The sequence below is a fragment of the Muntiacus reevesi genome, chromosome 13 (assembly GCF_963930625.1).
Source record: "Muntiacus reevesi chromosome 13, mMunRee1.1, whole genome shotgun sequence".
Lineage (NCBI taxonomy): Eukaryota > Metazoa > Chordata > Mammalia > Artiodactyla > Cervidae > Muntiacus > Muntiacus reevesi.
In genome coordinates this window covers 11,705,110-11,849,288 of record NC_089261.1, presented here as the reverse complement: position 1 = coordinate 11,849,288, position 144,179 = coordinate 11,705,110, and the positions used below count along the sequence as shown (strand labels likewise).

General features: G+C 42.7%; 2 protein-coding genes and 1 non-coding gene across 6 annotated transcripts; 1 reads left to right on the top strand and 2 right to left on the bottom strand.

Annotated features, from left to right (window-relative positions):
• Window positions 1-38,793: 38,793 nt before the first annotated feature.
• Window positions 38,794-39,841, bottom strand: LOC136145698 (GTP-binding nuclear protein Ran). Its single transcript, XM_065904258.1, has 2 exons — window positions 39,204-39,841; window positions 38,794-39,114 (listed from the first exon to the last, which is right to left on the bottom strand). The coding sequence occupies exons 1-2, from the start codon at window positions 39,807-39,809 to the stop codon at window positions 39,070-39,072; spliced, it is 651 nt and encodes a 216-aa protein (XP_065760330.1). The 5' UTR covers window positions 39,810-39,841; the 3' UTR covers window positions 38,794-39,069.
• Window positions 39,842-78,363: 38,522 nt separating this feature from the next.
• PTPN11 (protein tyrosine phosphatase non-receptor type 11) lies at window positions 78,364-143,391 on the bottom strand. Of its 4 annotated transcripts, none has more exons than XM_065903754.1 (16): window positions 143,178-143,391; window positions 125,450-125,572; window positions 120,274-120,468; window positions 118,372-118,564; window positions 115,514-115,630; window positions 114,754-114,867; window positions 99,327-99,423; window positions 96,869-96,948; window positions 96,587-96,745; window positions 94,076-94,207; window positions 91,052-91,218; window positions 90,055-90,122; window positions 89,398-89,549; window positions 85,620-85,732; window positions 83,588-83,690; window positions 78,364-82,458 (listed from the first exon to the last, which is right to left on the bottom strand). In XM_065903754.1, exons 1-15 carry the CDS (start codon window positions 143,189-143,191, stop codon window positions 83,621-83,623), a joined length of 1,794 nt encoding a protein of 597 aa, XP_065759826.1. In that variant the 5' UTR covers window positions 143,192-143,391; the 3' UTR covers window positions 78,364-82,458; window positions 83,588-83,620. The 4 variants fall into 4 exon arrangements, with proteins under 4 accessions (XP_065759826.1, XP_065759828.1, XP_065759827.1 ...); XM_065903756.1 differs by having other exon boundaries at window positions 91,052-91,206; XM_065903755.1 differs by having other exon boundaries at window positions 120,274-120,465.
• Window positions 121,018-121,124, top strand: LOC136146250 (U6 spliceosomal RNA). Its single transcript, XR_010658967.1, has one exon. It is a non-coding gene; the product is annotated as a U6 spliceosomal RNA (small nuclear RNA).
• Window positions 143,392-144,179: the final 788 nt, after the last annotated feature.

Below are 144,179 nucleotides of genomic sequence, written 5' to 3'. Positions count from 1 at the left end.
CCCATGTTAATCAGAGTGATAGTCAACATCCTACTGCGGTCCCAAGGCTCTGCCCAATCCGCACCCCGCTCCATTACCTCACTGGATTTGCTTCTTATGACTCTCCCCCTTGATTGCTCCACCTCCAGCAAGACCAGCCTCCTTGTTTTTGCCTACAGATTCCAGGCGTGCTTCAACCTCAGAGCTTTTGCACTTGCTGTCCTCTGCCTGGGATACTCTTTCTCAGTTATTAACAGGCCTCACCCTCCCACTTCCTTCAGGTCTCTTCTCAAATGTCACTTTGTCATTGAAGGTCCCCTGACTTTCCTATCTCAAGTAGAAGAGACTCCCACCCCCTCCCACCCTCAATTTCTCCATCAGAACAGGCTGGTGGAGGGCAAGAAAGGACTGGCAGTGGGTTGGCCCCAGGTGATAGCAGTGAAGGTATAAGAAGTGCTCAGTTCTGGAAATGGCTTAAAGGTGGAGCGGACAGGATTGGTTGATGGACTAGCTGTAGGACTAGTGAGAGGAGGAGAGGAATCCAAGAAGATGCCAGGTTAAGAACCCGTGCCAGAGGAAGGATGGAGTTGCTGATTAGTGGCACTGGGAAGATTATGGAAGTAAGGTTTTGTTTGGAGACTGAGTTTGATTTTGAATGTGTTAAGTTTGACGTTCTTATGAGACATCCTAAGACATCCTAGAGGAAGCACTGCATAGGCGTTTGGCCATACAAGTCTAATAATCAGGGGAACCACCGAGCTGGAGACAATAAATTCAGAAGTCATACACACTGAGATGATACTTAAAAATCAAATTTAGATGGAGAATAGAAGATGTCCAAATAAAGACCAAGTCCTGGAATACTAGTATTGTTTTAAGGTGGAGGAACCAGCAAAGAAGACTGATAAGAAGCAGCCAGGGAGGAAGAAGGAAAACAAGCAGAATGTGTTGTCCTGGAAATGACAACTGAGTAAGTGTAATGGGGACTTGTAATCCGCTTCCCTGGCCTCCATCCCCCTTCTAGAGGCCACCCTCAATTTTCACTGAGCAATGTATTTCTTCCGTTCTAAGACCACATGATCTGGGGGGGGCTTTACTCCCAGCTCCTAGTGTAGAGCATCATGACCTTGCTGTTGTTCAGTTGCTAAGTTGTGTCCAACCCTTTGCAACCCATTGGACTGCAACATGCCAGGCTTCCTTATCCTTCACCATCTCTCAGAGTTTGTTCAAACTCACGTTCATTTAGTTGGCACTGCCATCCACCCATCTCATCCTCTGTGGTGCTGGAGAAGACTCTAGAGAGTCCCAAGGACAGCAAGGAGACAAAACCAGTCAATCCTAAAGGAAATCAACCATGAATATTCACTGGTAGGACTGATGATCAGAGAAGGCAATGGCACCCCACTCCAGTACTCTTGCCTGGAGAATCCCAGGGATGGGGTCACACAGAGTCAGACATGACTCAAGTGACTTAGCAGTAGCAGCAGAACTGATGATGAAGCTGAAGCTCCAATACTTTGACCACCTACCTGATGCAAAGATTCAACTCATTGAAAAAGACCCTGATGCTGGGAAAGATTGAAGGCATGAGAAGGGGATGATAGAGCATCATGACCCAGAGCTAATCAATAAAAATGTGCTTCATAGCACCGGCTGGCGGTTGGCTTAGGGGTGAGCATATGGCTTCAGTCAAGCCAACTAGAGTGAATATCAGGACTCCTGCAAAAGCCACTGGGAAATGATTTTCAGCAGGATTTTTAACTTCGCAGGAAAGCAGCAACCCTGAGAGCAGTTTATCTGCGGAAGAAGTCCACACAGTATGGTGGTGGAGAAAGTGGATCCTAGTGACTTCATTTGTCACCTGGATCAAGCCACACCTGAAGTCTTAAGTGCTCAACTTTTCAGTTATGTGAGTCTTTGTGCATGACACTTTGGGTTGGATTGTTCTGTAACTTCTAAAAAATCATGGGAATGGATAAAATCATTAGGGGGTATCCATCCGATAGAATATCATTATGTTGATAAAAGCAAGGTAGAACTCTACCTATTGACCTGGAAACATGCCCATAATCATTAATAAATGGAAAAAAGCATAGTGTACTTCATATTCACTAAGATGGCTTAATCCAAAAGACAGTAAGTATTGACAAGGATGTGGAGAAACTGAAACTTTCATACATTTCTGGTGGGGGGGGATTATAAAATGGTATAGCCAGTTTGAAAAACAATTCGGCAGTTCCTCAAAATGTTAAACACAGGATTACCATAAGACCAAGCAATTAAAAAATTATTCCACTCCTAGATGTATGTATACATTTATATATGTATATATATTTGGGGCTTCTTAGGTGGCTCAGTGGTAAAGAAGCCTCCTGCCAAGCAGGAGATGGTGTGATTGCTGTGTCAGGAAGATCACCTGGAGAAAGAAATGGCAACCTACTCCAGTATTCTTGCCTGGGAAATCCCATGGACAGAGGAGCCTGGCAGGCTATATAATCCATGGAGTCACAAAGAGTCAGACACGACTTAGTGACTAAACACACCACCACAAATGTGTGTGTGTGTGTGTGTGTGTGTGTGTGTATTCATTCCCAGGAGAGTTGAAAACATATGCCCACACAAAAATTTGGACACAAGTGTTCCTAGCAGTATTATTCATAATATCCCAAAGATATAAAAATCCCAAATGGCCACCAACTGACACATGGATAAGTAAATTGTGGTCTATCCATATAATGCAATATTATTCAACCATAAAAAAAAGAATAAGTACTGATTCATGCTTCAACACAAATGAACCCTAAATATGTTATGGTAAGTGAAACCAGACACAGAAGGACAGATTTTGTATGTGAAGGGGAGCAGAATATACAATCTCAAAATCCAACTCTTTAGCATAAGGATTATTTCAGGCTGATTATTTAAAAAAAAAAGAAATCAGTTATACGGAAAGCTCTGAAAACTGAGTAGAAGTCACCCTTTTGTTAAGGGACATTCATCTTGTTTAAGAGAAATCTGCATTTGTAAGCGTGTCTCCCTTGCTGCACCAGGAAGAGGGGCATGACTCTAATCCCTAGAAAGCTTTATCACTGGAGAAGGGAATGATTTACAGCTGTAAAATAACCTTACTCGTCTTTACCGTGCTTTTCCTAGTAATCTCCCTGACTCACTGCTTTCCCCACCAACATCTTCTTTGGTCGTTAGCTGGAGAAATTAAAATTTCTTAATTTTTCTGGGTCTCTCCCACATACAGTCAAAGTTATGATTTTTCTAGGAGTCATGTACAGATGTGAGAGCTGGACCATAAAGAAGGCTGAGAGCCGAAGAACCGATGCTTTCAAACTGTGATGCTGGAGAAGACCCTTGAGAGTCCCTTGGACTGCAAGGAGACCAAACCAGTCAATCCTAAAGGAAATTAACCCTGAATATTCATTGGAAGGACTGATGCTGAAGCTGAAGCTTCAAGACTTTGGCCACCTAATGCAAAGAGCCGAGTCAATGGAAAAGATCCTGATACTAGGAAAGACTGAAGGCAGGAGGAGAAGGGGACGACAGAGGATGAGATGTTGGACAGCATCACTGATTCAATGGACATGAGTTTCAGCAAACCCCTAGGTGGAGTTTTCAGCAAACTCCAGTGGAGCCTGGCATGTTGCAGTCCATGGGGTCACAAAGAGTCGGAAATGACTTAATGACTGAACAACAACTCCCACATATACAAGAGGTATTCATGTTATTACACTTTTGTTTGCTTTTCTCCTGTTAATCTGTTTTTTATTATAGGAGGTGTCTCAGTCAAGAACCTAGAAGTGTAGAGTGAAAATTATTTTCCCTCTCCCATATATGATTCCATTTATATGAACTGACTGAGATAGTCAAATCCATAAAAACAGAAAATAAATTAGGGGTTACCAGGGACTGAGGAAGGGTGAGGGAAAATGGGGAGTCATTGCTAGGGGTTATGAGTTTCTTTTAGAAGAAATGAAAATATTCTGAATTTAAACTGTGATGATCTAGATTAAGACTGTACGACTCTGTGAATACACAAGAAACATTGAACTGTACACTTTAAATGGATAAAATGTATGGTATGTGACATATCTCAATAAAGCTGTTTTTAAAAAACAAACAACTCAGGTTGTTTACCCAGGGTAAAATGGGCTAACATATCCCCAGGTCATGGCCAGAGAATCGTACACCAGAGACAAGCTGACTCCTGAAGCTGTAATTAAGAAATAGAAACATCAGAAGATGATTAACCCCAGTCTCTGTGTTTTTCCCCTTAAAAAAAGAAAATCCTACCTCAAAGACCACTTTGGGAGTGGATCTGAAACTCATCTCCCACTCTCTTCCTTGGCACCTACAATAAATGCTGTACTTTCCATCACCACAAGTTGTTGGCTTTGCTGTGCATCCAGCAAGCAGATCCCAGTTCGGTTCAGTAACCGTGATACCTGATATCAATATTGATGTACGTACACAAGTACAGGCTTCCCTGGTGGCTCAGACTGCCTGCAATGCAGGAGACCCAAGTTTGATCCTTGGGTCAAGAAGATCCCCTGCAGAAGGGAATGGCAACCCACTCCAGTATTCTTGCCTGGAGAATCCCATGGACAGAAGAACCTGGTGGGCTACAGTCCATGGGGTCACAAAGAGTCGGACACGACTGAGTGATATCCGCATTCACATATGCAAGGACAGGAAGACCTTGAAAAGGATAAATGCCACACCGTAACAGTGGTTCCCTCTGGATTTGGGATTGAGAGCAAGGAACAAGAAAACTTCCGTGTTCTTCTTTTATGTAGTTCTGGTTTGTTTGAATTTGTCATGATGAACGTGAACGATTTTGTCATTCTGGAAAAGTGGGGGAAAAAAAAAAAGCCAACTCTAGTGCCACCTCCTCCAGGAAGCCTCAGGGGCTGATGTAAGAAAGGATCCCCTCCTTAACACTGCAGGTAAATGTTGTTCCTTCTGCTATTTCAGCACTTGCCACTTGAGGAGAATTAACCATTCTGGTGAGATAGGAGGGAAGTGGGCAAGGTGCAGCCTTCAAAAGAATGACACAGCCATTGAGGATATGACAAAAACTGGCTAGAACGTACTAGACCCGAGACGGCAGAAGATTCGACTTCCGGTGGACTTCCAGCCTCATCATTTGTTCATTGTAATACATTAGCATATGCTAAATGACATTCCCACAGGTACCATGACAGTTCTGAGAGGGTGTGTGCTCAGTCTGTCTGACTCTTCGTGACCCAGTGGACTGTACCCCACCAGACCCCTCTGTCCATGGAATTTACCAGGCAAAAATACTTGAATGGGTTACCATTTCCTACTCTAGGGAACCCTCCCCACCCAGGGGATGGAACCTGCATCTCTTGCTTCTCATGCATTGGCAGGCAGATTCTTTACCACCATGCCACAAGGGAAGCCCGACAATACTGAGACTGACCATAAAAGTCAAAGAGTGGGCAGTAGCCCAATTCCAGGAAATCTCTGCCCTTCCCCAAAATAGTTGAAATATTCCTCCCATTGGTTAGCCTATGAAATTATGCAGCCCATAAAACCAACCACCCCATTTTCCAGGGTGCTCTCGCCTTTGGAGAGGGACCACGTTCTGTCTACGTGTGTCTGTTTCAGCAAACATGCTCTCACTTTACTGTGGCTTGCTCTTGAATTCTTTCCTGCACAAAGCCATGGAACTTCACTTGGCTGCCCGTCCCAAGAACTTGCGTGAGACCCGCGACATTACCATGTTCTCACACCTCATTTTCCTGCAACTTCTTTCCAAAGGATATTAATAAATCTATTTCTTGCCTATTGCTTTGCCTCTCACTGAGCTCCTTCTGCACCGAGATATGAAGAACCTGAGTTTCACGGAACCCTGAGAAAAGCTGTACACTTTCAGTCAGAAGATTGTGGGTTCAAGTCCCACTCGGAAAAGGGCAGTTTGCTCCAGAGGACAGAGCTTGTTCATTTTGTCTCTCGGATACTGATCTATAAAAGGAACTTAGTAATAACTGTCAGAGAGTGAGTGAGTAAATGAATGAGTTCACTACGGCCACAAGCGTCTCTGACGCCTGCCCATGCCCAAGCACACTCTACGGAGACTGGCTAAATGACAAGAGTAGCCATTTGGGGATGCTGGGTGCCCCAAGGTGCCTGGGATTAATGCCGCCAACACCTGAGCAACACGGATTTGCAAGTCTTAATTACATGCAGGGACCAGCAGGAACATTTCATTCGATAACTGCGACCCCAGAGACTCAGTGTTTTTCTTTGTCCCTTCCCTCTTGTTTTCCTGGCACCTCCAGCTCCCCAGAGAAAGCAGGGAGTAGGGGAGGCAAAGATGAAAAAGAGATGATGCTCTTCAAACAGGGAGGGAGAGGGGGCTCAGGCTGCGGGAGCTCTTCAACTTCAGCTTTAGACCTCAGGGCCTGAGAGGGGGAAAATATCTTCCTGTAATTTAAGGAAACGGCTCAGCCAGGGGTGATGGTGGGAAGCTGGGTCCTTGCCCAGAATTCAGATCTGCATTAAAAATGCCTCTCAAATCCTCCCTCAGGGAAGCCGGGAAGTTGTTGATAAGATCTGTTCTCCCAGCTGAGCTGAGAGGCAAGGAAGCTACCACGTTTGTCTCTGCCAGCCTCCCAAATTTCAGTTAGTGGATTAGCATTCTACCTCTGGTTTCAGAGCATCTGACAGATCATCTCTTCTGTGCATCTCTATGGGTGAACAAGTAAGAAATCAACTGAGGAAACAGGATGCTACATGAGCTCAACTGAAAAGCAGACAGAGGTTCAAATCCCAGCTTCACCAATGAACAGCTGTGTGGCCCGGAGCGAGTTGATTGACTTCTCTGAGCTTCAGTGATATCACCTCTCTTATTTTTAAAACCTCTCACTGCCTGATGTTGGGCAACTTTTACCCTCTCAAGATTTTGCCTTCAAATTAAAGCATTATCATCACTGTGTGTTAGTCGCTCAGTCATGTCCAACTCTTTGCAACCCGATGGACTGTAGCCTGCCAGGCTCCTCTGTCCATGGAATTCTCCAGGCAAGATATTGGAGGGGTTGTCATTCCCTTCTCCAGTGGATCTTCCTGACCCAGGGATCAAACCCAGATCTCCTGCACTGCAGGCATCATCACTGAGAATACTCTTTAAAAAATATATATATATATATACACACACACACACACACACACATATTTGGCTGCACTGCATCTAAGTTGTGGCATGCGGGATCTTTAGTTGCAGCATGCAAACTCTTAATTGCAGCATGTGGGATCTAGTTCCCTGACCAGGGATCAAACCCAGGCCCACTGCATTGGGAGCAGAGTCTTAGTCACTGGACCATCAGGGAAGGCTCAGGAATACTCTTCTAAAATGCAAAGAAACACTTTAAAAGTCTCCAACTCAGCCTTGAACATTTGAGAATGGATCTATTCGTCAGAGGCTAACAACCTGATATTTAGGAGGGCCCTGATGACAGGAGATAACAGACAGGGAAGATTTAATTGGGAGAAAGAAAGAGAAGTTACTCCCAGAGAAAGAGAAAATAGGATTGCTGACCATGAGGATTCTAGGGAACGAGACCCAGGCCTCAGTTTCCCCATTTCAAGCAGATATTATACAGGAAACTTTACTAAGCATTTACTAGCTTCCAGGCATCATGCTAAGGGCACCACAGATTCTCTATTCATGTTTACAAAAATCCCATTTTACAGATGATGAAACCAAGGCCCAGGAAGGTTAGGTAGCTTGCTCAAGGTCACACTACCAGTATATGAGAGAGCCAGCTTGAAATCCCAGAGATTTTACTTGACAACAGCGGGTAACTTCAGGTTCTTTGGAAGCATTGAGATCCTTATACAAGGTGGGGGAAGGATGTGACAAAAGGAGGGGGTGAGGAAAGGAAAGAAGTCACTGAAAGACAAGTCCCAGCCACTCCTCAATTGCTATAGCATCTGCCACCCTCTACGGCTGAGATCTCCACTGGAGACAAAGTGTACTGGCTGAGGCGTGTCCCCAGGAAGCACTGTCTGGCATGGGCACCCTTCCCTCCTTCATTTCCTCTGGCTTCGGTTGGCCTAATGCCCCTGAAACTGTTGCCATGGAGACTTCCTCTTCAGTGGCCAGAGCAGGGAAGGACTGGCGCTGGGTTGGGAGAGTGAGTGCTGGTGGCCCTGGGGAGGTGGCGCCAGGGTTTGCCAGATGGCTGAGGGCAGAAGGCAAGCCCATCTCCATAAGGCAGGTCCCCAGTTACGCTAGGGTCTGCCAGACTCCTCAAAGCTACTAGCAGAAAAAAAAAAAAAAAAAAAAAAAAGACAACAAAAGCAAAGAAACACTGATTTCTAGCTGTCATTAATTATGTCTTAAATATTTGTGCAGTACCTGCTGTGTGCCAGGTACTATGCAGGCTCCTGGGATATGATTATAGGAAATCCACAGATCCTCTGAAGCTCATCCATGAGTCCCCTAAAATAGAATGAGTCCCCCAGTATAAAATAGTGCAATATTTTATCCAATAGACAGGATATCCAACATCTAATATCCAGTAGATAGGATATGAATTAGCCCAACACACAGTTGCTCCTGAGTTGATTTTTATTTTCAGGTTCTTTGATTGGCATGCTTATCTTCATATTAGCATTAATAATAATAATATTAGTGGTAACAGTAGTCATTGTGGTCATTGTCACGTGGACACTCAGTCGTGTCCAACTCATTGCGACCCCAAGGACTGCAGAACCAGGCTTCCCTGTCCTTCACTATCTCGCAGAGTTTGCTCAAATTCATTTCCATTGAGTCAGTGATGCCATCCAACCATCTCATCCTCTGTCACCCCCTTCTCCTCTTACCCTCAATCTTTCCCAGCATTGGGGTCTTAGCTAACATTTAATCAACACGTACTATGTACCAACCATAAGGGAACTTCTGTGCATCAACTCCTTTCATTTTCAGCATCAGGCTATGATGCAGGCATTGTTACTATTATGCCCATTTCACAGATAATGAAATTGAGGCTCAGAGAGGATCATTCATAAGCCCAAAGACAAACATTCTGGTGTATTAGTTCTCCATTGCCACTATACCATAAATTTAGGCACTTAGAACAAGGCAGATTTATTCTCTTGCAGTTCTGGAAGTCAGAAGCCAGAAATCAGGCTCCCAGGGCTAAAATCAAGGTGTCAGGAGAACTAGTTCCCTCTAGAGGCTTTGAGGGGAGGATCTATTTCCCTGCCTTTTCCAGCTTCTAGTAGCTGCCTGCATTCCATCCTTGGCTTATGGCTCCTTCCTCCATCTCTTAAGGACATTTCTCCAATCTCTGTTCCCTGTTGCTATAGACAGGATGTTTGTGCCCCTTCAAACTCATATGTTGACAACTGATTCCCAGTGTGGTGGTGATTGAAGATGAAACCTTTGGGAGGTGACTAGGTCATGAGGGTAGAGCCTTCATGAATGGGATTAGTGCTCTTATAAAAGAGACTCCAATGAGTCCCTCATACCTTTTACCCTGTGAGAAAGCAGCGAGAAGACAGCTACTGATGAGCCAGGAACTGGGCTCTCACTACACACCAGATCTTCCAGCCTCTTGCTCGTGAACTTGCAGCCTCCAGAACTGTGAGAAATAAATGTGGTTGATAAGACTCCCAGTCTGTGGTATTTTGTTGTAGTGGCCCAAATGGATGAAAACAGTTGTTATATTCCTTCTCTTAACTCTGACCCTCCTGCCTCCTGCCAGATCTTCATAATTACATTGGGTCCCCAGATAATCCAGGATAATCTCCCCATCTTAATCACATCTACAAAGTCCCAATCCCATTCACAGGGATTAAGACATGAACATATTTGGAGGCCATTATTAAGCCTACCATAACAAGGAATGGCAGAGCCAGGATTCAAACCCCCAGATCTGCCTGACAGCAAAGACAATCCTGTGAATCACCAGGCCAGCAAGAGTATCCCTGACACCTCATTTCCAGAGAAGAGGATGCCTGGGCCCTCCAACCAGCAAGCCGGTGGATTCTCATAAAGCCAGGCCCTAAACTAACTCAGGTGGTAGCCAATCTCCTGGATTACCACCCTCATGCTTCAGTCTGGAGCATCTATTTAGCAGAACAAGGAAGATTGTGGGCTTTGAAGTCAGACAGTTCTAGATTTCACTCTGCACAATGACCTCTACCAGCTCTGTGACCTTGGGCATGCACTTAGCTCTCTCTGAGTCTGTTTCTCCATCTGTAAAGTGGGCATAATTAGACCCACCTCACAGGGCTGTTGCGCCCGTTAAATGAGGTTAGGAGAGAATGGTCTTCACACAGACCTAGCAGAGTCTGAGTTCAATAGATAGGAATAATAATAATAATATATAATAATAATTTACTATTCTTATTGAATAAGTACACAAATTTGAGCAAACTCCGGGAGATAGTGGAGGACAGAGAAGCCTGGAATGCTGCAGTCCATGGGGTTGCAAAGAGTCGGACACAACTTAGGAGCTGAACAACAACAAAAAAACTTTGTCACCAGTCAGCCCACCTTGAATAATCTTGTTTACACCCAGATGCTCTCCTTGGATTTCACCTGAAAGATCTTAGAAGTTAAAAAGTAAAACTCTCTGAGGGAACCCCAAGGGCAGACAATAGAACCCCAGTCACGGGTGAAAAGTTTAACACAACAATAATGAAGTGCTAACAACTTCCTGAGATGAAAACAATGACAAGATTTCCCAGCCCCATTAAAGGGGTGTGCATTCTAAGAACTGGGGTAACAACATGTTTAACTTCAATCACACCAACAGTCTTTTAAAATCTAGATATGCAAAAGGAAATAAAACAGAAGTCAGCAGACTTGTTTCAGCCCTGAAAATGCACCAAAGGCTGCAAATTAAGAGGCTCCTGGAGTAGTTCCAAATGAATAGCCCACCCCCCCAAAAAAAATATTTTGACAGGCTGGGTTGAATTATTCAAAAGACATTGCTCTTTATTTAAAGCAGAGCGTGGGTTTGCAAGAGGTTGCTTTGTTTCCACTTTATTTCTTCTCTGGAATCTTTATAGTCCAGATTTCATTAGTGTTCCAAAAATGCCACACTGCAGAGCATGGGGAAATGTGGTAGCGACAGTTAAGATTCTGGCCAATGCACCTATATCTGACAAACGCTTCAGCCACTAGCCATATGTACATCCATTTCAATTAAGGAGTAGGAAGGACAGTTATCCTGCTGCAGGTTGCTAATTTCATTGAGGGAACTCTCATTATCTTTTCCTTTTTATCTTCCTTCATGACTAGAACAATTATGTAAGAGTATTTCTATTTGCTAGAACTAAACACTAAAGTAAGAAATAATGACCATGATTTCTCTCTAAGATGCTCCGAATAGGATGAGTAAGGATCCAGGTAGGCTTAAAACATTCCCAGAAGAGTGGTAGAAACTCCCTGGGGCAGAATTCTTACACCTTTCCTGGGGAAGTAAAAAGAATGTTCAGCTGACCATCTCTGATTGCAGTAGTGGTTACAGGACTACATTCATTTTTTCTAAACCCATAAAACCACGGGACCATGAACCAGTTCTATTATATAAAAATGAAAAGACATCATTACCACTGGTCAATAAAATTGATTAACAAACAAAAAGTAAGAAAGAAAGAATGTCTGGAATCTGCCTAAACTGATCCTGGAAGTATTTTTGCTTGCTGAAAAGCTCAACTGCACATCCAATCCAATTGCACATCCATTGAACAGGTATATACTGGGCACCTAGAGAAGATGCTTGAGAGTCCCTTGGAGAGCAAGGAGATCAAATCAGTCAGTCCTAAAGGAAATCAATCCTGAATACACATTGGAAGGACTGATGCTGAAGCTGAAGCTCCAATACTTGGCCACCTGATGCGAAGAGCCAACTCATTGGAAAAGACCCTGATGCTGGGAAAGATTGAGGGCAGGAGGAGAAGGGGACGACAAGAGGATGAGACGGTTGGATGGCATCACCGACTCAGTGGATGTGAGTTTGAGCAAACTCTGGGAGATGGTGAAGGACAGGAAGCCTGACACCCTACAGTCCATGGGGTCACAGAGAGTTGGACACGACTTAGAGACTGAACCAAGATTCAAGGCACTGTTCTAGGCACTAGGGAAGCAGCCATGCTCCCATCCATGAATCAGATGACAAGGGATGTACATTCAAGCAGGAAGAGGCTAACTGTAAACAGAAAAAGTATATATATAGAACAATCTCAGACAAGTCTAAGTACCATAAAGACAACCAAATTAGATAAGGGAATGCAGAGGGACTGGGCAAGGGGCTACTTTAGGTAAATCAGAGCGGGTTTATCAAAGGGAAAGTCATTTGAGACTAGAATGAGAAGAAAAGCCAGAAAGAACAGCAAGTGCAAAGGTCCTGAGGTAGAAACAGAGTGATGAAGGGTATGGTGTGGCTGAAGTGAAACAATCCAGGGAAGGGATTTGCTACAGAAGCCGGGGGGCGGGGGGGGGGGGCAGAATATGGGACAGGTGAGGTGGGCAGGGTCAGATCACTCACTACTTTGCAGGCTGTAGGGAGAGCCTGAGTTTTATTCTAAATGCATTAGGAAGCCATTGGTGAGTTTCAAACGAGGGTGCAAAAGTGGAACAATTACTCCATTGGCTCAAGGTACACACTAGGAGGTGTGCTAGCTATTCTGTCACCATGGGTACCAAGACCACTGGCCCACTATGTGTTAGAATTGGACTGGGAGTGATTTTCCAGACGTTAGTATTGGATTTGCTTTTCGTCACCTGGATGCTTCTGACGAGTAGGATGCAAGCTGGCAGACTGGTGTGAGAAGAAAGTTCTGTAATCTATTCAATACGTATTACCAGCTAGACCTATTCTAGACTTCATTTTAGAGCCTGGCGAATATAGCGATGAAGAAGGCACAAGTAGTTGACGACCACGCAGAGTTCTGTCACTGAAGCCAGAAGGCGGCAGGGAAGGGAAGTACCAGAGATGTAAGAGCACTGACAAGGAGTACCTAATGAGGCTCAAGGGAATCTGAGGAGGCCTCAGAGGAAGTAAACTGAAGGGTAAGCAGGAAGTGGAAGCGGGGAAAGGAATGGCATTCCGGAGAGACAGATTATCATGTGCAAAGGCCCAGACGTCACACAGGAAACTGAAAGGACAGCATTATAGCTTGACTGAACCAGAAAATATGAGGGTGGAGCAGTAGGCAAAGCCTCATAAATTACATTGAGGAGCTTGGAATTTATCTGAGGGGACACAGAGAGCCATGGAAAAGATGCAAGCCATAGGAGAAGGAGGGAGTGATCAGATCTGCATGTTAGGAAGATCGAGCTGTCTTCAGATGGAGGAAAGAGTAGCAGAAGGTGGAGTGACCATAGGAAAAGGGGACTCCGGTAAGAAGGCTGTTACAGTCATTTCAGGTGAGAGACAGTAGGAGCCTCACCTAGAGAAGTGTCACTGCAGACTGGAGAGAGGAGGATGGATCAGTGAGCCACGGATGAAGTGGATTCAACAGGACTCCTGACTGGTGGGATGCTGGAAAGGGGGGAAGAAGAAGTCGAGGATAATATCCTTGAACTCCTAACATACAGATATGGTGGTACCACTGGAAAAGAAACAGTCCTTTAGGGGCTGGGGAAGATGATACTCATGAACCATCCAGATCTGCACTATCCCAATATAGTAACTACAAGCCACATGTGGCTACTGAGTATTCAAAATGTGGCTAGAGTGACTAAAATGTGGATTTTTAATGAATTTTAAAACCAAGATTGATCCAATTATGAGAAAAATTTTAAGTATGCTGAAATATGAATCTACTTTGCCAATTGTAAATTTTATGAAATCTAAATCAAATACTTCAGATGGAAATTTAGCATCCAAACTGCAATATGCTGTAAGTGTAAAATACACACCAGGTTTCAAATACATAGTACAAAAAAAAAGTGTGCTTCTGTTTCATGTTCTCTTTTCAAAGTGTGTGTGCTTAGTCACTCAGTCGTGTCTGACTCTTGGCAACCCTTTGGACTGTAGCCCGCCAGGCCCCTCTGCCCATGGAGTCTTCCAGGCAAGAGTGGGTTACCATTTCCTTCTCCAGGGGATCTTCCTGAACCAAGGATCGAACCAGCATCTCTTGTGTTTACTGCATTGCAGGCAGATTCTTCACCCACTGAGCCATCAGGGAAGCCCTTTTCAAAGTTTACTGCATTTTTAACATAGAGGCTCAAACCCTTGGAAATTAACCATTGCTTGCTTTTCACAAGCAGATTTGCATGTGCCAAGTCTTGAGTCCTACCATCTTAGAAGTCAATTTCCCCAAATATCCTAATGAGTTAACATTTCAATTGAAAGAAGTTCTTAATTAATGAAATAAAAAAAACTAACCTTGAGAACAAAAGTGTTCCCCAAAGCACAATACAGGAATTTGCTAATTTAACACAATAAATATTTACTAAGAACCTACCATGGGCAGGACAGTAGTTAAAAGGGTATATTCAGTAACGATTGCTTTGTGACAAACCACCCCAAATCTCTAGTTTCAGCCAATGATGGCACTAGTGGTAAAGAACCCACCTGCCAGTGCAGGAGACACAGAGACTCGGGTTCAATGCCCGGGTCACGAAGATCCTCTGGAGGAGGGAGTGGTGAGCCACTCCAGTATTTTTGCCTGGAGAATCCCATGGACAGAGGAGCCTAGCAGGGTACAGTCCTGGGGGTCGCAAAGAGTCAGGTACAACTGAAGTGACTTAGCATGCACGCATACACATGCAGGTCACCTCATCAAGGTGGGCTCTCCTGGCGGCTCTGCTCCATGTCTCTCAACCTCTTCGGCCCAGTGGCACTATCACTCTCTGCTCACTCTTTGTGCCAAAGTGAAATATCTAACTGAACCCAAAGACCAGAGGTGGGGAAATACAGGGTATACCAAAAATTTTAGGGCAGTTTTAAGCTTTAATAACTTTGGGAGTAGAAATGCTACCAACTTATAGAATACAACATGTATATTTAACTTTCTTTTACACTTATTTAGGGTTAAAAATTCCAAATATAATACTTTTACTTTTTTGTTTACATCCCTCTCATTGAAGACAGCAAATGTTAACCAAAACAAATCTTGACTACAAGAAAGAACAAAGAATTAAAGTCCATGATACAATTTTACCAGCCAGTGATAGAGATGAGTTTGCAAGGAGCTAGCACTCTGGCTGGAGAGGTGGCTGGAGGACAGTGGGCATTGACTGTGGTACGTGCTACCAAAAAGTAGGATGAAACAAATGTAAAATACATTATTATACATCCCGTTTCTAAAAATAAACATGGACCAGGCAGTGCACTGTTTCATATGCATCATTTCATTTACTCCCCACAACAACACAAAGAAGTAAATATCATTATCCCCATTTTACAGACAATAAGTTTAAAAATTAGAGAGGGGAAGTGACTTTGTCAAGGTAGCACAGTAAGGGACGGAAACCAGATTCATTCCCAGGTCTGCCAGGTTACCAAGCTTGCACTCAGAACCACTTAGCTAGACACTGAGTTCCTGAAATTAAACGTAAGAGAGATTCAAAGAACAGAGAGGGAATTGAAAGTCTTCTTGGAAGAGAAATCCTTTGCCTCTGGGTCCTGGTAATCTGAGTGTGATGGTGATAGGTAAAAAAATAGGAAAGGGAAGAAGACCACAGAAGTTGGAGGGAAGAGAATGAATCATAAGAGAGCAAATTTTTAAATCCCAGGGCATGTGTGGGGAGAAGCAAGTCAACTGCTTTGGCTTCCCAGGAAAGTTAAGATTCTGGACTGAGCAGTTGGTATTCAATGCAGTGGGCAATAGGGAAGCACTGAAGGCTTTAGAGCTGGAGGGTGACTTCAGATCAAACTGCCTTTCTGTTAGCCATAAAATGAAGCACGTGCTGAGCAAAGAATAGTGTATTTAAGAGACAAGAGATCAGGCCAAAATCACAACTAGGCATTTGTGGGGAAGAAGAAATTGGAAAGAGGATTCAGGAAGAATAGAGTTTGCTGGTGTTAGAGCCCCGCCTGGAATCCATTATTCATCAACTCTAGTGAGGACAGGGAAAGCTTCCCTCAGGAGGCTGCAGAAATTCCTGCAAACCTATCAGACACTCACATTTAGGTAGATGATTAAAAAGCACTTTTTCTAACTGAGTGCCTCTCTTTCTTTTTCTTATGCTATTCAGCATGTCTTCCAATTAACATAAAACTGCATTAGCCAGTTTCTTGAGCCAATGGGAGGGGAAACAAATCACCGCTAGCTTTTCAATATGCCCTCCTAGACTGCAAAGGAAAAGAAAAGGTAATTATGTACATAAGTATGTTGCTCAATCCCTGCATGTAAAAAACATTCTGAACAACCCCTCTGGCTTCTATTAATTCTGTGCAACTATTATCTAAAACTACTACAACAAGCAAAGGCAAGCAGGATATAATGAATAGACTTTTTAAGTATATAGTATGGGTGTGCTGTATAGACAATCTGAAGGTGTTAATTGTTAAGAGATGGAAGGAACCTCGGGAATTATGCAATTGAACCCACTCATTTTAGAAGCGAAGGCAGTTTGAGAGGCCAAGGAATTTCTCCAAGTCACGCAGCAAGCTGAGATCTTGGTATACAGAGAAGTGGCTTTATAAGGGCAAGTGTGTTTAGAAATGTAAGGTACCTCTACGTGTTCACTATCTTGCAGTTGCTAAACTAAGCACTTTTTATGTATCATCTAATCCTTGTAACAGTCCAATGAAGTAAGTATTGCTTTTAATCCCCATTTTATAGATGAGAAAACCAAGATTCAAACAAATAAATTTGCTTGCCTGAGGACCCACATCTAGTAAATGGTAAAACTGGAATTTGAACCCAAGTTTAACACAAACCTATGCTCTTTTCACAAGAGTAAATGCAAATTAGAATATTAACTCTGAAATGGATCAGAATGCCACCCACAAATATGCCACTTTGACATAAGAACTATCTCAAGCTGAATGCAACTGAGGAAATAGCACACACAGGAAGAGCTCTCTACCCTCCTCTGTCTAAAAATAAGGCATAAGTTTTCCTTGTAAAAGTGAGATGTTTCCACATATAGAAGTGTCTTCTTCTCCCCTACCAAGTAAAGAACCACTTTTATCATTAGAGATTACTTGAGTCTAGTCTGCAAAACAAACCTTAATAAGCCTTTGTCTACCATATATTGCCTATCACCTTCCTCAAATTTACCACCCTTATGGAACCCAAATCCCTATTTTCTTTGACTATTCACTTCTCCACAATTTATCACTCTTTGCTAAGATGGCATATAAACCCCTGAATTTAATCTTTTCTTTGGGTGTTCACTTCTGCAAAGCCTTGTGCACATAAAAATATTAATATGAATAAAATCTGTCTTTTCTTCTGTTATCTGGTGCTTGTATTTAATTGCAATCCTGCAAGACATAACTTAAGAGGGTAGAAGAAAAGTTCTCCCTCCCCTGACAGTTTCAAGACCACAAACTCCTATGGCTCTGTCTACTGACACCAGTGGAAAGACAGAAGAGTGGCCTGTAGGCAAGAAGGAATCAGTGCCAAGCAGGTACCAAGAGAACAAAGGTATATAGATAAGTGATGGCTCAACACAGCTTATCCAGAAGCTCGTATCACTTGCCTCCATTTTATTAATGGGTTTTTTGTGAGAATCAGGTGATATGCTGTGTATAAATGACCTTTGAAAATTCTGAAGAGTTATACGAAGGATAAATTAAACAGACCCTTATAATTATCATTATTCCATCCAAAACTTACCCACAACTTCAATGATCTGCAAGATGAAGAATCCAGAATAGATGAAGAAAGCTTTCAGAGCACTCCAAAATGTTATAAATGCCACCTGATGAAAAAGAAACCCCAAATAGTCACTCAGAGTCTACTGACTCTTGATGGACACACAACTCACACTAAAAGTTACCAGGTTTCCCAATTTCACAAGAGATTCAAAATTCCAACTTAGAATAAGAAAGATGTTGCTTAGATGTGATAGATGATAGTTAGGCAGATAGAAAGGGGAAAGCTTTAAAAGCAAATAAAGAGGCTTGCGGTCTGGGGCAAATAAGCATAAGGACAAACGGCTCTCCATTTCTCAGTCAGGGAGAAATCACAGTACAGTGAAAAGAAAAAGAGTGTGGAACCATCTAGAACTATGGTTGCATCTAACCTCTACCACTTACAAACCCTATGAACTTCAGCAAGTTGATGGCACCTCCCTGAGTGTGGTAGTTCTAAAATAAGTACAAATCCTTTAATACTTCCACCTTCAAGAGGTGTAGAGCCTAATTCTCCTCTCCTTCTAGCAAATAGAACAAAGCAGAATTGACAATGTCCACCTACAGAGACTAAGTCTTAAAAGGTATTAAGGCTTCCATTGCGGTCCCTGTCTCTCCTGGATCATTCCATGATGTGAAGACATGTAGGTAGCTTATGGAAAGATCCATGAGGCAAGGAACTGAGGCTTCTGGCCAACGACCATGTCAGTGGAAGTAAATTTCTCAGCCCTGTCACACCTTCAGAGGTTAGAGTCCCCGCCACCCTCTGGTGCAGCCGCATGACACTCTCGGCCAGAGCCGCCCAGCTAGGCTGCTTCTGCTACACTGACTCCTCGGAAACTGGAGGGTCATAATGCTTGTTGTTTACAGCTGCTCACTTGTTACACAGTGATCGATAATGAACACACACTGAGCCACAGTTTCTCCATCTATTAAATGGGAATAATAACAGATAATAGGGAACATAAATAGAAATGTGTAAGATGTCTGGAATGTGCAGATACCTGGCATGTGGTCGTTGGTGAATGTGTTAGCTTCTTTCCTACCTGCCCCTCAAACACACCTGAGAGTATAACTTTGGAAAGGAGGCATAACTGAATTTTATAACATAGGAAAAAAGTTAAATTGTTTCCCTACTCTCTTTTAGAAAGCAAAACAGTTTTTAAAAGGGGGGTGATTCTTGGAGTGAAAGTGAAGTCACTCAGTCGTGTCCAACTCTTTGCAACCACGTGGACTGTAGCCTACCAGGCTCCTCCATCCATGGGATTTTCCAGGCAAGAGTACTGACATGGGTTGCCATTTCCTCGTCCAGGGGATCTTCCCAACCCAGGGATGGAACCTGGGTCGCCCGCCTTGCAGACAGTCGCTTTACCATCTGAGCCACCAGGGATGAGTTTCTTGGAATGACTATCATTAAAATCACCCTCAGTAAAATAGAAAAGTTTTAACGACACATTAGCAAATAGAAATGCAGTCCTTGATCTACCAGATATCAGCTTGGCCACTTTACCAGCTGTGTTCCCTTGGAAAAATCACTTAACCTCTCTGAACCTTGTGTTCTGCATATAAATATAGATGACCTCAGGGGTGTATGTTTCAGCCACCTGGAAAATGTACTCATTTATTGATAGAACTTCTCCTACCTTGGAGTTCCAGATCAAAGGGTCAGCTATCAAGAAGGCCAGAGCTGATGACTTGGCAAATGTTGCTCCTTCAGTCATCCACAACCAACAGACACACACAAACATACAAAACTAGGCAGTATGCTGGAGGGTGAGGAGCAGTATATTGCATTCTCTTTTCACGTCAAGATTGCTTTTGGTATGCAATTTAATAAAACTTCTCTTACAAAGAAGTTGGGATTGGAGTCGAGGAGCCCGACATGTGATGACTTGTCTCAGTCCTGCCAGATAAGGTTGGTCCCATTTCTGTAGTAGTAAGTATACCCCCTGCCATCGCTTCCACACATCCACCCCAAAAAGAGCCAACGGATATCTGGGAGTGTTTGGAGGTGAACAGAATGAAGCCAGGGAGGTGAATGGTAATTAAAACACAGGTGGAGAAAGCACAAAAAGTGCTCCTTTAACACGCAAATTGAGAACCTGGCTGCCAGGAAGCTCCGTTTTGAGCCAGGTAAGCTAGGGGTTTTGTTAGTGAGGCACTAAGAAGAAATGGAGGCGGGTGGAGAGAAGCTTTGGGTTCAGGAAGATTAAAGAATCTTTAATGGTTTGTGGGGGTGGCGGAATCTCAAGAATACAGAAGGGGTCCCTAAATTCCTTTCCCCATGGCTGGGGTGCAATTTTTAAAAATTACTGTTAACCACTTGAGATGTATGTTCAAGGTGTGAAATGAAAATATCTCCTGCCATATCAATAAACAAGAAATGTCACAGCCATCAAATGCAAATTTGTTGTTGTTCAGTCACCCAGTCGGGTCTGACTCTTTGTGACCCCATGGACTGCAGCACGCCGGACCTCCCTGTCCTTCACCATCTCCCGGAGTTTGCCCAAGTTCACGTTCATTACATCGGTGATGTAGTCCAGCCATCTCATCGTCTGATGCCCTATTCTCCTTCTGCCTTCATTCTTTCCCAGCATCTGGGATTTTTCCAATGAGTCATCTGTTCACATCAGATGACCAAAATACTGGAGCTTTAGCTTCAGCATCAGTCGTTCCAGTGAACATTCAGGGCTGATCTCCCTTAAGATTGTCTGGTTTGATCTTGCTGTCCAAGGGACTTTCAGGAGTCTCCTCCAACACCACAGTTCAAAGGCATCAATTCTTTAGTGTTCTCCCTTCTTTACGGTCCAGCTCGCACAACTGTACGTGACCACTAGAAAAACCATAGTCTTAACTATACGGACTTTTGTCGGCAGAGTAATCGCTCTGCTTTTCAACACACTGACTAAGTTTGTCATAGTTTTCTTGCCAAGAAGCAATCGTCTTCTGATTTCATGACTGCAGTCACCGTCCGCAGTGATTTTGGAGCCCAAGAAGAGGAAATCTGTCACTGCTTTCAACTTTTCCCCTTCTATTTGCCAAATGTGAATGAGGGCTCTCAAAACTTCAATCCAGTGGAAGCTGCCACCCTCCTCGGTGATTGCTGAGGAGCTGGGAAAATTCGGAGAAGCAAGGTAAACAAGGAAACAGGATTGGCCCCAGATAGCTGAGGTGCATATGAAAGGAATGAATTCAGTGAGCCCAGAGGCTTGCATCTTCCCATATATAGAATGCTAAATTCCTTAACTGATACCTGATCTTCAATGTTCATCTGTCTGCTCCCTTTGTTGCCAACTTGCATAGAGCCTGACTTTCTCTCCTGCCTCCTTGGAGCAGTTTTCTCAGAGCTACTGAGATGGTGTCTCTCAGGTTCGGAGTCCTAAACATTCCCACCAAATAAAATAACTCTCTACTTTCAGCTTGTGACTATATTTTTTATTCGACAAAGGACATAAAAGATAACAAATGCCTCCAATAGCAGATTAAGAAATAAGCATCCTGGGCTCCCTAGTGGCTTAGTGGTAAAGAATCTGCCTGCCAATGCAGCAGACACAGGTTCGATTCCTGGTCCGGGAAGATCTCACATGCTGTGGAGGAACCAAGCCCATGCACCACAGCTGCGAGCCCGCGCTCTAGAGCCTGGGAGCTGCTGCTGAGCCCGCCTGCTTCAGAGCCTGAGCTCCGCAACAGGAGAAGCCACCACAATGAGAAGCCCATGCACCACAGCTAGAGAGTAGCCCCCACTCTCCACAACTAGAGAAAAGCCTGCACGGCCAAAAATAAGTACTTTAAAAAAGTAAAATAAACATCCGAACATATCTGAAGGCTCTTGTGTGCCCCCTCCTCAACCATACCCCCCACCACCTCCACTGAGGGAGTCTCTGCTATGAAGCTGGTGTTTTCAGTCCCACGTGTCTCTGTACTTTTACTACCCATGTGTGTAATGTGTATCCCTGACTTTATTCAATTGCTTTGTGTAGTTCTAAACTTTATAGAAATAATATTCCAAATGCATTTAGGGGCAACTTGCTTTTATTGCTCTCAACATTATGTTTTTTGGAGGATTCACTCACCATTCACAAAGCCCAAGCTCATTCATTTTCAGTGGCATGAATCTAATGTATATACCCACTTTCCTGTTGATAAGGGGCTAATTTACGTCCCCACTCGCAAATACACTGTGAAGAAAAGATTATAAAGGCATTTAAACATTGAAGGCGTCTGTTTGTCAGAGTGTTACCATATGAAACGAGCCAAACACTTTTCATATCTACCTCAGAGGGTTTCCACTTTTCATATCTACCTCAGAGAGTTTCCGTCAGGATTGAGGAACATGATGATAAAAATAAAAGTGAACATTTATCAAGTACTTATGGCGAACCCAGCTTCAGGCAAAAAAGTTTTGCATCAATAGTGCATTTAACCTTTAGCACAACTTTGTTGATGAAGCAGCTCCTGTCATCCCATTTTACAGATGAGGATACTGAGGCTCAGAGAAAAGGGAAGTGACTTGCCTGAAGACAAACTGCTTGGAGGAGGCAAGAGTGGCACTTGAACTAAGGTTTCTATGAGAATGCTTCACTCTAGACACCATGCTAGAAAAGGGCTCAGGGCAGAGTCTGGCACAGAACAAGCCATTCAATCAATGGTAGTTGCTTTTATTAGCAATAATGAACCATTTTTGAGCCAGGCAGGATTATCAGAACTGGTATTAATTATTCAGCTCACCTGGGGAGAGTGACTTGCAGTGGAGCCTGTATTTAAACTAAGAGGAGGGAAATAGATGGCAGAGTGGATCTACCTTTCCCATAATCTGATTCTAATTATACCCCCGGGGAGTGCCCTAAATCCATAAACATTGGTAAGCTGCAGCACTGTAATTCAAAATCCATGTTATGCAATCTTTTTCTCTAGGTTCACAGCTCAGGGTGAAGAAATTATGCACTTATTGAAGCCACAAGGTATAATTCTGAATCCTCCAAGGGTAATTAACTCACTCAGGCCTCACAGCAACCAAGGAAACAACTTTTGTCATCCCATGGGACACCCGGAAGCTAAGGATCAGGAGATCAAGCTATAATCCAGAGTCACTGAGATAGTTAGTGACTGTGGTATAATACCAAATATATGTTTGGTCTCTGTCTTTGGTTGCTTATACAGAGCTCCTAGAACTCTTGTCATTTCCTAAATGACAGGATGCTGTGTGCTTAGTCGCTCAGTTGTGTCCGACTCTCTGTGACCCCCATGGACTGCAGCCCGCCAGGCTCCTCTGTCCATGGGATTTTCCAGGCAAGAATACTGGAGTGGGTTGCCATTACCTCCTCCAGGATCTTCCCGATCCAGGAACTGAACCCATGCCAACTGTGTCTCCTGCACTGCAGGCAATTCTTTACCCACTGAGCCATCTAGGAAGCCCCCAACAGAGTGCTAGGAGCATCTTTTGTTACAGTAGTTGGTCGTAGTCCCCTATTCTTGACACAAGAGCTTCTAAGACCATTGGATCTCTGGAGTGATAAGTGTATTTTTATGCTGATGAGATGACAGGTTGCTGGGAGCCCCTAGAGAATTTTAGGATGGAAGCTGGTTATGGAAAGATTGAGACATAGAGGGTTGGAACTTGTAGCCCCAGACCCCTCCCAACCTCCAGGAAGGGAATAAGGGCTAGAGTTGTGAGTTAGTCACCAAAAGCCAATGATTTGATCAATCATGTCTGTGATGTGGACTGTGGACTACATTAGTCACTCAATTGTGTCCTAATCTTTGCAACCCCACGAACTGTAGTCTGCCAGGCTTCTCTGTCTATGGAATTCTCCAGGATTCTGGAGTGGATTGCCATTTCCTTCTCCAGAGGAAGTTCCCAACCCAGGGATCAAACCCTGGTCTCCTGCCTCTTTACTGTTTGAGCTACAGGGGAGTCTGTGATGGGATCTCCATAAAAACCCTAAACAGCGGGGTTCAGAGAGCTTCTCCTCCCCATGCTAGAAGGGTGGCACACCCCAACTCCACTGGGGCAGACGCCTCTTCAACTGGCTGTTCCATCAACTAGTTGAGGTATATTACAATGGGTACAGTGTTTCACAAAAGGAAACATTTATCAATTTCAATTATACAAAGTAGAACTCTTAGAACCAGAGATAAAGGTGGTTGCCAGGGGTGGGGGTGGGGGTGGGGGTGGGGAATGAGATATTAGTCAAAGGATATAAAGTTTCAGTTATAAGATGAATAAATTCTGGAGATCTAATCTACAGCATGATGATTATAATTAGTACTGTATTGTCTACTTGAAATTTGCTAAAAGAGTAGATCTTTTCTTTAAGAATTTTTATTTTATTTATTTATATTTTGGCCACCTGTGAGGCATGGAGGATCTTAGTTCCCTGACCAGGGAACAAACCCACATCCCTGTGGTGGAAGCACAAAGTCTTAACCACTGGACCGGCAGGGCAGACCCAAGAGTAGATCCAAAGTGTTTTCATTACCAACAACAGCAACAACAACAAAAAGGGAACTATATGAGTTTATGGATGTGTTAATTACCTTGATTGCTGTCATTTCACAGTGTATACACATATTAAATCATCACATTGTAGACCTTAAAATCACATTGAACAACTTAAGTATATACAATTTTTACTATACAATGTACATAAAATAAACATTTTTTGTATATATAATGAATATATAGTATATATAATGTATAGATGTATAACTCAGTAAAGCTAGGTGGAAAATAAAATTCAATTTTTTCTTTAATTTTATGATTTTCTTTTCATATTTCAGAGGCCACTTTTTTTTTAGTGTGCAAATATTGCCACAGGCCTTTGTAAGGTTCATAAGCTCCTAGCACTGATATCACAATACCCGATGGATAAACCAGATCTCATCTCAGACACATGAACAGAAAGTCAACTTTCTCTTATTACACAGACATCATGACTCGCCTTTGTCTTCCTCCATGTTGGCCCTTCTAATATGTCAAAGCCAATGCAGCAGGCGATATGGAAAGATGCTGACAGCAGAACACCAAGAAGACAAAGGATTAATGGCTGCCCCCCGCCCCCACTCCCTGGAAGAGAGAGGTTAATTACTGGCGTCTAAAACATCTGATAGGAAGATGTTACACGTCTATATTACCAATTAACCTCACCTCTAAGAAACTGTCATCACTGCAAATACTAGAAAATGACTGTCATCCTAATTACAAGGACTATACAAGAGGCCAGGGTTAGGCAAGGAGGTTTCTGTCTTCACCTTCTCCTGGTTAGTTTCCTATTCTGTTTGGCATCCTTGCAACACATTACACTTGGGTTCCACTTCCTCCTTAAAGCTTTCCTCAGAAACAGTTGCTGCTGCTAATGTAAATCATTTTTATTGAGTACTTACTATATGCCAGGCACCACACAAGTACATTCTCCTCCTCCTCCCACCCACTTCGCTTACTCATGGCCCCTGCCTGGTAAGATCTTATAAGTTTCCAAACCCAATCTAGGTTTCTCTACAGAATTCAATTCTGGCCATGTACTCCCCCAAAGGGGCTGGCTCTCTTGACTCACATCATCCAAACTCACAAAAGGCCAATGTATAAATCAGAGGGCCAGTGTCATGACTGCTGTTGAGACTCAGAAGTGTAAGGGCTCAGGGGAGAAAAGCTCATTTTCTTCACCAAACACATTTCCTTCCTGTTACAAACCTGTACCAGAAAACACAGTATACACTACTGCTGTCCCTCTCACCATCCCTTGCACGCTGATGTGACAACTTCTGTCGGTACCTGTGATTCTTTACCAGGGCTTCTCTGGCTGCCGAAGCCTGCTAAGCCAGTGCGTAGAGTGCATCAGAAGTGTACCCCAGGAGCAGCCCTTCAGTGATGACTGGTGTGAGTGAAGGACATGTTCTTCCTTACCCACACAGCTTTGCACTCCATGAGCAACCGTGAAGCACGTGCTGCACAGCCTCCCAGTCACCCTCAGCCAGAGGCTACCACTTACGGCCCTTCTCTGTCGCAGTTCCCTGCCGACTAGGAATCACCTGTCAGATAAACCCCTTGCATTGAAACCCCCGTCCCAGGATCTGCTTTTGGGGGAACCCAGCTTCCCAGGTGGTGCTAGCAGTAAAGAATCCGCCTGCCAAATGCAGGAGATGCAAGAGACACGGGTTTGATCCCTGGGTCGGGAAGATCTCCTGGAGGAGGAAATGGCAACCCACTCCAGTATTCTTGCCTGGAAAATTCCATGGGGAGAGGAGCCTGGTGGGCTACAGTTCGTGGGCAAAGAGCCAGATATCACCGAACAACTGAGCACAACTCTGCATAAGCCTCATAACATTGAGGCCCTGCATTCTAGGGATTTGCCTGCATTCTAGGGATTTCTATAAACAGGTTCTTTTGCTTACTAGTCTAGGAACTCTCTTGGGGACAGTTCTGGGCACATACACTGACCTGTCTGGAGTCCCTGAACTCACTTCTATAGATCCTCAGTTAACACAGCCTCTCTTCAGAAGACAACCCAATTGATCAGTTTTTTGTGCTTTTAATTACAATCCCCATCCAGGCACCTTCTGACATAGGTAGGAAGGGTTCTAGGCTCTCCTAACTCATCAATCACACACATACCCTTATCTGGGCTTCCCTGATAGCTCAGTTGGTAAAGAATCCGCCTGCAATGCAGGAGACCCCGGTTCGATTCCTGGGTCAGGAAGATCGCTGGAGAAGGGATACGTTACCCACGTCAGTATTCTTGGGCTTCTCTTGTGTCTCAGCTGAGAAAGAATCCTCCCGCAATGCGGGAGACCTGGGTTTGATCCTTGGGTTGGGAAGATCCCCTGGAGAAGGGAAAGGCTACCCTCTCCAGTGTTCGGCCTGGAAAATTCCATGGACTGTACAGTCCATAGGGTCACAAAGAGTTGGACACGATTGAGCGATTTCCTAGCTTTAGGATGGTCATTTACTTTTTTCTTGTAACAGATTCTTAAATACATTAAAAAACAGTCCCATTTTTATAGTAATTAAAACATGACAAATAAGGTAAAGACCCTCTTGAACACCACCTTTCTCCAGGAATCTCAGTCCCCTTTTCCTCCCCACTGTGGTCCGTTTGGTATGTATACTTTCAGTCTTTCCCTATGAATTTACACAGATATATTAAGTCATGGAAATATATGGGTGAGCTTAACATAAATGGTTGAACTGCTCCAATATCTGAGCAAGCATAGTTGACTTGCTTAGATACTGGGGCAAAGAGGGAAAGGGAGGGAGAAGGCTGCTGGTGGTCAAACATCAAATGCAGAATCCGACTCTTTATTATACTTGATTTATGTCAACTTGGGTAAGCATTTCGCTGCATAAACCACATATCCTCTAGATCAATAAGGAATCACTAATCAATTTACCTTAAGACTATGACTTTGGCAGATTGTATCTGGTTAAACTTGTTTCTGCTCCTGACTCCATCTCCCCATAGAAAAAACTGTTAAAGAAACCCACCTAGTGAGAAATATACCTAAGCTAATCATTCATCTTTTGTTGAGCACTTACTTTATATAGGAACTATTCCAAGAACTTTTGCCGTAGTTAACTCTTTGCCATATAACAATTCTCTGAACTAGGGGTTTTTATTATCCCTATTCTATAGGAGAGGAAACTCACATATAGAGAGGTGAAATGATTTGATTTGCATAGCCAGTAAGCGGCATGGGACTCAAGGCCAGGCTGTTCAGATCCAGAGCCCAGGCTCTTAATCACTATGCTGAAATGTGGACTCTTTCAGGAGAGTGGCAAATACATGGTCCCATGTATTTGTGCAACTCCAAGACCACATAGCATGCAATGTAAATGGTATCCTTTAGAGTTGTGAAACCAATTGGGTCTTGTGTACACCTAAGAATGCCTGGCATATGTAAGTGCTCAATAAACATTGGTGAATTAATTAATAACTTTACATATAATAATAAAAACAAAGCAGCATTATATTATCCATGAGGATATAAAAACCAACACAATAAAATCAGCTAAAGAGCTCCAGCTCACACATTGAACATTATCTCAACATCCTATGTCAATAGCCACTGAGGAGAAATTGCCCTCTACTCTTTAGAGAGCACCAGGAAGGCAGAAACTGGATGGATGGATGAATGAATGAATGGATGAATGTCTGTGGATTATTGGATGGATAGTAGGGTATATGGATGGATGAATGATTACATGAATGAATGGATGGATGACAACAGAATAAACAGATGGGTGGGTAGGTAGACAGGTGACATGAGCAGTTAAAATCATGAACTCTTTAGTTACTGCCTGGGTTCATATCCTAACTCTGTAAATTATTCCAGGAATAAATATGGAATTAAGGAGCCTGGAAAGCAACCCCAAAATTAGATTCTGAGAAGGAATAGACCATGTGAATGAAAAAATTATGAAACATCAGAGCCAAAAGGAACTGATTTAATCAAACATCTTTCCACTAGTGTCCTAGTGGAAACACTGGGATTTGGAGAGGTAAAGCTACTTGTCCAAGATGACACAGTTGATTAGTGGCAGTACAAGGACACAAGTCCAAACTTTCTGACTCTCTTTTATTCAACAAACATACACTGAATACCTACTATGCTCCCGGCACTGTACTAGATGCTGGAGATATCACAGTGAGCAAAACACACACAGGACCTATCTTTTGGGTAGTTAAAGTCTAATGTGAAGTTATGTGGGATAAGGGGATCATATTAACAGTGAGAAGCACTCTAACCTGGTGATCAGAGAAGGCTTCCTTGAGGATGCATTATAGTTAAGACCTAGAGATAATTGAAAAGATGGATAGGAAGTATTCTGGCAGAACCATGTATTAAATAGCTCTATGACTCTGAGCAAACTACCTAATTTCCCTGGACCTTATTTGCCTCCTTTTAAAATGTGGAAAATAAATAACAAAATGCACTCAATAAACGTTAGTTCTCAACCACCAGAGAAGTTCCCTTACTCATTATTTCTAATAGAGAATGTATCAGTCAGCTTAGTCTAGGTTATGCTGCAGTAACAAATACACTAAAACCTCAATGCTTTAATACAATAAAAATTTACTCTCCACTAGCACAGAGTCTGCTGCGATTCCAGGTAACTCAGAAATCCAGGTGAAAATAGTACTCTGATTCCACATTTTCAACATGAGGTCTTCACAATTCACACAGCAGAAAAAAAGTACACAGACTACTCATAACCAATCCTATGCCTAAGCCTGGAGGTGACGCACACTCTACTCATAGATCATCAGCCAGAACTAGTCTCAAGGCTCCACTTAAGTGCAAAGGGACCAAGAATGCAGCCTAGAACATGGACTATCTGATGAGCATTACTATCTCTGCCACAGTGGGGATACACACAAAGACATAATTACAGTTCCGATATATGCCAGGAAGGGTCTGACTGTGGATGGACTGGCCAAAACTCCTGAATTAAGACTTCAGAAGTCAGCGGACACATGTATAAAACCACAGAGAAAAAAGAAATAAATGACTGTCCATCATAAAACTGTTCTCAAAACCAAGGTAGGAGTCTTGCAAATTATCCATCCCTGCAGCCTGGCCACAACCAAACAATGATTTCATTTCTAAGCACAAATCACTAAAAAATGATGCAGAGCACAGAAATTCAGTCACACAATTCCCACAACACCTGTAAAAACAGCCTGACATGGCACAATGCCCAGGATTTATTTACTGGGTCCTGTTCTGAGTAAAAAGCTCACCACATCATGGCCCGTGCCTAACCAGTACCCAGGTTCAGCTCAGATCCAATAAGAATCAAGAGGTCTCAAAGGAGAAAGATGGTCTCACAGGACAGGGACCAATAGCAGACATTGATCGATTTAAAGTGCAGTTGCTCCTCAACACCACCTAAGCATTACTACTTGGGATTATTTTTAAATTTTTAAGAGAAGTTGGAAATCTGGATTTTTCTGTGAGATCTCTTTGATTTTTGTAAAGTGGGAATTAAATAAAGTTATTAAAAATATTCTTTAAGTTGAACAAAATACATCTGCTGTCCAGATTCATCCAGTGGGGCTGGATGTGAACAGGCCTGCTGGGAAGCCAGACTCCAACTCTCTCTATTCAGACTCTGAAAAAAATGTAGGCTGGAGCCTTCAGAAAATGAGTCATCCCACAATCAGTAGCCTTAAAAGAGAAAAGTTGCCATCAACCACTATGACACCAGTTAGGGAGTGGTTAGGTAAATTAGGTTGCCCAATGAAATATCACGTACCCATTAAAGATGTTGTTCGTGAAGACAGGAAGGACAGACAGACATGCATAGGGAGAAAATGCTAACAGAAAGGCATACAAACCTATTATCATGTACAATAAAAATAATCTGCATATCAAAACTATATAGCAAAAAAAAAGATGAAAAAAATGCACCAAAATGTTCATGGCAGTTCTTTGGGTGGTAGAATTATGGAGAGTTTTCATTTGTTCTTTTTATTTCTCCCCAAATCATTTAATGAGTTTGTCCTTTTCATAACAGGAGGGAAATACATATTAAAAATTAAGCATTTGTTGATGTGTGCATTAAAGAATTTTAGACCTCGGAAAAAATGTTAGTGGTTATCAAGTTCAAAACTTCTGACTCAACAGAAGAGGAAATTGAAGCCCAGAGAGGTTGAATGACTTTCCCATGGTGACACAGCAGCAAAGCCAGAATTTAACTCCGCTGTCTTGATGTCGGTCTGGGTTCAGGTATAGCAGGCTACTGACCCAGACATAACAGACAGGAAAGGAAAATTAAAAAGGAAAAGGAGGGCCGGAGAAGGGAGTGGAGGAGGAAAAATCTTAAAACTTCCCAAGCTACCTATCTTTTTTTCCCTAAACATTTCACATTATCTCTAGACCTGCCTGTTTCCATAAAGGCTGACGATCTTAATTTTGCCAAGACTCTGCAAAACATTTTCTCTCTGTAATATTCCCCAAGGGAGGAAAACTTGCAGGAAGTAACCAAAGAACAATTTTTACTTTCTAACTTAATTACTGCTATTTTCTTCTATTAGGGTGCTCACCAAGAACTGAGATTTAAATGTTCCCCCCTCTAAGCTGGTGTGTAATGACTGGACACAAAATTAAGAAAAATTAATTTTGAACGTCAGTGTAATTCCTGTGGGAGAATACATTTCTATAATTTACCTCCCTGACCCATTAGTGCTTTGACAGCTTTAGGAATTTAATATTTCAGTCACATCTCACATCTTGCAAACCAATCCCCACAAATTTGCTAATAAAAAGATTATCTTGCTAAAAGTTAGCAAGCCAGCTAACTTTCCCCTGCCGCTGTGATATACAAAATACAAAAATTATGTTGGCTAAGCCCTTGATTAGGGCTTTCCTGATAGCTCAGTTGATAAAGAATCCGCCTATAATACAGGTGACCCCGGTTCGATTCCCAGGTCTGAAAGATCCCCTGGAGAAGGGATAGGCTATCCCTTGGAGAAGGGATATCCCCTGGAAAAGGGATAGCCATGAAATTAAAAGATGCTTACTCCTTGGAAGAAAAGCTATGACCAACCCAGACAGCATATTAAAAAGCAGAGATATTATTCTGCCAACAAAGGTCCATCTAGTTGAAGCTGTGAGAGTCGGACCATAAAGAAAGCTGAGCACCGAAGAATTGATGCTTTTGAACTGTGGTGCTGAAGACCCTTGAGAGTCCCTTGGACTACAAGATCAAACCAGTCCATCCTAAAGGACTTCCTTCAACCTTAAAGCCCTCATCACGTCCTGAATCTCCAATGGAAGGACTGATACTAAAGCTGAAACTGCAATATTTTGACTACCTGATGGGAAGAATTGACTCATTGGAAACCAAGACCCTGAGGCTGAGAAAGACTGAAGGCAGGAGAAAAAAGGGATGACAGAGGATGAGATGGTGATATGGCATCACTGACTCAATGGACATGAGTTTGAGCAAGCTCCGGGAGTTGGTGATGGACAAGGAAGCCCAGCATGCCGCAGTCCATGCATAGGGTCACAAAGAGTCAGACACAACTGAGCGACTGAACTGAACTGAAGCCCTTGATTAAAAATGGCCTTATATGGAGGGGACTCTTCATAAAGTCATAGCTTGTTAAAAAAAGGGGGGGACTAACAGGAAAGATGGGGTGGTAGGGGTGGGGTAAGGAAGCCAGGAGAGACAGAAAGAGGCAGAGAGATACCCTGGTGGTCCCAGTGGTTAGGACTAGGTGCTTTCAGTGCTGGGGCCATGGGTTTGATCCCTAGCAGGGAAACTAAGATCCCACAGGTTGTGGGGTGTGGTCAAAAAAAGAGGAGAGACAGAGAAAGAGTTTAATATAAAGTCCATAGAGAGAAATTGAGAGATAAGCAGAGAAAGACAGACAAGAGTGAGACACAGGCAGGCAAAGATATACAGACACAAGCAGAGACTGAGAGGCAGACAGACGGAGGCAGAGACAGAAAGACAAAGAAACTGACAGAGATCAAGAGAGTAAGAGGGGAAGTGAGAAGTGGGTGCCGGTCTTCCTTCAACCTTAAAGCCCTCATCACGTCATCATCATCACAGCAGCAAACCATAATCACTCTGTCACCCGGGTTCAGGGTGTCCACTGAGATTGGGAGCCAAGTCAAAATAAAGTGGGTTGTTAGGATCCTAGGCATGACAGGAAGAGAAGGACCAACACAGCTCTCCGGCAGAAAGTTAGACTCCCAGGATTCTAAGCCTTGGATGTGGAGGCAAGTCTTCTGGTGCTTTCTAGGCAAGCTGGTCCCCAAAGCATCCATTTTCTGCCCCCTGCCCAGACAGTACCAACAGGGAATGAGGGTGAAGCTTCACGTGGCTTTCAAGTACTTCATATTATAAGGACTAATTCCTTCAGGCCAGGGAAATGCCAGGCTCAAAACCTATGCGTGCTTTCTCTCCACTGTGACCTGAATGCATCACACATGTTCATCAGCACAAACTAAAGCTTTTTTGTCCCCCAGACTTCACTGGTCTTCACAAACTTGGAATTTCGCCTTGATTTTTCTCTTTCAGCTGATATTTACACGGGGTTGGGGGGGGGGGGGGTGGGGAACAGCGATAATAATATCAGCAGGTAGTTTTTGACCACTGATTGTGTGGCAGGCATTGGGCCACACTTTACAAGAATTATGTCCTGTCATGCTCACCACAAAACTCTTTACGTTTTAGTCACACTATTTTTTAGGTAAGAGAAGTGTGGCTCAGAGTTATGTTTTGTCTAAGAGCACATTGCTAATGGGTCAGGTAGAAAAGATTTTAATCCATCAACCAGTTCTTCACCATAGTGCCCCTAAGTCTCTGCTGTGAAGGTTCATTTAGTTAAAGAATGCAGTTCCAGGGAATTCCCTGATGGTTCAGTGGTTAGGATTCTGCATTTCCACTGCAGGGGGGGCATGGATATGATCCCTGGTCCAAAAACTAAGTTTCCACAAGCCACACAGCCAGAAAGAAAAAAAAAAAAAGAATATGATTCCAAGTGGCCAAGAAAATGGTTCCTGAAATTGCCATGCTCCCTTCCCTCAACAGGGCTTTGCATAAGTAATTTAACTAATAAATTAATTATTAAGAGAGTGAGTGAAATTAGAAATATATGTTAAAATCAAAATTAGAAGTATGAAGATGGAGAAATGCCATAAGAATCAGCTAAGGGGGTTGAAAACAGTTGCCTCTAAGGATGGACTAGGAAAGAATTAGGAAATATGATTACTCTGTTATAAATATGTGATAATTGACTTCTCAGCTATATGCATGTATTATGTCAATACAGTTAAATCATAAAAATTAAAAGCAATGACTTTACTGGAATTTTTTTAAATATAAGAAGAAAGATGAAAGGGAAGGAGAGAAGGAGTTTTTCAGATGGGAAGAGAATGGAGTGGTGAGGGAGGGGAGGAGGGAGGGGAAGACACATCCCAGAGAGCAATCCATTCAGTTCAAAGGGTCTGTGTTTGTGCTTAGTCACTCAGTTGTGTCCGACTCTTTGAGACCCCATGGACTGCAGCCCATCAGGCTCCTCTGTCCATGGGATTTTTCAGACTAGAATATTGGAGAGGGTTGCCATTCCCTCCATCAGGGGATCTTCCCAACCCAGAGATCAACCCGTGATCCCTGCGTCTCCTGCATTGCAGGCAGATTCTTTACTGCTGAGCCAACGGGGAAGACCTGGGTACCCACAATCTAATTCTCAGAATGAGGAGTCACTGCCGACCTTGAGCTACACAGTGGAATGGAAGGAGGCCTCTATGAAATTGTATACAAAATGAAGTTATGTGTGAATTTCCCAGGTTCTGGGTTTTCGAACAGATTATCAAAGGAAGCTGTGATGAAAGGTTAGGAACTAGTAAATAAACAAGGTAAAAAAAAATTTTATATTTTTAAAAATGGAAAGGGTTCATGTAAAGTTCTAGATTCCCAACTAGGTTCACGTAAAGTTCCCGACTCTGTCCGCCAAAATACAGTAACGTTGAGTCTGTAGCTTCTCATGGTAATGATTGTGCAGAGCCGAGTTGCAGCTGCTGCTTGTGTAATACGGACGAGCAAATCTGACTTGATACTGAATCTATTGGTATTTCCTTACTTTAACCTTTGCATTCTATTGCTTTTGCTACAGATTAAGAATGTTGCCTATAGCCCGAAATATACTGGATAGCCCATTTCCAAGGCTCTGTCCTTTAAAGGTATAACACGTTTCTATCATATAGAGATAAAAAATTGCAAAACAGAGAGTAACAGTTCTCATGTTGGAAGTTTACAGGAATATGGTGACCTGACCTATATGGACAGCTGCAAAAACAAAGGGTTCTCACAGGGTGAAGTTTGCAACAACCAACCACCCACCTTTTAGCATAGAAGCCGGAATTATAACTTGGGTAAGATGTTGTTGTCGTTGTTTTTCCCCCTAGGAAGAATTTTATTGTCAAGTAATTCCCTTAGGGAACAAAGTCTTCTGAGAAGCCTGAAGCCCCCTTCCCCTTTCCTTCTGTGATTTAAGATGGTTCTTTGGGACACCAGACTACCATCTTCTTGGTCTGCTGGCTTTCCAAATAAAGTCACTATTTCTTTTGCCCCAATAACTCATCTGCCAATTTACTGGCCTATCATGCAAGAAGCAGTATGAGCTTGAACTCACTAACATCTATAGATGGAGCATGTGTTCTCCAACTCACCACATCCTACCACTCTTGTATTTTCCTGGCCCAGCCTACTTTACGTGTTGACATTCTATGCTTGAACCCTGTAAGTGGTTGAGTTTGCAACTCCTAGATGTCAGACAGTGGCTAGTTCAGACTAAAATGTGAGTGGCTGTTATGTTTGCATGGTTCTGTGGTTTCTTTTAAAGAGAAGCTTATTGAACCCATCAAAATTCTTAATGATGAAATTCATAGGTGATCTATTTCTGAGTCCCTCAGACCATGTCTCACTCTTTCTTGCATTCAGGTTAGACCAACAGAAATCCAGCTCTAAGCACTCTCCCTCCAAAGAACTTCTGTAGAGCTTCCCAGATTTCTCCACAATCTATTTTTATTGTTAACTTAGTTTGGATTGGCTGATTTTGGCTTGTTTGATTTTGGAGTCTTTGATTGGGAGTTGTTTCTTTTTTCTGTTGTTTTCCATGGGGTTTTTTCAGTTTGGTTTTTGCTATTTTAAGACAAATTATTAGCTGCTGGCAATCATAATTTTTCCTGTTGAAAGAATCTTGGCCTCCAAGAAAATGGGGAATCAGTAGCTCCCTTTGACTGACACATACTTTTGAAAGTTTCTGTTTGCCTCCCTAGCTCTGAGGTAACTATCACAGACAGCCACTATTGCTGGGGTCACACTGAGAAAAACACTGTTACCTGTTCATAATAAAATGCTGTGCAGTTTGAAATTGTCTCTTGCTGGGCCCATTTTCCTAACTGTCTGGCACCTGCAAAGGAACAAAATGACTTTGAATTGAGGGGTAGTGGTGAGAAAAACAAAGGGGAGCCAAGTCAAAGACTGTGATGTTCTTTATATGAGAAGTGTGAGAACAGTGACTTCTATTGCAACTCAAAAGGAGAGAGAGATTCCTTGCCTGAGGCTGGTGGCTAAGAGACTGAATCTCTACTTCACTTGAGTCAATTACATTTGATTCAGTACTTCCTGAGCATCATGCAGTTTATCTGACTTGTGAGGATGCAAAGATGAGGAAGACAGAGCCATAGTTCTCAAGGAACTTGAAGTCTAATAGGAGAGATCAGACAAAAACTCTAAGCATGATAAATAAATAAATATGGTTTCCAATTACGTAATCTTTCTACTCCTTCCTAACAAACGTTTATTCCCACTATTCTTGGTAACCACTACTACATTCCCAATTTCAAGCTATTTGGTTCAGGAGAGCCCCACTGAAAGAAACATAATTTCAACTATACTGGTTGAGCCCCTGGATCAAGCCATACCTGAAACTTTCCCCCTTAGTCTTTTCTGAGCTTTCAAGCTGTAAAGTCCCCGTTTGTTTAGCATAAGCAGGTTTAAGTTATCTTTTTAACTGAAAGAATCCAGACTAATAAAAACATATACAAATACTCTTACTTATATTATCTCATTTCATCTTCAAAGCAATTCTGTAAGATTTACAAGAAGGAACTAATCAGGGACCTGTAAAGGGTAAGATTGGTGTGAACAATGCCAGTTCTATTACATAACCTAATCAAACCTTCCTAAAGAAAATGCTTACTCCACCAAATTATCCTGGGCCAGACCTGAGCTTTAGTGTATCAAAGGCAAGAAATTCAACTCTAAGATCAATAGAAGATCATGAATCTGGAGACATAAAGAACTATCTGGAAGGAGACTAATATAACTTGTCCAGGCAAAAAAGGCCTAGAGCAGTGTCTCTCAAACTTTGATATGTATATGAATCAGCTGGGGATCTCATTAAAATCCAGGGTCTAATTCCCATAGGTCTAGGGTGGGGCCTGAGATTCAACATTTATAACCAGCTTCCAAAAGATATGATAGAGATGTTGCTAAACCAGGACCACACTTTGAAGAGCCAGGGCTCAGATCAGGGCAGTGACCACCCAGACATGTTTAGGACAGAGGTAGCTACTGAACATGTTTTATTTGGCTCAACACAGTAATTTTAAAAATTAAAAAAAAAAAAAAGAAGTTACTATATCAGTTTCTCTATTTTGTGTGTTTGAAACTTTTCATTATAAAAAGTGTTTTAAAATTTAAGTCAATAGTCAAAATCTAAAGATGACTTTACAAAAATGTCCCCACTTTCTTCTCAAGAAATCAGATTATCTGGCCACACTGGGCTCACAATCCTGCCTGGAAACATGAATCTCTGGTGGGGCTCCAAGTTGACCCCACAGTCCATCTGCTCAGCACAGCATAATGGTTAAAAGTCTGGAATCTGAACCCACCCTGCCCATCTGGTCCTGACCTGGTACTTCTTACCTGTGTGATGGTGGGCAAGTAACTTTCACCAGATTCCCCATCTGTGAAATGGGAATGATAACAAGTAGCAACCTTGAGGTAGGGTGAGGATTAAGAAAATGGATATGCTGGTAAAGCTCTCCAGAGAGTGCCTGGGACCAGGTAAGGCTTGGGATCATTATTTATCTCCTGGTCCTTGTATGGACCTGAGTTTACCATCCCTGGTTGAGAAGATGAAATTTCAAGAATATTGTCAGCGAGTGAGGCCAGGAAGACCCACTCTGAGTATGGAAATCACCATCCCTGGGGTGAGAAGTAAAGACCAGGGTAACAATCTGATACACACAGGCTGATGTTCACTGGCTCTTAAGAGTCAAGATAACTGCACTTTCTGCATCTCCCCTCTTCCGCTCCCCTTGAAAGACCCTTGACCAAGGCCCAAGGAGGGAGAGGTGTCCCAGTTGATGCCAGGCAACCCCTGGGATCTCTGGAGAAGGTGCGCATCCAACACAGGAGGCTACCGAGGCCAGGTGTTAACCCCCTGCCCACCTGGGGAAGAGGGACACCGCTGGAGACACAGGCCAGAGCCCCAGGGACCAGTTGCGCTGGCGACCACCTGTTTTCTGCGCGCAGACGCTGCCACTAGCACACCCTTTAGGGACCCGCCCCCCAAATTCCGGTCGGATCCCGCCGGTCCTGTGCCTTCTCCCCGCTGTCCAATACCGTAGTCGCCCCACCCTCAGTTCTAGCGCATCCTCCAGCTCCAGCTGGCCCCGGGGACATCTTCCTGCGTCCCCCTCCCCACCCCAAATAACACCCCACTATCCCGGACTCAGCGCGCTCGCGGAGGGAGGACCTGCGGCGGCCAATCCCCTTCCCCTGAGCAAACCCCTTCCCCGCCAGCCCGCCTTACCCTCCCGCAGCGACGGAGAGCCCGCCGTCCCTCGTCCTCCTCCTCCAGCCTTGTCGCCTCTGCCACCGCCGCCGCTGCAAAGCCACCTGCGCGTGACCCTCGATCACCAACACCCTCCCCCACCAACCCCTCACGTACACACCCGCGTGCGCGCTCAGACCTTACATGTGGAGCAGTGGACGAGGGGAAGCTCAGAAAGGGTTAACGAGCCAAGCTCAAAGGTCAGGAAGACCACCTCCCTCCTGCATCCCCCCTCCACCACCGCCTGTAAGTTGTCTCTGCAGTTGGGCTTCTTGGCTGGCAGAATCCATTTACCCACTCCTCTCTCCTCCATTCAGTCATTCACTCATATTCCTTGTCCCCAGGCACACAGTGGTCTACCGCCACTGGTGGAACACACGCCGGGAGAGGGGGAGTCATGGGGAGGGGGTGTCATTTGCTGTCCCTCTAGGAGCACTTTCTCCCCCTCCTAAGGGTCCTCAAAGAGAAAATCAGAAAAGCTGGGGTTTGGCTGCGGTGGAGGAGTCAACTTTCATCTCTGCTCTCAAAAGGAACCACTGGCTAGAATGAGCAAGATTTTTTTTTTTTTTTTAGATATTTGAAATACAACTTTATTCTAATTCTAAACGAAAAGGAATGGGAATGACAGTAACAAACAAGATTCCACCTCTCAATATTGTCATGTGACTATAGCAGTCTTATATTTGAAACTCAAAGAGGAAACAACTGTGTTCCAAAACACCTAAATATGCAGGTCCAAAAAATGAAGGTTTTTTTTTTTTTAACTGCCACATTCACTCCAAAGCCCATCCATCTCCTTCAGCATCCAAAGATTAAGCACACGTTCTGCTTAGCTATATAACAAAGTGGCAAACACGCTGCACCACTGACATCACAGGACAGTTGCCTATAAAACTAGACTTCTGACGCTGGGCCCCAGCTTCACTTTCTCACAGGTCATCATCTTCATCCGGGAGAGCAGTTGTCTGAGCAACCTAGACAAAGAGATGGAAATGTTACAATGCTCCAGATGAAAAGCACCTGGAATCTAAAAGCACTCATCACTGAGACACAAACACCATACCTCTAAATCGTGCTCGTACTGTGCTGCCAAGGCTGGGTCCATGACCACCTCTGGCGGGGCAAGAGCAGGCATGGCGACAAACTCCAAGTTAGGGTCTCCAATCAATTTTCTAGCAAGCCAGAGGAAGGGCTTTTCAAAGTTGTAGTTACTTTTGGCAGAAATGTCATAGTACTGAAGATTCTTCTTTCGGTGGAAGACAATTGACTTTGCCTTAACCTTTCTGTCCTTAATATCCACTTTGTTGCCACACAACACAATTGGGATGTTCTCACACACTCGTACCAGATCTCTATGCCAGTTAGGCACATTCTTGTAAGTAACTCTTGATGTTACGTCAAACATTATAATGGCACACTGAGCTTGTATATAATAGCCATCTCTCAGTCCACCAAATTTCTCCTGACCAGCTGTATCCCATACATTGAACTTAATAGGTCCTCTGTTGGTATGGAACACAAGAGGATGGACCTCAACACCCAAGGTAGCTACATACTTCTTCTCAAATTCACCAGTCAGATGACGCTTCACGAATGTAGTTTTTCCAGTACCACCATCACCAACCAAAACAAGTTTGAACTGAACTTGGGGTTCTCCTTGGGCAGCCATCGCGATGTTACTTCCAGAAGCGTCTCTGCGCCCGTCTCTAGAATGAGCAAGATTTTTAATCAGTGACTCAAAGGGTGCCTAAAGTGGACTTTCAACCAATTTATTTAACCCCTCTGGGACCAAATGAAGTAGAGTGGATGTTGGAACTATTAAATGCATTGTTCTAAATAGTGTCTGGCACACAGTAGGCACTCAATCATGGTAGCTATTATTATTGCCCACTGCATTCAGCAAGACATTTATTCCCAAAGCTGGAATGGAAGAGAACATCCTGCCAGTGTGGAAATCATCTTCATTCTCTTCCTCTTTAAGCCAAGTGATATAAACCAGAAGCATGTGGCCAAAGGTGGCCTGCAAAATATGTTCTGTTTGGTTTAGTCAGTTTTTGTTTGTTTGTTTGTTCTGTTTTTAAGTGAACTAATTGCCAACACTTACAAACTGAGAGACTGATGCTGAAACTGATGCTCCAGTACTTCGGCCACCTTATGCAAAGAGCTAACTCATTAGAAAAGACCCTGATCCCAGGAAAGATTGAAGGCAGGAGGAGAAGGGGACAACAGAGGACGAGATGGTTGGATGGTTTCACTGACTCAATGGACATGAATTTGAGCAAGCTCCGGGAGATAGTGAAGGACAGGGAAGCCTGGCATGCTGCAGTCCATGGCATTGCAACGAGTCAGACATGACTGAGCAACTGAAAAACAACAACAAACTGGGAGGGCATATAAATATGGGGATTTTCAGTACCTCTTTGATAAATAGAAAGTCTGAGCCATCTAACCCCTTTCCTGAAGGCAGAAAGTTCAAAAAGCAGTGGGTCCTTTAAACAAGTGTTTTTCCTAGCATTTCTTTCTAATTTTTTTTGGTCACACCATGTGGCATGTGGGATCTAGTTCCCCAACCAAGAATCAAACCTGCACCCCCCGCATGAAGCATAGCATCTTAACCACTGGACCACCAAGGAAGTCACTGGTATTTCTTCTGATTAGTTTCCACTAGGCCCAATTCCCTCATTTACAAGGTTTTCATGGCCCCTGTGAACCTTTATATTTATTAATTTATTTGGCTTCATCAGATATTCATTGCGGCTTGCAGAATCTTAATTGGGCTTATTCTGGCTATTTACAGGGTAGGCTAGAGCTAGGCTAGTGTCAGGAGTTAGCTCCCCTCCCTTCTCCCGGAGCGTGTCTCAACCGATGACTCGCCAAAGGTGGGGGTGGGATAAGCATCAGATCCCAGATCCCTCACTCCTTGGTGGAGGATACATTGAATGTGGATTTGGGCTCTGCTGCCTCAGTGGCAGTCTGCTCAAGATGCATCTGTATTTGCTTTCTTCCTTTGCTTTCCCCAGGAGAAGGCAATGACACCCCACTCCAGTACTCTTGCCTGGAAAATCCCATAGGCAGAGGAGCCTGGTAGGCTACAGTCCATGGGGTCACAAAGAGTCAGATACAACTGAAAAGAGTCAGATACAACTGAGCGACTTCACTTCACTTCAGCTGTTCAAGGAGGTCATGGAGAGGATGTGACTACTGTTTGGCCCTTAAGGTGGCCCTGGGCAATCAGAGGCTCTTCCCCTCCCCTCTTCTGACCTAGGAATGTGCATTCTGCCCACTATTCCTGCAGTGAGAGGCATTTTCCAGGACAGCCTTGGGAGAGTAAGGTGTGGTTGAGACCATCTGGATGGTATATGTAACTGAGCCCAGTTACGGCGTCTTTGTAAACTTTTCAGACTGGCAGGCCGGTATGGAGATGTCCCTGTCTTGTGTCGGCCCAAGGCAAACCTCGGAAGTAAGCTCCCTTACTTACTGAGACTGCCATCTGGCAGCCTGGGGTGGCTGTCCCTTTCTGTGGTCTCTCCCTGCTCCCAACACCTGGTGCTGGAGGAACACCAATTAGGACACTCCACACTGCCCTTAACATACTATCCACATACCCCGTCTGGTCTGCACTGCAGCTATGACCTGGTCCCTACAGCTGCCTGCTCAAGTATCTCAGTGAGCCAGGCTTTCACCTCCTCAGACGCGCTGAGATTAGGTGGCCTCAAGGCCTTTCTACAGGGCCTCTAGCCTTTTCACTTGGGGGCCATTTCCCCAGAAGAGCATTCTCTCGCTCCTCAGCCTAAATTCAGCACCCTTCTGCCTACTCCCGATTATTTTCCTTCGAGCCTGTATCACCACTTGGAATCATATATTTGTCTGCTTATTTAATGCCTACTTCCCTTCCCAAATTGTGCGCCTCTTTGAGGATAACCATGTCTGTCTTATTCACCATTGTAAACCCAAAGCCTGCTTCACAGAGGTGCTCAATACATACTTATTAAACAAATGAACAAAGTGTTATTATGCCCATTTCACAGAAGAGTAAGTTGATGTTCAAAGTGATTGAATCATTTGTTCAAGTTAACACTTTTGGAAAGTGACGGTCTGGACTTAAACCTGGCTCAGGAAAATGTCTGCTGAGTCATATGGTATCTCTTTAACTTTACAGGAGACAGCAAACTATTTTCCAAAGTTGTTGTACCAATTTGCATTGCCACCAGCAACATATGAAAGTTCTAGATGTTCCGTATTTTTGTCAATACTCGATGTTGTCAGCTTTGTTAATTTTAACCATTCTACTGGGAGTGTTGATGTATCCCATTGTGGTTTTAATTTTGCATTTCCCTAATGATTAATACAGGCCTCCCAGGTGGAGCTAGTGGTAAAGAATCCACCTGCCAATGCAGGAGATGCAAGAGACACAGGTTCGATCCCTGGATTGGGAAGATTCCCTGGAGAAGAAAATGGCAACCCACTCGTTTTCTTCCCTGGAAAATTACATTGACAGGGGAGCCTGGTGGCCTACAGTCTGTGGGGTTCGCAAAGAGCCAGACACGACTGAGCACACAGAGCAATAATTAATAACACTGAACATCCTTTCATGGGTTTATTGGCCATTTGAATATCTTCTTTTGTGAAATATCTTTTTTATTTCACAAAATAAAATAAAGATGGGAAGGTAATGACCCAATCATGGAACAGGGTAGAAGCAAAGTATGAAATGGGAGAGAAGAAACCAGGTCAACCTGGCAGGTGGGAAGAGCGAGTGGAGTTGTGAAATTAAAACGTTAAAAGTTGGAGAGGGAAAGGCAAGGACTATTAGAGCAGGAAGACTTGCCCACTGCTGTATCTCCAGCACTGACTTTGCTGGCCAGGTAGTAAGTACCCACTAAATATTTGTTGAATGAATACTAGCAGCCTTATGATATTTTTACTATTTGTCTCATGACTGCCCTCCCTTCCCTCCACTTTTCTTTCCTTCCATATTAGAGAGTATATTCACATCCTATGGAACTGACTGGAGGCTTGAATAGGGTGGCAGGATGAATCAGGGGCAAGTACTTTGGACTGAATGCTGCATCCTCCTAAAATTCATATACTGAAATCTTAATCCAAGATGTGATGGTATTTGGAGGTGGGGATGTGGGCCTTTGGGAGGCGATTATGTTAGTGGGGCCATCGTGACAGGATCAGTGTCCTTACAAGGAGAGGGAAAGATAGGAGATCTCTCTCTTTCCTTCTCTCTCTCAGCACACACCCAGCAAAGACCACGAGAGGACAGAAGCTGGGACAGAGCGCTCATCAAGAACTCCACCATGCTAGGACTTCCCTGGCAGTCCAGTGGTTAAGACTCCAAGCTTTCACTGCAGGGGGCGTGAGTTCAATCTCTGGTTGGGGAACTAAGATCCTATATGTCCCCACAGCACAGCCAAAAAAAAAAAGAATTCCACCATTCTGGCACCTTGATCTCAGACTTCCAGCCTCCAGAACTATGAGAAATAAATGTTTGTTATTTAAGCAGCCTAGAGAGCTGAAGCATTCAGAAGGCATGGATTTGTCCTCCAAGGAAATCACAGTCCTATTCACCTCCAAGAACTAAGATAATGACTGTAAAAAGATCTGGGTCAAGAGAGAGTGGTATCCATCCATAAAGTGGAATATTATTCAACCATAAACAGGAAGGAAGCACTGATTCATGGTACAACAAGGATGACTCTTGAAAATATTATGCTCACTGAAAGAAGCCAGTCACAAAAAAAACACATGTTGTAAGATCCCATTTTTATGAAATGTCCAGAATAGGTAAATCCATCAAGACAGAAAGATGAGTGGTTGCCAGAGGGTAGGAGGAGAAAAGGGAGTGGAAAGTGACTGTTAACTGGGTACACATTTCCTTTTTGGGTGATAAAAAGGTTTTAGAACTAGATAGTGGTGATGGCTGCACAACATTGTGAATGTCACTGACTTGAACCCCTTAAAACGGTTAATTTTATGCAAGATGAATTTAAGTAAAAAGGCCTGTGAACATAAAAATGGGAATTTTTCTGAAGAATCCCTCATAGAGATTTTTCTAGCTAATGCCAGAGACTTTGCTGCTGGTGCCTAGTTTCATGTCTCATGTGGTGCTGCTACACTGCCCAGTTCCAGGGGTACCAGCTCAGTCAGGTCAGTTCAGTTCAGTTCAGTCGCTCAGTCATGTCCGACTCTGTGACCCCATGAACTGCAGCATGCCAGGCCTCCCTGTCCATCACCAACTTCCAGAGTTTACTCAAACCCATGTCCATCGAGTCAGTGATGCCATCCAGCCATCTCATCCTCTGCTGTCCCCTTCTCCTCCTGCGCCCAATCCCTCCCAGCATCGGGGTCTTTTCCAAAGAGTCAACTCTTCGCATGAGGTGGCCAAAGTATTGGAATTTCAGCTTCAGCATCAGTCCTTCCAATGAACAGCCAGGACTGATCTCCTTTAGGATGGACTGGTTGGATTCTCCTTGGGGCGCCATTTACAGGGTATTTATTCTACATGAGTGGCGCCCCCCCTAGAGTTGTGAGATGTGGCAGCTCCACTTTTAGGGTCAGAAACAGATCCAACTGGCTGGAATGCTGCTGCCTCCCCAAGTTTGTGTCTTTCTCCTCTCCCCCAAAAGGCTCGGGGACATGGCTCTGACAATCCTGACTCCAATTAGAAAAGCAGTGTTAGAGGCTGGATCATGGGTGCCTGCAGGTGGCTGGTTAGAGTCCCCAGACAGCCCTGGAAGGATGGCTTCTTCACTCTACAGAATCTCTATCCCAGGGTTGTTAGGCTGGTTCAAAGGGCAGAGTGAGGAGTGCTTGGTAATTGCATTGAGCTGGGGAGCTTGCTTCCCAATTACTGGGCATTTGAAGTTATTTGATGTGGGAAAAGTGTCTGCACTGCTGAACTTCCTCTAAGCTGCTGTGGGAACAGTGAGAGCGCACCGGCTCCTCACTGAGATGGACCAGAGGCCAATCAGAGATGCCTGTCTATTCTGGTGTTAGCCATTCCCTCCTGGGCACAGCTGGGCCAAGATGGGCACTTAAAAATAATCATCCTTATCAAACTGTCATTGACATGCCATAACTCTAAAAAAAGAAACAACTTCATGGAGGTGTGATTACCATACAACAACGCACCCAATGAAGTGGACAGCTTGGTGCATTTTGGGGCTACTCTGGTGGCCCAGCAGTAGAGAATACTCCTACAGTACAGGAGACAGCCTACCAGGCAAGAGACATGGATTCAATCCCTGGGCATCTGCATAACCACCACTCCAGTAAGGATACAGAACCTTCCCATCACCCCGGAAACTTTCCTCACATTCCTTTGCCCTTAATCACCACCCCCTCAATCCTAGACCGCCATTGACATGAAAGAGCTCTAGAATTTCATCTAAATAAAATCACACAATATGCACGTTTTTCTACCTGGCTTTTTTTTGCTTAGAAGAATGTTTTTTATATTTGTCCACATTGTTCACTGTATCAGTAGTTCACTCCCTTTTCATAACTAACAAGTATTCTATTATATGGATATACCAGAATTTGTTTATCTATGCACACGTTGATGGGTGTTTGGGTCACGTCCATTTTAGAGCTATTAGGAATTGCACTGCTGTGTGTAAATCTTTGTATAAGCATATGCTTTCATTTCTCTTGGTTAAATGCCCAGGAGTGGAACTACTGGGCATATGATAAAGTATAAGCTGAACTTTATAAGAAATTGCCAAACTATTTTCCCAAAGTAATTGTACCACTTTGTGTTCCCATCAGCAGCTCATGAATGTTCCAGTTGCTCCAAACCCTCACAAACACTTAATATTGTCAGTCTTATTAGTGTGAGTCAATCTGGTAGATGTGTAGTGGTTGTCTCATTGAGGTGTTAATTTGTATTTCTCTAATGATTAATACCAGAGAAGGCAATGGCACCCCACTCCAGTACTCTTGCCTGGAAAATCCAATGGACGGAGGTGCCTGGTAGACTGCAGTCCATGGGGTCGAGAAGAGTCAGACATGACTGAGTGACTTCCCTTTCACTTTTCACTTCTATGCACTGGAGAAGGAAATGGCAACCCACTCCAGTGTTCCTGCCTGGAGAATCCCAGGGAAGGGGTCACACAGAGTCGGACACGACTGAAGTGACTTAGCAGTAGTAGAAGTAGTAATGCTTAATACTATTGAACACCTTTCATGTGTTTATCGGCCACTTATATACATTCTTTTTTGAACTGTCAAGTATTTTGCCCACATTTTGATTGGGTCATTTGCTCAATGTTGAATTATAAGATATATATTCCAAAGGCAAGGGGTGAAGTTATTCAAGATTCTCAGTGTGATGAGAGGGGTTCCTAGTCTCCGTTTTTCTCTGGGGTCTGGCCAGGACAACTGAGAAGAGAGCCTTTGGTAGTATAACCTGAGGTGCAGAAAGATTAAACGCATAAATCCTTATAGCATAAAGCACACAGGAGGACGTTAACCTCAAACTTTAGTATTCATGAGAATCACCTGGAAGACTTTTTGAACCAGAGATTCCCTGGGAGACGCACCCCAGGTGTTTGAGTCGGTAGCTCTAAGGCAGAGCCCAAGAATCTGCCTTTCTAACAAGCTCCCAGCTGATGCTGAAGCTGCTGGTCTGAGGACCACAGTTTGAGTTACACCTTAAAGATGCTTGATGCTGAAGATGGACTACAGTGAGGACCCCTTACTCCTCCCTCTTTTCCAATCTGTCATCTCTGAAGCCCTCCCCTCTTCCTCCATCCATCCCCCATCCCACGCTCTGAGTAATTGGACAGAATGGAATGAGAGACAGACCACACTGTCAACATAGAGAGGACCAACATGGTCCAGGGGCTCAAGGAGAGTGCTTTCCCCAATGGGTAGGGGTAGATGCACCTTAAGGAGTGCCCTAAAAGTCAAGAACAGAAGTCACAAACTAGCTGAGTCAGGCCTGGATATGAGTCTCTTTTTGTAGGCAAGGGAGTTGTCTACACAGTAATCAGGATTCTTCTGAATTAGTCATCAACATGTATACAAAATTGACAATAAATCCAAGGTCATTTTTTTTAGAGCCAATGGTTGCAACCAAACTTTTTTTTTTAATTTGCTTTTTTATTTAACTTTCTATTTTTTAAATTTTAAATCGGTTTTAAATTTAAAATTTAAACCGGTTTTTCCCATTGTTATTTTTAAATCATTCTTTCTTTTTTTTCAAACCCTTGTGTCAAGGACTGACTTTCAATAGGTCGAAGCGAGGGAGCTGCTCTGCTACAAATGAAACCCCAACCCAGAAGCAGGTCGTCTACCAATCAAACTTAACTTAAACTTTCCTGTGAAAGGTAGAATTATGCTTACTAAAAATAACTCTTAGTGACTTTGGCATCTGAGTTTAGGACCTAGAAATACATCTGGGGGCAAAGATACCTGGAGAGACAGCAAATGCTTATTACAAGTGGGAATGCATATAGATAGGCGTGTATGTGCACAGCACACTTTTCTTCCTTTTCTTTTTTTGGCAACACAGCGAGGCATGCAGGATCTTAGTTCCCCCACCAGGGATCAAAACTGCCCCCTGCACTGGGGGCTCAGAGTCTTAACCACTGGACCAGCAGGAAAAAATACACATCTTTTTCTTATATGTGTTTATTGAGCTAGAAGACTGCACAACCCTAAAATTGAAAACTTAACAGTAAAGACTTTGATTTTGCAAATTTATAAACTACAGAGTAAATATAAATAAAGAAACCAAAAAAGAAGAAGAAGAAATGAAAAGGAATACCTACGGTTGCCAGTAACTAGGACCACATGAAATAAGAAACATTTTTGATCTTAGTTAAACCTTTAGAAATTTTCCAAAATGCTTAAATGAGAGAGAGAAAAAAAAAGGAAGTAGAGTGAATAGGGGAGAGGGCACTGCCAATTCGGATGAAGCTAAAAATTTAAATTCTTGTTAAACAATCCTAACAAATTGGCATTCAAAAGATGTTGTTAATAAAAATGCTCTGTTCAAAAAGATGGTTTGGTGTAAAGTACTTTTTTGCCTTTATACTCTCCCTTACCCCTCAGGTATTTGGGATATAAAGATTGGATTTGGATTTCAGTTTTGCTGTTTATTAGCTATGTGACCTTGGACAATTCACTAGATCTTTCTGATCCTGTTTCCTTACTTGTAAATTGGGAATAGTGAAAATTACTCCTCGGGGAAACTGGAGAAAGCTCAGCAGTAGACCTTAGGCAGAACTCAGAAGGTCCACAGCAAGGGACCTCCCTGGTGGTCCAGTGGCTAAGACTCTGCTTTCCCAATACAGGGGGCCAGGGTTCAAACCCTGCTCAGGGAATTAGATCCTGCATGCTGCAACTAAAGATCCTGCATAATGAAATGAAGGTAGAAGATTCTACATGCCACAACTAAGACCCAGCAAAGCCAAATAAGTAAATAAATAAATATGTATTTAATACTAAACACTAGATTTATTACTAAATTCATATTTATGTTTTAAATTAAAAAAAAAAAAAAAAAAAAACCCTTGCCTAGAAATATTAGGTGCAGCTGGCTGCTGAAAGTTTTCAGGTCTGTGTGCCCAGAAATGGTGTGCGCCAAGCGGATATGAGCAGGGCACCCACAACATCTGTTACAAGGAGTCACTCAAGGATTTTAAGCAGAGTGATTTTCAAAGCTCACTCTGGCCTTTGGGAGAATAACAGGCTGTAGGTGACATCAGTAGAAACACAAGTGTAGTGTGGATCCTGCTGGCAGTACTAAGGCAGGAGATGGCCGTAGTTTGGACCAGTATGGCGAATAGGGGTGGAGAGAGTGGGAAGGTTTGAGATAAATTCAAAGTAGGAACTGCAGGGCTTGACGATGGATGGGATGTGGGCCTGAGAGAGAGTGGGGCATCTAAACTTCTGGCTTTGTCAACTAGGTTAATGAAGATGCTACTCTCTGAAAAGGAACTGGAGAAGAAAATGTTGGTATTATTGTGGAATTTGATTGAATTAAGGAGACTGCACCTAGTCTGGGGCCTTCTCTATGCAAGGCTCTCAGTAAGGTTCTGTGTTTTACCTTCCACTTTCATGTTCTTTGGAGACAATATCAAACCCTGCTGGGGCCCACAAAGAGTGAAACATTTAATCTCTGGGAAATAACAGACAATAGAAACAAACTTCCCAGCCCACCTTGACAGGTTTATTGAAATTCCATGTGATATCCCTGGTGACTCAGATAGTAAAGAATCTGCCTGCAATGCAGGAGACCCAGGTTCAATCCCTAGGTCAGGAAGATCTCCTGCAGAAGGGAATGGCAACCCAGTCCAATATTCTTGTCTGGAGAATTCCATGGACAGAGGAGCCTGGTGGGCCCGTCCATGGGGTCACAAAAAGTCAGATATGACTGAACGACTAACACACATGTGACATCCCAACCCAATTCTGGAAGCAAATTCCAGATCTTTTTTTTTTTTTTTTTTGCATCAATTATAAACTGAGGGTTAGAACAATGTGGTCATTTTCAGCTGATGATGTGCTTTTAGTTCAGTATTTTCAAATGGCTCAGAGTTTTCCTCTTAACACATGGTCCAAAAATAAACATGGAAAAGCAAACATTTGGGATTGCTCCAGAAGATCTGAATCAATCATTCACATATTCAACAAACATTAGCATCGAGTGTTTTCAAGGGAACTGGTAGAGGAGCTTTCTCAAGGAGCTAAATCATATCAGCAGAGATGAAACTGTTCACAGCCAAGAAAGAAAGTGTACTGGGGGGAGGGTCAAAAAAGGGGGTGATTATTATCTACAAGTGTCTTTACAGGGAATACAGAAACATGGAATGATGCAATAGACTTAGAGACGAAAAGACATGCAGAGTTACCTGAAGAGGAGTGCAAATTGGTACAACTACTTTGGAAGACTGGCGGTATCTATTAGAATTAAACATACATAAACACTGTAATCTAGCAATTCCATTCTTAGGCATATTCCAAAGAGAAATGCATTCATTTGTTCACTAAAAGACATGTGCTAGAGAGTTTAAGGTCATGCTATTCATAAGAGCAAAAAAATCAAAACAAAGAAACTGGAAACAGCTGACCGATAGTAGTATTTACACAATGGAGTATTATACACTGTACAGCAAAGTGAATAGTTTACAGGAACATGCAATAACATAGATGATTCCCATACAGTTATAATTCTAATAATAATACTTTACAGTTGGACATACTGTTAAATAATTTCAAGAAATACTGAGAAGTAATTGTTAGAACGGGCTTCCCTGGTTCTAGGACTCAGTGGTAAAGAATACGCCTGCCAATGCAAGAGATGGGGGTTTAATCCCTGGGTGGGGAAGATCCCCTGGAGGAGATCTATTCTTGCCTAGAAAATTCCGTGGGCAGAGGAGCCTGGTGGGCTACAGTCCCTGGGGTCACGACTGAGCAACTGAGCACAATACACACAAACACAATTCCTAGAACAGACACTGTCCCAGGTACTGGAGATGTAGACAGTAAACAAGATCTTGAAAAACCCTTGCCTTCATGTATTTTACATTCTAGTGAAGGGAACAGACAGCAAATAAGTAATATATCTGAAATCTCTGAACATGTTTTAGTATGGTTTTGGCTTTTAAATGGAATTAAATAACTTAATGGCCAGGACTGAATTAAATGAACATTATCCTCTAAACCTGGAGTTGAGGAACATCTGTGGAGAGGGGTGACCCTTGATGGATATCAAAGGACCACCGAATCTCATAGAATTATATGTAAAATGTTGTATGTCCGGGGATTTTTCTGGGGAGATGGTCCAAGGCATTCTCAGATTCTTAAAAAGGTTGCCGACCCAAAGTGAGTTCCAAATCTCCAGATTCTCCCCAGTGCTGCTCAGGGAGCATACACACAATCCCAGAATACTTGCCAATAATTATGGGATCAACTGTATTTTGCTCAGTTTGCTCAACATTGTTTCCCTGAACCAGAAAATGTATAGCCCTGTCCTTCGTGGCATTCATAAATGCTACAAAAGATCCTGCTGCTTCATACACTGATTGCTCTGCAGAGCCACTCCGTGCCCGTGCGTCAGGCATGGGGTTGTTTCCCCTGTCTTACCATGCCACAAAGGTTGCTGTGAGAGCTTTGGAAAGATTGTTCCTTTTAAAGTGTTGTCTTGAAGTGTTTTCAAAAACTGCAAGAAGTGGGTCAAATAGTACCAACGGTTTAATACTCCAGAATGGCTTCTGACCACATTTTCAATACAGCAAGAATAGCTATTAAAAATCACCTACACGATTTGACAAAGGGATCGTTTTAGCTTTAATTCATCATTGATCTTCCTCTCCCCTCAACAATAGTAGTCATTTATCTGTGATAAAATAGCAGAATGAAACATACTTATTACAATAATGGAAAAATACCTATTTTCTGGCAAGATATTTCATGCTTCTATGCCCTTGGAAGTTCCTCTCAAATTTTTTTCATTCACCATAACCAATGTGTCAGTTTCAGGGTAAACAGGCAAGATGGAGTGGGGGGTGGGGGGTTGAAGGGTGGAATGTTGCCATGGTAACAAAGGATTTCAGTGATGAGTATCCATGGTGATTGTTGCTAAATTCTGAGAGGCTTTAAATGCTTTATTTAAAATACATAACAACTGTGCAGCTGCTGAGGATGTTGTGAGAGGAAGAGAGGAATGGACTGTTTGTTCCTTTGTGGATCCGTGCTTGGTGTAGTTCAGAAGGAAAAAAATAAGGCAGTTTAAGGACAGACGTGCTCCCTGTGTGATGCTATTTAACAGCTATCAAGGTCTGCTCTCCTTCTAACAGAGGATGCTCTCACAGTTCTGGGTCCCAGTTTTACCTCGATCGCCTACTTGACAGGGTAACACCTGAGATAAACTCCAGCAGGAGCCAGTTCCCATCCTGCTCCTTCCTCGGGCACTCTACCCACATCACTGCCTCAGAACAGAAACACCCACCACCCTTAGCAGAACTGAGAGCTCCCAAGGGGTGAACCCCAATGGAAGCTTAAAATTAAGGCTGAGGGCTGTGAAGCAGGGACTAAATTTTTCACCCCCAAATTTTAATGGAAGATGAATCGGAGGAGTAGGACTAGAAACCAGGTGGTCTAATTAGTAATCCAGAGTTCACTCATTCTCCTTTTGTATTAGAATGAACTTTCGTTATGAACAGCAAAGATCCACATAACAGAAATTTTTAAAAAAAGAAACTCATTTCTCTTTTATAAATCCAATTAATTCATTAAGCAATAAATCCAGAGGCTCAGGGGGCCAGGGTCCCATTATTGCTCCACTGGACTCCACATTCATGGTCCCTTCTTTGTCCACCATGGCTGCCTAATTCTAACCATCACATCCAAATTCCAACCAACAGGGAAGAGGAAGCGATTTAGAAATAAAAGCAATGGTCCAAATAAATGTCTTTTTAAAGAAGGTTCCTAAAAACTGCTGACACTTTCCTTTATACCTCACCCATTGTTACCGAACACAAGTCCGTGTGCCGATACACAGTGAGGTCAAACAATGCCACGACATTGGAGTTTGGAGCAGAGAAAGGCTTACTGCAGAGCCATCCAAAGAAATGAATGACTCATGCCTTATAAACCCTGAACTTCCCAAAAGCTTTCAGCAAAGCTCTATTATAGGAAAGGTGAGGGAGGAGCATGGTTAGTTGTTGCAAACATCTAGGTGTCAGATCCTTTGTTCTTGAGGTCAGGACATGATCAGGTTATGACATATAAACCTATAAACCTACAAATCTATAAAGCTATAAACCTCCACCAAAAAAAATGCTAGTCTCTGTTCTGATAATAAAGAGCAAGGTCCCAAGGTTTAACTTTTGCCCTCTAGGGCCCATATGCCAGCCAATTACTCTGCCCAGGAGCATTTGTCCAGCATCCAGTCTGGGTCCTTCTGCCTGTGCCCAGATCCTGCTGAAGAGGCAGCTCTCAGCTGGTGGTGCCCTCGGGGCCAGGTCCCCAGGCCCTACCCAGTCATCATCACTGAGGGAGCCAGACACCCTGGACCCTGCCGCTCTCAGGCTTTTCATTCAGACAGGAGAGAATAGTTGTATAGGATCAATAGAATACATGTCATAGCAAGTATCAGGTTAATTCCCAGCTCACCACAATTGCCCTTCTTTGAGAACAGCCCCAACTGTTAGGAAAATCACTGACCAAAACTGCCCACCCTCGCCAGGCATGATAGTAACCACTTGCATGAGTTATCAAACAGAAGGTCCTGGTAAGGAACATGGAACTGACAAGCTACTACCAACCAGAATTTAAAAAATCAAAAGGAAAGAGGTGAGACGCCAGTCCATGTTCTGCCACCTTCCCAGAGTCCTTCTCACCAGACTCCATCTTAGCTGAGCAATGCACGCGCCACCAGGAAGCGCCCTGTGTCGGAATGATTGGTCAGAAACAACCTGGAAACTAACCCCATCACCAGAGAACCCAAGACTGCGAGCCGTGGGGCAGGGCAGTCCTCCTGGGTTCTCTTACCCTGCGGCTCTCCGCCCGGGCGCCCCTCCCCAATAAAGCTCGTGTGTCTCCGAACAATTCCTTTTTGAGTGTTAGACCAGAGCCCAGCCTCCGAGCCCTAGAAGGGGTCTGCTTTCCTCCAACACAACCACAGAGGGGGACTTGAGGTAATAATGTGCAACGTCCTTGTAACTTAACCCTGGCCTCTGGTTACCTCCTAGAGGTATACAACTGATCTAAATTGGACCAAGTTGTGAAACTTGAACAGAGAGACTGAAACTGATGGAAACTATTTCCTTAAGGGCAGCATCCACCTACTCCGGCCTCTGCAGACATCAGGACGTTCGGAGACGGCCGCCAATAGTTGGAGGAGGCAGACATCAGGGAAAGGTTCGCCTCCGCCTGAAGGCCAGGACGAGGGCTCTGCGGGCAAAATACAGCCCTCAGCCTGTCCCTGGGCCCCTGGTTCACCTGCCAGCCCTGAGCTGGAGGGCCCCTGGGAGAAGGCTGAGCTCCACCTCTGGGCACACTCACCTCTGAGAGGGCCACCCGCTGCCAAGCTGACCGCTGGAGGAGCGAGACCGCCAACCTCCGCACACTCTGGATCTCGTTCCAACGGTCTCGCGCACGGTCTCGCGGTAACATGTCCCCGCCCCACCCCCCAGGGCTGTACCGCTTGAGACGATCCTAAAGGATACATTGGGCTTCCCTGGTCGCTCAGACTGTGAAGAATTTGCCTGCAATGCAGGAGACTAGAGTTCGATCCCTAGGTCAGGAAGATCTCCTGGAAAAGGGAATGGCAACCCACTCCATTCTTTCCTGGAGAATTCCATGGACAGAGGAGCCTGTCAGGAGCAACTAATACATAATCTTTACCTTGGGAGAAATTTGTCCCTTTTTTCATTCCCTTCCAATCCTGAGCTCGACAAGGAGAAAGTCTGAAGTTGGTAACCACAGGTTCCCAGTGCTGCTCTCATACTTGCTATTGCCTCCTTTTAACAGAGAGGAAGTCTCAGCCCAGAGTTCTTTTTTAATATTTTTTAAATTTATTCGGCTGCTCTGGGTCTTAGTAGTGGCATACGGGATCTGGTTTCCTGACCAGGGATTGAACCCTGGATATCTGCATTGGGAGCTCAGAGTCTTAGCCACTGGACCACCAGGGAAATCCCAGCCCAGAGTTCTAAGTAGCCCTAAATATCCCTAAATACTAAACCCGATGGGCAGAGCAGATGCTAACTTTTGTTGTACATGAGTCATTATCTTAACGATCACAGTTACCTTACTAGAGCTTCATACATGATTTTACTTGCCTTGTGTAATTATCATTTATTTTCTATTTTTGTGAGTAATAAGATTTTCCATTTACACTTGGGCAGTTATTTCCTTTTAAATAAACACCTTTATGTTTTTTAAAGGGAATCGATTTAAAAGGGAAAACTTGCGTGCACAATAGTACCAGGGGCACGTGAATATCTTACAAGTGTGACTGAACTATGGGAACACAAAAATGTCATGGAAATTACAACTACTGAGGCTGGAAGGGGCCTCATTCTAATCGCACTTATGCCACCAATTTGCTGTGTGACTCTGGACAAGTCCCTTTACCTCTCTGGGCTCCCGTTTCTTTACCTGTAAAATGAAGAAAACTGAACTCCAGTGGTTGCTAAGATCCCTACTCTAAGTGATAGGAATTCTGGGGTCTACAGAGAACCCCAAAATATAACTTCCAAGGACCGAGACATTATTCCTCTAGCAGTACCAGCTTTGCCTCTGTGAGCCTTTGAGAGCACATGTGTTCATGCGTGCTAAGTCACGTCCAACTCTGTGGGACCCTTTGGACTGTAGCCTGCCTGTAGCTCCTCTGTCCATGGGATTCCCCAGGCAAGAATACTGGAGTGGGTTGCCACGCCATCTTCCAGGGAATCTTCCTAACCTAGGAATCTAACCTGTGTCTCTTAAATCTTCTGCAATGGCAGGTGGGTTCTTTACCACTAGCACCACCTGGGAAGCCCCAGTTGAGAGCACATCATGCAGCAAAAGCTCAGTTTAGCGATGGAGATTAATCTGTATTCAGAACACTGCAAATAAATAAAGATTTTTAAGCCAGTGGAGAGCCATCTCCCAAACATGTAAAATTAGAGTTAATTATTTTTAAAACAATACATCTCTTAATTTGCAAATGAGCAGAACCAGCATGCTAAGCAGGGTCTTATTTTGGATGCTAACTACAGTAGCTTTTTCAATGGAAGATTTTCATACTCTCTCTTCACACTTCCCCTCAACTGTTTATTAATAACTCTGCCTTTTCCTTGGGTTTAAATTATCCCTAAATATTAAAGCCGGTGTGCAGAGCAGATGCTAACTTTTGTTTTACGTAAGTCACTTGTCTTATTATAACCCCAAACAAAGACCCATTTCCCATTTTATCAAGAAATCCCGAGAGATGGTCTACTTCGGAGCTCTGGACTTGAACAAAGTTGGAGGGGGGATTCTGGGGAGACACAGCTCCACTGTCCCTCAGAAATGTTGACATCTGAGTTCCCAGGCATATCAAGAAAGACATGGGAAAACCACTATTTTACACCCAAGCACTGGAGAAAATTGAAGTGTCTGACTATAGCAAGTGTTGCCAAAGATGAGGAATTCTTATAGATAGGAAGCCAGTCAAGGGAGGCCCTGTGCCTGCGGTGGACAAAATGATGGCTTTGGAGTTATTCACTCAACAAATATATATTGAGCACCTACTGGGTGCCAGGCACTGCCCTCGATGCTGGAGAAGCAGCAGAGAGCATGACAGACACAGCACCTTGCTTTCATGGAGCTGATCTTTTTGAGGGGAAGAGTGAACAACAAACAAAAATAAGTACGTGATAGAGTGTGTTAAATAATGAGAAGTGCCAGGGAGAATAATAAGGAAAGAGGGAGATAAACGGGGGTAGTGGGGAAAATTTGCAATTTTTAAAAGGGTTGTCAGAGAAGAGTCAGTGAGGTAAAATTTGAGCATACACTTGAAACAAGCTTATGCAACTATTTGGGGAAGAATATTCTAGGCAGAAGGAACAGCCTGTGCAAAGGCCTTGAGGTAGGACTGTGGCTGGTATGATTAACAAAGAGGTGGGGAGAGAGGATGTATTCAGGGAGACCAGGGAAGAGGCTACTGAGATGTGAGAGTGGCTGGACCAGGTGATAACAGTGGGGTTGGGAAAAAGTGGGCAGGTACATATTTTGAAAGTAGAGCCAAAAGATTGTGCTGAATCCAGTTAGAGCTGAGTTCAAATTTCTGTTCATCCATTTTCTCAGATGTGTCACTTTTCCTCTCTGAGCCTCAGTTTCTTCACCTATAAAACGGGGATAATCATTCCATTGGCAGCTGTGGTGGGGAGTCAGTGACATAGCTAATGCACAGTGACTCAAAGCTATTATTATTATCTCCTCCAGCCAATGTCCACCTCCTTGGGGCCCTACTGACCGCCTTAGAAAGACAGAGAGCCCTGGGGGTGGGGGGTTATCACAGAGCCATGTTCTGATATGGAAAGGGAAATGGATCTGACCAGAGTGGACCCTAAGAAGCTGACATCACTGGCCACATAGAAACAGGATGGGTCATGGGCACAGGAAGAGACTGACCCCCACCACATGACCTGTCCTCAGCTAGAAGCCAGGAAAACCTCCTTCCGTCCTCCGCCTCTCTCTCTCTCTGCTTCTGCCAGTCTCGGTCTCATCTCTCCATTAACTGCAGCCTCTTGTTCTTGATGGCGAGTTCTGGCCGCCTCTGATGATGCCCTTTCTGCACGCTGAAGATATGGGAAAAACAAAATAATTAAACTTTGCCTTTCTTGGTATCTTTCAGCTGGGAACCCAAAGTGCTTTTCCAACATTAATGAGACTGCTGAGGCTTCCAGCAGCTGAGCACAGAGGGCAGGTCACTGACAGAGCATGGACCCGGCTGTCAGGGTCTTTCTGCTGCCTTAAGAGCCCTCCAGGAGGAATAACAGCTAATTCAGAGAAATGTCCATGCAGCTCTAAAAGGATGGATGAATCTGCCCTTTGGGTTACCTCTTTTAAAAACAGTAAAATTCAACATAGAAAAAGGAAGCCAAAAAACCTTAAAATGTTTATGGAAGAAATCTTATGTAATTTGTACTGATTACCAACAATCAGCTTATCCACTTCTGCTATAATCAAGCTAGAAATCAGCATAATGTCATTAAGTCAATCAATAAACATTCTCTGTCATTTCACATGTCACTCAGACTTGTTTTTTCTGATCTCTGTATTTAAAACAGCATCCCACTGCCCCCATCTCTATTATTCTTTGTTCCTTTATCCTATTTTATTTGTCTTATTTCTTCTATTATTGTATGAAATTGTGATTATTTATCTATTTTCTTATTTACTATTTTCTCCTCCAGCTGAAAATAAACCTCATGTCTGCCTTATTTGTTGCTCTGTCCCAGCACCTATTACAGTGACCACCACGTAGTACGCCCTCAATAAATACTGAATGAGCGGATGAATGAAAGAGGGAACAACCCTTTGGGGTAGGTGGGACTGGTATATCTTTGCCATTTAACAGATGAAGAAACTGAGGTTTATCCAGACTGAAACAAATAGCTCAAGGAGGGGTACAGAACAGAGCCAAGAGTTAGAAGAGAAAGAAGGATGGGCCCTGAGATCTCCTGAGTCATCACATTCTGGACCATGACTGAGGAATCCAACATTCTAAATTCAAACCCACAAGTGTGTCAAGATAGGAAGATAACTCACATTTTGTTTATTTGCTTGATGTATAATTTTCAAATACACAAACAAAAGATATCCTGGCCTCCCTCTGCAAATGTTAGAGGTGCCCCCATCACCCCAAGCCAAGAAGTGAGCCTGGAACCCATGCTGGGCTGATTGTATGTCCCCTCTCCCACAGTCTAATTCCTGAACCTTCTGATTAATGTCTTTGACTTAACTGAGCCCGAATTGGTGTCTGTTACTTCCAACCTAAGAACCCGCCAGGTATTCCCAACCCCAAATTCATTGTTCCTTCCATTAGAAAAGGAGGAAAATACAAATCAGGTCTGCATCCCCAGAAGACATACAAGATCCAGAGAGGGAGGAAGGAGAGGGTAGAATGGAACCTCAGGTACATCTCACAAGAGGTATCCAGAGACTGAGGTGGATCCTCCATCCCCAATTCCCCCCTCACCTTAACTAACTCAGGGCAAATAGAGACTTAAAATTCACTGAATCTCATAAAAGAGATTTTGCCTTCAGCTGCAACCTCCACCCTCAAATGTATCAAACAAAAAAAAAGCAAAACCATTAAAAATCATTTTAATTTTTGCTAGAAATCATTAAAACCTCCACGCTTGATGTTCTGTCTTTTGTAAATATTTCTATCACATCCCCTAAAAAGTGATCTCACTGAATGGATGAATAATAATCTAAAGAGAGGACAGGAGGAAATTTACATCATTTAAATGAGAGCCTCTATTATGCAAAATTACTATTCAAATCATGCAAATATCACCCTCTCAACTGGATGAACTTGCCAGGGGAGGGGAGAGGGAGTGGGGGCAGACCACTCCTCTGTGGAGCGGAGGGAGGGAGGAAGCAAGATAAGCAGGATCCTAGAAGAGCATCTGGAGGGTACTAAAGCCTGCAATGGTCCATGGCAGGATGGGTCTTTGTATGTTAGATTTGTTTGTGCATCACTCTACCCTAAAAATATGCAAGAATCTGATTCATTTCCTGTGATTCCCGCAAATCGGGAAATGAACCCCTCAGATGTTGTGGCTGTACATCAAGAATACTTGTAGCAACAGAAGGATGGAATTCTCTCCCACCAGGATGTCTAGTAAAGATGAGACAACCTGAAAAAAAAGTTAGCTTTCAGGATAAACGAGGAAAGGACAGACTGTTTGCTACAACAGAGACCAATCCCCATTATTATTACCACAGATGCTGATACTGCTGATAAGGACCCCCTTCCTTTGCCAGAGAGTTTTTTTTTTCTTTCTTCCTTCCTTTTTCTTTCTTTCTGTCTTCTTTCTTCTCTCTTCCTTTCTTTCTCTTTCTTTTTAAAGGAAATTGGATGGTGCTGTTCCCCTGCTTAAAGCCTCTTTTTTTTTCTTTAATTTTTTTTATTAGTTGGAGGCTAATTACTTCACAACATTTCAGTGGGTTTTGTCATACATTGACATGAATCAGCCATAAAGTTACACGTATTCCCCATCCCGATCCCCTGCTTAAAGCCTCTTAGCAGCTTCCCATTCACTGATGACAGGAAGGCTACACGTCCTCCCATCCACCTAGGAGTAAGTGTGATTATCATCCAGTGTCCCAAGCCGGAATCCACAGGAAACCCACCTGGAGACAGAGCTTAGCATATTGTCTGTTTATTAAGGAGGGCCATTGGGATGGATCCCTGTGGAAGACTGGGAAAGGAAGTAGAGTGAATAGAGCGGGAAATTGAGCTTGTGATGCAGGTTCAACCACCTTCTCCGCCTGCCCCTTGGGGAGGCCTGGTGCTAATTTGGTGATGTTCAAAAGTTGAGTCTGGGGTCTCGATGGCTAGGCCTTCATACTCCACCTTGAACTGTGGGCTGACCTGGGAAGGGAAAAGGTCAAGGTGGTCCTGCACCTGAGGGAACCTTAAAGGAACTAACAGCTGAGGGCTATCTGCTGTCAGCATCCCCCTGACAAGCCCTCCACTAAAAGGGGATCTGAGTGGCACATGGAACTGAGACTTGATGAGTTTTTGCAACCTGCTGAATGTCTTATAAGTACAACAGAGACAAACAGCAGAGCCAAGATTTGAACCCAGATCTGTCTGATGCCAACATTTCCCCCACCAGTATGTACTTCTTTTTTTAACTGCTAGTCTACACCGGTTAGTAAAAAGCAAAGGAGTTCATAATGACTTGGATAAAGGGAATAAAACAGAAAAGACTGAAAGACCAATCTGCAGTTTGACAGCCTGGGAGCCTGAGTATATGATGGCATCCCTGACAAATGGGAAGTTGGGATGTGGAGCCAGCAGAGGGAGGAGAGGTGACAGGTTTTGACCTGACCAAGTGGCCTGTGGCAGAGTTTGCTAGAAGCAAAATTTCAGGGATAAATGTGAAAACTCAACATTTTTTGAACTCTCTGAGTTGGCAAAGGGCCAGGAAGATAACCCAGCATTTGTCTGGAGCATTGCATGACGGGAAATGCCATTAACACTTGGAAAAGCTGAAATGGCAGCCGAGGAGATTAAATAACAACACTGCACTTTCTTCCAGAAACTGTGAGGACTTTGGTTTCTCCCCAGAGAGAGGTAGCAACTGAAGACAGTTTCACAGATGATGACTAAATGGAACAAGTACACAATGAGGAAGCAGGGGGCCTGAAGTTCAGCAGCAAAACTGCGTTGACAAATGTGCTGTGTGTCCTTGAGCAAGCCACTCGCCCTCTCTGAGCTTCAAGGTGAGTGAGTTACAGTGAGCACAGTGAATTCTGCCTGAACAGAAGCCAGGTATAACACAGAGCAAAATCAGATAGGTTTGTTTCCTAAGGATATCTTAGTATTCTTTTGTCCCAATCACACATTGTTTGCACATTAAAGCTTTGCCAAGAGCACTATTTCCGCAAAAGAAAACATTCCTTCTTCATCTGCTTCTGAGGAAAAGCCCATCTACCCTTTGTCCTTCCTCTCCAAGGGGCATTAAGTAAAAGAAACGTTTTGGTGTCCTCTTTGCTGTAACAACATATATGTGCTGATGCACAGCAATGAGTGACACTCCAGCTGCAAGTTCAGAGGCACTAGAAAGTGATCTGGGATGTGCAATGAAGGAGGAGGGAGGGGGCTTCCTTCCGGCCCCTCCCTGCTCCGACCACCTACCTTCTGACCTATGGTGGCCCCTCCTGCACAGCCCGACCTGTCCTTCCCCACCCCACCACCACCCTACCGCCTCCAACTGCACTCTTTCCTTTTGCCCTGGAGGCGGTAATGATTCTCTCTCTGCCAGCCCTAACACCTCAGTATGCCCTGAAATCCCCTTGATCACAACCACATCGTTATACTGGGTTATAGTTACATAACTATATAACTCTTTTTTATAGTCTTTTTTTTTTACCAAACTCTCAACAATTATCCAGTTGAAGTGTGCCTTCTCTTTCCTGCTGGAACCCTAGCTGATACAATAGGTGCTCAATAAATATGGATTAAAAAAAAATAAAATGAATAAGTATTTGAATAATTGAGTGGATGAAAATGGTAACTGTGTGAGGTGATGAATGCATTAGTTAACTTGATTGTGGTCATCATTTCAAAATAGATATGTATATAGGGAAAATGAAGAGGAACTAAAAAGCCTCTTGATGAAAGTGAAAGAGGAGAGTGAAAAAGTTGGCATAAAACTCAACATTCAGAAAACTAAGATCATAGCATCTGGTCCCATCACTTCATGAGAAATAGATGGGGAAACAGTGGAAACAGCGTCAAACTTTATTTTGGGGGGCTCCAAAATCACTGCAGATGGTGACTGCAGTCATGAAATTAAAAGACGTTTACTCCTTGGAAGGAAAGCTATGACCAACCTAGATAACATATTAAAAAGCAGAGACATTACTTTGCCAACAAAGGTCCATCTAGTCAAGGCTATGGTTTTTCCAGTGATCATTCATGAATGTGAGAGCTGGACTGTGAAGAAAGCTGAGTGCCAAAGAGTTGATGCTTTTGAACTGTGGTGTTGGAGAAGACTCTTGAGAGTCCCTTAGACTGCAAGGAGATCCAACTAGTCCATCCTAAAGGAGGTCAGTCCTGGGTGTTCATTGGAAGGACTGATGTTGAAGCTGAAATTCCAATACTTTGGCCACCTCATGCGAAGAGTTGACTCCTTGGAAAAGACCCTGATCCTGGGAGGGATTGGGGGCAGGAGGAGAAGGGGATGACAGAGGATGAGATGGCTGGATGGCATCACCGACTCGATGGACATGAGTTTGGGTAAATTCCGGAAGTTGGTGATGGACAGGGAGACCTGGTGTGCTGCGATGCATGGGGTCACAACAAGTCGGACACGACTGAGCGACCGAACTGAACTGAACTGACTGATGTATATTCCCTAGTAGCTTCCCTAGTAGCTCAGATGGTAAACAATCTTCCTGCAGTGCAGGAGCCCCAGGTTTAATCCCTGGGTTGGGAAGATCCCCTGGAGAGGGGAATGGCTACCTACTGCAGTATTCTTACCTGGAGAATTCCATGGACAGAGGAGCCTGGTGGGCTGCAGTCCATGGGGTCAAAAAGAGTCGGACACGACTGAGTGACTAACAGACACCTAGGAGGTCTTCACAGTGGAGACCTTAAATATATGCAATACCAATTATACCTCAGTAAATCTGGATGGGGGAAGGATGGATGAATGTGGTGGATGAAGGGGAGAAGCAGAGGATTGGGGTCGAGGTTAGTTAAGAGTTAGAGTGAGGTAAAGGTTAGGGTTAGGACTGGGGTTAGGGTTAGTGATAGGGTTTGTCTGCAAAGTAGAGGGAGATGGGATGTCGTCAAGGCAAGCAGAGTTACTCACAGCCGTCTCTGGTGCTGTGTGCAGGCTCCTCCATCCCATCTCTGCTGCCCAAGGGGCCATGAGATGACTGTACTATGCAAAAACCCCATTAACTACGTTGGTTGAAGGTCAGTTGACACACCCCACAGACAGTACATTAAAACACCTGTCATATGGCAGTCCTTCTGGGGGCGGCCAACACCTCCACGAAAGAACGCTAACCTCAGCCTCCAGCAAGGTCAGATTGAAGGAGTCCGGCATGCCTGATGCCCTTAGTGGAAGTCACCAGGCTCTGTGGCTACGAAAGGAAGACATTTCTCATTTTAGACAAGCAATTTTGTGAGCTACCAGAGCTATGGCTTAGAATAAACTCAGGAGCCCCCATCTGGCGTCTTCCCTGATGCAGGCGTTGTCCTTGTTTATGGAATTCTAGGTTTCTAGAGTGTTCAGCATTTCCTAAGTTTCAGTGATTCAAAGCCATGGTCACAATTTTGCTGTACCCTTGTTGTGCATGCTTTATTACCTGTTTAATATTTTTCTTCAAATTAACTCTCACCTCCTTTTTTTGTTCTTGTTTTTTTTGGTAGATCTATTTTAAAAAGGAAACATTATGTCATGCATCAGCAAAGTAGGATGGTTAGGAGCACAGGCTCTGAAGGCAGAATTCCTGGGTTCAAATCCCCCTTCTGCTATGTACTAGCTGTGTGACCTTGGGCAGTGCATCAACCTCTCTGTGATTTTATTTTCTCATTTCTAAAGTGGGGATAATAATAATTTCTTATCTTGTAAGAGAAGGGAATGAGTTATGCCTGTAAAATCTTGAGAAAAGTTCCTGGAATTAATAAGCACCATGTTGATGGTGGTGGTGGTGGTTGCTGGATTATAAATAAATGGAAAACTAGTTTTCACTGGCTATACAGAGAGAAGCGAAAGGAAAAACACAAATAGAAGATAAAAACAATGTTTTTTATGGATATATATCTGAAGAAAACAAAAATACTCATTCAAAAAAATAAATGTATCCCAATGTTCATAACAGCCTTATTTGCAGTAACCAAGATTTGGAAGCAATCCAAGTGCCCGTCAACAGATGAATGGATAAAGAAGATGTGGTACCTATACACAATGAAATACTACTAAGTCATAAAAAAGAATGAAATTTTGCCAGGGACAGACTTGAATGGTATTGTGCTCAGTAAAATAAATCAGATAAAGAAAGACAGATACTGTTATGATATCACTTACATGTGAAATCTAAAAAATACAACAAACTAGTGACATAACAAAAAGGAAACAAACTCAGAGATATCGAGAACAAACTAGAGTCAGACACGACTGAGCAACTTTACTAACTCACTAACAGGGAATAAAGCTATTTGTTTTATAATAACTATAAATGGAGCATAGCCTTTAAAAATTGTGAATCACTATGTTGTACATCTGAAGTTTATATAATACTGTAAGTCAACTATCCCTCAACTTAAAAAGATAAAGTTTTTAAAAAGGCAATGTTATTAAATTTTCTTTGTTAGAAAAAGAGATTAGCCAATGTAGGTGTTAAAATATTATTAGCAACAAGCTGCATTTTTCTTCATGGAAAAGACAAATGGAATTGATCAAGGAAAGGAATTCCCCAGCGGTCCAGTGCTTAGGACTCAGAGATTCCATTGCAGAGGCCCTGCATTTGACTCCTGGTTGAGGAACTAAGATCCTGCCAGCCTCCTGGTGCAGCCTTAAAAAAAAAAAAACACTTTAACCAGATGATCCAGTGATATTTAAAGCTCCATCCTTGTATCAACTAAAATTTGTATCATACACTATAGTCCACTCTGGTTTTACCCTCCAGGACAGGGGCAAACAGAGGTCCCAACGTTGGCCTGCCCAAGAGCACAGGCAATTTAATACAGATGTCATTCTCAGCCAAGCTGGAAGTTCTTTGGACGTCAGAATTCCTAAAATTTCTTCTAGACAAGGATAACCAAGAGCTCCAGTTCAGCTCTGTTCAGTGGGTTTATATTTTCAGGCACCAGACTTGGAAAGATTTAAAATGTAGAAGAAATCTTTAATAAAATTCCAAAAAACTTAAGAAGCAATCAATGGCTGTGACACAAAATGACTTGCAGAAGCTTTGAATATTATATTCTCCAAACTGACTTTATGAAAAAGACAGCTATAAAAGTGAAGATTTTAGCAGCCCTCTCAGGGCTTCTGAACACACAGGTAGATTGCAATCAGTGTTGCAGTTAGCCTCAGGAAATGCAATTTTTTTTGGCCACTGAAAATGCCTGTGATATTCTTCTTTGGTTTTCAAAATAAATTCAAATGTGCCTCCCTCAAGACAAAAGGAAAGTAAGGAATAAAATAAAAAATAAAAATGCCAGGTCTGGGGGGATGAAACCAGGAGATAGACTTTGTTGCTGTGGGAGTTGGACCAATTATTTTACCTCATTCACGGCCTGAGTTCTTCACCTTAAAAAGCAGGTAATTGAAACGAATGGTCTCTACGTAGAGAACAGACTTGTGGCTGCCAAGGGGGAAGGAGGAGAGGGAGGGGAACAGACTGGGAGTTTGGGGTTAATAAGTGCAAACTACTACCTTTAAAATGGATAAACAACCTAGTCCTACTGTACACCACAGGGAACTATTGATATATCCAATTTCCTGGGATAAACCATAATGGCAAAGAATATGAAAGAAGACTGTATATATGTGTATAACTGAATGACTTTGCTGCACAGCAGAAATCAGCGCAATATTGTAAATCAAGTATGCTTCAATTAAAAAACAACTAATGGTCTCTAATGACTGCCCCTTACATCTCTTACACACACACAAACACACACACACACACACACACACACACACACACAGGAACTCTAACAGAGAAAACTAGCTGCTCTTCCACCCACCCACTCAGCCCTTCCCCACATTATTCTTAGCTGAAGCTTGGCCAGCCTCCTAGGAATCAGGACTCCAGACTTGAGGCCTCTAAGCACCTTATCTCCATCAAATCCATCCACATAGCATGCTAACTCTCCTTTTATTATTTATTTTTGCTTTTATTTATATAACACTTATTATATTCCGGGGGGAAAAATGGGTTTAAATTTTTCCAACAGTCAGTAATAAGCACCTATTATTTTGCTACCTAGCACCCATACCCCTTCCTCTGGTAATGGCACCCTGTTTTCTTTTGAGGACCATCCCCCACTCTTAATCCACGAGGCTTGGGAAATACCAACACACACTGCCTTCCAATGACCCAGGCCTTACAATGCATGTGTGTATTCCCATCCCTCTGGCTATAAGGATTCACTCAGGAATGGGCATGTGAGCTGTGGTGATCCAATTACCAACCCCCCAATTTTTATCAGAACTATTAATAAAGAGGTAATCTCTTTATACAGGATTTGTTGAGGGAGTGTGACATAGGTCTGGATGTATTGGCAGCCACCTTGCCACCATGAGGAAAGAAACAGCCTAAATAAAGCCAACACTTAATCAAGAGATAAATCCCTAGTAACTTTCCAGCCATACCTGAAATCAGAGCAGTCTCTAGTGAGCATACAACAGAAGTAGTTACCTTAGTGGGAGAATGAAAGTAGAATATCTCAGGTAGAACACTGGGGCATATGCAAAGGCCCTGAGGCAGAAACAGAAAGGAAATATTCATTTTTGTGAAACAAAAAATCGTGGTTGGGGTGCAGAGACCAGGGACAGGCAAGAGTGGAAGAAAATAAGTTCTGAGAGAAAGGTAAGGGTCGGACCATCGAGGGTAGGCCAGCGTATGTATTTAGATATTTATCCTAAAGTCAATAGGCAAAATAATAATAAGTAAAGACAATAGGCAAAGTTTTAAGGAGGAGAGGGTTAATAGTCTGATTTGAATTTTGAGAAATTCACTGGGGTTGTTTGAAGGAGAATGGACTGGGAAGGCAGATTTTGGAGGGACAATTCGGGGACTATTGCAATCATCAGGGGAGAGAAGGTGGCCTGGAACACGGTGGCATGTGTCCAAACTGCTGCCCTTGGAAAGGCCACAGAGAGGAGGAGAGGCCAGCCACATGCTCTATCTTAGTAGCTACATGAAATGAAAACTAATGCAACAACCAAGGCAAGATTTGCCGCCCCCAGCAGCCCGCCTGAACCACCGAATCGTGGAGAGCTAACACAATCAATAAATCCACAGTTGCTGGGCAAGAGCACTGCTCTGCATATATATCGGCACGAAGTAAGGGACCAGGAGCTACGCACCAGTTACATTCAGTCACCCCGAAGGCTTGCAACAACCTGGAAGCTGGGCAAACTGTCTGCCAGACAGGACCCCTTGTACCTGTTTGTCTTTTCCTGTTTACACTCTTGAGTGATTTCTCCTGAATAATATTTCCCTTGAATTAAAAAACGGCAGATGTTCATCATGAAGGGGAATGATTCCTTTACAGGGGAGAAATTAGACAATATCACCTTGGCCACGTGACCAAGGTTAACATCATCAATAACAGGACAAATGACACCTCGTGCCTCCTGATGGGACACACCGAGAAGAACACAACGATGCCCACATTGTGTTTTTGCCAAAAACTGTTTAATCCCAATCTAATAATAAGAAACAATCAAAACAAATTCAGATCGATGGACTTTGTACAAGACAAACGGCCTATGCTTCTCAAATACCAATGTCGTAAAAGAAAGAGAGAAGGGAACTGCTCTAAATTCCGGGGGACTAAATCAAAAAGACTGCTAAATGACATGTGCGATCTCTGATTGGATCCTGGTTCCCAAAAAAGCAAGACATTTGGGGCATAATGGGGAAATAAAAATATTGACTATATATTAGACAATGATGTTGTGTCAATGTTAAGTTTCTCGAATGTGAACACGGTATCATAATTATGAAGAAGGATGAGAATGTTTTTAGGATTTGCATACTGCAATATTAAAGGATGAAGTGTCATGCTGTTTGTACTTAAGTCTAAGGAGAAATAATGATATTGATAGACAAAGAAAGTATGTAGGTAGGTGGGTAAATAGATAAGTATGTGGATAGATAAGACAGGTAGGTAGGAAGATAGGTAGGGTAGGTAGGACTGATGCTGAAGCTGAAGCTTCAATAGTTTGACCAAAGAGCTGACTCATTGAAAAAGACCCTGATGCTGGAGAAGATTGAGGGCAGGAGGAGAAGGGGGTGACAGAGGATGAGATGGCTGGATGGCATCACCAACTCAAAGAATATGAGTTTGAGCAAACTCCGGGAGATAGTGGACAGGGAAGCCTGGTGTGCTGCAGTCCATGGGGTCACAAAAAGTCAGACAACTGAACAACAAGAAGATAGATAGGCAGGTATATAATATAGATAGATAAGATAGGTAGACAGATAAAGATAGGTAGGTTAAGTGGGTAGACAAATAAGACAGATAGATGGGTAGATAGATATAATAGGTAGATAAAGACAGGTAGGTAGGTAGATAGGTAGAGAGAGGTAGGTAGATAGAGACCGCATAAATGTGGCACCTGTCAAAAATGGCTCTATCAAGGTAACAATTATGTAAGTCTTCATTGCACTAATCCATTTTTCTTGCATTTCTTTTGCACTCTTGAACTCTCCCAAATTATAAATTGTGGGGAAAAATCAGTAACTTCTTTCAATGCTCACACATACAGCACACAGCCAGGGTCCTGCTGTCACCATGGTGAAGAGTCACCTCCCTGGTTGGGATGTTACCAAGCATCCTGGTTTGCCCAAGACAGAGAGCATTATTAACAGTGCCCCCTGAAAACCAAGATGGCTGCCCAAAGTGGAGAGAAAATATCACCATCATCTGACTTCTGAAATATCAGCATGTAACACTCACATTCATCAGATGTATACTGGGCACGTAATGGTGTGCCGAGTATACAGTGCTGAACAAAATCAAGAAGTTTCCTGCCCTCATGGAACCAATGGTCTGCAGCCCCTTTTGGCAAACTGAAGCCCATGAGCCACATCCAGCTCCCTGCCTGCTTTTCAGTAACTCGTGAGTGAAGAAAAACTACATTCTAAAGTGGTTAGAAAAAATCAAAAGGAAAACAAAATCTGTGACACATGGAAGTTAAATGAAATTCAAACCTCAATGTCCATCAATAAAGTTTTATTGGCACACAGCCCCATCATTCAGGTACACATTATCTCTGTTGTGTTCCAACAGCAGAGCCATGATAGTGACAGTTTGACCCACAAAGCATAAAATATTCACTCTCTGACCCTTTATTAAAAAAATTCACCGACCTCTGGTCAAAAGTAGTATTTTCAGTTGATTTCCTAGGGTCGCCAAAAGATGAAGTAAGATAAGGCAAGTGTAATAGAAGGACCTGGCAATTAATAAATTCTCAGACAATGTGATTTGGTTAACTGTCTCAATTTACTCATCTGACAAGTGAAGGTAACTGCACCTACAGAGATTTCCCTAGCAGTTCAGTGGTTAAGACTCCGCATTTCCAGTGCAGGGGTATGGGTTTGATCCCTGGTTTGGGGAACCAGTTCTATGGTGCAGCTAAAATTTTTTTTTTTAAGGAAAAGAAAGAAATCACCAAAGCCCATATAGATAATCTCTGCCACAAGTTATCATCTGAGAAGGCAGTTGTGGTGTGGTGAAGAAAAAGCATTGCAGCTACAGGGTGTGATGGTCATGTGGAGGCAGTCAGAGAACAAAGGTCAAGCCCTTGGCCCAGTGCCTACACCTGGAAATCACTCAGCAGACAGCAACGGCCAGCTGTTATACAAGCTGACTTGAGCAGGGCACTATTCACGAGGTGCTTGTCACATTTATTAGCATCATCTTTTTAATGTTTCATCCTGAAATATTTTGAATGTTCAAAAGAATATACGAGACATATAATCTTACAATATGAACATATTACAAAATGGTATAAAATCCATAAAAACATGAAACATATCTTGTAAATACCTTATAAAATGTCACAAAATCTAAAATTATATAGAACTTATGCTCTTATAATGTAAATAGATGATAAGACATAAAAACTAATAACATGAAAAAACAGCTCCAATAAGCATCGTGGAAGCCATTGGAAGCCCACTGGTCCCTCTCTCTTATCCAGCCTCGTCTCTTCCTAATATGGAAACAACTCTCAGAAAGTGGAGGCTATCATTCCTGTATTTTCCTTTAGAGTTTGACTATGAACAATTTTCTTCTCTAAACATGATTATTAGTTTTTGCATGTGGTTGGGCACGCAGAATAAATGATCTCACTGTGTTCGTCTTCTCCCAAGATTTCCTCCCCATTGTGTGTAGGATTCATTCATACTGACAGGATCCACTCCTTCCCTTTGCTGTATCACACATCAGTCAGTGTATGGAAAACACCACAACCGATTCCATCCATTCTTCTGCAGAGGGACATTTGGGGGATCTTTTATTGCTTTGCTCCTACAAACAATCATTCTTGTGTATTCTGTTAGCTCATTTTATCTGCACAGGCAGTATGATCATCACCCCATTCTCCATGAGGTTCTGAAAGCTTAAGTTACTTCCCAGAGAGTCACATGAGCAAAATTCATGACCCAGTCTTTACCGTCAGCCTGTTTCCATTCTCAGCTCTTTCAGATCACGCTTCCCAAATTGAAGCAATTTCCTACTTGTTGACTGTAATAAAGTAAAAGGTATTTGCTCAACCATTACGTTTCGGAAGAGCTATGTAAACTCTAAAGCAACCCATGAACTTCATTCATATCCTCCCTGCCATTAGCTAGTAAATTCATGTAACACAGGAACAAGCTATTTCAAGGGTCTGCAAGATATTTCCAAGTCCTGTAGGAAGAACATAGATGTTTATTGAGTGTCTACTATGTGCTGAGTCATCCACCACCATTAAACTTCTCAACAATCCTTCACAACAAAGTAGATTTCCCAAAGAGGAATCTGTGGATCAAAGGCCTGAACTGACTTGTCTAAGATCTTACAGCCAGTAGGTGACAAAACCAGGAAACAAGATCAAGATTGTAGGATTTCAAAGCCCTGATTTTTCCCACCAAATTAACATGCCTAGCGCAGAATGTTCCATCTCCTCCTGGAGCCTAAAACTCCAACATGATTAACACCTTGTACAAAGACATATATTTTAACTTCCCATTAGCAGAAACTTGATGGTTTATTCTTACATCTCGTGAGAAGAATTAGGACTTACCTGTTGGTCCAGTGGTTAAGACTCCACACCGCCACTGCAGAGGGCACGGGTTTGATCCCTGGTTGGGGAACTAAGATCCTGCATGCCTCAGTGTGTTCAACAAATAATAAATAAAGAGAGGACTTATGTGTCCCCAGCAAGGATCTTGGGGTTTCCCAGGTGGCACTAGAGGTAAAAAATCTGCCTGACAAGCAGGTGATGTAAGAGATGTGGGTTCGATCCCTGGGTTGGAAAGATCCCCTGGAGAAAGGAATGGCAACCCACTCCAGCATTCTTGCCTGGAAAATTGCATGGACAGGGAGCCTGGTGGGCTACAGTTCACGGGGTCACAAAGAGTTGGACACGACTAAGCCTACACACACAAACAAGGATCTTAGTCCATTTTCAAAGGTGGAGAACATATTGAACACCATAAGTCAATTGACAGTGGGGCACTGCTAGAAGCTTATTTATATGACGGAAGCTTAGGAATATTTTCTGTCCATAACTCAAACCTTTGTTAGACATTTTCTAAAACCTTCATACACGGTAACACTTGAGAGAATCCACCCTTTAGAAAGAAGGAAATTGATTTTCATAAGAGAAAAAAAATAACAGTAAAAGGGGAAGCAACCGTCAAACATGTATGAATGAAGATAAAAAAACTACTTCTTACAAGCCGAGAAATCTATCAGGACCCAGACATCTGTCACCTCCCAAACAGACTTTAATTTTAGAGTTTGCTTCCTCTACACTTCTTTCCCCTTCTCTTCCCATAGTTAGATGGATTTAACATATGCTTGGGATTTCACAAACTCGGTTTTGGTAAGTGCAATGTCTAAGAATATCTAAAGCTGTTTTTGAGGCCTTATGGGATGACGCTTGTCTTGTTCTTTGAGATTCAGTCTTTGGATTTTTCTTCTTCTTCGTGGGTACTCTTGTGATGTCAAGTGATTCCCAAATCCCCATCTGCAGATGTGAACTGAACCAAGCAGGGGGTCTAATTTCCGACAACCTTTCTCTCCAGTGCAGCTCATTTCAAATGCACCCACACGGCCCCTGGTAATCTTGTTTAAAAAAAAATAGTTTGTGATTCAATTCCTGGTGGCTCAAACAGTAAAGAATCCGTCTGCAATGTAGGAGACTCGGGTTCAATTCCTGGGTCGGGAAGATCCCCTGGAGAAGGAAATGGCTACCCACTCCAGTATTCTGGCCTGGGAAATCCCATGGACAGAGGATCCTGGTGGGCTACAGTTGAATAGAGTCACACACAACCGGGCGATTAACACTTTCACTTTTCTGACTCAGTAAGGCTGAAGGAGGGCCTGAGATAACTACATTTTCTTAACTTCCAGCAACACCACTGACCTATCTCCTTGACCTTCAGAAGTAGCAGAGGTTGACTAGAATGGCAGGAGTAGATGCCACAGACCAGGGCTAGACATACTTTAGGAGAGTGAACAGAACTGGCCGGGAGGATGTACAGACATCGGAGGGGTCACAGACGATCCCTACATTTCTGGTTGAAACAACAGAGTGGTGCTGATGCTGGGGCCTGCACCAGTGGAGTAGATGCTGAGTGCTGGCCTGGAGCTTAAAGGGGCATCCGCAGGGGCTGGGCGTGACTGTTCAGAGTTCACAGCTGCCCCAGGGAATCAGACTGAGGCTGTCTCTACCTGTGTCCTGCTTAGCCTGCGCTCCTGGGCTCAACAGACCCTAATTCCCCACTTACTGAGTGAATGGAACCTCAGATAAGTCAGTTTGTGTCCCTGAATCTGTTTGCATGCACGCTAAGTTGCTTCAGTCATATCCGACTCTGTGTGACCCCATGGACTGTAGCCCACCAGGCTCCTCTGTCCATGTACTGGAGTGGGTTGACATTTCCTCCTCCAGGGGATCTTCCTGACCCAGGGATCAAACCCGAGTCTCCTGCTTCTCCTGCATTGTAGGTGGATTCTTTACCGCTGAGCCACTGGGGAAGACAGAACCTCAGTTTACTCATTTGTAAAATGGAGATGAGCCATTCATCCATAAGTACTGAGCCACCCAGGCACCATGCTAGGCACAGGTACATGGTGGTGAGCAAAACAGACAGGGGAGAGTACCTGCTTTGCCAGGGGTTTTTGAAATCATCTCTGATAGTCTTTCCATAGCTGCTTTATTTTCCATCTTTTATTTAGCCTGTATGTGTCTCCTTTCCCTAAATGGGGCATCAAGTCTTTTAAGACAGGGGTCAAGATGGATATTTGTTTTGTATCCCTCATAGTACCTAGCCTACAGCTCACCATACTCATTAAAAAGGGGTTGAATGGATGCATGAATGCATACTGCTTGGTGCTTTTGAATCTGAAAGAAAACCTGAAGAAATTCTAAACTCACTAGCCAGGATAATTAAGACTGGTCTCATATGGTAGCTGGTAGAGAGCTTCAGCATCCTGGTGATGCCAAGAATGCTTTCCTTCATCCTGAGGAAGGAAAAAACTGAGAATGACAATCACAGCAAGGCCCAAACCAAAATGCACAGATAGGTATATTCCATATGCACCTAAAGAGCATTTACAGAAATTGATTTACAGAAGTAATTCCAGACAAGTCAGCCAGTCAGACAGAATTGAGTATCTTTAGTCCTAAACTCAAAACAGGACAGATCCAGAACTGAAAAGGAAAAAAAAAAAAGGCAAGTGACATAAAGAATTCACAGAAAGGGATATACAAAAGATTTGAAAAGATGCTTGACAGAAGCAGATTTAGTTACATTGAACCATTACTGTTCACCTATGAAAAGATGCTTGACCTCCCTTTAAGAGAGATGCAGACTTAGTTACATTGAACCATCACTCTTCATCTATCAGAGGGATGAGGGCTCAGGTTTGCCCACAAGGTAAAGGTATGAGGGGAAAGAGGCTGGTCGGGCTATAACTAGTGTCAGCCACACTGGGCGACATTTCAGCATTCTACACCCAAGAAACAAATGTAAACTCTTGGAATCAGCATTTTGTTGTTGTTGTTGTTGTTGTTCAGGCTCTCAGTCGTGTCCAACTCTTTGCAAACCTATAGACTGCAGCACACCAGGCTTCCCTGTCCTTCACCATCTCCCGGAGCTTACTCAAACTCATGTTCATTGAGTCAGTGATGCCATCCAACCATCTCATCCTCTGTCATCCCCTTCTCCTCCTGCCCTCAATCCTTCCCAGCATCAGGGTCTTTCCAATGAGTTGGCTCTTTGCATCAGATGGCCAAAGTATTGGAGCTTCAGCATCAGTCCTTCTGATGAATAGTCAGGACTGATTTCCTTTAGGATTGACTGGGTTTGATCTCCTCACAGTCCAAGGGACTCTCAAGAGTCTTTTCCAACACCATATCCAAGTAACAAATGTAAACTCTTGGAACCGGCACTTACAGTGGGACATATGTTCAAAATTGCTCAGTCCTTGGGGATGATGAGAAACACTGTTCACAGGAGACAGGTGTGAAGAGATTTCCCACTGTATGCTCTTTTGACTGATGCAAAAGCTGAAGCTCCAATACTTTGGCCATCTGGTGCAAAGAGCCAACTCATTGGACATGAGTTTGAGCAAACTCCGGGAGACAGTGAAGGACAGGGAAGCCTGGTGTGCTGCAGTCCAAGGGGTCACAGAGTCAGACATAACTGAGTGATTGAATGACAACCAGTGGCTAGGATTCTGAGCTTTCACTGCCAAGGACCCAGGTTGGATCTCTGGTTGGGGAACTAGATCCCGGAAGCTGTAGAGTCAAAAAAAAAAAAAAATACCAGCACTTGGAAGATACATTCTGCCAAGCTGTAAAACTCAGAGGCCTAGATTACATATGTTCTCTAGGGTAGTCCTGAATTAATAAATAAAGGAACATTTATTAATTGTAAAACTAAATTGCAATGTAACTCTGTGAATTTATACGAAAACACTTACAGTGTAGGAAAAAAAAAAAAATCCTTTGCCTTAGGACGTGAACTTGATTTTTCCCTTGAAAAATGTGGTCTCAAGTGATTACATTCAGAATGAAATGGCTCATTCCAAACCATAGTCATACTCTAAATTATACTAGGAAGTCCTAACAAAACTAGCCTAGATTATCCAAATAGTGACTTTATATTTCACCAAGAACGGGATGGTTAAAAAATGTGGTGAACAGATGCATGGATAGAGGATAAAGACACTGATAAAATATGTACTATGTTTTGCTGCAAAATGTGTCCAGAAGAGTCCTAGAACTGCCATTGGTACAGATCATGACAAACAGAATTATTCTCCTTTGTTCAAAGATGAATAGAGAAGAAGAGTTGAAAGAGAAGAAGAAGGGAAACAGCTATTTGCCTTGCATGTTCATTTCTAGAAAGAGAAGCAAAGAAACTGACCTTAACTGAACCCACAAGAAAATGAAAGGACAGTTTTCTTACTTCTCTACACACACACACACACACACACACACACACACACACACACACACGCTTCCCCTCTTTCTCTGTACATACACACACAAACACACAGAGAGGCTTCCCCGTGGTCAAGAATAAGCTTAAGGAACCCCCAACATTGAATTCTAACTCCCCTATAATTTACTCCTCTATGTAACCATTCAGTTAATACCCTTATTGTCTACTCCAATCAAATTACTACCTGTACATAGATCTGTCTCCTTGACTACACTGAACATGTCAAAACAGAACTTTTACTCATCTATTCCCCAGTGTCTAATCTTTAGCAAGGATTTAATCTTTGCTGAATGAAAGAGAGTTTGTACCCAAAACACTCTACGGTCTTATCAGGTAGAGACAAGTCTGAGTAACACATGAATTTTTTTGTCCATAAAAACGTTTATAAGATTTTTTCTTATAAACTGTTGTTTGAGTAGCTGTGTTTTATATCAGGGTGCTATTCACCTAATCTCAAATGACAAGACTATCAGCTCACTAGTAACTGTGGCTATTGATAAAGTAGCAAATCACTCTTTTTGGCTCAAATTCAGTGTTTGGAAGTTCACTTAGTTCCTAGGGGTAAAAAAACAGCACCTGCAATAAAACCGTTTACTCCAGGTCACCATCCCCCTTTTTTTCCCCAACTGCTTCTTGTATGGGCTTCCCTGGTAGCTCAGCTGGTGAAGAATCAAAGCAAATGGGTGGATACAAAAGCATGCACATGATTCAATAACTAGGTGCTTTCTTCAAAAGCTTTTCATTTACAATATGATCAAGCCTGGCAGGCTACAGCCCTGCCCATTGGGTCGAAAACAGTCGGACACAACTGAGTAACTAACACAACAACAACAACAAGCTAAATAAAGCCTCAGCGCTCCATTCACAATTAATTTGTTGTGGGGATTCCTGCTTTGCCCTTTAATCTACACATTTTCTTAGGGACTTTTCTTATGTGTAGGAACTATAGAACTATAAAGTTCTTTCATGACAAGTCAAAGATATTGCCATTGCTGTCTAATGTACAGAAATTCCTTGGTGGCTCAGATGGTAAAGAATCCACTTGCAATGCAGGAGACCTGGGTTTGATCCCTGGGTTGGGAAGATCCTTCAGAGAAGGAAATGGCAACCCACTCCAGTATTCTTGCCTGGAAAATTCTATGGACAGAGGAGCCTGGAGGGCTACAATCCAAAGGGTTGCAAAGAGTCAGACACAAACAAGCAACTAACATCTAACGTACTGCTCAGGATCTCAGGCAGGCTGAAGGGGAACGAGAGTTTCCAGGCCAGCAGTGTACACCTTTTTTGAAACCCCACAGAGTACACACCAAAGTTGTTGTTGTTCAGTTTATACACACCCAAGTACCACGGTATTAAAACCCAGCAGAGGTCCTCCTCTTGTGAAAATTCCCTTGACAGATACCCTCAGTTCCTCCTTACAACTCTCATACCATTTGAAATTCATTGTCTAATCCCCATTTTTCCTGCCTGTCTTTCTGTCCTGCATCTTCAGTACTGCTTATCCCAAGTACAGCTAACTGCTTTTAATTTTTTGCTGCACCATGTGACTTTTGGGATTTTTTTTTTTGACTGCACCCCACAGCCTGTGGGACCCTAGTTCCCAGACCAGGGGTCAAACTCAAGCCCCTTGCATTGGAAGGTGGAGTCTTAACCACTAGACTCCCAGGGAAGTCCCTTGTGGGATTTTAATTCCTCGACCAGGATCAGGACCAGGGATCGAACCTGGGCCCCTGGCATTGAGAGCACTGGCCCACCAAGGAATCCCCAGTTAGCTACCTTCTGACTTGTACCAGGGCTCGCTCCCGTGTTAGAGCATCACCACTGTGACGACGTCCACCACTTCTGTTCCGCTCACTGCTCAGCCCCAGTGACTCAACACGGACAGACGCAGCACTCGGCACTTCACAGGGACTCTGTATTTCTTGAATGGATACATGACCAAACCAGCTGCATCTAAATACACGCAACTCAGCTGAGACCAAGAGGAGGGCAACAGTATTTTACAAAAGTGTAAGTAAATAAATAATACAGATCATTCCTTGGATTTATAATACAGAAGGAATACCTGTTTTGTTATTTATAAAAAAGGATTTCTTTCTCTGTAGCAATGTCAGAAGCAGCAAATGGCCCTGTTTGAGGATGAGACCTAAATCTACTCATAAGGGGAGAGCTGACGTCCTGTGTCACATGATTTACTCCTCCTGCAAGCCTCCTTTATCGTACCTTTACTTCAGAGCCCCACTCGATACTATTTACATTCAGTTCTATATGCTTTCTATATATTACACAGACATATTTTTTATTCACTACTTAAAAGTTCTTTCGAATAAAATTGCCTTTGAGTCTCCCAGAGCTACTCAATAAGTAAGTACTGAGTAAGTGCTTGAGGAACTGATTCATTCATTCTATATTCCAAGTTCCCTTCTAGGTAAGAGTTGCTAAATGTCAGCATCTGGCCAATATAGAGGATCAGGGACATAGAAACCCAGTTTTTCCTGGACATTTTTTTTTTTTTTTTTTTTGGAGTATAGTTGCTTTGCAATGTTGTTTCTGGACATTTTTGATGAAGTAAATGACAAATACTGTAATATAAGAAAAGGGTTTTATTCCTAATTTTTAGTTCCCATACAGTTTACAAATACACTTTTACTCTGATAATGCAGCTTTGCAACTAGCAAAGCAGTTGAACTACACCCATAAATACAGGTGGGGAGACAATTAACAGCCACTAACGTTCCTCTACATAAACTATTTTTTTTAATGTCTTTTTTTTAAAACAATTGCAAATAGACTACGTAATATACGTGGGCAAAAAGGCAATTAACTGAATCTCTTGAAACACTAAATGTATAATAAACAGTGCATATTATCAACATTTACATGATTCACATCAAAATGATGACATCCTAAAACGTATTCCTTTTAAAGGATAGATTTATCAATAAAATATTACATATCTTTTAATACTCTGGTACAATACTTCATATACTGCAGGAAAATTAACTGTAGGTCTAGTCATCAACTTAATAAAGGATCCTTTTCCATTAGCTTTTATTAATAAAAGAATCACAATTAGGTCATAAATAAACAGGCAAATTATTAATTACATGATTTGAGGTTTAGGATGAAAACCTGTAAAAATTAGTTTGATATACAACAAAGTTATACAACACACTAAAACCAACTGTTTAATATTTTTGCCTTGTGTGAACTGCCCATAATGAAAAAAGGAACAAACTTTTTAAGGATGGAAGATACAATAAACTATATTTTGGAACTTACTTTTCAAGAGGAAGAAGAAAAGATTTTAAAGAAATTAAGGGCTAATACAGATCCTAATAAAGGCATATTGAAATCAGGGAGGCCATGTGCTTGCTATATAAAACTTTATTCCCCCAACAACATACAGAAAACAAAAACTGCACTGGGTTTGTACTTATGTCTACAGCCTAAATTTCCCTTGCGGATTAATAAGCTACAACAAAGCACTTCACAATTGCATACCTTTTTCCACATTCCTCTGCACTAGAAAGAACCCAGGACATTATATTAGTTCTTAAAAACCCCAGTAAACCCTTAATAACCCCTTAATAACACCTAAAAATAATCTTGATGACTTTCTTGGCTGTTCCAAAGCAACTGGGCTTTGTAAAGGATGCACAAATACCAAGAAAATCATACATGTACTTTCTCATCCCTGTTTAGCCACATTTAAAAAGTCACTGAGTCACTGATTTCAAAGGGAGAGATGACTAGAATTTTCAGGAGGGCCACACACTGAATACAAGGTGACTTTTTGCTTTTTTTTCCCCTTTTTAAAAAAGTTATTAAGACTCTGAAATTTGGCTTATTTTTAAAAAACCCCAATACCACGTGCCAGGTAATTTCTTCACCCCAAATATAAAATCCTATGCTTATAATTTTAAAATACTTAGCCAGCTACGGGATATTGTGCAAATTTAATGTCTACCAGCAACCCGGAAGCAGACTGCAGACGTGTAGCTATCACACCTATTTCCCAGGTAACCTGATTCAACTATTACTGACTGCTCTGGCCCCAGGCCCTCTGACTTCCTCAGAAACCACCTCTTTGGAACTTCCATTTCCACTGTATTTTTTTCTACCTGCACCTTGAGCCCCTGCCCCCCGGCCCCCACCCATCTTCACAGTCCCTCCACCTGAATCCATCCCATGTAACCTTACCCAAGAACCTACAATCACCTTTACCAAACACATGGCAAACCTTAGCACCCTAGGTACTATTACAATCTTGTCTTAGCATCAGTTTATAGCACATGATAGTTTGCGGACTTTATGGAGGGAAATCTAAATGAAATCAACGTCCCATTACAAACAAAGCTGGCCAAGATCAGGTGGTTCCCAAGTGCAAAACCAACTGATCTTAAGCCACAGGCAGAGACGTTACTGCAGCAGACACTGCACAGTCAAACCCTTGTATGCTGGTGAAGGACCTTGCCCCCAAAGTGCAGTCAAAAGTTTACCGCAGAAGTGAGAACCGTTCAATGTGACAACGTAATAAAAATAACAGGACGCAAGACCCTTGCTGCAAATACTTAACTGGAGTCTCTTTCCTTACAGGTTTGACAAGAAGACAGTAGTCATTTACATTCCTCTTATAAGGTAATCACCTTCAGAGCAGACCTGTGTTCTGAAGCACTGAAGGCACAGCTTCAATGCTGAAATTCAATGGCTAGGCGGGATGGGAGGTGGAGTAGGGGGGAAATCTATGTACTTTATTTTTTTTCCAATGTACATTTTTGTCTTCTGAAAGTGGCAGCCAGGCTCTCCTCAAACAAATCTCAGGATTTTAAAGGAGGTAAAGCCCTCAGGAAGGAACTACTACCAGGGCTGGATTGACTCCTTCCTTTTCAAGAGACAAAGCAAGAAGAATTCGATGAAGGAGCCCATGACTTAACAGCAAAGTTGCCATGGCATTTTATTATTTTTACCATGTCCACCGATGATACTTTAATTGAAATACACTCATTGAATGATGATTCAACACACAGGGCAAAGAGGGATGTCTTTGGAGAAGGCACTTCAGGTAGGACATTAGCAAATCTTACTGCTCAGTTAAAACAAAAATGAGCTACTGCTAATTCAGTCAGATTAGTGGCCTCAGGAGGACTGCTCCTCCTCACTCAGCCAATGGCAAGCATGGGTGTGGGATATGACTAAAACCAGGGGCATGAAGAAAGCACCCCATGCACCTCTCTCTGTAGGGGCTAGGGCAGTGAGCTGGTTCTGCTCTCAAACGTTCTGCCCTCACAAACACATCCATCCTTAAGAGGTCAGGTGCCCAAAGTGATGGTTCAGAAAATGTGCTAAGAGCCAGCAGAAGTGGTTCAAGAAGCTTGCCTGACTCCCAGCTTACACCAGCTATCATAACCAGCTTCAGCTTTCCAAGGTCACTAGTGGCTCCTACTTATGCTACTTGTTTTTTCTTAGCTGTTTTTCCATGGCACTGGTCCTGACTGTTACGCTGGGGGCCTCCAAGGAACCTTACCTCCAGTTCATGCCCTCATGCAGTGCCCTCTTCCCAAAATGGGGCTGGGCCTGGGCCTGGGCCTGGCTTTAATCTACACGGGGCAGTAGAAATGATGCGGTGACAGTTCTGGGTTGAAGTCTTCAGTGCGTGCAGCCACTACTACTTTATACCCTTGGGGCCTCAGAGCTGCCATGAATGTGGTCCAGTTACCCTGCTGGCGAACGAGAGACCCAAGGACCACACACAGACAGAGAAGCCAAGTCATCCTGCCCACCACATGAGTGACACCACCAAGACAAGGAGAGGAACCACCCAGCTGAGCCCAGCCCAGTTTGAAGGTGAGGAAAAGCAAGCTGTTGTTTTAAGCCACTCAGTTTTGAGGTGGTTTGTCAGCAACAAATGATAACCAAAAACTGGTTATCCAGAGACGCAATTTTTTTCCCCAAACACAAGACAATTACTCAAATGAAAAGAAAAGATGGCAAATGTTTTCCCACCACAATGTTTTCAGTCAACAGGCTGAATGGTAATTGGTCAACTGCTAAGAAGAAAGCATGCCTTTTATGCCTTTTATCCTAAGTCCCCATGATCTTTCCCCTCCATGATTTTTTAATGTCAATTGAAAGGTAGACAGTCTGGGACACTGGCTTAATTATTCTTGAGCCAAAATAAGAGGCCATCAAAATGAATTATCCACTGCTGGATAAGTGATGATAAATAAAACTGTTCTCTCTTCTATAGGATGTTGTTACTTAATTTTCCCAAATCATTTTTCCTCTTACAAGTGCCCTAGCATCCCCCACAAAGAGGGGAGGGGAAACTCAATCTGTTGAGGTTATCAAAAGAAAAAAAAATGCCAATAACTAGAATTTGAGTCTCCATGATCTGTAAAATATAAACACAATTTAACTGCTTCCTCAATTTAAAATAAAATTCCATAAAATATAACACTGTCTACATCATAGAGATGATTTCTTCTTATCTGAGGACAAGAGTAACTGGAAATCAGGTGTCATCGAGTTAAAATACAGTGGTCTTTAAATGGTTTCAAATTTTGCTTATCAAAAGGTAGCCAACCACAGTGCAAGTCTTCCAAATTCAAGTTCATTCTTCATGTAAGCTTTCTTGCATCTGTTCTTGATCTTTTCAGGGAGAGGGTGAAAGTTCACATCTAGTAAAGAAAGAAAGTGGGATGCATGAGACAAGTGCTCGGGCCTGGTGCACTGGGAGGACCCAGAGGAGTCGGGTGGAGAGGGAGGTGGGAGGGGGGGATCGGGATGGGGAATACGTGTAACTCTATGGCTGATTCATGTCAATGTATGACAAAACCCACTGAAATGTTGTGAAGTAATTAGCCTCCAACTAATAAAAAAAAAAAAGAAAGAAATTAGAATTTTTAAGGAGCATACATTGAAAAGTCTGGCAAGGCAGTAAACCATTTTAAAGCAGAGTTAAAGCTTTTAAATATACTACTCATTAGAAATGAGAACTTCAACATGAAATACTAAAAACTGCGAGCTTCTAAATTCTCTTGGGTTACATCCATCACAAACTTGGGTCACTCTCTAAAAAGGTGATTGACAGGAAGGAGATGTACAAGGCAAGGGAGATAATTCCCAGCATCAGAGCTGGAAGGTGTAGAGTCGAGCCAGTTAGAGAGAGGCCCAGGAGGTCCAGTGCCCTGTGTCACACAGGCAGGCAGTCAGAGGCCCACTAAGGTGAAAACTCAGGCATCCTGACTCCAGTCATCCAGGACCGTGTCCCCATACTTCCTAGATTCCTAGAGATCCTCTCCCAGCACAGCCTGGGTTAATCTACTTTACTAAAAACTGCAGCAATGATGATATCTGCTCTTCATCACCAGTTTCAACCATTTCCCAGTAAGTGCTAACCCTTCCCTTAACAGAATTAATTTTGTATTTGATTTCAATATTTAAATGAATCCAGCTTGGAAAAAGAAATATAGGCAAAAGAAAAAGAAGGCTGATTTCTAAAAAGGAGGAGGTTCGCTTTGTTCTAAAAGTCACAGATTATCTGCCAGCTCCGAAATGCCACAAATTCACCAGACCCTGATGCTGGGAAAGATTGAAGGCAGGAGGAGAAGGGGACGATAGAGGATGAGATGGTTGGATGGCATCAACAACTTGATGGACATGAGTTTGAGTAAGCTCCAGGAGTTGGTGATGGACATGGAAGCCTGGCGTGCTGCAGCCCATGGGGTCACAAAGAGTTGGACACGACTGAGTGACTGAACTGAACTGATATGAACGATGAATCCGAGACCACTTCCACTGAAATACCTATTTCTGTGCTTGACGTCTTGGCGGGTCTTCTCATCTGAAACTTTTCTGCTGCTGCATCAGGCCCACGTTTTCATAGACTCTAGCATTATCTTCTCTCATTCTGAAAAGAAGAGAAAGAAGAAGACACTAACAAAAACACAGGCATACTCTTTAACCTTATGTGATAGTTATAACCCACCTACTTCATTCTCTGGGACTGAGTATGGCACAGATATAGCTCTTGCCCCCAGGAGCTGACATTCTAGGAGGGGATTTGAGACAGAAACACGTATCAAAATCATTGTGAAGAGCCTTGAGTCCCTGTGCTCTCAGGGGTTTGGCACAAGGAGAGTTGTTTCCCAGGAGGGTGGAGTAAGGGAGGCCTGTATAACGAGGTCCTGGGTTAGACCGTGAAGGAAGCAGGGGCGCGTGCACAGAGAAAAGAATGGTATTCACTGCAAGGAGAGGGATCTGATGACCAGAGCTCCATGAAGGCAAACTGTAGAATGGTCAGGCAGTGACTCTAGATCCATTCAGTCCCCAGTCCAGTCATGTGAAGGTGAACGTGAAGCTGATTGGTGGTTTAGGGCCCCTGGTGAGCAGGGAGGCATCAGAGTCCAGACTCTATGGTGACCAGACCAGTCCAGGAGGACGGGGAAACCAGCAGCAGCGCGCTGACCGAAGAGGAGCAAGCTGAAACAAGCAGAGGGGCTGGGGTCTCTGGGTCTGCACCCTATGAGGGGGATGATGGGAAAGGCAGAGAACCTGTTGGTCGCAAGGAGGCCACTGGTAATAGAGGAGTCATCAGAGCTAATTCTGTTGAGCCAACACGTGGGGAAAGCTTTCTGGCAAGAAATCGGAGCCCTGACGTGCTGGCTCCACTGCAGATCACAATTCAGAGTATCAACTTTCCCCCTTGGCCCACTGGGAAAGAAAGAAGCAGCCAGAAGGAAGAGGGAGTTTGGTGGAAAGCGTACTTTTGCTGCATCATTTCATCTTGATGTTAAATAGAAAGCAAATGTAAATACGAACCTCGTATATGTTATCCAAAACGTTTATATAGAGTATTAAAGCCAGCAGGGGTTTAAAAATCCACATCAGAAGCAAACAGACATAAGACTCGCAGGAGAAAATAAAAAGTAAATGTTATACCAGAGAGTGACTTCAGGATATACAGAAAAATCATAACTTATAATTGCTATTCACATCACTGATTTAACAAATATTTTCCTATCACATGTTTTAGTTTAAAAAGGAGTTGGCAAAGTTTTTCTATACAGAACCAGACCGAAAATTATGTAGTTTCTGTGGGCCATATGCGGTCTCTGTCATGTATTATTCTTTGTATTTTTTTTTTTAATAACCCTTTAAAAACCGTCCATGAGCTGTATAAAAACAGGCTGTGGCCCAGATTTGGCCTGGGGGCTATAGTTCGCTAACCCCTGGTTTAAATAACCGCAGTGGATTTCTGCTGACTATGGAAAGTTAGACCAGGACTGTGTGGGCCATTGTGCGCTTAGTCAATCAGTCAAGTCCATCTCTCTGTGACCCGACGGACTGTAGCCTGCCAGACTCCCCTGTCCATGGGATTCTCCAGGCAAGAATGCTGGAGTGAGCTGCCATTCCCTTCTCCACAGGATCTTCTCGACCTAGGGATCAAACCTGGGTCTCCTGCACTGTAGCAGATTCTTTACGACCTGAGCCACCAGGGACCATTAGACCTATATTTTATGTAGCAAAGAATCTTCACTCAGCAAAAGGGGTGTTACCTACCTTTGCAACAATCCCCCACCCCACTGAAATAAAAATAAAATTCTTCTTGGAGAACCAGCACTTGATTTATTTATAATCCCTGAGGATCCTAGCCAGTGTAGCAAGCAGCCTTCAGTTTAGGTGAATTACAATTTAGCTTAGCTAGCCACACTCACAAACCAGTCAGGCAACAATAATGTGCACCAAGGAAAGGCATGTGCTGCAAAGATGTGTCATTTTTTAAGCTTTTCTAAAGGATTATGTTCAGGAAAAAAGAATTTCCTTCATTTCTACTTACTCTGCACAGGATGGTGTTGGGGTACAAGGCGGCAGGGGACTCTGATCTCCACTTGTCTGGTCCGTCAGGGAATACTTAATGTTTGTGTATTCGTGTCCTTTCCTCTTGCTTTTCTGAAAAGCAAAGGTTGCATATGTGAAGTCCTATGACTTTTTTGAAGGAATGATGAAATTAAAAAGGCATCTCACAAGAAAGAAGAAAGGAGAGAGAGAGAGACAGAGCTGGACAGATAGATAAGTTGAACCCTGAATACTGGTACGTTGGCCAAATGCCAGGGCATTCACCTCCATGTAAATTCATCCTACGGGTGAAAGGGACTTTTGAACCATATAATTCAAAAGCAGAGAGAATCATGCATTAACAACTTACTGTATTAAATGAAATGTACCTGCTTCTGAGCTAAGAGAGAATTCACACTTTCTTTGCCACATTAGCATCTAATCGTTTCATAGTTCACTTGCAACACATTTAATGATTTTCAAGTAAACAGGTGGGAAAAGAGTTCCAGAAATAAATGCACTCCAAGTAGAAACGGCCCAAGGGTACAAAAGATGTCAGCACTCTTATCAGGATCATACATTTATCACATTGTCCCCATTCCACCCCTACACCAGAAAAAAAACCCTAGCACATTTAATACTTTATTTTCAGCCTAATGATAAACACTGGAGGGAAAAAAGGCAAGGAAAATCAGTAGAATACAATCTCATCTCAGATACAGAATGAACTGCATTCAGTAGAACCCCTGGTTAGATGATTTATCACTCTTTCCTCCTAAACTCACCCAGAAACAACCAGTCCCAAAAATCTAATCTATAAAGTTCTCATCACTATACAATGCTGCTTTCATTTCAGGACTATTCAAGAAACAGCAAATATTAGAAAGGGTATCCATATCAAATACTGACATACAGCAGTGACTTTCGGTCACTGCTGGTGGGAGGTAAACTATGCCATCACTTTGGTGCACAATTCATCGGAACGGATAGTACTAACACTAGTATCTGGTAATGATGAAAAGGCACGTATGTACCATAACTTTAAACATTTTCTTCTTCAGAAGCTCATGCACACGAGCCTAGAAGAGCTGAAAAGGATGTCCAGTGACGTGCTATTTCCAACAACATTCACCAAGAGAACAAATGAATGTGATGTATCCGTATCATAAAATAAGAGGAAATGTACGTACTTATGTGTGCACACCAAAACAGATTTCATACACAACGTTAGGTACAAAAACACAAACTGCAAAATAATTAAACAGTACAATGGCATGATATCACCTTGCTGAACATTCTAAGGGAATTCCATTACACTGTTTCTGCGTATTTTTTTAAAATGTCTTTTTAATACTGTAAGTGGAAGTTAACAAAAGAAAGCAACTTCCAAGAAAACAGAAAAGTGTTAGATCGGTATATAAAGACTGGAGAATTTTCTCAGTCTTGCTCATTTGCATTTCCCCTAGATTCCCACCTCTGTTTCTGCATTTCCTCCTTCCAATGCTGCCTTGGTTTCTCTTCTTCCTTTCCCCTGTCATTTTCTTTTTTTCCATTTATCCCTCTGTAGCACAGTCTTTTACTCCCAAAGGTCCTTAATGCTTCATAATAACTTTGGAAATGCCTGGATTTCAGAATAATTAATTATGCTGAATGAGTTTTGTTCTTTTGCTTAATCTAAAAATCACATGGATATAATATTTTTAAGTCTGCCACTGAAACCTACTAATTAAGGTACTTCTTACTCTAGTCCCAAATCAAGTAGCAAGTTCCTAACATTGAATCAAACAGTACAACAAAGGAAACAATATATCACAAAATCTAATTTATTTCTTTTTATTAGTGGATTTTTTAAAAATTTATTTTTTGCCCCTCTGTGGCATGCTGGATCTTAGTTCCCTGACCAGGGAATCAAGGCTGTAACCCTCGAGTTGGGAGCATGGAGTCTTAACAACTGGGATCACCAGGGACGTCCCCACAAAATCTAATTTTAAAAAACAAATATAATCTAAGCCTACATATTTTTCTTTTAAATCAAAAGTTCATATACCAAATAGTTAATGCACTGACACGTAATGGCACCGAAAAGTATTGGCTGAGTGGACGAATGCACATACTCACTCGAGTACTCTTGGGAGGGGATTACTGGGGACATCCAATTTCTATAGTCTACATTCTGTAATATTTAAGTGATTCTACCTCCCCTACCCCTCATCCCCAATAAAAGCACAGCAATAAAGGTATTTTTGGTTTTAACTAGCTCCTAAATCCAAATTACATCTTCAGATTTAGGGTCAGAGGGACCATATACAGTAAGTAATAGGAAGATGTGAAGTGCCAGATAAGCTAGGAGGGAAAGTCCCTGAATTCTCCAAAACCAGAAGAAAAGCCAAAGCTTCTGAATGAAATAGAGAGCTTTTCCCCCAGCTTTTCTGAGCAAGACTATCTTATGGTATTCAAGATATTCCCAAGTAATTTCCCATTTGTACCAGTGGTACTGTACTCTACTTATTAGAAGTCTTTCTTTTGAGGCAACTTCATGCTTTAAGTAAGTACTCCTGGCCCAAATCAATATAACTGGAAGGTGAATATGAAATAGCCTACAGTAACCACCTAAAGGCTTCCCAGTGGCTCAGACAGTAAAGAATCTTCTTGCAAAGCAGAAGACCTAGGTTCGATCCTTATGTTGGGAAGATCCCCTGGAGAAGAGATGGCTACCCACCCCAGTATTCTTGCCTGAGAATTCCATGGGCAGAGGAGCCTGGTGAGCTACAGTCCATGGGGTTGCAAAGAGTCAGACATGACTGAGAGATTAACACTTCTACTTCTAAGTTCTATTTTAAGTTCACAGCACTTACACTAAGACGACGACTTAAAGTGGTGAAGTTCAAAACCAACACAGAGCTTGTTAATTATTTGACCATGCCTTCCTATATCCATACTGTTTCTGAAGATGTTTTTGTATAAGGAAACAATCTAGTGAGTATTTCTACATGGACTGAGAACCTACTAAACTAACTAACTTGGACTGACCATGCTTTGGTAACATGGCCACTGGGCTGCTAGGCTAGAAACCTTTCAATCAGGTTGCAAGTCCCATTTTTGAGAAGCTGAGTTTTTCAGAAGGTGATAAACAGGGTAAAGAAGGCAAATACCACGGATGTTTAGACATCACGTCTACCCAGTGAGCAGCACAGTGATGGGGCTGGAGGTGGGGGTGGGGAGGGAACTAAGGATAGCTCCCAAAAGAGCAGTCTCCTCAGTCCTCATGAACTCAGCCTTGTGTCTGTTATGAAGAGCTTCCACTGGAAAGGCTGCAGCGCCACACTGCTCATTATGTGTGGCTTATTAAAAATGGAAATGTTTCTATTTCCAACTTGACCACATTGGGGGTTCCAACCCTCACGTGCTATATAGAGTGAGGCATTCATTTAAGAGATGGAATCAGGACGAATGCGGCCTGGATCAAAACTGGAACAGGCTGGAAACTTCGAGGCTTGGAGTTCTAAGCCTGCCAGGTGAGCCTGGGAAAATCCCAAACCCATCTGTCAGGCCTGGTGCCCCTCCCTGAGCTACTGCATAGTGAAAAATCGGAGTTGTGCGGTAGGGAATAATTCGTTTCCAGAGAGGTCCTTCCTGGTTGGGAACTTGTTTCCTCATTTCAGATAAAGACGGTTATCTAGCAAAGCCTGAAGTCTCACTCAGAAGGAGAGCATATCCAAGCCAAGCTGCCCGGGAAAAAAACACCAACAATCTACATGTCAGCCGCGTAGGCCTGGTACCTGCTCTTCTTCAATCCTGCGCTGTAGTGTTTCAATATAATGTTGGACAGCCATATAGATGAACCGGTACTGTGCTTCCGTCTGGACCATCCCTGACCTCTGAGACCGCACCATCTGAATGGTTTTGGGAACGTCGATGTCACAGTCAACGCCTAAAAGCAAAGCACCAGGAGCGTCAGGAGAAACTGCAGAGACGGGAGGGGCGGTTAAAGCACAACTCTGAGCAGAGATGAGGCAAGTTCACTCGTTCGTGTTTTAACCGAACCTGCTCCGAGGGCTACGGCACTGGCCTTCCGACCAACACCAACGGTCCCAGAAGATCACAGGGTCAGGGGTCGGCGGTGAGGAGCCCCTCAGGTTACAACACCGCCCCATACCACCAGCAAGGAGTGAGCAGATGGACAGAGACCACCACTGCATGTTCAACAAAAGGCCACAGCAGTGGGGGCCACTGCTCCTAGGCTGTGTTTTATGCCAAAGGCTCAAACAGCATCACTTCTCTTCTTGGGCAAACATACTGAAAGTTGAAGTCTCTGGCCTAGATTTTTGTGAAAATACTTTAACGTTCAATTTTCTTCCGCAGGCTATTTTCACTAGCACTTTCCTTCCATAAACTGAAAGCAGGAATCGTAGCTTCTTGCCCTCCGAATGACCTACCTTTCTCTCTGATGATGTCAATAAGAATATCAATCACAATGAACGTCCCTGTCCGGCCAATTCCAGCACTGTGGGCAGAAGGACGAAGAGCGAGGACAATGGAGTCATTCATGAGGGTTTCATGCTCAAAACCAAGCTATTAATATTAACAGAAACAATGTCTGCTCTTGGGAGTATTTATAAGATTGTCTATTTATATTTGCAAACATATGAGCAAATAGCCCAGGGCTTTGGACTCAAATCAGTCTGTCCCGCGCTTGGAGCCCAGCTTCCCCGGCACAGTGTGCCTGAGGCAAATCCCTTAACCTCTCTGACCCTTGGTTTCTTCATCTGTGAAATGGGCTATTGTGAGTATCAAATATCAGTAATGAGTGAAAAACAATGAATGCAGATGCTGGTATGGAGCAAGGGCTCAATTAAAGGGAGCTTTTATAGAACTGAATAAATAATGTTTCACACGCATCTACTTGCCCAACATACGAAAGATTTAGGTAACCCAATTTTCCCCAGGATAATCATGAAGCCTAAACTTGGGAACTGGCACCTACAAACTCTGGTGCGGAGGCTATGGTCCTGGCTTCTAGAAGCCTGAACAGGGAGTGGTCCAAATATTCTGACACGAACAGGTATGTTGTCAGAGTGGAAAAAATACACCACATTTCCACGGAAAACGAGAACAGGATCACAATCAAAGAGATGAATCCTAAAATAACTGCATGAACAGAGAAAACCAATCAAACATTACCAGACTAAGGGTGCCTTAAGAATAAGGACTGTGTTCACCGCCTCCTGCCCCACCACCCCAGCACCTCGTGGCCCCACAGGATCTAGAAGAAATGTACTTGGGGGCCAAAGTGTCCCTTAATGCCACATAAAGGCATTAAATTGTTCCCACAGTTAAGGAGCTGTGGCTGGGGCTGGACAAGTACAAACAAGCACTCTGGGCGTCGAGAGATGATGGGACAGGTGACATCCTAGAGGCAGAGGGGCCGGTCACCTGCAGTGAACCACCACGGGCCCCGCGTCCACAATGCTCTCCTGCTTGTGGTGAACCTCCTCCAGGAAGTCCAGCACGCCCCCTGGGTCACTGGGCACACCGTGGTCCGGCCAGGTCCGAAAGTGGTATTGCCAGACCGTTCTCTCCGTATTCCCCTGGAGTAGAGCCAAGAAAAACCAGAAAAGAATTAAATAAATCAAGGGGCTGAGGCATCGTCCAGGTCCCATCTTTCCCAGACCCGCCATGAGCCGAGGGGGCCAGGGCGGCACTGCCCCCTCACGCTCCGTTCGCAGGTCCCCTCCACGAGTCCCCCAGATCTCTCCTCCTCGGGTCTGGCTGAGCAATCCTGAAGGCTGGAACCCCTTGCCTCTGTCCGAAGAAGCAAGATGTCTCATACGGCAGTTTGTTCTTGAGGAAACGACAACCGGCATCCGTGTCTGCACCGTCAGCCAGGGGCAGGCGAGGTCCCTGTTCCCCCTCCTCCAAGCGCAGCGTGGGAGACAACGGAGTCCTCTGGGACCTGGGGCCTCTCCTCCCACCACCTGGGAAAGCCCTCCAGACATCTGCTTGTCTCTGTCTTCTTGTACCTGGTCCTCTTCCCCTCCTGCAACATGCACTATTCTAATTATTTCAACTTTCATTTTGGTGCAGAGCGGGTAAGACAGGCTTTGCAATCAGATGGGTAGATTCGGGCCCCAATCCCAGCATTCATACTCACTGTGACCCCTGGACATCTCTAAGCCTCAAACCCCTCATGTGCTGATGGGCATAAGACTCTCTCTACCACAATTATCACTGTGAGGACTAAACAAGACCAGTTAAACACAGAGCCACTGCGAAGTAGACAGGAAGAGACTTGGCACATTGGCGCTCTTCTGAGGACTGACAAGAATAAAGATCAACAAGGGTACCGAGATTACAAAAAACCAAAAAAGCATCGTGTCCTGGGTCCACCCAATTAGGTCACTATTTGTCACTGCATCTTCTTCCTACGTTATCTGGAGACTACATAAGCTAAGTAACATTTTTAAAGGGGATTTTGAAAAAGAGAGAGAGAATAACCAGACCAGAATCCACCACCAGTGACCTTCAGAACATCCAAGGAATCTGAACCACAATCAAGATCTTTTCTTGAATTATGTGCATTTTGTTTGCTGAGTCATGAAAAAGGATTTTTCTGGAGGTTACCAGTGAGCTAAAACTCAGGGGGTTCCCAGGGTCACAGAAAGGACAGGGAATGAGAAAGACCCAGCCGCCCTGAGCATCCTTGTTCCTCCTCCTATACAAATGGCCGCTGAGGTCTCTGGTCCCACTCCTCCTTCTTAAATGAGATCATGTGATAGCACTTTAAAAAAAAAAAAAAATGGAACATGCTATACAAAAAGCAGATAATCCGTGACCAACAACTCTGGAGAAATGATCAGTCTCATGTTAGCACCTGCATCCAAAAGTGCAAAACACAAACCCAAACACCAGCTTCCCCTGTACCTGATACTCCCAAATCTCTGCTAACAGGAAAGTGGATGGTTTACCAAAAAAACCTGAGGAAAAATCCACCTGCTACTGAGAAACACCTGATAACAAGAAGATGGTAGTTTATCACTACAGCTGAAGAAAAACCTATCTGAAATCTTTGTCCAATGTCCTCTAAATCTCTCTCTCTCATTTCTGCTTGACAGCGACATTCTTCCCACTTCCCTGCACAGTCACACAATCAATTGAACCTCCACCCTCTCCCTGCCAACAACAGAACTGCACATCAGAGGTTCTGACATCTCACCCTGGACCACAGTCGCCGAGGCTCCCGGCTCACTCAGGTCCCCAGACCACCTCGTGGAACTTACCAGGGGACAGTCCCTCCGCCATCCTCCACCCGCCTCCTCCCGCCCCGGCTGCCCAACTGGGACTCCGTGCACTCTCTCCATCACAGATCTGCACTCCCCCCGCCCTCTCTCCACCCACTGCTGAGGAACCCCAGCACCTTAGGTGGGTGTGACAGCGGGTGTCTGCTTGATGGCATAGGGACCTGTATCGTGGCTTCTTGTGGCTATGTGACTGCAATTCCTCGAGGACAAAGGCTGTTTCGTTCACCTCTGTGCCCCCAGAGGCCCTTGAATAAGGAAGCCCCTCTCACCATGAAATCATGACAAATCCAAATCACGCTGGATGCAAAGTTAGTCACCCCAGATGTATAAGTATGGGTGACTCCCTTTGCTGTCCACCTGAAACTATCACAACATTGCTGATCATCTATACTTCAATATAACATAAAAAGTTAAAAAAAAAAAAAACACAGTCATCCTAGGGACAAACCTGAACTGCGTACAATGAGAAGCTGACACGTGGAATATGGGCACTAAAACAGGCCTCAGGGCCTTTGTACTTGCTGCTCCTTTTGCTTGGAACTCTCCTCTGCCAAGCCTCAGATGCTGCTCCACCTTCAGGTCTCAGCTTGCGTGGCACCCCCTCAAAGAGGTCCTCCCTCCTTACTCCATTTCATTCTCTAACACACCACACTGTGGCTTTCGTAGCCCCAGCATAACTGGAAAGCTTGGTTGGTTATTTACTGCTTAACCTCCCAGCTCCCCAAGCTCTGTGGGGGAAGGGACCGTGCAGGTCTGGGGTGCCAGGTACCAGCCAAGTACCGTGCAGCTTCCCAGGTGGCTCAGATAGTTAAGAATCTGCCTGCAATGCAGGAGATCTGGGTTCAATCCCTGGGTCAGGAAGATCTCCTGGAGAAGGGAATGGCAATCCACCCCAGTATTCTTGCCTGGTGAATTCCAAGGGCAGAGGAGCCTGGCGGACTAGAGTCACAAAGAGTGGGACACGACTGAGTGACTAACACAATGACAACAGAACAAGTACCTCGGTGGTACCTGGCACACGAAGGGTGTCCATAAATGGATGTTGCTCAGTGAGTGAACGAATGCCTGAAGGTATGCAGACAGGAGTGACCGCACACCCCGGGATGAGCACACCCCATGTGCAGTTAGCAGAGCCTCTAAAGTACGACAGTATACTTACTTGTCCAACCTTCGAGAGTTTAAGTTCTCTTAAGGTATAGTCGTGAGCAGCGCTTTCCTTGACGTTCCTAACGCGCATGACTCCGTATTCTTTTAGTGCATACTCGTCAGGCCAGTATTTGACACATTTACTCTGGAAGGGGTCCGAGAAAAGACAGTTAATCTCTGCGAACTCTGACATGAAAGCCTCAACCAGAAGAAGAGCAACATTCAAGCGTTGACTACTAACATGGAAAAGGGCCTGCCTGGTGTCTAACTGTTGGATTTTCAAAGAAAAGGAAAGAAGAGTTCAAACTAGAGAAGCAGATGCAGGGAGAACCAGGGAGAAGTGGGAAGAGAAAGCCAGTGTTGCAGAATGGTTCATCTAAGTCACGGGTCTGAGGAGAGTCAGTGCTTGTTTATTTCTCTAAAGAACCAAGGAGGGATTTCCCTGACGATCCAGTGGCTGAGACTCCATGCTCCCAATGCAGGGGACACGGGTTCGATCCCTGGTAAGGGAACTGGATCCCACAGGCCACAACTAACCGTTTGCATGCCTCAACCAAAGATCCTGCATGCCACAGCCAAGACCCAACAGAGCCAAATAAATAAATATATTTTTTAAGAAAGGACTTGAACTATCTTTTAAAAAAGAACTAAAGAGCAGAGAGTGAGGGACTACGGGGTGTGCAGGTTCCTGTCTAGCGGCCTCTGAGCCCTGAATTCCAGAGATCTGCCAGTCACTCTGCAGGGAAGACAGGCAGGGGCTCTGGAGGTGGATGGGCTGCCCAACGAGCCAGACTGTCTGGTTCACTTCCGCGCCCGTGTAGGAGGCCTCCGCGCCTTATCTAACCCAAGTGTGAACAACTCCAGCACGCAAAGGCAGCTGATGGAGTTTGGAAGCAGCTGCTTTTTCTATATCCAGATCCATGTGATACCTGCTGCACACGTCACCCTCACTTAACCGGGCGCCTGGGAACACTGAGCCTGCAATAGCTACTGGCTTCAGATTGGAAAATATGGCACCAGGGGAGTCAGTCTTGCTGCCAAAGAGGAAGATATTTTGTTCAATAAGACATGAGTCCGCAGAGATCTGGTGATGTGTCCTGGGCAGAGAATGTTTTTGTGTCTTGCTTTTTTCCCCAGGAGCAGTCACCCATACCACTCGCTTTCCACAGCCCCCAAGACACAACTACCAGCAAGAGAAATCTACCTTGTACATTAGGAAGATACAGCAATTCACTGTTAAAAAACAAGAAATCAGAGAACAGCTGCAGACATCCCCCCAGTCAATGATTAATCGAAAGGAAACAAAATATGGTAGGAGGAAAGATCAACAGAAGATTTAATGGATAGCACTACTTTTTTGCTTGACATGCTTTATGTGGCCTTTTATTTATTATTCTGAATTTGGCTTTCCCTCCTGTATTTTGTAGATCCAAGTACCTCTTTGACAGATTTGATACAATTTTTATTATCCCCAAATGAACACTTTGACTATTAAATGTATGCAATGCTGTCACTGGTCAATCAATTCTGAGGACTGCTGGTCACCCAAGAGAACACAAATCACAACTCCTAACACTGTAGATGACTCTACACATTTGTGAATGACTGCACCCTCCTCCCAGTTTCCCAAACTCTGATGTAAACCTTGGCAAACAAATTCTAAAATGTGAGCACTGATACTTTAGCTTTTAAATTAAAAGCCCAGGAATCCAGAGTCTGGTTTTTCTTCTGTGCACTGGTGGGGAGTGGGGGTGGGGAGGAGGAATACCAAGCAAACACAAGTTATTGGAAAGACATGTGGGGAACCAAGAGTGCATCATGCCCTCTGCTCCAGCTACAGAGTGAAGAGGGAGAATGGGAACACAGGCGCAGGCGGGGAGAAGGAGGTAAGGAGTGGGGTAGGGTGACTGGTCCCAACGTCTGTCTGTTCTAGTAGCTTCTGGCAGCTCTTCTGAGAAGGACCAATCCTGATGCCTCTGAAGTAACCCGAGAACCCTCTCTCCCCAGCCCCCAGGTCGGCCTCCTACAACTGCAGACAGAGAATGAGAATGGGCAGCCTCCTATAACTGCAACCAGGCAACTGGCAGGACGGAGGGCTCAGTTTCCTTTCCACACTCAGAGCAGGTGATCCTCCCCTCAAGCAGAAATTATAAAAATGTTTGAACTTATCCATTAATCCAAGAACATCTAATGCTACTGTGGTGGTGGCTAGAGGAAGCCTTTGTTTCACCACGACCAGACCTGGCTCCAAAGGTATTCAGACGTGTTAACAACTAGCACTACAACAACGAAAATCTTATAAGGGAATTCCTTGGTGGTCCCCTGGTTAGACTCCACACTTCCACTGAGGAGGGCCGGGTTTTGATCCCTGCCCAGGAAACTAGGTGTAGAAAACTATACCAGATTTCTTCCACTCCCCTTTTTCCAGAGGGTCAGTTAGAATAAGCTTAATACGTTTATTCAGTTCTTAACATGATCAACCCGACACGTCCAATACTTCAAAAAAGTATAGTATGTAGTATACCTTTCCTCTCTCCACTTCTTTTGTTGTCATGACAATCACTCGGGAGTTCTCCTGGAACACCATCCGCCAGAAGTCATTCACTGTGTTCTGCAGGCAGCCTTGGGTGGCGATGTAACTCTTCTTGGGCTTTGAGTTGTTGCATTTGGTTTCAAATTCAGGCTAGAGATTGAGGAAGAAAACAACTTCAAATGTTTGAAATTGTTTTCAGGCCAGGTGGAAGGATTTAAAATACAAAAACTAGCTAGCAATACATAGTCAGAAAACACCGTGAAAGCAGTTTACCATGATAATGTTTGCGTTGATGTAATCTGAAACGGGCTCATTGGGATCACCATCATGGAGGACGACCCTGGTGTGATCGACTGGAAGAAGAACAGACCACGGTCACAATGGTACTCAGACCCCTTCAGGACAAATCAGGTCAAATCAGCTCATCCTCAGGGAGTCCCGGTTTTATTCATTTCATGATAAAATGGCATAAAAAACTAAATCCAACATGAGCATGATAATCTGAATATGATGCCCAAAAATGCTTTCCTTAAGGAGTATAAGGCAGCAATGCTAATTCCCAGGTTTTAATAGTATATTGTTGATATAGAGGATATTATCATTGGGAGAAGCTGGGGAAAACAACGGTACACAGGAACCCTCTACATATTTTTGTAACTTCTTGTGAGTCTAAAATTATTTCAAAACAAAAGGTTTTTTGCTTTCTTGTTGCTGTTGTTTTTTTAAAGGAAAAGTATAGGTAAGTGATGTATGTCTGAGATTTGCTTCACAATAATTCAGGGAAAGAAGAGACATGTACCAGAATACAGATAAATTGGGACTTCCCTGATGGTCCAGTGGCTAAGACTCCATGTTCCCAATGCAGGGGGCCCAGGTTCAATCCCTGGTCAGGGAGCTAGATCCCACATGCCACAACTAAGAGATTGTATGCTGCAACTAAAGATCCCATGTGCTGCAACTAAGACCTGTCACAGCCAAAATAAATAAATATTTAGGGAAAAAAAAGAATAGAAATGAATCAAGATTGGGCGCAAGCTGACAATTGGTGGAGCTGGTAGCTAGGCATGTGTGGGTTGTGTATAATATTTTGTCTACTTTCAAATATACTTTAAACTTTCTGTAACAAAAAGGATTCTTAAAAAATGAAGTAGAATTAAATACAGTATCCAGACAACAAGAGTCTGACAATAGTATCTACTGACCAAATTCTGTACAAATTCTTATATGTACTTTTTACTTATATAAAAATCTGAGTGTGCTTCCTAAGCAACACATTTTACACTGGGAATTAGTAATAAAGTCATAAGTCTTAACACTATTCTTTTGTTTCAGATTTCCCATCTTTAAAGAATATGATGCTAATCAGAAGAAACATCTGATTAGGATTTTTATGGGAGGAAAGGACAGTAATATTCTGTTTAGTACTGCATACCACTGTTCCTGTCATCTTTCTCTACATGCTCACATCTTACTAATGAGCACCATTCAGACCTCCTGAGCAGAAATGAAAACTTAAGACGTAAAGAGGATAATGCTTCCCCAAGGTCATTAGGACCATGCTGTGGTTCAGAATGATTCCCTGCAAATTCCTCTTTTTCTCTCCTCGGTATTAGAAGAGCCTCCACTGTCTCCCATCCTCACTTACACACGTCTATATGGATGTGATATTCATATACACCATATGAACACAGAAAGAGGAAGACTACGCTACACACACACACACACACACACACACACACACACACACACACACACACACACACACACACACACACACACACACACGGGATGGGTTTACAATATATAACAAAGTAGCTCTGACCTGATGAGACATTACAGCAAGGCTCTCCAATCTGATCATGCTCTTAAATATTAAGTTTATTATTAAACTTAATAATAAAGTTTTTGGACATTGAAATGTATACATATTGAGTGGGCCAAAAAGTTCATTTGGGTTCTTCTGTATGCTCAAAATGTGGGAAGCTCTAACAAACTTTCTGGCCAATCCAATTATAGATACTGCTGCTGCTGCTGCTAAGTCACCTCAGTCGTGTCCAACTCTGTGTGATCCCATAGACGGCAGCCCACCAGGCTTCCCCATTCCTGGGATTCTCCAGGCAAGAACACTGGAGTGGGTTGCCATTTCCTTCTCTAATATTATAGATACAAACAAGGCTTATTAAATACATTATACACACTCTTCTATCAAGCTGCACATCTGATTTAATTTTTTTTCTTTTTCTCTCTTTTTTTTGGATAAACAATATAAATCAAGAGAAGTTCTAAATGTTTCTTCCTGGCCCACTCTGGAGACCCCGCATTAGAGCCTGGAGCTAAGAGTAGTGACTCTGGGGGCTCCAGTATCAGTTTTCCCACACAGACCCAAGAACCAGGGACTGCAGAGCAAGGGCACAAGCCTGGAACCCCTGAGGCTGAAGGTGAGACCCTGGGAGAGAGCAAGCCTTGACATGATCTCTCCTGGGCAGTCTAAATTAACAGAAGGAAACAACCACACTCTAATTTCACTCTGTAAGAAGCAGCATCACAGGAACTCGATGAACGAGGCCATCCGTCTCCACCACAGCTGACTACTTTGGAAACTACTCACAACTAAAAGAAGTTAAGGCCTTGGATCTGCTGAAAAAGCACATGCCCCACCTCCCCAGAGAAGTGACAGAGACACTGGGGATAAAAACCTCCAAGAGTGGCTATTATGGAGATTGGTACTTACAGGGCAGGATGTTCTTATATCTATTTTTGTTTTTATTTTCTTGCCTCTGACCCTCTTTTCGGCTATAGAGAAGTTTACACTCCTGTTGTTGTAGTGTCTGGAGAGAAACAAAAGTAAATATTATTATGCGTCAAAAGCTTCCCCAAAAAAGCCTGACTGAGCGGTTCTGCTTTAGGGGATTTATCCCAGGAAATGTTCAAGAGTCGTGGGCAACAGCTATAAGAATGCTCACCTTAATGCTACATCAAGAGGGGCAGAGACACTGAAAGAGCTGCCAAAATAAACACTTTCATTCATTCAAACAAAGGATGTTCTACAGACATTTAAGAGCTATCCTAGGAGAATATCTAATGCCTTGGAAAGATGATCAGAGTGAGTATTAACTAAAAAGAAGGTCAAATTTTCCAAACAGGGCCTTACATAAGCCCTTATGTCTGTGTGCACCTATGTATGTAAGAAATGGCAGAAGTCTGTACACCAAAAAAGTATGGGGCTTTTTTATTTTCAGCAGTAAGATTATCTTTTGTTTTGCTCGTTTTTTGCCTAAATTTTCTACAATAAATATTTATAAGAAGAGAAACTTTGAGAATTTCCTGTCAGTCCAGAGGTTAGGACTCCTCACTCTCACTGCTGAGGTCCTGGGTTCATTCCCTGGTTGGGGAACTAAGACAAGATCCCCCAAGTCGCCCAGTGTGCCCCCACCCTGAAAAGAGAGCAACCTTTAAAAATAAGTTATTAAGAATGAAAGCCAGTGAACGTTGGTATACAGTGCTCAAATAGGAGATGTGATCCGAGTTCTTGAGGACTTTGTAATCTGCCTACTTTAACCATTGATGAATTCAGAGCAAGCTGAAAGTCAGTTCTCAAATCTGCATTCTGGCGGACGCTAAAAGTGGTTTACTGTGGGCATGCAATCTTTGCTAGCAAAGCTTTCGAGTCCTCCTGTGCCCCAAACCTACATCAGTGCCCTGGGCAGCCAAGCCTGCATCTGCACAGACACCCGCTCCCCTGTTCTCTGAGGGGAGGGGGCACCCCTCCGTCTCCCTGGAGAGAGATGGAGGAGGAGAACGCTCAGGTCCCTGAAGCGAGTGGTCAGGAAGGACACCTCTGCAGGGAAAGGAGGTGAGGAATGGAACCAGGGAAAGAAGAGCCTAAACAAAGCAGGCAGGCACAGCGGGGCTGGCCCCAGGGAAGAAGACATTGGCCCTTCCTTGCCAATGTCGTAAGGAAGTGGAGAGGAAGACCAGCTGTAGAAAGAGACAGGAAGGTGGAACAGCCAGGCTGAATGAAGCATTTTCAAGAAGCATTTTCAGAATCACCAAAAGTGCCTCTTCAAGGAACCAATGGTTTCAGACAAACCTCGTTTGAATAGGAAATCACAAATGGGCAAATCAAGAAAGTGAAAGGCAGACTAAAAAGGAAAAAAAAAGTGTTACATACTAAAAATATATTTATATATGCCAAAATGATGATCCCTTAAGAGATTTCTCTACAAGGGAAGGCAGAGCCAGTATTTCATAACACAGTGGCCCTATTATATATCCATTTCATTTATCTGCATTTCATAGACAGTTTTGAAAGTCAAGAGTTTAAATTGCCATTTGACTCTAGGTTTCAAAATGCAATAATTCGGCCTTGACACACAGCTCAAAACCAAAATGTTTAGCCAGCTGAAACCTGGACAGAAATAAAATACAACATACACAGAACTCTGACAATCAAATGGTCACTCAAAATTCTTCAGTGAGTTCACATACAGTAATTAGAGCCATCTGCATTCTTGGAGCTGGCATATCCTCTGATACTGCTGTTAGGAAGAAAGTTCGATCTTGATTTTTAGACAGTAAGGTGAGGTTCAAACCCCATGAACTGAATCAATCACTCAAACATTAGCCAAGTGAAGAGAAACAACATCAACAAAAGCTACATGCTAGGAAATAACTAGGGGCTTGATTCAAAACGAACTTGATAGGAAAGCATTCAAGTGCTCACTTATGGAACAAACTTCATGTGACGCTTCACTTGTGGAGGGCACACTGCCAGAGCAAGCTCTAGAAAAGGCAAATCTCATCCATCTCTCCCTGTTTAATCACCTTTAATTTCTCCCCCTGCCTTCGAGACAAGTGCAAGCTTCTCAGAACAACTCAGGAGACCTTTTCTCTGAGTGGATGGAAGCCTGCCTCTAACCTCAGCTTCTGATGGTCCGGTCACTATCCTGACAGTCCTTCAGTGTCCTCCGGTATAAAGCAGGGCGAATCCTAATTACCTACCCCACAGAGTTGGTTTAAGAGTTAAGGTGCACTGTCTACACTCCAGCCACACCAAGTGTCTTGAACCCACTGTATTTCTTCGGGCCTTCATGGTTCCTGTTCATGGCCTCTGCCTAGAATTCCTTTTCTCTGCCTTGAGTACCTCTGAATGTTACTTTTTGGTTATTCATTAGGACCCACCTCAAATGCCACCTCCTCTGGGAAGCTCTCCTGACCTACTCCTGTGTCTCACGATATCCGCACTGGTCTGAAGCATCGCCCTCCGTTAGTGCTCCCGTCACACTGAATACCCGCTACGTCTTTACAACCTGTCTCTTCTATTAGAGAGCATGGACCACCCCTGTTTGCCTGTAACCAGCTCAGCATCCAGCACAAAGCAGGCCCTCAAAATCTATCTGCTGGATGGACAAATAAATACAGGAGGGGGGTTGAGGGGGGAGACAGACACACCACAAACCATCACTGGTGATGGCCGTGAACTGCAGGCCCCACACTCAGCATCCCATGCTGACACTGTTGACTTGGCCTTCAACATAAAGAAAAGCCACTGGAGGCAAAATATGAGATCAGCATTTCCCAATCTTTAGTCATCTGAAAAGCATATTTAAGGGAAGTCCCTGACGGTCCAGTAGTTAGGACTCCAAGCTTTCATTGCCGAAGGTGCTGATTCAATCCCTGCTCAAGGAACTAAGATCCCACAAGCTGCACAGCACAGCCAAAAACAAAAAGATAAATGAAAACAAAGAAAGGAAAGCATCTTCAAGATGCTGTCTCATCTCGGTACACTGCCTATTATATCAGTTGTTTTCTTAAATTAACCTCCACTTTTTCCCCTTCAGAAGACGTATTTCAAAAGAAAACTGCATATTACTAGCACATAAGAAAACCAGTATCACTTGCCATATGAAGGTAACCAGAAGAAGGAATATAATAAAAATGAAATATTGTCAAATCCTACCTAGATATTATAGCATGCCTGAAAGGGAAAGTTGCTTAGTGGTGTGCGACTCCTTACCGTCTATGGAATTCTCCAGGCCAGAACACTGGAGTGGGTAGCCTATCCCTTCTCCAGCAGATCTTCCCGACCCAGGAATCGAACCAGGGTCTCCTGCATTGCAGGCTGATTCTTTACCAGCTGAGCTACCAGGGAAGCCCTGGTACAGCTGAGGCTTTATTTAAAAAAAAAAAAAAAAGGCATACTGCAAGTGTTAAGAAATAGATGTTGCTGCTGTCCAGTCACTAAGTCATGTCTGACTCTTCTGCAAACCCATGGACTGTAGCCTGCCAGGCTCCTCGGTTCATGGGATTTCCCAGGCGAGGATACTGGAGCCACTTCTTTCTCCAGGCAAACTTCTGACCCAGAGATCGAACCTGCATCTCCTGCACTGGCAGGCAGACTCTTTACCACTGAGCCGCCAGGGAAGCCGAGAGGTAGACGTTAGAGGCGTATTAAAACTGCACAGGCCTTCTCCTGAGTCACGACAAAGGCAACGGAGAAGGGTTAAAGAGAAAAAGAAGGCGAAGACCTTCTTCATTCACTAATTCAAACTTACTGCAACGGGGCCGCCGAAAATCACCTCACACACCAAGAACACTTTGCTAGAATAATCCAGACTTCCAGGCCGAGGAAAGCCTCACCAATACCCAGTGTGTGCGGGCTGGACCATCTACTCGGCTCAGCCTCTGGCTTCCTTCATCCTGCATTAAGCTGCCAACCGTCTCTTCCATGCGGATATGAAGTTTAAACAGAACACAAGCTGAGACAGTTTGGGCCCTGGAGTCTTCCAGAAACGACAGGCCCAGGGGCCCTGTGTCCCTGGCTTTGCCGGGTGCTGACTGCCGGCGACTGACAGCTGTCATGGATTAGAACTGAGTAACTGTGTGTCGCCCACTCCAGCCCTGCTCCCTCCTCAGACTTCATCAGCCCATTCTCAACTATGCCTGGGGCCCACTTGCCTGAACACAATTCATTTCTCACAGTGGACGGCTGCTATCCCTCTAGAGTGAGGCTGAACATAAAAAGAACTCAGAAGTTGTGACTTTCTGCGCTCTGCCAGCAGAGAATCCCCGACTGCACCTGAGATTATCAGCTCCCACCTGCTAAGGGGTGCTTCCTCCCAGGCACCAGGCTGGTGGAAGAGGCAGGGGACTTTCCCACAAGCCCTGCACCCAGGAGGTTACAATCCATTCCAAGCTGATCTTCCATGAACTCCCTCTCAGCCACCCCCAAGGTCACCAAAAGCTGTGAAGGACCTGCAGCTGACTGTCACCATTTCTGTCCCCACCATCCACTGGGCCGGCAGGATGTCAGTGATAAGGCATGGGACAGGCGGCTAAAAGGATAGTACAAAACTAGACAGAAGCCCATGTGCAACCAACAATAACAAAAAACATGACTATAAAGCTGGGGCACAGGTTGCAAGATACCCCATTTTCCTAAGCAATAATAACCAAAAGGTTTGCACCCAAGGATGAACCCTCCAAAAGGACCAGAGGCTAGCTACAGTCACCTGATTATATGAGCCAAAGCTGATCAACAAAGGGATTATATCAAATGGTTAAGCCTTTATAAAAGCCATGAAGAGAAAGATAATCCCCTGATCCACACTATACGTTAGGAGTGCCCAGCAGCACACCCAGTGTGGACAAAACAGGTGTTCACAGGGCAACACCACCCCTAACATGTGTGGCTGTTGAACATCCATGCTCCCCACACCTGGACCCCTGCCAGTCTCCAGCCCAAAAGCAAGTAGCAGCATCCCCAGGCTCTGTGATGATCGAAAGAGACCCCCCCAAAACACTCCCTTCACAGACTTCCAAAGCCCTCTGATTAAAGACCACTGAAACTGGCTCTTGAACAGAATGTCATGAATGCAAGTGGAAAAACAGGTTCAAAGACAGACAGACACACAACAAATGAATGGGCAGAGGCAGGCAGCCCCATGCGCCAGGACATGGCCTGAGAACCATTTGTCCTCACTGCTCTGAGCAACCGGGACTAATTGCTAAGGAGGGAAAAAAATAATGCCATTAACCATTAGGGGCAGACCAAGTTGTACAGTTACTTTATTTATTTTTTGGCTGCGCTGAGCCTTTGCTGCGGTGTGCAGGCTTTCTCCACTTCTAGAGCACACGGGATCAGCAGTTCTGACGCACGACTCTCTAGCTGTGGCACGCAGGCTTCTCTAGTTGCAGCGCATGGGCTTAGTTGCTACACGGCATGTGGGATCACAGTTCCCTGACCAGGGATCAAACCTGCGTCCCCTGCACTGGAAGGAGGATTCTTAACCACTGGACCACCAGGGAAGTCCCAGCAGTTACTTTATTTTTTAAAAACAAAGCTACCAGGGGAGGAAACAAGATTAACAAAGTATTGCTAAGTGTTACAGCTGAGTATTGCAAAAAAGAAGGTTCATCATCCTATTTTCTCAACTTTAGGGTGTGCGAAAACTTCAATAATAAAAGAAGGTTTTTATAAATTGTAAAAAAGAAAAAGAAATGTAAAAGTTGCTATTAACTCTCCCACTACCTATGCACGCCTGGCCTCCTGAAGGAGAGAGAGAAGGCTGAGAAGGGCTGCTGGGCTGATGGCCTCTCTGATTTGGGGCCACGAATAATAAGACAGTGGTAACCATGTGGGCAGGCTCCACATGGGCAGCCCTTCTTCCCTGTCTGAATGAACTTCTGTTTCCCTTTGGTGTCTGCCCTCTGAAAAGAGCAACACTGGAATTCTCACTCTGCCCTCTTTACTGCAAACTCTGTGATGTTACCAGGCGCCACTAGCGGGTGAAAGCCCCCACTTCCAGATGCTACGCTGCCCAGCCTTTTACCACTTCCTCACGGTGAAGTCTGAGCAGTTAGTCTTGAATGAGTCCACGGCAACCTCGAGAAATGAAGGGGCTGATGGAGTCTCTCATGGTCACAGAAGGTCCGCACTAATGGACAAGCACTTACAAAGCATCATGAAAAGACAAAACCAACCTGAGATCTGGTTCCTTTCCAGGTGTATGTTGTAAGTCAAGTCATCACCTGCCTCCAACAAGGTGAAGAGTAAGTGGAAAAACACATTTAGAAGACACGGTCCCCAGAGGAGAACGGGATCTGACAGAGGAAACAGCTGCACATAGCACAAGACAAATCCATCATTAATAATCTGTCATTCAGTGTGTAATGAATTAGGTGGCGTGGAACTTTGGGAGTGAGATTCATGAAAATGAAGGGAAGGTGGTTTCTGGGAGGAGCTGAGGCTTGAGGCAGGTGAGGGGTGAGGCAGAGACAGAGGAGTGCAAGGAAGAAGAGAAGACATCCCAGCACGGTAGGGATGCGAGCAAAGGTGGCTTAAGAGGCCAGAGCAAGTGGCCTCAGAGTTGGGGGGAAGGAAAATAGTCAGAGTGTGGAAGCTGAGCTGTCAGTGGTGGGGAATGAGGTCAGGCGGGGTGTTGGGCTTTGCGAATTGGGCACGAGATTTTCAACAGTTGATCAGCACAGCACAACAGACTTGGAGTCAGAAGTTCTGCAAGTTCAAACCACAGCCAACTGTTTGCCCGCCACATCCTTGGGGACAGTTTTTGCCCTTTCTCCCGAGTGCTTCGTCTTCAGAATGAAAATACTATGCCTCTGGTGGGACATCAGGAGCCACTGCAGGTCTGTGAGCAGAAGAGTAACAGGAGAAATGCTGGGAGCAGATGAGCACAAAGGGTGAATGGAAGGGCAGAGGTCAAGAGTAAAAGAGCAGCTGGTGTCCTGTGGGGCGATGAGCACCTCCAGCCCTGGCACCAGGTGAGACTCGTGTTTCAGCCGCTGCCCGCCTGGGTGGTCCTGGGGAGTTGCCCTGATCGCAGAGCGTCCAGGGACACAAGATCTACCTCCCTCACAAGATCTGGGGACATAATGAGATGACTTCCTTAGCCTGCAGCGCAGCACCAAACAGACCATAAATGCTGGCTTGCTTCCTTCCTTCCTTCCTCTAAAAACAGAAAGACAACTAGGAAAGGAAAATGAACCGGACCTGGTGCGTGACAATGACAGAAAGAGGAGAAAGACAGTTAAGGGATGCTCCGAGGATTCCAGCATACAGGGTCAGAGAATATACAGGACAACCACCAGAGACAGAGACATAAAAACGGATAGCTGGTTTGAAGGTGAAAATAAAATAACAGGTCTGGTTGTGAATGCTTGAATCTGAAGAGACATGAAAGCCAAGAAGTGTGGAAGGCACAAATCAAAAGGTAAAACCAGAGACTGGATGCCACTCAGGGGTAATCGGACTGGGATGAATATGGTTCTAGCAATTTTAAAGCCCGAAGAGCAGAGAGCCCAGGCCACATCTTGGAGAACCAGCAGAGTTAACTGGTCAGAAAAGAGAGCAGTGAACAGCAAGAAGGGCACAGGCGATGGGAGGAAGGAATACACCAGGCACACGCTGCTATCAGAGAAATGAGAAGATGGTGGGAAAGAGAGGCTGGACAGCTGTCTCAAGACTGGCTCACGGGAGAAAAAGGCCAGAGAAAAGACTATTTTTTTAATCACAATTAAGAAAGTCTTTGGTGGGACCTCCCTGGTGGTCCAATGGTTAAGAATCTGCCTTCCAAAGTGGGGGACACGGGTTCAATCCCTGGCTGGGAAACTAAGATCCCAGTTCCCATGTGCTACAAAGCAACCAAGCCTGCGTGTTGCAACTGGAGAGCCTATGCACCGCACTACTGAGCCCGTGTGCTGCAATGAAGACCAAACACAGCCCCCCAAAAAAGAAAGAAAGCAAGCCACTGGTGTCTCCTGAAAGTGTTACTTTAATGTACTGGGGACTGTCACATTCCAAGGTTAAGGAAGAAAGGGGCTAAGAAATGGAGGCCACAACACAGGCCCCCTGTATGGAGAAGACAGAAGGACAACCACAGGTGTAGAAAGCACCAAGGATGTTCAAAAGTAAAGGGGAAGGTTAGGCAGAGATGTGAAAGTACCTGGAAGTATCTTAGGTTCTTCAATTCTCTGTAAAGACATCAGGCAGCTCCAGCAAATGAAAACATTCCTAAAGAGAAAAACCTGACACTGAAGAGGCGCAGAACAAAAGCAGGGGGGAAGGGAGGTTGAAAGAGAAAGAGTTCAAAAGAAATGAAGGAATTTCTCCAGAATGAAGCTTGTGGAATAGACCCCCTTAGCCACTGTGATGCTCTGCCTGCAGGAAGGTAGCAGCTGCGAGCGCGGGCCTGGATGGAAAACCCTGATGACAGCTTCAAGGCAGCCATCCTGGGGCATTTTTAAGCACGAGGCTGGAGCCCTGGTTGGGGGCTGTTGTTCAGCGTGGGTTTGCTTAGTCACCCAGCGGAAGATTTTCACTAGAGATCACCAGCAAGAATTATTATTCGAAGCACAGCTTTGAGGTGCAGTTAAAAGTCTTGTCTCCATAAAAACCTAACCACCTCCAAGGAGAATTTATAGCTCCCCTGAGCGGATGTAATCACTTTAAAGAAATCAAACCGGACTGTGGGTTTGAAGATAGGCACAAGCTCCTTCTGGAGACACTCTGACTGGCAGAGTTGCTGGCAGAATCCAGGACATCTGTGTGGCTGTCAGCGAACTGCCTGCAATGCCCATGCAAACGGAGAACAGCTTCAGACCACAACAGGGAAGAGAGGTTTGTGTAAAACGGAAGGAGGATGGGCCTTGAAAACAATCCAAAATACTGAAGAAAACAAGCTTTAAAGTGCTTTGGAAAACAGAACCCCAGTGAATAAGGTGTTGTGCCGGGTTTATCTGTGTGTATTTTTTTTTAATCAGAAAGTTCATAACTGAAATCTTTCTGAAATTCATTACTGCAATCCTGAATGACATCGTTTTAAGCAAGCGTGGAGAGGGGCTGCAGGGACTACAGTGTGCATTCGCCAAGCCTCAAACAGGGACCCCAAATGAAAAGTGCATGAGAATGAAGAGGGACATGGCAAAGCAAAGCCTGGAACATTCCCCCATACTTTTTAAGCATCAGAGAGCTGCTCCCTATTGAATATAAATAAGCAAAGGGTCTGAAGCCAATACTGAAAACAGCTCCCACTTGACACAATGCAGAAACAAACGCTGCGCCTACTGTTTGCCAGGCGCTCTGCAGGATTCTGGGGCCACAGTGAGCAAACCAAACAGAGAGGACTGTCTGTCTGTGCTGGGCCCACAGACTCACCTGGGCTATTTTCTTAGATAATATGCACACAGTAGACATAAAACAGCAGGGCTGAAGTGTATCTATTTGTTCACCAACAGTTTCATTTGAACAAAACCATAACACATAACGGGCTTCCCAGGTGGTGCTAGTGGTAAAGAACCCACCTACCAATGCAGGATTCATGCTTTTGAGCTGTTGTGTTGGAGAAGATTCGAGAGTCCCTTGGACTGCAAGGAGATCAAACCAGTCCATCCTAAAGGAAATCATTCCTGAATATTCATTGGAAGGACTGATGCTGAAGCTGAAACTCCAATACTTTGGCCATCTGATGCGAAAAACTGACTCATTGGAAAAGACACTGATGCTGGCAAAGATTGAAGGCGGGAGGAGAGCAGGGGCAACAGAAGATGAGATGGTTGGATGGCACCACTGACTCGATGAAAATGAGTTTGAACAAGCTCCAGGAGTTGGTGATGGACAGGGAAGCCTGGCGTGCTGCAGTCCATGGGGTCACAAAGAGTCGGACATGACTGAGCAACTAAACTGAACTGAACCAATGAAGGAGATGTGAGAGATGCAGGTTTGATCCCTGGGTCAGGAAGATCCTCTAGAGGAGGAAATGGCAACCCACTCCAGTATTCTTGCCTGGAGAATCCCATGGACAGAGGAGCCTGGTGGGCTACAGTCCATGAGGTCACAAAGAGTCGGACACGACTGAAGCAACATAGCATGCTCGCTCTCACACATGATGCACAAGGGGTAAATTCACTTTTCAGATCACTTGCACATCACAGGGATAAAACTGCAGGATCATAACCTGCCTGTTCATTTATTTAATGTCAGTCTCATTTCACCAAATCTAGAAATATTGCTCACCTCTTTGCAGTCATGAAAAGAGATATGCAAGAGATACAAGATGTTTACAGAAAAGGGCAATCTCATTTTACCATAGTTTAAAAAAAACGTAGGGGAGAAAGAAAAAAAGATGGAGAATCTACAGGGAAAAAAATCAAAGCTTGGGTTTCAACATTTTGATCACACCACATGACCTAAAAGAAAACCATCAATCTGAACTTATTTCAGGAACAAAGGAGGAAAGAACCAAAGAGTTTCGGAAGAGACTTTGTATATTTTAAGATGCGTCAAAATTGGAAGTAATTTGTAAGTGTCTTCTGGGGAGAAATAGCTGAAAGAACACGCAGAGTTTTACAGAAAATCAGAAGCCAGGCAAACAGACAAACAAAATGTACCTATCAGGGCTAAATTCTCAATGGCACTGCAATTTAGAGTCCTGGTTGACTTTGAAGACCACAGAACACACAGTAAGAAGGAAGTGATCCCAAATTTATCACCATCTGGGAAAAAACTAAGGTACAACCACTAAAATAATAACGCCCTGCTGTTGGATCAAGCTTTACCTTCAGAGGACTTAGATTTTAATGAGTCTCTGCTTCCACAGACCTAAATTCTTCTGTAACGGTTCGCTCTGTTCCCAGCCTTATCCCCCTGGCCCCAACTTTAAAGGCCAATTTTTTTTTAAAAATTGACTAGATTTAAGAAGCAGGTACATAGGAGATCTAGAAAGCAGGCCACCAGCTGTTTGGATCTAGCTTCAGCTTAGATGAAACGATAATGTCCTGACTGAGTGCCTGACAAGTCATCACCCCAGCCTGACCTCTGAAGAGGACATAGGAGAGCTCAGACATGATCTTGTTTCTCTCCCATTTCCCCCGAAAGACAACTCAGTTCTCCCTCATTTTGTTGTTAATAATGTATAAAAGATGAACTGAATTTGAGATGTCACGGAGTGAAACCATCAGGTGAGCATTGAGTCAACCTTCTTTCCATGGTCAGAAAAGTCAGGTTAGGTACTTTCCTTCTAAGTTCTCACTCTGACCCTACCAATGGGATCATGAAAAACTCCCTACTGCCACAAGCGGCAGGAAGGACTTAGTTTCTTTAAGCATTGCCTAAGTGAACTTAACAAATCCACCACTGCACCAGATACCCAATTGGCTGCTATAATTTTTAAAAAGTTCATAGTCACTTTATAATTTCCCTGGTGGCTCAGTGGTAAGAATGCGACTGCCAATATAGGAGACACAAGAGACACAGGTTTGACCCCTGAGTCAGGAAGATCCCCTGGAGAAAGAAATGGCAACCCACTCCAGCATTCTTACCTGGAAAATCCCATGGACAGAGGAGCCTGGCGGGGTACAGTCCATGGGGTTGCAAAGAGTCAGACACGACTGACAGACTAAGCAGGCACACGCGGTCGAATTTCATAGGAAAAGTGGCTGATGCAAATGACTGCCCCAGTTATTTTACAGTGTAACAGAAAAATGTGTCCAGATTACAAAATAATTCACTGTTTACTTCTTATAATTATCTCTCATATTTACCAAAAAGGTTTGCTATTTTTAAATTTTAATTAAAAACAGTACTTTTCAGACTTTAAATATGCTAACGAAAATCAGGCAGGATAGATAATAAAGATTTAAGATGAGTAGGGAGTTTCCTGGGGGTCTATGCTTAGGTTTCAGTGCTTTCACTGCTGTGGCCCAGTTCAATCCCTGATCAGGGAACTGAGATTTAGCAAGCCATGTGGCACGGCCAAAAAAGAACAAAGATGAGTAACAACCATCACTTTTTTTGTTGTTGTTAACACAGAATACAAAAAAAAAAAAGGTTAATATTAACAATAATCCGCGAAAATAGAGAAACAAGCATGCACAAGGTTATCCATTGTATCTTCTTTCATTTGGAAACTATCCACATGCTTATCAATAGGCTGAATAAACTATGGTACATCCCCACAATGGAGCATTATGCAATAAAAATGAATGAAGACTATCTGTAGACACTATTGTGGGGTGGAACTCCAATGTAATAAAAAGACAAAGGGGAAAAAAAGTATGTAAAATGATGCTACTATTTATCCGTGAAAGGACAGATTATGAAATTACAGATACACATTTGCTTATGCTTTTTGAAAGGTAATGATAAGCTACAACTTTTTTTAAAAGGCTATAAATATAAGGAGGAAAAGTTGGGAATAGAAGGTAGACTTCTTTGAATGTATTTTTTTATATCTGACTTTAGAATCAAAGGTAGTATTTTATATAATTACAAATAAAATTTTATAGAGAGAAATTTCTGAAATTCAAATATAAAATGAAACAACCTAACTGTATATCCAGTTAGAAAATAATCATATAGAGAAGAACTATTACAAATGAATTGACTCTCTTTCTCTGAAGGAACTACCCTAAGGATTAAAAAATAAAAACTAGGAAAACAAACTGTTTTCAGTAATCATATTATTGCAGGTAGTGGAAGTCTTATAATCCTGAGACCTAAATTTGAATTGGAAGTTTCATCTGGACTCGTAAGTTATTTCAAGAAAATAACTTTTTCTAGCTCCCCCCATTGAGAAGGCAATAACCAAGCTTATAGCAATAAGTACTCCTGGCTCCTGGACTATAGTCTCTAAATACCACTTCCCAAGAAAGGAAGGAAGAGAAGGAAGGGAAAGAAGGAAGCAAAGAGAGAAGCTAACTCACCCCTTGGAGAAATGACTGATTCCAGTTCTGACATGGGAAATGTATTACCTGTAACAACTTATTAAACCAGAAAGCAAGGCGTCTATCAAAAACTACTAGAGTTGTACGGGAAGGAGTAGAAGCCACTTGCAGAAGCTCCCAGTGGCCAAAGCTAAAACAACTTGAGCAACAGAAATGCTAATGAATGCTGTAAACAGACGCACACGGAATGTGTTAAAAATTCATGAGTAGGGCTCCCCTGGTAGTCCAGTGGTTAAGAATCCGCTTTGCGACGCAGTGGACACCAGTTCAATCCCTGGTCTGGGAGGATCTCACAAGCTGCGGAGCAATAAGGCCCATATGCCCAGAACTACTAAGCCTCCAGCCTGTGAGCCAGAACTACTGAAGTCCGTGCATCTTGAGCCCGTCTCCACTGCAAGAGCAGCCACTACACTGAGAAGCCTGTGCACCACAACTAGAGAGTAGCCTCTGCTTGTCACAACTAGAGAAAGACCATGCACAGCAGTGTAAGACCCCAGCACAGCCATAAAGAAATAAATTTAAAAAATTAAAATGTAAAAAAAAAAAAAGAAAATTAAAATGTAAGGTACCAATGCAGAAATAAAGGAAAAATAAAGAAGTACAAAACGTTTTTAAAAATCCATGAGCACATATTGATAAAAAAGATTTTTTTGGAGAAAGCTATTTTGAAAAATACTTAGTAAAAAGCAAAAGAATCAAACATTTATCTTGTCTTTGGTGACAAGCGCCTCCTGACACACCAACATATATGCAGTCCTGCCGAAGAAAAACTGGACCTGACAAAGCTTCTAGATAGACCAACCTACAAAAAACACAGGGGACTTCCCTGGTGGTCAGGTGGTCAAGACTCCGTGCTCCCAATGCAGGGTGCATGGGTTGGATCCCTGGTCGGGAAACGAAGATCCCACATGCCATGCAGCACAGCCAAGAAAGAAAGAAGCGGGGATGGGGGTGCTAGCCTGTTCTTAGAGCCTCCCACATGAGAGACTTAAGATTTTAAAACAGAGATCCAGGGGGAACTTATTTGAAAAAGCATCCAACAACAACAACAAGAGACAACTAGTACAATGAGAACAATGACTACTATTTGATGAATCTTCATTATAAGTGAAGTGGAGTGTAAAAAGACTGGCCAGATAACAATAATTGTTAATGTTGGGTGACAGGTATATACTGTTACAATCAGATGATTCTCTCTGCATTTGTATATATTTGAAATTTTACATAATAAAAAGTTTTTTTTTTTAATAGGTTTTTCATTTCTGTACTTATCCATCTCTCAACTCAAAGCTCCTTAAAGACAAAACCTTGTCCATCTTGTTCACCAGGGTGTCCTTGGTGACTAACCCAATGCTGGTATAAAGGAATAAACATGAGGTCAAGTCCCTGGTCAGGAACACTGAGCAAAGACCATCACTGTTCTATTCCGTACCCACCCTCAGTGCTGCAATTCAATCAATATTCATGGTACAGAAAGTCTGACAATTTACTTAGCCTCTCTGAGCCTGAAGGCTCCTCCCTCATCTGTAAAATGGAAATAATATCTCGCCAAGGTGATCTGACATATGGTGTTAAAAGGACTCCATGTGGCCATTTACTCGTTCATTCATTCCACAAATATTCATGAATCCTAAAGTCCTACAGAAAGTATGGAATGATCATTCTCATAAACAGAATAGCAATAATATAATAACAAATATTAGCTAAATGTAAATACTCATTCAACAAACATTTATGGAGCTTCTGCTGGTTACTAGGCATGCTGTTTAAAGGTAACTCTGAAGGTAGATAAAGCACACACACACACAAAAAATCGTTTTTAAGGACGTTTTCTGTCAAAGGGATGACAAGGGCGACAACAAGGTTACAATGGTGACATATTTCACTGCAACAGGAACACAGCCCATTCCCATTGTGGACATCCTCCTACCCAAGCTGGTTTCAGGGAAGAAATCAGTTAATCTCTGAAAAGGTACAATCTTCCAGATTATACCTTATAAAAGGTATAAACTCCCAGATTAAAGCCACCTTGAGCTAACTGTCTTTTACTTATTTGCTGCAGTAAAGCTATATATTCTTCCTAAAGATCCCAGCCAACGCTGGAAATCTTCCGAAGAATTAGGTACTTCTGAGTTTCTGGGATTTTGCCAGCGGTCCAGACCAAAAGAGCCAAATCCATGAGCCAAATGGCTCATTCATTTAATATTAACTGCCAACTCCTTTCTCCTAGAACATAACGCCAACTCTTTTGAAAAAGCCCCCTCAGCAACTTGCTCCATGTCAATCAGCGACCAAATTAAGAAGAGCTACAGATCCAAGTGAGGAGTCTTTGAGATCCAATCCCAAGCACAAGACTAACTTCCCTTCCATTAAGAATAGGATTTAATAAATCATGCAAAAAAATTTTTTTCATAACTTACCTCAAATTCTTCCCAAAAGCCTTGTTTGACTTTATCTGTGGTCTCAGCTAATTTGCTTAGTTCTCGAACCCGACTTTCTATTTCAGCAGCATTGATACGAGTTGTGTTGAGGGGCTAATCAAATTCAGCAGTCAGTGCAAAATGAAGAAAGTATTGCAGAAAAAGGTGTCAATGCCAAAAAAAAAAAAAAGATGTTGGCATTCATAAAAGCAAGGACAGGAAGTTCACAGTATTCACAATAAAAGTTTTCAAATAGTTTCACTTTCCTTTCTGTTCAGTCAGGAAATACCTCTTTCTTGAATCTCCACATACTTTACTCTGCTGATATAAATTTGAACCTATTTTTCTTTATAAGTAGACCACATGTTAGAGATGATGTCATTTGCCACTAAGTAATGAGTGAGTTTTAAAATAGCATAACTCCCAAGTGAAAAGCAATGATCACCTAAAGATAACCAAAGCTGGATTTACAATGAAAACTTTATCAAAACTTTGCTTTAAAACTCCATAAGGCCTTTTGAATTATATATGGAGACAGTCATGAAAATGATGTAATGTCTAGAATTCATTTACAAATACTAAGGAAGAAGGTAATGACTGGACTAATAAATGAAACAAGACTTGATGAGTTGATATAATTGAAGCTGGGTGATGGGTACGTGGAGGTTTATGACACTATTCTACTTCCATCTGGAATATTTTATGTTAGGACTTCTTTAATTGTATAAGGAGGTGGAGTTTAGCTTTCCAATATGCTTACCTGCTTGAGTTGTAGTACTGTGCCCAATGTTTCTACCATAGGATTCTTTTTGTAATGCTCCACGAGGTCTGTTAAAGAGTCAAACCGTTCTCCTCCACCAACATCATATTTCAGTTCCTTTCATGACAAAAAAAAAAAAAAAAAAATTACACTTTGACCTTTATGTTAAATGACTGCTTTTCCCAACTCAAGTACAGAAACTCTCACCCGACTTCTTGGTAGCCTTGAAAACCAACAGCTTCATAACCGCAGTAGCTGCGAAAACAAAGCAGCTTAGCACAACTGGAGTAGACGAGATGAAACTGGAACGCTGTCCAGACCAATCCCCAGAGAATTATCAATATTTGATCTGTTTAGCAGCTCCCTGTTTTCAGAGCTTGTCTTTGAACCTGACTTAGAGCCTATTTAGCCCTGCCTTTAGGGGATCTCCCCAAAACAATCAGCAGCAACTGTTTAATATCACAGCTGCCTAAGGCAGCAATACCAGTCAGTGCTTTATAAGAAACTGAGCAAAAACTTAAAAGGAAAATCCAGGCAACTTCCATAGCGGGCTCTGAAAACCTCCAACATATTCTTGAGAATCCAGAAGGACATGTGCATGTGCAGGGCTATGTGAAGTTCAGGAAAGATCCAAAAAGGCTCTAATCTTTATCTCTGGCTGATTCTGAGGTTATGTGCAAGCAGGAAGTGAAGGCTAGGGCTGAGTTTTAAGTTTTACCACCAGAACACTAAAGGCAGACATGCCCCAAAACACACACACACACACACACACACACACACACACACACAGCATTTAAGGAAATCTCTGTCCAACACACACACACACACACACACACACACACACACACACACACAGCCATGCTGGCAAAGTCTGGGAGATTTAATGTTTCAAGGCATTTAAGGAAATCTCTGTCCAACCAGCAAGTGATCACTATGCATACCAAGCAGAGACATCAGTGGCCACACATGACAAAGAATACAGGAAAGTCAATAAATATACAAACAGCAACAACTACAGGAACGATAAAAAGCAGCAACAACAAACCCTGGGAAAGGAGGACATCAGATTTCCAGAGCTGCCACATTATACCGCTTTAACTGTCTGTTTCCAGCAATTTCCTGGTAGTCCAGTGGTTAGGACTCCAAGTTTCCACCGCAGAGGGCCCAGATTCAATCCCTGGTTGGGGAACTTAGATCTCACAAGCCATATGGCATGGGGGAAATTGTTTTAATAAGTAAAATATTTTGCTGTCCACCTGAAACTATCACAACATTGTTAAATGGCTATACTCCAATACAAAATAAAAAGCTTTAAAAAATAAAATGTCTAGTTTCCAACAAAAACTAGAGCCGTGCAAAGAAACAGGAAAGTATGGAGCATGTTTTGGGAATGGGAGGTAAGCATTCAGTAGAAACTGTCCAGACAAAACTTTAAACCAGCCAGTACAATAAAGGAAACTATACAAATTAAAGGAAAATATGAACATCATGTCTCATCAAATAGAGAATAGCATGAAAACTTGTACATAAATGTATTATTCACGATAGCCAAAAAGCCCATCAATTGTTTAATGGATAAACAAAATGTGGTATACACCCATACGACAGAAAGTTTGACAACAGAGAGTTTACTCATGCTACAATATGGATAAGTCTTGAGAAACATGCTAAGTAAAAGAAGTCTATCACAAAAGGCCACATATTACGTGAGTCCATCTATATAAAATACCCCAAATAGGCAAATCCATTGAAATGAAGAGATTAGTGGTTGCCAAGAGTTGGGGGGAGGGGGAAAGATAGGGAGTGACTGGTAAAGAACACAGGGTTTCTTTTCAGAGTGATGAGAATATTCTGGAATTAGTGTTATTGGCTGCATAATTTGTGAATATAGTAAAAAAAAAAAACCTACCAAATCATCCACCCTGAAAAGAGTGAATTTCATGGTGTGTGAATTATATCTCAATAAAGCTGTTTTTTTTTTAATCTTATTAAAAAACTGAAGCAATAAGTGAATACACAGTTACTATTTAAGAAACTATGTTAATGTATATTATCATATGTGAAATAGATCGCCAGTCCAGGTTCCATGCATGAGACAGGGTGTTCAGGGCTGGTGCACTGGGATGACCCTGAGGGATGGGATGGGGAGGGAGGTGGGAGGGAGGGTCAGGATGGGAAACACATGTACACCCATGGCTGATTCATGTGAATGTATGGCAAAAACCACCACAATATTGTAAAGTAATAAGTCTCCAATTAAAACTAAAAAAAAAAAAAAAGAAACTATGTCAAAACAAAGTTTGATGTAGTTGATCAAAAACCCAACCTGGTCTAGCCACCACATTAAAAACAAGAAATGGTGAGTTCAATTCTCCCAGCCTTAACTGATATGAAATCACATGTAGTCACAGGCTATACTATGCCAACCCAAGGGAGGAGCTGAGGCCACTGATTTAGAAATTCAGACAAAGTCAGATTCCAGCTACAACAACGTACAAGTAGATTGAGATACTGTGGGGCTGGGAATTCCCTGGCAGTCCAGTGGTTAGAACTCCATACTTTCACTGCCAAGGACCAGGGTTCAAGATTTTGCAAGCCAAGTGGTGCATTCACAAAAAAATTAAAAAAGATATCACAGGGCAGAAGGTGACTTGCTAAAGAAACACATGAAATAAGTAATATAATAAAGCCCTGAAGTGATGGAACAGTTATAATTAACAAGGTACTCAGTGTAGAAGCCCTCACCTAAGTGAACAAAGAAAACCTGACTTTGGAAGAAATGGTGCTGGTCTTCTCCCAACAGAAAAACCACCCAAAGATGACATTTCAGAAGACTCATGGTTCAGCTGGGGCTTTACCTGACAGCGGATCATGACGTGGGTCACTTTAGACTTGGCATCATTGCTCTCCCCTTTGTCATCTCCAGTTCGGACAGAAAGAACAAAATCTCCAGGGTGGCTCTGGCTCTCGCGCACAAGAAAGCTACCATGTTTTCCTTTTTCGGTTAATAATTTTTCTGCTTCTTTCCCAGAGAGGTGTCCATGAAACCACCTAATTTTTTTTTTTTAAATGACAATCAATTGAGTTCTGCAATGAGTTCACAACATCCTTTTATAAAACTACCATCCACAGTGATCTCTCAAAAACAATTTAAAATAGACACATTCATCCAAGAGACTGATCCATCCCATTCAAGACTGAACCTGCACCCCCAGCATGCAGGAAAAATGATAAAGATGTTATGAGTAACCATTAAATTTCTTAAATGAGCCCACAGGCATCTGAACACAAATATCCTCAATCTTTATTTTCTTTTAAATCCCTCATCTTTTAAAAAGGCAGTCTGTCATTTCTCCACTGCCCTAAAATGACCAACTATTTAATCACAGTCATTTAAAGAAATTATAATAGAGAGTTATGGTAGTAACAGAGAATCATTTGAATGTTTGCCCTTGCTTTGGCATGCAAACACTCCATAAAAAAAGGATCTTTGTTAGAAATGAATTCAAACATTCCAAACTTTTCCAGATTTTCAACTTATACTTCAAGAGCCTCCAAGTTTGCTGTCCACATATTTGGACTAACCGCTGGGTTATCATTTCAAATTTTAATGCACATGAGACCTAGAGAAGAGGCAAAGGATTGGGCTAACGATGTGAACTCTCATACCTTACAATCAGAGATACCAATACACTAAGTCAGAATGGGGCCCAGCAATCTGCATTTTTAACTAGCACATTAGAGTCCTAATGTAGGCGGTCTGAGGTCAGACTTTGAGAAAATACTACTCTAAGTTACTATAGAAAATATCTTAACATAGTCATATTAATAATGTGGCTTTTCCCCTCAGGTTCTTGAGGAAACAAGCATGATCCGCATGTGGTGCTAATCGCTCATCCCTGAAGGTATGTTTATCAAGATATTTTTCATCCACTCTCAGCCAAAGACAGTAAAATTAAGAAATAAACTGGAGAGAGTTGGCTGACAGTCTTTTGCTTAATAATCTGGCTGGCCAACAAATGATCAGCATAAAATAACAATGACATGAAGGTATAAACAGGAGAAACCTATCTGAAGACAGAAAATATACAAACCTAAATAAGAGACCCTGATTTGGTACTGAGTCAGAAAGGAGACAGAGAATGCAGAAGAAAACCAATAAAATCAATGCAATTAAGTCAAGCCCCAGCTTTCATCAGCCTAGTTCCAAAACAAGGGAAAGATCTCAGAAATAATACAATTCCCTCTAAGCAAGGTCATTCCCACACATTCGTGGATATAACATCAAAGAGCTTATGAACAATCTGAACCCTCTGAGTTCTCTGCTTTCCCACTTCTGGGCTTAAACTGACATCTGTTGGTGGCACTGCTGAATAGCTGGTCAGGAGCTACTACAGGGAACTGCTACCGTTTTGGTGTCTCCATTAGCACTTGTTTTCCTCTCCTAACTCTCAAAGTTCAGTAACATTCAAATTCAATAATCTTAAAATTATTGCACGTACCAAGTATAATCTATACAGGAACTGTCTGAGACTTCTATGAGTTCTAAGTAATAGTGAGACTGAAGTTTTTGCAAGAAAAGGCCACTCTGAGAGTAAACTTATCCTATCACAGTTACTTTAGTAAAACTTTTAAGATTATGAGATTTTTAAGATTTTAAGATTAAGAAACAGATAGAAGCCAAACCCCCATGATGCATTCACATCACACCTATAACACGGGAGAGACGCAGGCTCCACAGTTATGTAAACAGAACTGACCTTTCAGAGGTAGGATCGGCACAGTTCAGAGGATATTTGAGCTCAATAACATCTCCATTCTTCTCTTTTAGTTGCCCATGATGTTCCATGTAATACTGGACCAATTCAGCCAAAGTGGCAAATTTCTCTCCTCCGTACAGGTCATAGTAATCACCAGTGTTCTGAATCTTGATGTGGGTGACAGCTCCATTTCTTCTAAAATAGTCCATTAGAAAGGTGGGGGGGAAGACAAATAGAGAGCTATACTAGTAAATATGGATCTCACATTCATTATCAGATTTCACCTAATTGAAACAAACCCAAAGAAGGTACAAGTTTATGCTTTTTTTAAACAAAGACACTGAGTGAAAAATAACCACACAGTCAACCATTTCAACACAAAGCGTTCTGTGTATGGTAAGGGGCGATCTCTTTTCTCATCACTAATTAATCACGATGAGTATCATTAGAATTAAACATACATTTACCTTATAATTCAGTAAACCCGCTCCTAAGTATTTTGCCCTCCAAAAATGAAACTTCATGGCTACCAAAAGATTGGTTCAAGAATATTCATTGCAGCCTCTTTGTGGTAGAAGAGGTAGAAGTGGTAGAAGAAAAATCAAATATTTATCGCCAAAATGTACACAAATACTCATACAATGGAATATTATATAGGAATTTACAAAGAGAGACACAGAACCATTGATATACACAAACAACATAGGTGAATCTCTAAAACATTAGGTTATGACAAAGAAGCCAGTGCTCACTTTGGCAGCACATATACTAAAATTGGAATGGTACAGAGAAGATTAGCATGGCCCCTGCGCAAAGATGACATGCAAATTTGTGAAGCATTTGATAATTTTTAAAAAAAGCGAGGGAGAAGTCAGACACAAAAGAAAATATACTGTATGACTTCATTTATATGCTGCTATCAAATAAGCTAGTCAATGGGGAGAGAAAAGAGAATATCGCTGACCTCTTAACAGGAGGAAGATTAGAAAGGAGCACAAAGGGACTTTTGAGGGTGAAAGAAATATTCAAGATTTTGATTGTGGAGTATTGGTTGCATTAATAAGTATACTTGTCAAAACTCGTCTCACTATACACTTTAAGATATTATACATAATTGTATCTTTAAAAATCATTTTAAAGACATATAACTGACAGAGTTTCCAAAATGAGATGGCTGATATGTCAACCCACTGAACTGATGTAACACACTGGCCAAAAGTTTCTAAAACTTGGTATTTTAGTTAGCCTAGACAGTCTGATGATTTTCCGTTTGGTTTTCCAAACTACTAAATATACCTCGTTACTCATAATCATCTTTGCGGACCCAAGAAGTCTGGTAATCCTAAAATGATAGCCACTAACCTATATTTATCTTTCAGTCTGACCCTACAGCATTATTGATGAGGCCTCTGTTAAATATAAACATTACTATCTTTATCCAAAGATAAAGGAAAATGGGAACAAAGTACAAAAAAAGTACCCTACAATGTTAATAACAATGATCTACTTCTAATCTGTGGTGACAATCTTTTCCGTGTAAAAAAGGTACTTCAAGTAAGTCTCTCCTCCAGCTCCACCTGATTCTATTTTAGCACATGAGCTTTCCTATCTCTAACCTTAAGAACATAACACAAAAACAGATATTTCAGTTATGGACTAGATCAATATAAAGCAACACAGGTGGACCTCAAAAACATGATATTAGGAATTCCCTGATGGTATAGTGGCTAGGACTTGGTGCTTTAACTCCTGGGGCCCAGGTTCGATACCTGGTCAGGGAACCAAGATCTGGCAAGGCATGCTGTGCAGCCAAAAAAAAAAAATGCATATATACATAAATATACATGTGAGAGCATGAAAGAAGCACAAAGTGGAATGATGTGCTTAGCATGCACCATTGATGAAAATTTCAGAATGTACACAAGTCACATCATGTGTTATTCATGACACAGACCACAGACATATATATAACAATGTTTACATTTTATTATTTTTATGTTCCATTATTTATTATATGTACCCTTTTTAAAATGAACTAGAAATATACCAAACTCAGAAAGTAGTTATTTCTGGGAAAGAAAAGAACAGCAGAAAGTGTGGTGAAAAAGAGGAAATTTTGCTTTACTTTATATTTTACTTTGAAGAAAAAAATGACTGGCAAGAAACACAGCATGGATAATTGGACATAAATTTATGTATTTTTCTGTATTTTTTTTCCTCAAAATTAAAACAGGGGATCTTCCTTGACTAACAGCATGGGCGCATAACAAAAAGTTTAGATCACCTGCAGAAAACTAGAACAATAAACATGTCATGCACACACACATATACAAACATCTCAGTGTCTATTATATCATATACACAAAAAACCATGTATATCATATACATTAAAAAATGAGTGCAAAAAAAAAAAATGAGTGCATAACCAAAAATGGATACAGAAAGAAATGAATCTGACTTTGTAGTAAGTTCATAACTACACAGAAAATTAATTCCTGTAGCTTTTGAAAACAGTACTAACAGTACACCCTTACTGGGATATATTCTAAGAACAAAAAAGACTCCAGGGAAATCATGAACTTTAATTAGAAATGCTTGTAATTAGAAATGATAGTGGTACAGTCATTCTGAAGCTATTTCCCTATTATAGGATTGAGCAAATGAGGTCATACACTGATGCAGCTATAAAACACGGTTCTCTCTCTAAGTGAAGGGAAATGCAAATATGGAATGAGAAGAGGTGAAGAAGCTGGTGTTGAATTGGAACTATCAAACTTGGTTTGATACATACTCATGTATTTATTGATATTGATATATTTAAAATTTGCTTTCAAATATATATTTACTCCCCAGCTCTGTCTACTACAAGGGCCTAGAAGCAGTAACACTCCAAGAGCACAAACACCAAAAGATAAGACAAGCAGATATTCTGTGCTTTCTGATGTGACATAATGGGATGGCTTTAAAAGCCACTATTGAAACGACGAGAGAAATCTGAACGGGGACTGTACGTTAGATAATATTGAATCAATGTTAAAATTTCTCATATACAATAATAATGATATTGTAATTATACAGGATGTCCTTGTTAATAGGACATGCACACTGAACTAACAAAATTTAGAGGTTAAAAATAAGCATCCTGACATTTGCAACTTATTTTCAAAAGGTTTGGCAGAAGGAGTATACACAAAGACACACTCATAAAAAGAAAGAGCAAACATAGTGAAATGTTATAATAACAGGTAAAGAGAATGTGGGTGTTCACTGTGTTCATCTTCTGACTTTCCGATAGACCTGTAATTGCTCAGAATAAAAAGCTGAGGAAAAATAAATTAAAAAAAAAAAAAAATCCCCACCAGTTCTGTAGTCCTGGCTCTGCTGCTTACTAGGTACGAGACCAGCTTTCTAACTTGACCTTTGAGCTTCAGCTTACTCACCTCAAAGCTGGAGATAGTGGTATTTATTCTTAGGACTTAATAAAGTGGTATTTATTCTTAGGTTATTAGAGAGGTTAAATAAAATGAAACACAGCAAGTGTTTAGCAAAATGGCCTGGAATGTGTCAAGTCCTCAGTAATGTTTGCTATCATCCTCCTCTTCCTCCTCCTCCTCCTCATTATTATTATTATAATCTCCATTCAAACTCTTCTAAGTCAAATGTCACTCAACTGTAGGTTAGAGGTCTGTGCTAAGACAAGGCCCGAAAACTCACGAAGGCTTCTGCCCACTCCTGGTAGCAAAACAGAAGTAAAAGCTAATGACGACACAGGCTCCTTGAGAAACTAATACCCATCTAAAAGGGACTTCTCAAGTCCCAAAAGGGTCCTAGATAAACCCTCAGAGCACATTTTCCTTATTTTTTTATTTAAAAATGATAATAACAAAAGAAAATTCATAGAGCAGTTCGGATCTGGCTCCTGGAATGAGCTAGAGCAAGCAGAGTGAGTATATGAGAAAGTCAATTTCAAGAAAAAACTCTCCCATGTGGGCTCAAAGAGACACGCAACAGGATGGGTTGGCCACACTGTTTAAAACAATTTTAAACATAGTAAAGATAACTCAGTGTCCAAAAATAGGGGATGGGATAAATTGTGGTATATTCACACCATTCAAGTATTATACAGCCATTAAAACTGATAATTAGATCTGATGTCCCAGCACAGAATTAAAAAAAAAAAAAAAATTCAAGGAAGTCGCAGTATACATACGTTATAAAGCCAGGGATATGAATTCTAAAAACACACAAACCAACTTCATATCATTCACACATAGGACAAATGCAGTGCGAGTATAAAAACATGTTCAGGAAGGAGATATGCCAGCCTCCTGATGGTGGTTTCCTCTGAGGAAAGAGCGAGGGGAATGGGACTGGGCAGGGGAACAAACGGCCCCACAACTTCCCCAGTGATGCTTTATTTCTTGAAAAAGAAACGTGATCTCAAGAAACTCTTTCTTTCTTTTTCTTTTTACTTGAAGTGTAGCTGAGTCACAATGTTGTGTTAGTTTCAGATGTATAGCAAAGCGGCTCAGTCAGGTACACATTTTTTTTTTCAGATTCTTTTCCCTTATAGAACATTACAAGATACTGGGTACAGTTCCCTGGGTTATACAGTAGGTTTTTGTTACCTACACTATATATAACATAGTGTGTATCTGTTAATCCCAAACCCCCACCACCACCACGTCCCCCTTTGGTAACCTTACTCTTGTTTTCTATGTCTGTGAGTCTATTTGAAGAAACACTTCAAGAGTTTTTTTTTTTTTTTCCCCCATTCAGTAATCACCAGAAGAGAAAGGAAAAATGCAGGGAACCAGATTCAGGATGAGTGGAACCAGAACTTCGCCTTGTTTGGGATTACACCGGGATCGAATCAGGCTCAATTTAAGAACTTATGCTCTGCTCCAACTCATCCTTAGGTGGTCCCTCAAGAGAGAAGAAAAGCCCACCTTTCAGGCCCCTTCTGCTGACTCCCTATCTGCTCACTCTCAGGAGGCCATGTCCTGAAACCCCACAAGCAGGCCTGAATCACCCCTGATCAGGGGACCAGGGCACTGGCAAGGCCTCACTCACAGGGCTGCAGACAGGTCTGAGGGTAGCAGGTTGTCCAAATGTGGTCTTAACATCTCCCACCTGGCAGGCACTCTCAGGATGTGCTCTTGTTCTTCCAACTTACCTAACGGAAAGTGTGAAGTCTCCAGGGTTGCTTTTACTGGGCCTCGCCAAAAAACTGCCGTCAACTCCTCTTGTCAACAGTAGGTTTTCTGCCTCCACGCCAGTGATATTTGGGTGAAACCATCTTGAGAGAGAGAGAGAAAAAGAGCAATGAAAAGCAAAGCACTGCCTTCCACACCACTGCAGCTAAAATGCCTATGACAAGAGCAACAAATAAAAACACCAACACAACCCTTTTCCCCAACTCTCTTTGATCACTGCCTCCTCCTTGTCTTCCCCACGGTAGGGACCTGGCGTCCTGCTGGCACAGTAGGTGGGGCTGGGGGCATGGTTAGTGGGACTGGGGCCGAAATGGATGCTATTTATACAGGGTGGTTGGGGACGGGCTCAGCCATAAGGGAATATTTGATCAGATTTGGAAGAAGCAAGGCAGTAACATGCAGCCATATAAGACAGGAGCACAGCAGGCAGAGGGAGGAACAAGAAAAGGGCACGGGACAGACCGTTTGTGACCTGTTCAAGCACTCAAGAGGCCAGTGTGCTTGGGACGGAACAGACAAGGGTCAGAGGGGAAGGAGATGAGGCCAGGAATGAAAAGCCAGGTGAGGGAGGGCCTTGGAGGACACTGTAAAAACTTCAGCTTTTATTTTTTTGTGAAATGGAAAAGGACTACAGGGTTTTTAGGCAGAAAAGCAGCATGATCTTACATTTTTTTTTTAATTTATTTATTTGGCTGTGCAGGGTCTTAGCTGTAGCATGAGGAATCGTCAACATTCACTGTGACATGCAGGATCTTTAGTTGTAGCACACAGAATTTTTAGTTGCAGCATGTGAGATCTAGTTCCCTGACCAGGGATTGAACCCAGGCCCCCTACATTGGGAGCAGAGTCTTGGCCACTGGACCACCAGTGAAGTCCCTGACTTGTATTTTTAAATCATCCTTCAAGCTATCATGCAAGGACAGAAGCATACAGATCAGTTAAATAAGCTACTGTGATAATCCATGCAAGAGATGATGGTACCAAGGACCAAGGTGGCAGAAGGAGCAGTGATAAACAGTCCAGCTGGGAATACTCTAAAGGTAGCCAACAGGATTTCCTTATTAACAAATGAGATGGGAAAAAAAGAAGAGAGTAAGAAAGATGCCTGGCTTTCAGGTCTGGGTAAGTAGGAGGTTGGAGGTACTGTGTACAAGACAAGGGGAAAGGGTGGGGAGAGGAAACTCAGGTGTTGGATTTGGCATGTGCTAAATACGAGATGGTTAGTCATCTGAGAGTCCAGTATATACTATGCACTAAAGTTAAGATATTATTATTGACAGTCATAATAATAAATATGACTGTTCTAACATGTAAATCCATGGCTGATTCATGTCAATGTATTACAAAAACCACTACAATATTGTAAAGTAATTAGCCTCCAACTAATAAAAATAAATGAAAAAAAAAATACTGTTCTGACAAGGAATAATCAGAAAAGGCAAGAATTCTGACATAGCCTACCAACATTCCTGTTATTTACATTAACTGAAATTTATTTTCTTTTTAATTTTTCCTATTGTATCTTCCGAGCATTTGGGGGGAAGTCTAAACATCACTCTGACTGTCCCAGAGAAAAATCACAGGGCTCAGGTAAAAAACATACGTATATATTAGTTGGCTTTTTACTCCCTCTGAGAGCCTGTCAAAAGATCAAGATGGAATTTTGCCCCAGGAAAACTCAACCTCAAGTTATATATACTTATCATCCCAACATCCCATACTTTAGCATACAGCATGATTACTAAACTCTTTTTTTTTCTTTTTAACCTTGCTCATGATTTCTTTGATCTGTGGTTCCCACCTGAGTCCCCACAGCCCTAGGGAATCAAAAAGCAATAACAGAGGGTATCCAGTTACTTATAACTTTTCAAAAAGTACAGTGAAAATCTTACATTAATATTCAATTTGTCTACCTACATAAGCCAGTTAGAATGTCAAATCTCTTTTGCTTTTGGCTACAAAACAACATATTACTTGATGTGATAGTCTGAAGCTGAGTGGGGGAACACACATATAACCGAAAAAAAAAAAAACAAACCCATGCACTAGAACAGAACTAATATTTAAAACTAAATTGAGGGCCTTCCATGGTGGCCTAGTGGTAAAGAATCCTGCCAATGCAAGAGACATGGGTTTGATCCCTGATCGAGGAAAATCCTACATGCTGCAGAGCAGCTAGGACCATGTGCCACAACTATTGAGCCTGAGCTCTAAAGCCACAGCTACCGAGCCCACGGGTCACAGCTACTGAAGTCCGTGTGCCCTAGAGTGCACGCTCTGCAACAAGAGAAGCCATCACAATGAGAAGTCCAGCAACCGCAACTGGAGAATAGCCCCAGCTCACTGCAACCAGAGTAAAGCCTGCAAAGCAACAAAGACCCGGCACAGCCAAAAATAAATAACAAAATAAATATATTAAATTTTTTAAAAATAAATTGAGACAATAAATAAGATGTGAATATATACACTGAAAAGTTTCACCAGGTATTTAGGAAAATTAGCCCAGAACAATCACTCAGACACTTGTTCTAATGAAACTATTACACTTTAAAGACAAATGGGAAAAAAAATTTCCAATGCCTGCTGCTGCTGCTGCTGCTAAGTCACGTCAGTCATGTCCGACTCTGTGCAACCCCAAGACGGCAGCCCAACAGGCTCCTCCGTCCCTGGGATTCTCCAGGCAAGAATACTGGAGTGGGTTGCCATTTCCTTCTCCAATCTATGAAAGTGAAAAGTGAAAGTGAAGTCGCTCAGTCATGTCCAACCCTTAGCGACCTCATGGACTGTAGCCTACCAGGCTCCTCTGTCCATGGGATTCTCCAGGCAAGAGTACTGGAGTAAAATCAATGCCTGCAATAAAATCAAATAACTTGCTACAGGAAACAAATGAGACTAGCATCCAACTTTTCAAAGTCAACATATACAGCAAGCTGACAAATGAACAAGAATTTTTCAAAAACTCAATGAAAGAAAAGTGTAAACCAAGAATTTTATATCCAGCCAAGTTATCCTTCAACTATCAAAGCTATAGAAAAGAACAAGTTTCAACATACAAGAACTAAGGGAATGCTGCACATATCAGTCTTTCCTGATGAATCTCCTCGAGGATAAACTTCATCTAAGCAAACGGTAACAAGCAACGCTGACAAAAGAACTGACAGTGGGCATTTAATAATCTGTAAGTGTACATGGACAACTAAAACAAAGATGGGGGTGACAGTAGAAGACTAACGTACAGTAGTTACATATTGTCACACAGTAAGAATACTACAACTAGAAAATGGGAAAGGGAAAACAAGAAAAACCTCATTGTTGGGGAACTAGGATCCCACATGAGCCCTCTTGATCTTCACAGCTAAACAGTCTGTGTGTTGCCAGGAAAGATTCCCCAGCACCACAACTAAGACCCGATATCGCCAAAATGAAAACCTCACTGCTGTATAGTGAAAGTCACTCAGTCATGTCCAACTCTCTTCTGACCCCAGGGACTGTAGCCTTCCAGACTCCTCTGTCCATGGAATTCTCCAGGCAAGAAAACCAAAGTGGGCAGCCTATTCCTTCTCCCACAGACCTTCCCAATCCAGGAATCAAACCAGAGTCTCCTGCATTACAGGCAGATTCTTTACCAGTTGAGCTACCAGCGAAGTCCCATTGCTACGTGGGCAATAGGTAACAAATGGGTATTTAAAGATAATGAAAAAATCTGATAAGTCTGATAATGAAAGTTAAATAACCAAACAGAGGAGATAAGTACTAGAATTAAGAAAAAAGACACAAACCTTCCAAAAAACTATTTTCAAAAAAAAACTTTTAAATACACATCTTAGAAAAAAATTATACACACATACATAAACACACACACACACACACACACACACACATCTTGAGAGAAACAATGCAAGGAACCACTATATATACAGTGGACCCCTGAAAAACTTGGGGGTTAGAGGCACTGATCCTTACACGGTTGAAAATCCATATTTAACTTTATAGACAGCCCTCCATATCCACTGTTCTGCTTCCAACCACATGATTTCAACCAGCTGCAGACTGTGTTGGACTGTAGTACATACTTATTGAGGAAAATCTGTGTTTAAGTAGACCTGTGCAGTTCAAACTTGTGTTGTTCAAGGGTCAACTGTAAGTATAAAATATTATGATAGAATTGATACCAAACTTATCAATCATAACAATAAATGTAGACGAGGTTGCTATCTATTGAAAAAAATTAACCAACAAATCTATGAATATTTATGTACAATCACCTTTATGGAGCAAAAACTACAGGAGATGCAAGGAAACACACTAATGATAGATTTTAATGGTCCACATCCAATACAAAATAAAACAGACTAAGAAAATAGGTTAAGAGAAAATCTAAACAACATAAACAATATGGTAGATATATTGTGCATATGTTGAACTCCACACCTTGATAATAGTCACATATTTTTCCCTAGTGCCTAGAGAATTTTCATAAAAACTGATCAGATATATTAGGTCACAAAGAAAAGAAAGCAGTAACTCCTATAAAACAGAAGTATTACAACTTAATACCATTGTATCATGATTGGTCAACAGAATATAATAGAATTCTATATCACCAAAACTACCATTTAATAGAAAAACCTGTGATCACTTTTTAAAATCCAGATGCACATCAGAATTATCTTAGAATTCTTTGAAAAATACAAATGCCCAGGTATTGCTTTTTTTCTCCAGATGTGTTTCTAATGAGCAGCCATGTTTCAAAGCAACTGGACTATACGATGATCTTCTTTTATCTAGTTTGTTTCACATTATCTATTTCATAATCTATTTCATTATCTATTTCATAATCATTTTATTTAGTCTGTTTTCCATTTTTTCATATATAGCCATATATGTACTATAGACATATTACACATCTATATATACATGTATAATATATGTATTTTAGAAAACTTATAAATTTTTGCCTAGCTAAAAAATTTATGACATTTTGATTCTACTTGTTTGATGTAGTATGAATAGAATGCTAGATTTCTAATAAAAAAATAAATATGCAACAAACAACAAAAGTTTACTGTATAGCACAGGGAACTATAGCCAATATCTTATAATAACCTATAATGGAAAGAATCTGAAAAATAATATATGTGTATATATATAAATGAATCACTGTGCTGTGTACCTGAAGCACTGTTAAGTCAACTATATTTCAATAATATATATATATATATATAAAGAGAAAAAAGTATTATCAAATACAGTATCATAAAGCAATAAAACCAAATTCTACTAACAAAAGCAAAAAACTGAAAGGCCCTTCTACCTGGAAATTTTAAAACCTTCCATTAAACAACTATTAGATAAAGGGGGAAATATAAGCTCAAATTACACAATTTGTAAGAAATAATGGCCACAAAAACACTATGTATCAATATTTATAACATACAGCTAATGGAGTGATCAGTGGAAAATTCACTACACAAACACTAACAATAATAAAAAAACAAAGTCTCACCCCCCCCAAAAAAAAGGCCAAAGTATACCACAAGGAAGGAAACATATTTTATAAAGATAAAAGCAAAAATCAAAGAAAACAAAAAGGTAGCAGATGTAATTAATAAAAATCCTGCTTCTTAAAATTAGCAAAATAGACAAACCACTAGTTAACTCATTCAGGAGTACAAAAACAAGAAAAAAAAATCACAAATACACAAGATAAGAAATGACAAGGGGGAAATAACCATAACCACTGAAACAGAAGAAGAAGAACTTTTTAAGAAACTACTTTGCGAACTGGTGTGCAAATAAATCAGAAAATTCAGATGAAGTGAGTAATTTTCTAAGGAAATACAGACTGCCAAAACTGCAGGCAAACCAATTTCTATATAAAAACAGAGCAATTTTAAAACTACCCCACAGAAAAGCACCAGGCTTTTTATTTTTTTGGTTTCAAAATGGAATTCTATCAGAATTTCAAAGACCATACCATTCCAATGCTCTATAAATTATTCCAGAGAAACAAAAGGAAAAGAAAATGCACCACTTCCTTTCATGAAGCAAATATAACACTGATATCTATATCAGATAAAGATAGCTACTTCAGTGATATGGAAAGCAGATACCTTGTTCCTGATTCAAAGAAGATTCTAATTATTTTTAAATTATAACGATGGTTGTATCACAGTATTTGAAAAACCCTTAAACCTACGATTCTTAGGTTACCGAGGTGAATGAAGGGAAAAACCACTTTGTCTGCCCTCTGTGGAAGCATACTGCAAGCTCAGCGGTTATTTCACTTATACTGGTCACCCAGGCTGGACCCCCACCACCTATGGGAGATCTGTTCCCTTATGGTCACCACTGTTACCTCCTCTTTGTTTTTCAAAAACAGGTTCTTAGAAGAATTTCTCGGGTTTGCCCTCAACCTCACCACGGGGAGGGCTGCCTCAAGAGCATCGTTTACTGCTTCTAGCAAGATCTTTTTATCTGGTTATCTTGTTTTTCATTCCTGTTTCATCTTTCCTTATCTCAGCCAGCTACTTTAGGCGGCTCTAATTTTGTATAGAGTCGATGTCCTCTAGGATCCTGCTGAGCACACACACTTAAAACTTTCTAAAACCTTTTAAAATTTATTTATTAAAACAGCACAGACAGGCATGAAATTCAGAGAAAAAGCCCAAGGTTCCATATACTCCCAGCTGTATTCGTCAAAAGTAACTGCAGCTAGCAAGTTTCCTGTAACACTGAGAAACGTCTCATGCATATATATATATATATATATATATATATATATATAATATGTGTGTATATATAAATATATTTGTATACACACACACATACTTACATACATGTGCACGGTGCATACTCCATGCCAGGCTATGCGAACACACACACAAATGGAATCCTGATCTACATTCCGATTTTTTCATTTACTACAACACAAAGATCTTTCCACATGATCTTTCTATTCTTTTTAATGGCTATGCATTATTCCATTATAAGAATGTACTATTCATAATTTAATCCCTATTAAAGGACATTTATATTATTCCTAGATTTTTGTTAATACAAATAGTACAGCATATCATACCCTTTATAATTCTCTTTATACACATTTACAAGTATGCTTGTAAATTAAAATTTTAGAAATAAAACTGCTTTGACAAGAGTGTTTTCTTAACTCTGACAAATTTGCCAAACTGCACTCAAAAGAAGGTAACAGTTTCAACTCCCATGAAAAGAGTGTGAAAGTCCCTGTTTTCTCCCAGCTTTGCCAATAATACACATATTACCAAACTTTTTCATCTGAGTCATGGAAAATGGTACCATTCTACTTTGCATTTCTGTGTGAAACTGAGCAATTTTTCATGTTTTCAGGCCATTTTTTTTTTCCTTTTCTGTGAGTTGTCAGCTTGCCATTGTTCATTTTCTATTGGATTTTTTTTCTTACTCATTTAAAGGGGCTCTTGATAGAACCAGAAAAATGATCGTTTATTATATGTGTGACAACATTTGTCTTAGCATTTTTCCTTTTTTACTCACTTGTGGTTAATTTTTTTGCCCCAAAGAAATTCATCTTGGCGTGGTTAAATTTATCAGCTTGTTCCTTTATGGCTTCTGGGTTTCTTGCTATGTTTAGAAAAACTTAACTCACAGCAAGTTGTTGTGAGCTTGAAGTAAATTAATAACACATAAAATGCTTAGCACAGAAAAAAACTCTAAGGACTTTCACCTTGGGAACTAAGAATTTTGTTTTAGGTCAGAAAAAAATACGTACAATAAAGGTAAAGATTTTAACAGGACCCTTCACAATAGGTACTAAAAAGACGGGGTGACTGGAAGAAAAAAGTAATTAAGACAGAGATAAAAAAAAAAAAAAGACAGAGATGAGAATTTACATCAGGAAAGAGTATGAAGACAGAGAAGGCATAATTATATTTTTACCCCTAATAACATTTTTTAATTGGTGGAAAACTGTTTTATAATGTTGTGCTTTTTTTCTGAGGTACAATAACACAAATCAAGTCATGAAAAGCGTTAGTCACTCAGTCATGCCCAACTCTTTGCAACCTCATGGACTGTAGCCCACCAGGCTCCTCTGTCCATGAGATTTCCAAGGCAAGAATACTGGAGTGGGTTGCCGTTTCCTTCTCCTAGGGATCTTCCCGACCCAGGGATCAAACCCAGGTCTCCTTCATTGCAGGTGGATTCTTTACCATCTGAGTCACCAGGGAAGCCATAATTTTATATATATATCCCCTCTCTTTTGAGTTTCTCTCCCCTACAAATATTTCAGATTTAAATAAAAAGTTGAAAATTATAAAACAGAAAAGACTTCTCCATGCTCATATTATTACATACATTTTTTTCTCCTCAATTATGAATTAGCTCTGACATCAAGAAAAAAAATAATTTACTGGCTATTATTTATTATGGCTGGTTAAAACTGTGGCCACAGGACTTCCCTGGTGGTCCAGTGGTTAAGAATCCGCCTTGCAATGTAGGGGACATGGGTTCGATCTCTGATCCAGGAAGGTCCCACATGCCATGGAGGCTACTAAGCCCAAGCATCCTAGGGCCCGTGCTCCAACATAAGAGAAGCCACCACAATGAGAAGCCCGTGTATCGCATCTAGAGAGTGGGCCACCCCCCCCGTCACTAGAGAAAGCCCACACGCAGCAACAAAGACCCAGCAGTCAAAAATAAAAACAAATAATAAATACATACTTTTAAAAAACTGTGGCCACATTTACTGACTATTTTCCATGGGGCCAGCATACAATGTAGGCTCCAGAAATCAAATTTTTAGCCTTTACACTGTTATTTATTTCTAAAAATTTCTAGAGCAGAACTCTGAGTCTAGATAGTCTTCATTCATAACCATATGTTCCCACCTTTGTATATTTTAAAAACACAACATTTATGTAGAGTATCCTGCTGAGGCTGAGAGACATTATAAGTGACACTGCTGAAGGTGGGCTAGGTAGCCACCACGGACACTCATCAGGTAGACTGGCACAGGAGAAAAAGCAAGTGGTCTCTTTACCCCTTTATTAAACAAACTATTATGGCTTCATTGCCAAGTTCTAATTACACCTATCGTGTTATTAAGAGGGAACAGAGGAGAGTAATGTTTACAGGGGAAACTCAGTAACCAGCATTTAGCACAAAGGCTAGACAGAGTAAGGGCTTAACAAACACTGGTTATCGCTGTTGTTATCATTATTATTATTGGTGGAAGATATGCAGATAGATTCTTCTCTTGCATAATTATGTAAGTTTCACATGACCCATTTTGACATATGAATCATTTATGTTACCCTGTCTTTGCAAAAACTGAACTTCACGGCTCAGGGGCTGTCCCCATGTTATTTCTAACGGTGTATAATTAGAAATTGAAAGTTCTACAACATAATCCACCCACTTGAGTTTTGATGTATTGTAAACTCTCCTTCCTGAGCTATGCTTTTCAAAAAGTATTGTATTTACCAGAAACTTTTTCCCAATTGCTGTTTAATATTTGTAGTTCAACGACTAGTAGTTTTGTGATTCACAAAACGCTCACCTCTAACACAGAGCAGTTAAGAGTTCATTCAAACCCTGAGATCTTAGTCAGGGTAAAGGATATGAGTGTGCTAAGTCACTTCAGTCGTGTCTGACTCTGTGCGACCCTATGGACTGTAGCCCACCAGACTCCTCTATCCATGGGGATTCTCCAGGCAATACTGGAGTGGGTTGCCATGTCTTTCTCCAGGGGATCTTCCCAACCCAGGGATTGAACCTATGTCTCTTACATCTCTTGCACTGGTAGGCAGGTTCTTTACCACTGAGCCATGAGAGAAGCCAAAGAATCGTGAAGTTAACAGGTTTAATATTAGATTATAGAGCTGGCCTCAAGGATGACAGAAACACTTGTAATATTAGGTACTGAGGCCACACATCTTCTAAATCCTGCCCCCATCTTCTGCTTCATGTGAATTCAAACAGCAGAGGTTAGTCTCCCCAAATCATGTAAATTTATCTATGTTACCTCAAAGGAGGGGAAAAGGGCATTTGGGTTTATCAACAAGGTAGGTCCATAAAAGATGAGAAGAAACAGATAAATTTCAGTCTGCCTAACGTCTACCGTAGGCACTTGGTGAAGGATGGATGCCTGAGTTAATTTTGGGGAATGAAGAAAAACCAGGGAGGAGAAAAGCCAGAGAGGAAGGGGACAGGGAAAAAAGTCACAGGGAGAAGAGGGGAAGAGCGTTCTCTTCTTTATTTTTTTCTCAATGCCCGGCCACAAGGCATGCTGGATCTTAGTTCCCTGACCAGGGATTGAACTGATGGCCCCTGCAGTGGAAGTACAGAGTCTTAGCCACTGGGTCACCAGGGAATATGAGCATTCTCCTCTCGTCACTGTAACTCTCACAAACCTGCAGGTGCTCGACAACCCCTCCTAACTGGTCATCCTCTGGCACTGCCTACTTTTTTAAAAACTTTTTTTTAATTTTATATTGGGTATAGCCGATTAACAATGCTGTGATGGTTTCAGGTGGACAGCAAAGGGACGCAGCCACGCATATACACGCATCCACTCTGCCCCACACTCCCCTCCCATCCAGGCTGCAACATGACATTGCGCAGAGTTCCCTGTGCAGCGCAGCAGGTCCGTGTTGGTTATCCGCTTTCAACGTAACAGTGTGTACATGTCGATCTCAAACACCCTAACTATCCCTTTCCCCATCCTTCCCCCTGATAAGTTTGTTCTCTTAGTCTGTGGCACTATTATTTATTAAGATTCTCAGGTCATAACATGGCCCAGGTGGGTACCACCCATCTCGCAGAAAGAGCTGAAAACATATACACACTCACACAAGCCCAATGCTTGTGAAAAAAGAGCCTCTAATCAATGTGTGAAACAAATCAGCCCTGTGCTGAGTGGGCTTGAAGAAAGGAAAGACAGAATCCCCCACCTCCAGGAGAGTTTACTAACCCAAACTACTTGCCGGGAAATCATACCAAAAATGTAAATCTCCTATTACTGAACACAGATTCTACAAAGCCGTAGATCACTGAGACCAGGCTCTTCTTTATGTCAAGTGAGTTTAAAAAAGAAAACGCTGATGAACCAAAAATAAAATACAATGATGCTGATTATTTTATCCATGCGTCCCCTTCCCCCAAGTGATGTGGGGAAACAGTCGAGCAGGCTGTTAATTTCAGGAACTTATTCTCAAGGCTGCTATGCTAAGAAGGGAGTTTAAACTAGGGATCCAAAGTCTAATTTCAGCTTCTTGCCTAAATATAAAGTAATACTGGGTATGGCTTTCTTACCCGCTGCTCCAGAAAAATCATAATCTTTGTCCTTGGGGAGAAAGCTTAGAGTCTGGTACTTTCTGCAGATTACAAGAATATTCCTCTTTTCCAATTAAATGCTAATTTTCTATGGGGAAAAGGATGAGTCACGTAGGAGGGGTAGTCGATAGGGAAAAGGATTCTAGGTAACAGAGGCTAGAAAAAAAGTTAAGGCAGCCTTTCAATGGTAGTGAAGAGCTATGGCTTAATGGATCATTATCTTTTCATGGAGTTTCAGTGGTCAGCATCTCTGCTCTGAGGACAAGGCACTGGAAACTGCCTCCAAAAATCTTTCCACAAACGACTTCTACCCTGTTCGAAGTCTCTCTCTCTTGTTTGTCTGCTCTCTCAGGGTCTACTAGAGCCTCTTATTCACAGCAGCTAGAGGGATATTTTTAAATAGATCAGTTCATGCCACTCCCGGATCACATCCTTCTATGGGTTTGCGCTGCTCTTAAAATACAATCCAAACTCCTCTCTGTGGTCCACGTGATACTGAGGACCTTAATAATCCCTGCGTGGTCTAGTCCCCACCTACAGCCCCAGTGTCAGCTCCACCACGTGCTCCTGTCTGTCCTTCAAGCACTCTGAAAACTCCCGACCTCAGCACTTTCACACTCGCTGTTTCCTTAACACCTGGACACCCAACGCCCAGTGCAGTGCCCCCATACATAGTAACCCCCTGATAACCAGGTTAAACCCCACATTCGTGAATGACTAGGTCAAGGTTCCATTAGAGTGGGTTAGCGGAATGACAAAGGCTTGGATCTATAGTCTATTATTTTTAAAATAAACATATTGCATGTGGGTACAGGTATGTGTATATAAACAGACATATACAGGGTGTGTGAATGTGTACATCAGTACACAAGTATGTGTGTATTCTAAACAGTACGCTCTATACTGACAAATTTCAGTTTCGTTTGGTACTACTTTCATCCAACTCATTCGATGTTGGCCTACAAGTCTGTCTCCCTCTAAACTCAAAGCTACTTGAAAACATGAACTGTGTCTTTCATATTTCAGCACTGCCAAGAGTTTGCTAAATGCACATCACCCTCCAAAACTCAGTAGTGAACTGGGCTGCAATTTTAGGGTGCTTGAATCCATTTCAGGGGGGGTCTCAAACCCTTGGCTGCAGTTCACAATTGCCACAGAACCTACCAAACATCAGTATTTGTCTTCCCCTTCCTTAAAAAGGGCAGCATTGGAGGGCAAGTGCTGTCTGTGTTTCCCAAAGGGAAAAAGGAATAAGCACAGTGTCTTCTATTGTTCTGCTGCTGCCCAACAAAATACACCAAGGCCCACTGGTAACAATTACAAACAAGGGTTGGCTCTGCTCTTCCAGATCTCGTGTGACTCTCCAACAGTCACCACACTGACCACGTGCAAGAAGGGTAAGTAATCTTAGCAGTGGGCCTTGCATTTGAGCAGCTCTGGACAAACACCCGAGCTCGGGACAGGATGTTAGCAAAGACAACCAGTTTCAACTGCAAAGACACAGAGTTGTTCTTTTTCAGTAAGGCAAGTTTATTGACTCCCACAGGAGATAAACAAACATGGCCACCACGGAGAGCCTGGGACAAAATGTACTTGACCTGCAACAGATAAACCAAAAGCCTGGAGTCAGAGAACAAGCTGAATTTTCTGCCCCTCTCAGTACAAGTCATCAGTCTCTCCCAGAGGAACAAAAGCAAACACCAAAGATGTACCAGATGCTGAAGGATATAACCTGTTTGGTCAGCTGGGCGAGGCAGAGTAGAGCAGCCAAGCAATCTCAAAATATAAACAGAGAACTGCCATCACTCTATTACCTGGGAATGTTGCTGTTCAGTGGCTAAGCCAAGTCTGACTCTTTGCGACCCCGTGGATTGCCAGGCCCCTCTGTCCATAGGACTTCCCAGGCAAGCATACTGCAGTGGGTTGCCATTTCCTTCTCCAGGGAATCTTCCCAACCCAGGGATCCAAGCTGCATCTCCTACATTGGCAGTCGGATACTCTACTGCCTAGCCCATGGCAGGGGGTGGGGCTTGTTCATTTAATTGCTCATGCCTTCTTTTCCCTACCTGTGATGCTGAGAGGCATCAGCATACTGAATATGACATTTTAATTACTGAACGCATAGAGACTCTAAACCCATGAACCAAAAAAGATTAGTTTCATAACTAAGTACACAAAATTAAGAATATTAGTCACTGAGGAGTCAGCTCCTATGATCACCTCCTCAGAGACTTTTCCTAAACCCATTATCAAAACTAACCACATTCTCCACATTTGCTTTTCTTGGCTTCCCAGAAGTTATTACTACCTGTAATAGTCTTATTTATTCATGGGTTTGTTCACATTCTCTCTCAGTTGTGAGAACAGCAATCTTTGCCTACTTTATTGCCTCATCTTGCCTGGTTCAATAACTACTTGGTGAATGTATTAATTCTGAGGTTAAACGTCATTTGAAAAAGAACAGTTTGAAGACTGAAGACACTATCCGATTTCAAGACTTGTTATAAAGCTACAATGATCAAGATCATGTGATATTGGCATAAAGACAAATAGATCAATAGAACAGAAGAGAGGCCAGAAATAGACCCATGTATAAATGGACAACTCATCTTCAAAAAAGGTGCAAGTTCAGTAAAGATGGACAGTCTTTTCAACAAGTGGTGCTAGAACAATTGAACACCCATACGTAAAGAAGAGCATACCACATACAAAAGTTAACTCAAAGAGGATCACAAACCTAAAACTTTAAAACTTGGAGAAAACATTTGAGACTTAAGATTAAGCAAAGATTTCTTAGGAATAACACCAAAAGCATGATCCACTTTTTTTAACTGATAAATTCAACTTCATCAAAATTAAAACCTTCTGTTTAAGACACTGTTTAAAAAAATGAAAAGACAAGCTACAGACTAAAAGAAAATGCTTGCAATTCTGATCAGAGACCTGTATCCAGGATAAAAAAGCTCTCAAATTTCAATACGAAAAGAAACAAGTAAATTTTATTTTTTACACATAAATTTTAAAAGGGAAAATATTTAATCAATAGATGTGCCACCAAAGAAGAGATACAGATGAAAAACACATGAAAAAAATGATCAACATTATTAGTCACCAGGGAAAATACAAATTAAAATTACAATAAATATCAAATCAGTATGCTATACACCTGAAACTAATATGTTACACGTCAATTATACCTCCATTAAAATATTAAATAAGTAAATTAAATTAAAAAGTACTAATACAGGAAAAAACTACAATGACACACCTTTACATGACTGAAATTTAAAAACTGACCACACCAAGTGTTGGCCAAGACGTGGAGAAACTGTGATTCTTAATACACTGCCAGTGGGAACATTTTGAAAAAGTTCGGTAGTTTCTGAAAAAATTAAATATACATCTGCTCAAACAGGGGTTCTGTATCAACCTAGAGGGGTGGGATGGGAAGCGAGATGGGAGGAAGGTTCAAGAGGGAGGGGACATATGTTGAGGTTTGACAGAAAATAACAAAATTCTGTAAAGTAATTATCCTTAAATTTAAAAATAAATAATTTTTTAAAGTAAAAAAAATTGTAAATCAACTATACTCCAATAACATTTTTTTAAATTGTATCTCCTAAATATATATATATATGTACACACACACACACACACACACACACACACACACACACACACACACACACACCTGCTATGTGATCCAGCCATACCACTGTTAAGGATTTACCAAAGAGGAATGAAAGTATACATCCATATAAACACATGAACACAGACATTCAGAGCAGCTTTATTTGTGAAGCCAAACTCTGAAACAACACAAATGTTCAACAACAACTGGATGGAAAAATGAATGGTGGCACAGCCATACAGTGGAATATCACTGATCAATAAAAAGAACTATTTGCCATACACAACAACATAGATGAACCTCAATATAATTTTGCTGAGCATAAGAAGCCACACACAAAAGTCCACTGGTATAAAATCCTAGGAAATGCAAACTAACGTATAGTGACAGAAAGCAGAAGAGTGTTTGCCTGGCAACAAGGAAGGGATTATAAAGGGTTCCAGGAGCCGTCACAGAGGTGATGGATATATTCATTATCTCAATTGTGTTGCTCGTTTCTTGAGTGTATACATGTGTGGAAACTTATCAAATTGAACACTTAAATATACACAATATGCTGCATGTCACTTATACCTCAATAAAACTGGTTTAAAAATAATAAAAGACCTGTGATCTGAAAACTAATAATAAATAATCCCCAATTATGAGTACTGTTGTTGTTGTTATTGTTTAGTTAATAAACCATCTCTGACTCTTCTGCAGCCCCATGGACTGCAGCCCGCCAGGCTCCTCTGTCCACAGGATTTCGCAGGCAAGACTACTGGAGTGGGTTGCCATTTCCTTCTCCAAGGGATCTTCCCCACCCAGGGATCCAACCCGAGTCTCCTGCATTGGCAGGTGGATTCTTAACCACTGACCCACCTGGGAAGTCGTGCATTACAATCATAATCTGACTTTTGGGGGGTACATATTTCTCTTCCCCATAACAAATATGGGAGGGCTGGAGGAGGAGAGGAGGAATTACTTCATTTCAAACTGTCATCTTTACCACTTGCTTCTTGGCTCTTCTCACACTTCCTGGCTTCTAAATTAACAAGTTGGACAATGTAGGGTCTATTACTACCCAACCCCGACCCCACCCCCAGTCCCCAGACTTCTTGTCTCCTAAAAGAAGCAGATCCTTACTTGTCTGGAAAAGCAGACACAAGGAACAAAAGGCTCAATGACTATTTGACAGATTAAAGAATAGACAACTGTTTTATTTAAATGCTCCCTAAAGAATTAGAACATTTGAGGCTATACACTGTTCTGCTGAAATGCAATTATATATTATCCAGATCTGTAAGCACTTGCCAGAAGACCTGTCCAAATCACTCACTGCTTAAGTTTTCAGTTTTCTCCTTTCTCTCTCTTTTCATCGCATGAATGAATAATGTGCAGGTGTATTTCTGAGAAGACAATCCTAATGTTTTGAAAAGTCTCTCAGTCAATAACCCCAACAGCTTGAAACAGTTTTCCAAATGTCTAAGACAGTGACAATAACAGGACACTGTTATGATCCAAAAAATGGGTCTTAAGTGTGAATCCTATACAGAATGACAATACAAAATAGCAGGATCGTTATCTGAAAACAATCGATCATACTAATATTTAACAACAAAATTAAGGCTTACAAATGATTGGCAATAGTTATAAAATAATAGCAGACTAGTAATTACCAGTGGGGTTCTGTCTCCACCACTTACTGTTTGAGTGACCTTAGGCAAGATTCGGACACGACTAAGCGACTAACACTAGAACTAGCACTACTAGGCAAGTAGCTTAACTTCTGAAATTCATTTACTCTCTTTAGAGCGGGATAACAGTACCTACCTGATAGGGTTATAATAAGGATTAAATGTGTTTGGCATACGGTAAGAGCTAAATAAATGTTAGCAATTAGTAGTATGGTTACTCTGAACTTTCCAAGGATCTCATTAACTCACTCATCTTCCTTCTGACTCTTAGGTTCAAACCCTATCATTTACCAGTATGTTCCTTCTAAGCCTCAGTTTCCACATCCGTAAAACGGGGGTGATTAATGTTACCTGACTTTTAAGGTTGTGGTGAAGGATTAAAATAACTAGAGATACAGATCCCTTCCCTCCCACCTCCCAAAGCGAAGATCGCAGAGGAAGGAAATACTTCTAATAGCTGCAGATACAGTCAGTTTTTCCATTTCTGGCACGTGAGGGGTTGGGGGGTGGGAGGGAAGAAGATGCAAAGAGGCATACAAAGTGGTCAAGGACCCTGAGTAAAGCCCCCAAATGCGCGCAAGACGCAGTGACCCAGAGAGGCTCGACTATCGGCCTGGCCTCGCGCAACTCTCTCCTCTCCCCTCCCGCGTCCCGGGCCGAGGAGCCTCCCCTAAGTGAGCGGGGTTATTTCGGAATCACCATGAGGCAATTCTCATGAGGCAATGGGTCAGGAATGCGGCGCGCCGAGCCGGGCCGCTAGCGTCCGCGGTTCCCCGGGCGGCTCTACCTGCCCCCGTCCTGACGGGCATCCCCAGGGCTGCGGGAGCCGGAACTCCGCGGAGGCAGGAAATGAATGAGGACCCGAGGGGTTGGGGGAGCGCTAGGGCCGAGCCTCGGGGCCCTGGAGGGCTTAGGTGGCTGGAACGGAGCCTGCCCCGCGACCCCGGGCGGGAGTCCGAAGCCCAGCCGGGCCGCCCCCTCCCGGGCGGAGCTGACTGAAAGCGGCGGGGGCCGGGCCGAGGCCCGGGCCAGGCCCTCGGGGCTCCTCACCTCCGCGATGTCATGTTCCTCCCGCCCTCCGGCTCCGCGACGAACCGGCTCCTTACTCAGGCTCCGCTGGGCCCGGTCACATCGGGCTGGCCCGAGGGAGGCCCGCTCCGGACCGGACGGGGAGGCAGAGCCAGCCGGCCGCGCGCAGACCCCCCTCAAGGCCTGAGGAGCCCGGAGACTGTGCAGCCGCCCCCCAAGCCCGGTTCGCTCCTCCTCCTCCTCCTCCCCCGCCCTTCGCCGCCGGCTCCTACGTGACGTCACTCCCACGCGACGCGGGCCACTACTTCCTGCTTCCATTCTGCGCTGAGGCTGGTCATGGCAGTTCAGTGGGCTCTGTGGAGCCTCCGCCGCGCTGTTCCCAAAGGACCTTCTCATTCTCATTTAGATCTTGGCGTTAGACCGTGCATTGTGCGCTCAAAGTTACACGCAGTCGCGTGAATTGATCCTATCTGCTCCCACAGCGTCAATTTCCATCCCTGTGCTTTGAAGTCGAATTTCATTCATTTCATTCCTCAAATAGTTGTTCCGCTTACTGCTGTGTAACCTTAGGAAAGAGGTTGGGGTCGCAAAGTGTCGGATACGACTGAGCGACTGAACTGAACTGAACCTTAGGAAAGTTGCTTGATTTCTCTGAGCCTCAGGTCCCTCCATTCCTTGATTTCTGTAAAAAGAGAATAGTAATTGTATTTTCTTCTTAGGATTATGAGGACGATTAAATATGTAATATATTTAGAACTAGGCCTGATCTGTTTAATAAGTTCTCAGTTGGTAAAGAATCCGCCTGCATTGCAGGAGACCCTGGTTCGATTCTTGGGTCGGGAAGATACCCTGGAGAAGGGAAAAGCTACCCACCCCAGTATTCTGGCCTGGAGAATGCCAAGGACTGTATAGTCCATGGGGTCACAGAGAGTCAGACACAACTGAGCGACTTTTACTCACTCTCTCCTGTAGTTATTGGGGCTTCCCTGGTGGCTCAGATGGTAAGGAATCTGCCTGCAATTC

What these genes read in the sequence shown, in the direction of transcription:
- LOC136145698 (XM_065904258.1), bottom strand. Translation starts at nt 39,809, where the DNA reads ATGGCTGCCCAAGGAGAACCCCAAGTTCAGTTCAAACTTGTTTTGGTT. An exon ending in AGTACGAGCACGATTTAGAG is followed by an intron (nt 39,115 to 39,203) that starts GTATGGTGTTTG and finishes CTCTTTGTCTAG; the next exon opens with GTTGCTCAGACAACTGCTCT.
- PTPN11 (XM_065903754.1), bottom strand. An exon ending in CCCGTGGTGGTTCACTGCAG is followed by an intron (nt 90,123 to 91,051) that starts GTGACCGGCCCC and finishes TTCTGCCCACAG; the next exon opens with TGCTGGAATTGGCCGGACAG. An exon ending in GCAGGATTGAAGAAGAGCAG is followed by an intron (nt 85,733 to 89,397) that starts GTACCAGGCCTA and finishes TTTGCTTTTCAG; the next exon opens with AAAAGCAAGAGGAAAGGACA.